The 139,675-nt window shown below is 41.7% G+C and overlaps 12 protein-coding genes, 2 long non-coding RNA genes, 5 other non-coding genes and 2 pseudogenes across 50 annotated transcripts in view; 12 read left to right on the forward strand and 9 right to left on the reverse strand.

Moving 5' to 3' along the window:
* Nucleotides 1-12,942: 12,942 nt before the first annotated feature.
* Nucleotides 12,943-16,223, reverse strand: LOC102720216. 7 transcript variants are annotated; one of them, XR_005811422.1, is made up of 6 exons: nucleotides 15,938-16,223; nucleotides 15,801-15,849; nucleotides 15,428-15,505; nucleotides 15,042-15,099; nucleotides 13,602-14,409; nucleotides 12,943-13,292 (listed from the first exon to the last, which is right to left on the reverse strand). It is a non-coding gene; the product is annotated as an uncharacterized LOC102720216 (long non-coding RNA). The 7 variants fall into 7 exon arrangements; XR_005811423.1 differs by having other exon boundaries at nucleotides 14,243-14,717; XR_005811418.1 differs by having other exon boundaries at nucleotides 13,602-14,717.
* Nucleotides 16,224-19,092: 2,869 nt separating this feature from the next.
* On the forward strand, nucleotides 19,093-28,853 carry LOC102720500 (ABC transporter B family member 25, mitochondrial). Of its 2 annotated transcripts, none has more exons than XM_006649971.3 (20): nucleotides 19,093-19,457; nucleotides 20,066-20,278; nucleotides 20,812-20,998; nucleotides 21,359-21,420; nucleotides 22,159-22,202; nucleotides 22,618-22,720; nucleotides 22,842-22,949; nucleotides 23,150-23,233; nucleotides 23,335-23,395; nucleotides 24,035-24,180; nucleotides 24,853-24,969; nucleotides 25,078-25,163; nucleotides 25,790-25,878; nucleotides 26,622-26,677; nucleotides 26,813-26,893; nucleotides 27,096-27,161; nucleotides 27,250-27,342; nucleotides 27,441-27,505; nucleotides 27,774-27,909; nucleotides 28,181-28,853. In XM_006649971.3, exons 1-20 carry the CDS (start codon nucleotides 19,164-19,166, stop codon nucleotides 28,316-28,318), a joined length of 2,229 nt encoding a protein of 742 aa, XP_006650034.1. In that variant the 5' UTR covers nucleotides 19,093-19,163; the 3' UTR covers nucleotides 28,319-28,853. The 2 variants fall into 2 exon arrangements, with proteins under 2 accessions (XP_006650034.1, XP_015690226.1); XM_015834740.1 differs by having other exon boundaries at nucleotides 19,383-19,464.
* Nucleotides 28,854-33,676: 4,823 nt separating this feature from the next.
* LOC102720776 (hydroxyacylglutathione hydrolase cytoplasmic) lies at nucleotides 33,677-36,892 on the reverse strand. The gene is made up of 7 exons (XM_006649972.2): nucleotides 36,724-36,892; nucleotides 36,496-36,618; nucleotides 35,696-35,857; nucleotides 35,249-35,327; nucleotides 35,062-35,175; nucleotides 34,274-34,450; nucleotides 33,677-34,031 (listed from the first exon to the last, which is right to left on the reverse strand). Exons 1-7 carry the CDS (start codon nucleotides 36,768-36,770, stop codon nucleotides 33,957-33,959), a joined length of 777 nt encoding a protein of 258 aa, XP_006650035.1. The 5' UTR covers nucleotides 36,771-36,892; the 3' UTR covers nucleotides 33,677-33,956.
* A 1,920-nt stretch (nucleotides 36,893-38,812) lies between these two features.
* Nucleotides 38,813-40,421, reverse strand: LOC102713456 (annotated as a pseudogene).
* Nucleotides 40,422-42,032: 1,611 nt separating this feature from the next.
* Nucleotides 42,033-44,293, reverse strand: LOC102721147 (acid phosphatase 1). Its single transcript, XM_015834395.2, has 4 exons — nucleotides 44,254-44,293; nucleotides 43,763-44,183; nucleotides 42,863-43,069; nucleotides 42,033-42,386 (listed from the first exon to the last, which is right to left on the reverse strand). Exons 2-4 carry the CDS (start codon nucleotides 44,167-44,169, stop codon nucleotides 42,206-42,208), a joined length of 795 nt encoding a protein of 264 aa, XP_015689881.2. The 5' UTR covers nucleotides 44,170-44,183; nucleotides 44,254-44,293; the 3' UTR covers nucleotides 42,033-42,205.
* Nucleotides 44,294-47,237: 2,944 nt separating this feature from the next.
* LOC102721433 (ABC transporter I family member 6, chloroplastic) lies at nucleotides 47,238-51,884 on the reverse strand. The gene is made up of 6 exons (XM_006649973.3): nucleotides 51,536-51,884; nucleotides 51,396-51,446; nucleotides 49,377-49,598; nucleotides 48,648-48,770; nucleotides 47,993-48,169; nucleotides 47,238-47,544 (listed from the first exon to the last, which is right to left on the reverse strand). Exons 1-6 carry the CDS (start codon nucleotides 51,797-51,799, stop codon nucleotides 47,458-47,460), a joined length of 924 nt encoding a protein of 307 aa, XP_006650036.2. The 5' UTR covers nucleotides 51,800-51,884; the 3' UTR covers nucleotides 47,238-47,457.
* A 4,251-nt stretch (nucleotides 51,885-56,135) lies between these two features.
* LOC102721717 (probable inactive receptor kinase At5g58300) lies at nucleotides 56,136-61,264 on the forward strand. 2 transcript variants are annotated; one of them, XM_015835811.2, is made up of 3 exons: nucleotides 56,136-56,348; nucleotides 58,592-59,940; nucleotides 60,276-61,264. In XM_015835811.2, the coding sequence occupies exons 2-3, from the start codon at nucleotides 58,668-58,670 to the stop codon at nucleotides 60,908-60,910; spliced, it is 1,908 nt and encodes a 635-aa protein (XP_015691297.1). In that variant the 5' UTR covers nucleotides 56,136-56,348; nucleotides 58,592-58,667; the 3' UTR covers nucleotides 60,911-61,264. The 2 variants fall into 2 exon arrangements, with proteins under 2 accessions (XP_015691297.1, XP_015691298.1); XM_015835812.2 differs by having other exon boundaries at nucleotides 58,595-59,940.
* Nucleotides 61,265-61,321: 57 nt separating this feature from the next.
* LOC102721997 lies at nucleotides 61,322-66,868 on the reverse strand. Of its 3 annotated transcripts, none has more exons than XM_015834212.2 (9): nucleotides 66,612-66,868; nucleotides 65,554-66,003; nucleotides 64,985-65,062; nucleotides 64,296-64,358; nucleotides 64,066-64,128; nucleotides 63,240-63,302; nucleotides 63,056-63,115; nucleotides 62,604-62,741; nucleotides 61,322-62,184 (listed from the first exon to the last, which is right to left on the reverse strand). In XM_015834212.2, exons 2-9 carry the CDS (start codon nucleotides 65,962-65,964, stop codon nucleotides 61,774-61,776), a joined length of 1,287 nt encoding a protein of 428 aa, XP_015689698.1. In that variant the 5' UTR covers nucleotides 65,965-66,003; nucleotides 66,612-66,868; the 3' UTR covers nucleotides 61,322-61,773. The 3 variants fall into 3 exon arrangements, with proteins under 3 accessions (XP_015689698.1, XP_015689697.1, XP_006650038.1); XM_015834211.2 differs by having other exon boundaries at nucleotides 65,554-66,006; XM_006649975.3 differs by having other exon boundaries at nucleotides 64,985-65,047; nucleotides 65,554-66,006; nucleotides 66,612-66,867.
* A 211-nt stretch (nucleotides 66,869-67,079) lies between these two features.
* LOC102713727 (ribosome biogenesis protein bms1) lies at nucleotides 67,080-77,675 on the forward strand. The gene is made up of 18 exons (XM_006651282.3): nucleotides 67,080-67,290; nucleotides 68,027-68,173; nucleotides 68,249-68,339; nucleotides 68,459-68,577; nucleotides 68,888-69,078; nucleotides 69,462-69,672; nucleotides 70,328-70,565; nucleotides 71,215-71,573; nucleotides 72,149-72,248; nucleotides 73,347-73,543; nucleotides 74,202-74,551; nucleotides 74,798-74,891; nucleotides 74,974-75,192; nucleotides 75,313-75,552; nucleotides 75,790-75,999; nucleotides 76,301-76,567; nucleotides 76,657-76,860; nucleotides 76,972-77,675. The coding sequence occupies exons 1-18, from the start codon at nucleotides 67,153-67,155 to the stop codon at nucleotides 77,122-77,124; spliced, it is 3,528 nt and encodes a 1,175-aa protein (XP_006651345.1). The 5' UTR covers nucleotides 67,080-67,152; the 3' UTR covers nucleotides 77,125-77,675.
* A 3,295-nt stretch (nucleotides 77,676-80,970) lies between these two features.
* On the forward strand, nucleotides 80,971-85,454 carry LOC102722473 (eukaryotic translation initiation factor 2 subunit beta). The gene is made up of 10 exons (XM_006649977.2): nucleotides 80,971-81,068; nucleotides 81,147-81,273; nucleotides 81,974-82,079; nucleotides 82,158-82,213; nucleotides 82,298-82,349; nucleotides 82,426-82,526; nucleotides 82,763-82,908; nucleotides 83,015-83,157; nucleotides 83,785-83,870; nucleotides 85,174-85,454. Exons 2-10 carry the CDS (start codon nucleotides 81,229-81,231, stop codon nucleotides 85,249-85,251), a joined length of 813 nt encoding a protein of 270 aa, XP_006650040.1. The 5' UTR covers nucleotides 80,971-81,068; nucleotides 81,147-81,228; the 3' UTR covers nucleotides 85,252-85,454.
* Nucleotides 84,279-84,362, forward strand: LOC121054028. The gene has a single exon (XR_005811495.1). It is a non-coding gene; the product is annotated as a small nucleolar RNA SNORD34 (small nucleolar RNA).
* LOC121054031 lies at nucleotides 84,471-84,559 on the forward strand. The gene has a single exon (XR_005811498.1). It is a non-coding gene; the product is annotated as a small nucleolar RNA SNORD34 (small nucleolar RNA).
* LOC121054029 lies at nucleotides 84,623-84,704 on the forward strand. Its single transcript, XR_005811496.1, has one exon. It is a non-coding gene; the product is annotated as a small nucleolar RNA SNORD34 (small nucleolar RNA).
* On the forward strand, nucleotides 84,853-84,936 carry LOC121054027. The gene has a single exon (XR_005811494.1). It is a non-coding gene; the product is annotated as a small nucleolar RNA SNORD34 (small nucleolar RNA).
* A 238-nt stretch (nucleotides 85,455-85,692) lies between the features above and the next one.
* On the forward strand, nucleotides 85,693-86,566 carry LOC121053861 (photosystem II repair protein PSB27-H1, chloroplastic). Its single transcript, XM_040522094.1, has one exon. It carries the CDS (start codon nucleotides 85,764-85,766, stop codon nucleotides 86,301-86,303), a length of 540 nt encoding a protein of 179 aa, XP_040378028.1. The 5' UTR covers nucleotides 85,693-85,763; the 3' UTR covers nucleotides 86,304-86,566.
* A 6,499-nt stretch (nucleotides 86,567-93,065) lies between these two features.
* On the forward strand, nucleotides 93,066-93,204 carry LOC121054045. The gene has a single exon (XR_005811512.1). It is a non-coding gene; the product is annotated as a small nucleolar RNA Z247 (small nucleolar RNA).
* Nucleotides 93,205-96,862: 3,658 nt separating this feature from the next.
* Nucleotides 96,863-100,454, reverse strand: LOC102714000. The gene is made up of 4 exons (XM_006651283.3): nucleotides 99,273-100,454; nucleotides 97,707-97,770; nucleotides 97,570-97,604; nucleotides 96,863-97,318 (listed from the first exon to the last, which is right to left on the reverse strand). The coding sequence occupies exons 1-4, from the start codon at nucleotides 100,375-100,377 to the stop codon at nucleotides 97,179-97,181; spliced, it is 1,344 nt and encodes a 447-aa protein (XP_006651346.1). The 5' UTR covers nucleotides 100,378-100,454; the 3' UTR covers nucleotides 96,863-97,178.
* Nucleotides 100,455-107,988: 7,534 nt separating this feature from the next.
* On the reverse strand, nucleotides 107,989-109,976 carry LOC121053789 (annotated as a pseudogene).
* Nucleotides 109,977-127,922: 17,946 nt separating this feature from the next.
* On the forward strand, nucleotides 127,923-130,962 carry LOC121053919. Of its 2 annotated transcripts, none has more exons than XR_005811401.1 (3): nucleotides 127,923-128,636; nucleotides 128,939-129,017; nucleotides 130,883-130,962. It is a non-coding gene; the product is annotated as an uncharacterized LOC121053919 (long non-coding RNA). The 2 variants fall into 2 exon arrangements; XR_005811402.1 differs by having other exon boundaries at nucleotides 128,942-129,017.
* A 2,012-nt stretch (nucleotides 130,963-132,974) lies between these two features.
* On the reverse strand, nucleotides 132,975-136,311 carry LOC107303727 (protein ALP1-like). Of its 3 annotated transcripts, none has more exons than XM_015834238.2 (3): nucleotides 135,997-136,311; nucleotides 133,614-134,412; nucleotides 132,975-133,513 (listed from the first exon to the last, which is right to left on the reverse strand). In XM_015834238.2, the coding sequence occupies exons 2-3, from the start codon at nucleotides 134,410-134,412 to the stop codon at nucleotides 133,059-133,061; spliced, it is 1,254 nt and encodes a 417-aa protein (XP_015689724.2). In that variant the 5' UTR covers nucleotides 135,997-136,311; the 3' UTR covers nucleotides 132,975-133,058. The 3 variants fall into 3 exon arrangements, 2 of the variants coding, with proteins under 2 accessions (XP_015689724.2, XP_015689723.2); XM_015834237.2 differs by having other exon boundaries at nucleotides 132,975-133,531; XR_001549755.2 differs by lacking the exons at nucleotides 132,975-133,513; nucleotides 133,614-134,412 and adding exons at nucleotides 134,525-135,209; nucleotides 135,290-135,625.
* A 397-nt stretch (nucleotides 136,312-136,708) lies between these two features.
* The window catches only part of LOC102723030 (protein ALP1-like), a 5,968-nt gene continuing 3,001 nt past the window's right edge, over nucleotides 136,709-139,675 (forward strand). For 5 of the 19 annotated variants that reach the window (XR_005811425.1, XR_005811428.1, XR_005811426.1 and 2 more), the window contains exons 1-4: nucleotides 136,712-137,071; nucleotides 138,089-138,160; nucleotides 138,333-138,843; nucleotides 138,920-139,316. Coding sequence is in view for 4 of the 19 variants with exons in the window: in XM_040522535.1 (XP_040378469.1) it covers nucleotides 136,866-137,071; nucleotides 138,089-138,160; nucleotides 138,333-138,843; nucleotides 138,920-139,522 (1,392 nt within the window). In the remaining 15 variants the exon portion in view is untranslated. Of the gene's footprint in view, nucleotides 137,072-137,120; nucleotides 137,420-138,088; nucleotides 138,161-138,332; nucleotides 138,844-138,919 lie in introns of all 19 variants that reach the window. The other 14 variants (XR_005811429.1, XM_040522537.1, XR_005811435.1 and 11 more) reach the window with 12 other exon arrangements.

Consider the following 139,675-nt stretch of genomic DNA (forward strand, 5'->3'; position numbering starts at 1 on the left):
TAAAAAATAAAATTATTTTGGGATAGATGGAATATATTTCTAGCGCCTTAAATTCAAATAGTTATCTATATTCTTGTAAAAAAGTAGAGGTCATGATGAGTGGTAAATCTACCGCCCACGCCACCATCAACTTTCTATTTTTTTAAAAAGAAAAATACAATAATAATAATAATTTTATTAATAAAATCATGTTGTAAGGCACAAGTAATATGCTAGTGAATATAGAAAATACCCCAGTGCCCTTATTAATAATAAAATAATATCAGTGGGTTAGGGGTATTATAGGGTTAAAACCCATCTATTTATGGATCATGTTACATACGAAGAAAGCATAAATAAACTTGTTTTAGAGAAAATACTTTAAATGAAATCTGTCAAGGACGACGGTTGAAATTACCTCTCACTGAGTAGCACAACTGCTGCCATAATCTGTTAACGACTGGTAGTGATGTCTTTTTAAACCAATCCTAGTGAAGCTCTGATTCCATAGGTCTCTAGCTAGTAGTGCCTAGATTTATGGGACCCCACGGTTCACTGAACCCACAATTTTGATATAATAATATACTTGTGCATAGTTATTCTTTCTCACTTTTTACTGTATAAGGGCATCTCTAACAGATCATTTAAATTTGATCATCCATATTTTTATTTGGATGATCATCTAAAACAATTTTATTTTCTATAACTCTTTGTACTCCAGCAGATTATACATATATAACATCCTCCATATTTCTTTATAGGATGGAGAGAGAACATCCAAATATAGAGTTTCTCTCTCTAAATATGGATAACATCTAAAAATAGAAGATGAGATAGATGTTCTGCTAGAGCTCAATCTACCTTTCATCCTCTATTTTTAGGGTAGAGGATGAGATAGATAAACTGTTGGGATGTTCTAACATAATTGATTGCCATCGACTGCGGATATAAACCTCTATAGTATTCCAGATTTTATTTCTACTTTCGTATCCTTACAAAAGCCTTATTTTTATCATTATTTCTTTTACAAAGACTTCAACTTTAAAACAATTAATGCATCAACTTTTACGAAAATGAAAGACAAATCTATTGAAATTTATAAAGCTGGGTAACAAATGCATTAAAGTTTATGAAAGTAAAGAGTATTGTAGTTTATTTAGCTTTGTGTTGATATGTATAGGAGAGAGAAAAAAACAAAGTTCTTTTTAGGATGGTTGCAATAGCACTTAAAATTTGTCCCACCAAGATTTTATATACTCAGTCAGACTAAGACATGCACATTTAATTAGAATCTGATTAATACAACTAAGAGCATTAATGAGGGCACCATAGTTATTTCTCATCGTAGTACTCTCTTCTTTCATATTAGAAGACTTCTCTAGATTTATTCATGTATCAATATATATATTTTGTATATCCAGATTTATTAGCATACAAATAAATCTAAACAAAAACAGAAAGTTTTATAATATATTACAGATGGAATATTTGTTTGAGAATTGTTAGAAATCATCTTTTTGGAACCAAGTACACCACGTTCAAACATCAAACTGGAGTAAAAAGAAATAGTACTGATAATACCCATGTTTATCTTAGATTCGACTAGTTTTGGATTCTTCTAATAATTGGCACTTGATACCCGGCCTCTTGGGAAGAATATTTAATTGGAAAAACAAATATTTTTTTGTATGAACTGGCTACGCAACAAAACAAATTGAACGCTAACGCCCAGGTTGCGACGTAGCAGAGCAAGGATCGATCACACAGCACAGTCAGCACCACCAAATTATGAGTTATGTAGAGCTGATGGTAATGATGAGCTACATGATTAGAGCAGAGCACGTACGTACGTACCGTAGTCTTTTCTCCATTTCTCGTAGAAGGGCAGCACGGCGGGGCGGTAGTCGTGCACGATGCCGCCGCCGCCGCCGCCGCCGCCGTCTTCGCGTCGTCGTCGTCGCGCCTCGGCCTTCCTGGCGGCCGCGACCGCCTCCCGCATGTCGGCGAGGTTGCCGTAGGGGAACGAGGGGCGCGGCCCGCCGATGCCCTGCCTCCTGAACTCGGCGAGCACCCGCCGCGGCGCCACCCACACGACGCAGTACAGGTACGCCGCGAGGCAGCACGCCCCCACGCAGCACAGGCTCACCAACACCTTCACCACCACCATGGCCACCTCCTCCATCGATCTCTTCCACTCTCTCGATCTGTCTCAGCTCGCTACGCTACGCTTCTCTCCGTGCGAGTGTTCGTGCGAATGCAGAGCGTGTTTCTGCTGCGTGTGTGTGTTTCAGCTGGTCATCCGTGTGGGCGTATGTATACACGGCTGCCGGAAGGGGGGGGGGGGTGCGAGCTAGAGTCCAAATGGCGACTTTGGCACAAAAATGGCCACCAAAAAGGAGGGGGCGTCGCACTCACATCACATGTGTATGTATGTATGGCCGTGTGGGTAGGACGCCCAGCTAGCTGCTGCTGCTGCTGTTAAACAATTAACAATGGCTGGCACAGCTAGAGAGTGCAATGTCTATCCATTGATCCGTATTCATATCCTTCCGTTTAATTTCCAAAATATACGTATTTTTAGGTTATTTAGAATTGATTAAAAATATTAAAAGTTTTCTCTTTTTACTTCAGTAATTAATTTTTAAATTTTGAATTGATTAGATTATCTTTATAAGCATCTTGCTAGTTATGGAATCACATGAATGATTGAAATCATGAGATTTATTACATAAATATTTATATCATGATATAAAATTCAAATTGTATAGATGATGCTTATATATGGAAACGGATGAATTAACTCGTCCGTGATCCATCTCGTCTCGCGTATGTGATGAATGAACATATACTATATCAGAAGCTGAGCTAGCTAAAGCGCAGCTCTCAACCGATCTTATCCATCAAGGACAACCCAACACATTATATTCCAGTGTAATTGGTCATGTCTTTCTTGGATACGGATGGCAGGATGGGCCTCGATCGGCTCTCTATCTCTGCTCACTGTTTTTCACATGCACCAGTTGCAAAAGGATAAAGATGAGGGTGTTTGCTTTTACCCATTCGGATCAATAATTGACATTGAGCGTCTGGTTAAAGTTGTTAGTACGATGCACATCGAGGGGTTGGTAGGGAAAAAAGAAAGGCAAACTACATATTTATAAATAAAAATAAATTATGAATAAAACTTCTATATACGTATCTTTAGTGATCTAAAAGACAAGGCTGGAAATAAATTTCAGTGAAAATACCTAAAATAAACTCTAAATTTAAGGTTGAAATTTAAATTTTAGCTTATAAACATAAGCATAAATAAAAAGATAGCTGCAATTCAATGTAGGAGCATAGGCCTTGGATTTCTAGTTTTTCTAATTTTCTTACATAAGAAAATGTTTGGTAAAAGAAACTGAGTACATATAAATAGGGTATATATACACTCAGAACAAATTGAAGGAGAAAACAAAAAAGATCAGCATTGGGCACAGTGCAGCATTGCACTGATTGCAAAAGAAGAAATGAAGTCCATATATTTATGATATCTTTTATTTTTTTTGCAGGGACATATATTTATGATAATGACTAAGGAATAGGACAAACAAAATGTGATTCCACGTAGGAGTGCAAAAGGAAAAAAAACACATATATACTTAGATATCGATCATATGGACAAAAAGGACAAGGCCAAAGAAGCATATTTTGAGCACGCATCAGAATTCTATGGATGTTATTTAAAGAGAGCGTCCCCCCACAAATCAATGCCAGGTAGATTCGATCCTCTCTACAATCTCATGAAAGGGGAAAAGAGGAAAATTGGACATGAGCACAAAGAGCAATCACATATTAGGTGCTTTTGGAGTTTGTCGAACTACCATGCATTTCTATAGATACACTGCACTACCACTCAAAAGTAAGTATTGATGTTGGATGTCTCAAAGCTAGTTAGCACACTGCCATGCCCGTGCAGCCCTGCCATACACCTGCACATATTAACTTTTCGGTGTATTCTAAAGTGCTGATGGATAAAATTGAGTTTATGACAATTACTCTAGGATAGAAAATGAAAGAAATAAATATTGGAAGATTGATAAGTTGGTTTTATTTAGTTTCAAGAAATGTTGGTGAAGAAAAAAGATTGCATTGTTTAGTGTCTTGGAAAATGTGATGGCAACAGTCCACGATCCATACAAAACAGACCATTTTGCCATGGAGTTTTGAATTTTACATACAACTCTCAACTCATCTTTTTTCATATATACAATTTTTTTATGTATTATATTTTTAAAGTATCATTAGATTTATGAATTAGAATTATATCAACTCTTAATTAGCTTTTATTTTAAAATATGACTTTTTTTTGAAGCAAATCTGCTACAGACGTCAGAATATATATTATCTATAAAGCTAGCTGAGGTAGCAGCTAAATTTGCAAAGTAGCCCCTATGAGCTGGGCGAATTACACTGTAAGAAATACTTAAGCAAAGAAAGGCTCTAGAAAAAACTAAAAAAGCAATCAGATCCCTAACTTTCCTTCTTCTACAACACCGACAGAGTCAACGACGTCATCGACAACAAGACCAAGCAATCCATGGCAAACTACAAATGAAGCCGATACATGAACCTAGTTTGGACCTCATGGGGATGTTGGTTGAGTTCTTCTTGGCATAACTGACAATCATTAGCTACCTTTGCAAGATTCGTCGCACGTGGCAAGGAAGAAGAATAGTGACTACGTGGATAGGTTGTTAAAGAAACGAAGAATGGATGACACTTCCTTGTTTTCTTAAGGAACGATGGTGAGACCTCAATCTTGAGCAAACATGCCAAACCTCTAGCAACTAGGGTTACGATTGTTTGAGTTCACCTGGAGCCATGATGAAAATCGACGCATCTGGCAAACAAATGAGTGACAACAACCTCCATGTAACAACTCTAAGAAAGAAGGTCGACATCGGCCATCGTCAAGCTTGAAGAGCTTAAACACAACTACACCTAAACTAATGGGAAAGACTAGACGAAAGGCTTCTTCCCTACAGGAGGGAATAGGGTATAGACTCCTTAAACCACCGTCGGCTGACAAGGCGCTAGTGATGGGAGAAAGAGGGGTTAACCTAGATCTTTTCGTGAGAGCTTTTTCCAAGAAGTTGCCTTACCACAGATACTGCTTTAAACTATGATTGGATTTAATTTGATATATTATGCTTATCTCTCATTTTTGTAGTTATAATCATGGGACAGATCTCCATTGTATACCCCTGAAATTTTAGCTAATCTTTTCTATGCTCCTAAATTTTCTTGCTTCTTTTTATACCCCTAAATTTTGGTTTTGATCCCTTTCATGCCCCTCCCGTCAATTGACCGTCTAATTTCTATAAAATTGAACATTTTACCCTCTGAATGAGCATAGAAGTTTATGAATTACATTATTGAAAACATAAAAATTTATCGCATGAGACTATTAATAGTTATGAGTTTGTTGCGCAATTCATATTTATGACATTAGATAATAAAATTAAAAATATGTATTTATTTTATTTTTTAAAAAATTATAAAAACGAGGAGCGTTCATACAAACATAGAACTATCAATGCTCACGATATTTTTTAAATAGTGCTCCTGATGAAAAAAAAATCTATTGTCCTATTAATTTGCAAATAAAATATTAATTTATTATATTGTTTTGTTTTTAAAATTTATGATTTTCTTTACTAATTATTTACTCTCATTAGTTACATAAAATGAAACATACTATGCACTCAAACAAATTTTTCAATCCTTTTTCAAGCTTATATTCAAACATAAATCATCAAGGGCATTAAATACATTTGTCACGAACTTAATAGTGAAATGAAGGAAAATGTAATGGCAGGGGCATGGAAGGGATCAAGTTAAAATTTTAAGGGCATAGAAAGGATCATGTAAGTTTCGGGTGTATAGAAGGGATTGAATGAGTTTTCAGGGCTATATAGGGAATTTACCCTATAATCATATTTTGTATACAACTTGTTGAAGTATGAATTGCTTCAAGATGATTCGAGTTCGGCCCAAGAAACATGGGAGAAGTCGCTATATCGAATGTGAAGTGAGAACATCTAAAGAAAGTGTAAACATAGTCAAATATACAAGTTCAAACTACACGAAGGTGCAATACTCTACTTCTGTTGTGAGCTTGTGGTTTGGTGGATTACAAGTAGAGCAGGTCAAGCTAAGGGATCAAACTCCTAAATATGCTTCGAACTGGTTGGGTCTGAGACCCCCTCCCCCTCTCCGTTAGACAAGGCCCTCATTTTAGTCTTAAAGAGAATACCACTCTTTTGTGGAGAGAGTATGGCTACATGAGTATAATAAATGTGTCTTGTGTCTTTTGATGGAGCCATTAATGTGCATGCCCCGTCTCTGCTAATGGGACAACAGTAAGATTGACGACACCAGAAGTCATTGGGTGACCATGGGGGCATGTCAGTGCCACTGTGTCATACGTCAAAAGGGTAGATGAAGTCATCAACTATTGAGGAATCTTTGACCGCAGGCATCCATTAAGCATGTTGATGGCACCCGTTAACCTTTGTGTCCTAGAGATGATGATGATGATCGATGATGATATGACTGACAGGACTTGAGGCTCTTTATTTTTCCACACCTGTCTAAAGGATGATAGACGTCTTTCCCATCTCTTTTAACGTTACGATGTGTGGCAGAGGATGTCAGAGTTCATACATATTAAGCACTATGCATACCCAACATTTATTGCGATAGATGGAGGGTTCCTTTGCCTGGAAATATTTCTTTAGTGGGGCCCCTTCGTTGGCCCTGAACAGCGAACCGTGTAGACAGGTATTGGGCTACCTCGTCGCCTTTTAACTCTAGGAGGGGATCGGGTGTAACCCAACCCCATGGCTAGCACATGGATAAGTCCTAGGGCATCACGAACTAGTTGGTTCTCATAACACCGAAGCAACTATTATTGATCATTCTACTCCCTCCGTTCCCAAATAAGGCAAACTTTTGACCATCCGTCTTATTTAAAAATTTTCCAAACTTTTTTAAAAAATAGTCACACGTAAATTACTATTTATGATTTATCATCTAATAAAAACAAAAATGTTAATCGTAAAATTTTGAATAAGACAAAAGGTCAAACATTGTAGGTAAAAAGTAAAAGATTTGTTTATTTTGGGACATGGAGTATATCATTATAGTTTGGAACTTTGGATTCACGACGATGAAATGATATATATTTTATTATTTTTGTTTTATTAATACGGTAATTTCTAAATAGAGCAAACATGGTAACTTTTCGAGTTATTTGAATAATATAATATGCCAAATAGATATTCTAGTTGAATAATCCAAGAATACCAAGATTTTCCATGCAGTTTGTTTTTTTAATATCGTGAAGTACTGAACACCGATGGATTTCATATGTATCCGTTGCTATCATATGATATGTTTTTTTACGGGAAATGAGAGGGAAAATTTGTATGGTCATAGGTACGACGTTCATGCTCAATAGCCGTAACAATGATATGCTTTTTTTTTGGGGGGGGGGGGGGGGGGGGGCACCATCTCCTGTACTGAGAAAGAGAGAGAGCTCGATCGCGAATTTTTTAAATTTTATTTATTAAATAATTTACAAATTTAATTTTGTATTTCAAAAATCACAAAATTAACCTCCTGCTGCCCTCTAGGAGGACGGAAAGATGACGTGGTAAACGGCTACTCGGTTGCGAGCAACGGCCGGAAACGGCGAATTTTGCTTTTGGGACCTAAGTGCAAAATTTACCGTGCCGTCCGAAAATTTTACGATTTAACTATGATTTGTTACATATATGTATGATGTATCAAACTTTCTAATCAATACTATTACTTAGCTTAGTGGCCATCCTCCTTCTCTTTTGTCTAGGAGACCAGAAATCAAATCCTCGCAAGAGCATAGTTTTTCTATTGCTAGTTCTCATGATTAAACAATATCAAATCGTGGTTCAATCGAAAAATTCTCGGTTCAATCATAAAATTCGTGGGCAGTGCGGCAAATTTGCATTTAGTCCCTTGCCACCATTACATAGGACGGAAAGGGCTTGAGGGCGACATGAGGTTAGTTTTGTGATTTTTTAAAATACTAAATTAAATTTGTAAATTATTTAATAAATACAATTAAAAATTCAAAAAAAAAATCCTCGATCGCTGGTGGATTACACCACACCAAGGCTGCTGGCTGCTGGCTGGCCGGTGCTGGTGCTGGGCTGTCCAGCTGCCGTGCGCCGCGCCCACAACTGTGGAGGCCAGTACCACGTAAAGCCTGGGTTAGGTCAAAAAGCCCATGTGCCGTTCATCAATTCTTCTCGTCGATTGCCTCGAAACAACACCGTGCGGATACAGGCTTTTACCCCCACCTGCCTGCCCGCCTGCCCTGGGATTGCCACTGATCCGAGGAAGATCGCCGTACAGCTTTGGTTGGGTAGATTCGCCGGGATTTCGTTCCTGCATGCTGCTGAGCTGATGGTTTCAGTGGCAGCCTGTGCATACAACCGAAGCAGTTGAGTAGCATCGGTAGGCTCTGAGTGTCGCCGTGAGTGGAGGGCACAAGGTTTATTCGGTCACTCAAGGCGAGGTTTTGGTCTTTAAGTGTACGCGTGAAAAAAGCACGTGAGCCACCATAGAGAATGTGTACGAGAATATTAGGCTGGCTATGGCTTCAAAGTACATTAGAGGAGCACGACATTCAACCTATGCTAGTTTAGCCAGCCGGCCGTGCCTCTGGGTCTCACGCTGATGTCGCTCACAAAAAATGTGTTTCATATAGTACCCATCCACTCGACCGTCCCAGGCAGGGTCGCTCACCGAACGCGAGGTCCGCTCACAACATTCATGACTAAAAAAGTGCGTAAGCTACCATGGGGAGATGCATGAAAAACCCAGAGTTGACTATTGCTGCAAGGTATATTAGGAGGAGCAGAACGCCCAAACCGTACCATTGGGTTTCACGTCGCCGTCGCTCATGACTGACGAGAAGCACGTTTTATAAGGTATCGATCCACTCGGCTGCTTTAGGCTTCATCTTTGTTTTCCTCTGGTATATAGTGTCAGCGGAGGCCGAGATCATCGGTAAGGTATTAATTAGTTAGAAAGTGTTTAGGGGACAACTACATAAGTTTGATGTAGTTTGAGTTTCTTAGTGGCCAACAACATCGTAGGTCCGATTTAGTTTGTCTCATGAATTTATTCTCAAATCATCTTCTAAGCATGGCTTGATGTCGCTGATGCTTTTTTAGATGCCAGCTGAAGTCGATGCCTCGTCCTAAATATCTTGAGGCGGGGTAACAAATATATTCTCTCATTTTTGCGCTATGCTCTTAATCACCTAAAGAAAAGTGTTGCCACTATGTTTGCAGCGTAAAGTTGATCATCACCCCCAATGACTTTTTGAGTGCATCTGAGATGATATATAGATGATAGCCGTCATCGGCAGAACCATGTCATCATTGAGATCTCCTTTGAATGGAGTAATATCATGGGGGATTTTGCCATATATAAACCAATTCATATGAAATACCTATAATTTTTGGCATTCTAATTGAGGCGTGAAGTATTTTATCTTAACTATGAGTTCTTGAGCTCAACTAAGATATCGGTAGTTCTCATGATCTCATCGGTAGAACGGTGTCATAACTCACGAGTGATGTCTCCATTGAATGGAGTAATATTACGGGAATTTATCTAATTTAAACCTGTCAACGATTGATGTTGGCAGTAAACTTATAAGGTGACTATTAGACTCGGAACTCGATGGTTAGGATGAAGAAGAAGACGATTTACCTAGGTTCAGGCTCTCGGCTAAGTGAGATAATACCATAATCCTACTTGGCGATTATATTGGATGTGTATGACCGTGTCCCCTGTGGGGTGCCCATACCCCCTTATATAGTGGAGGATAAAGCTTATAGATATGGTAGAGTCTTAATCTAATAAGACTAAGATGTATCCTAATTCGGTTATAGCTCGGATTCGGCATGTACGGCATTCAATCCGACAGTTACCAAACTCCGGTTGATGTCATACAAATATAATCTCTCCTTTATATTCGGCACTCCTACGACTGTATATATTCATGTAGTCTATGGATACCCCTAGGTACCCCACAAAACCAATTCCTATTAAGAAAACCTACCAATTTCAGAGTTCTAAATCAGCCCTGAAGCATTTTATCCCTCCGATATACCAACAAATTATTATTTTTGCATAACAATTATGTCTAGATTACAGTTCATCCTTCCATTCATGTTAGTCAGGCCAGTACACTATTTTGATTTTATATTCGATCTGTTAATATTGTGCGCCTAGCTTTCTTTTTCTATTCCATCGGTCCTCCAAAGAATTTATTTTTGACCTTCTTTGTTTGTCCTATAAATACTTTATTTTTTAAGAATAATTGCATTATAATTTGGTAAAGTTGGGACAAATGCTTTGGGATTTGAAACTGATAAACAATTGCATTGAAGTTTTAAAAAGTAAAAAAATATTTTAGTCTTTGTAACTTTGTATTGGTATGTGTAATATACTTTTAAAATGGAGTCATTTGGAACGAAGGGAGTAACATCTAAATCTAAGGCTGTATTCCCTGATCCTGAGTTTTTTCCTAACTTTTTCTTGGTTTTTTTGCGTACGTTTCCAAATAGCAAAATAGTTCATTTAAAAAAATCAATATAGAATTTCATTATCTCATGTTTTTAAAAAAGATCTTTAATTTTGTAATAGCTAAGAGAAAATCTAATAAATACCATTGACAAATCCCTAAGTCTAAAAAATGCTATTGACGAGTGAGAGTTCTACGAAATGTCATCGTACAGATGACTTTGTCTGAGAAATATCATCACCGTTAGAGTTCCACCCATCTCTATCGTTAAATATATTGTTTATATTATAATCATTTATTAGAGAAATATTGATGGAAACCCTAATGACGATGACATTTCTTATATAAATTCGTTTATACGATGACATTTGTAAAACTTACGCTCGTCAATGATATTTCTTAGAATTAAGTGTTTGCAATGATATTTATTAGATTTTCTCAATAGTTAATTTCGTTATTTAAACCATTAAATATATATTAAAAATTAAAAAAATCTTTCATATTTATTTCCATTTTCACAAAAGAACCTAGCCTAATTACTACAAGGACATATGACAAATACCGGTAATCTCTTGATCTCCACTTGTGTCCGAGCCTGCGGCTGCTTGGTTTACACGCGTGTTCTGATTTCTGAAACCACACGTTCCGACGTGTGCCCATCCAAAGGCGGTGACACCAGTAGTAAAGTTAGCTGGTGTTGCTCTCCCTCTCCGTGCGCGTGGAAAGTGTGCTGACGTAGGGAGATTCATCTTTGTATTCTCGTGTGGCGTGGACCGACACCGACGGTTCTGTTGCTAAAAAAAAAACACCCTGCAGCACACAAATCCCCATGGAGGAAATAAGAATGCTGTGTCTGTGTGTGCGAGCGCCCAGGTTAGTTAATTAAGAGTGGTGTCAAATGCTAACGGCAGGTGCGGAGCTACAGTAGTCATGAGAGGTTACCGCGGTCTAAAATTTTTTAAGTTAGAGTTAGCGTATTTTTACCGTATATGCACATCTCTCGATGTAATCTTAGACACGTGTAACGGTTCAAAATACTACAAATTAAGTGAGAGGCACCCCTCAATATTTTATTCTAGCTCCGCCTCTGGCTAACGGCATGTTTTTAATAGCATGTGCTTAGACGGATGTTCAAGAAGCATTCGTCTTGAAAACTTTATCTTCTAGTAATAATTTGTGTACATGCGTACAAAAATGACTTTTGCGCTAGCTTGATGTCGCATTCGTCATTCGTGGGCATGCACCGGAACTTCATTGGGCATCGCCTTTAAGCGTCCATCTAAGTACGTCCCTAACCCAACGAGTTTTAACCAGTGATTTGAGTCCATAAAACCACTAGTAGATCACATGTCCCCAACATAGTTTGTGTTATTACATAGAGCACCAAAACCATCATTTGACGTAGCACGATTATTGCGGTTTTTCTACAGTTTTTGACGGTTTCTCGTTGTGATAATCATGGTTGTTTTCTTGGCTGTCATAACGTTGGTTTTGGAAACCCTGCTATTAACCCATTGTGATATTAGGTGGGTTTAAAAAACAGTTTCACATTAGAGCATTTTTCCATCATTAAGAAAGGTACCATGAGGTACTACTATTTTCTATGATTTTTATATAGAAAATAGTAGTACCTCATGGTACCTTCTCAAGGATAGGAAAAATGCTCTTTATAAATCAGCCTGAAAATTGACCAGGTCAAAGTCGATTGGAAGACAAGGAGCAATCAGACAGCAAGAAAGGATAGCGGCCGATGAAATCCGAATCAAATAGAGGCTAGAAGATAGAAATCATGTTAAAATAGAGTCCAAGAAGGAATCAGCTATGATAGTCTGTGTAATATAAGTAGGTTTAGGTCAATAAGGCGCGCCAAGTCTGTATCCATGACCGTAGAAATACATCTTATTACAAATCTAATAGGGAACATGTCGAAACCAACAATATAAATATATGTACACCCCTACCCCCATAACTCCGATTCAATCAATATAATTTTAGTGCATCGCCAAATTAATCCTTTCAATAGAGCAAGCTATTAGAGTAGGGCTGCATCAATTCAGTTCATATCCTGCAATGTAAGTTAGACTTTTCACCCTATTGGCTAGATCGACTAGGACTTTTTCGATTAGGTTCGATACTAGTTAATTTATCTAATGGTTTTATTTGGTATTCTATTATTATTATTATCTAGATTTCTATGCACGTTTAGATCAACTAGAAATAGACGCGCGCCACGCCGCGCACGGAATACACACGCCATAAATAAATTTATAATCATATGATATCATAAATCATAATTAAAAAAACCATAAAAAAATCTGAAATTGTGAACACAGAAACAAAGAAGGGTAGTACAATCTTATTCCGTCCAACGGTTACCCAATAGTTGACCATTAAGATATGTTGCTAATATTTTATAGCAACATCAAAGGCAGTTCATGAAGGTTAATACAGGTATATAACTTCAGTTTGCAGTAAATCATTCATCTTCACATCATATGGCAAACTAAAAGACAAAAACCATTCTATTGTATACATAGATCTTAAGCTCAACAACGACCACGTCACAGCATTGCATATACACAACCAACCCGTGTTTACTCTGGGGAAAGGGGGTCATAGCAACAGTGCCTGATGCCTTGAGCTTAATGAAACGGAGTAGAGCAGAGCAAATGGGTGCACAGATCAGCTGCAGAAAATTTGCAATTTGTTAGTATTGTTAAAAAAACATGCATATGTTGTCATTGGTCCCCAAACAAACAATCCAACGATCTATCCGTAAGCATGCCAAAATTACTGAAGTACTGTCAAGGAGAAACTATAGAAAAATGTCAGTTTCAGTTACAGGTTACAGCTAACAAATTTGTGTCATAAACAATAATGCATATAATTCCTAATCTTTTTAATTAAAGTCATTACAATAATTCGCAGTACAGCATCTTGACATCTTCTAGATAAACAGATCCATCACGATTCTGAATGCACTAAATCCACTGACCTTACATCTTATTAGCAAACACCAGTTGTTCAATAGAATCGATATCCAGCGACTTCTGTGAAGCTTGATGCATATGAGTTGCAAGCATATCGCAATAGTATAGGAATAGTCCCGTATTGGATACCATTATCATGGTGCCTATGGTATTTTAATTTGGTGGACATGATCATACAATATATAATTAATCTAGCAAAAGCACTAGCAATCCAATATATCATTTATTTTGGCATTATACATCCAGAGTCATGGACTCAATTAAGCATCATCTCTTGCATGTTTAACCAACTGCAAAGAAGAAAAGAGCACCAAATAGCAAAACTATAGGACTATCACTTTTACTATTGTAGTAATTCATAGCCTAATCTTATTCCTTTTTTTCCAAAGCTGAATAAAATGAATTAACAAATAGTTATTGTAATGACGTTGAACCAGAAAACAACATATCATCATAATTTTGATTATTGGGTAGCAGTAAACAGCAGAGGAGGAATCCATGAGCATAATAAAATAGAGACAATGAATCACAAGCGAATCAACAACATACATCTAAACCACAAACCAAAACAATTGGCCTAAATAAAACCTGATAGGGGATAAGAATAAGGATAAGAACAATGAAACAAAAATTACTGGGACCTCACCAGAGACAGAAATCGCATGGGGCAAGGGCAAAGGTGCAAGAAAAACCCTTCAATCAGGACTATACAATGCATGATAACCAATTTGTTGTACTTTTATGTCAAAAGGCATTGCATGAATAGATCTGAAGGGAGCGAAGCCAAACCATGTGTGCAATGACAGATTTCACCTGCTTCTCCCAAAGAACACAAATATATCACCATATATAATATCTGGACTTGTCCACCAATTCTTGACTATGCAAAGGGTAAAGGCTAATATATTTATTTGGATTGATTTAATTCAATATATGTCAAGATTAGCCTAAGAGTAAGTCAATTAAATATGATTAGGAAAGATCGAGTTTTGCAAAAACGCCCCTATGCTTTTCGTTAATTGCGTTCTGATCCCTGCTAACATCCACCCTTTGATCTCGCACTACGTCCAGCAGGGATCAGTACGATGTCATCTATCAACCAGCCTGCAGCTGTTAGAGATCTACTGGCATCAAAGAAACATAATGTGTTAAATGGTCACATAACATAGGTTAATTTCACAATAAGTAGCACATATGAGAAAACAAATAGCACTAAAGAAAATTAGCACTTCTATGATGAAGTAGTATGAGGTTCATGTGCCCATACGAAAGTAACTTTGATAAATAAAAGAGGCATGGGGAAGCAGACAACCAGACATGATCAAAAGTTCAGTGAATATAATGTGATGTAGGTAAACCAAGGATACTATTTTGTAGAAGTCAAAGTAGTAGTAGGCAATGAATTTTTAATGTGATAAGAACTTGAGTATATCAGAAGTACCTACTTGTGTTCCATGCATTGATCCTTTTGGGTGAGCTGGATGTATCTATCACTGAAACACTCTGGAAAGAAAATTAAGCATTAGAATCAGTTATGGCTATACAGATTAGGAACAAACCAATAAAAACGGTAATGACAGAACAAAAATGTTAGATTATGCATAGAGCTTAAATTGATTTAGTTAAAAAGAACAATAAAAATATCGTTGGCCCAGTAAATCAAAATACCAACAGGTGTTGATGGCATTGAACCTAAACCCAAAACCCCTTAAGTTATTAACATGCAGACCACCTAGACTATTTTAAGCCAATGGTCCTGTCTAAATATTTCTTTCATGGAGCATTCAACTACATCTGACATTTCAAATAAAAAGGAAGAGAAGATACATACCTTCTCTCTTTGCTCAAGGAAGAAACATGTTTGTGGCTACACTTTAATCAAAGTCTCATTCATCAGCACTAAACCGATCTGTTGGGCATGCAAAGAAAAGGAAAAGTGTATTACCGTACACTGGGATCCAGGCCAGCGAAATTATCACACAACATTTGCATATGAGAAACAATTGCTTTCGTTCCTTGTATTAACTGCACTGAATTATAAAGAAGCAACTCTAAATAGCAGGCTAGATAGATAGGCACCGGAGTTGACATCTTGAAAAATCAAACATAAACCACAGCTAGGGTAAGTTCCTTGATCTGGGAACCTACAATAAGCTTGCTATCTCACAATGCAAATGGAAATCAAAACTTTAAGTAAAGCGTACCTTTTATGGTGGCCAGATTCAAGGTTTGATGTTATAATATGTCAACGTGCTAGCATGGAACAAAGCATAAACAATTTATGAGCAATCACTTAACCACATCTATCAGCTAGGAGAAGGCAGCAAAAGTGCATCCATACCTCCAGCTTTGTCTAGCACCACACCGAGCAAAGCAGACATGGTGATGGCAAGGAGGCAGTGGCGGGCAAAGATGAAAGAGGAGAAGAAGTGGCGGCGATGTGGCTCGCGTCCCTCTCCTCCACGAGGGCAGATCTACCGGGGAGGAGGTTAGGGCCACTGTTAGCTGATGCGGTGGCCAGACGGACCGGACCGATGGTGGCGTCGCGGCGACGATGGCTCAAAGCGAGAGATTCTGGGCGAGGAGAACGGCGAGCGCGAGGGAAGGACGGCGGCACGAGTGAGGGGAGCTGGGGCAGAGGTCGTGAGGTTGAGGCCCGAGGTTGCTAGGGTTAGTGGAGAGCCAACATAATCCGAGCCGTCCGTTCCGATCCAACGATTCCATGGGTTCAGAAGGGGCGCCACACTGAGAAACATGGATGGTCAGATCGCATTAGTGCGGGATCGAACGGCCCTCAATAGCAGGAAGCAGCGCGTAATTAACCAAAGCTCAGGGACTTCTCTGAAAAAATCGCTGGTGTGGACGCCCTGAAATCTCGCCGATCCCACGGGGTTTAGAGATTTTATATTTCAGTTTACCAATCACAGAGCATACATACTATTGGCTTGATCCTACTTCAAGCTTAATTATATCTATGTTTGGTCCGATCAATTACTTTGGCTTGTTCTGTGTTTTGTCTTATTGGAATTTTTAGCCAATAATCTATACAGTGATAGATTAGTTGGGTATTTAAGCTGACACAATTACCGGTTTAAGCCTTATTTTGTTGATCTTAATCCAATGTTGATCTTAACAATACTAATGTTTGCTAGGAATTTTATCTAGTTTAGAAATCTAAGCTGATAGGTCACCTTATCCCATCAATTGTTGGTTAAACATACATAATCCCTATTCCAAGTTTATCTTTACTGGTTATAATCTTGTATTGTCTCAATCCAGTTCGATCTTCTAAGATTATGGTTAGTGATTATCAGCTTAACATATATTATGCATTGTTTAAACTTTTGAATGATGGAATAAGCTTCTATGCTTTAATTGTTTAAATAATTGAAACGACTTATGCTCAGTTGATATAACAATCTGTCAAGTTTACCTTTGTTAATCTCAGTATTGAATTGTATCGGTTGAGTCCTATTTTCTAAGATTGTTTTTTAATAATAGTACACTTTTACGGTGAATTATATTTCATTCTAGCCAATGATAGTTTATTTATATTATACACTTACATACAAATTCCTGCAATCGGTCAGGTCCTACAGTATCCATGGGTTCGATAGTCGATTGAATGCTTTTGGTTTAACATCGTTTCTGTTTTTGCCTTGTTAGTTGTAGTATCAAACTAATCAGCACACCTAATTTTAATTCTAAGATTAAGCACATGCGCGGAAGCTAAGCTAATCTTCCAGGCTTTCACATGTGACCAATGCATCAAGTCAATAGATTTGGTGTCAACAAGGCAGTCATGTAGATGGAGAGGACGGGGCGACTGACGACAATACAGCGAGCAAAGGGAAGACGGATGTGGATGCGTTGCAGGCGTGTGACGATGACGGAGAAAGGGGGTGGAGAGGGCTAACTGCATTGGTTGTTATCCGTCAGGGGCCAAATGATCGACCTATCAGAGATGTTTGAAGGAGGGAGGTGGGAGCAAGGCTCAAGAAGATGGGCTTTCCTTGTAAGGCTCATTTTTTCCTTTTTTATATATACATATTATTACCCTATGTACCTAAAGCTTTTATCAAAATTCATGGGTATACATTTGAATACTCTTTAATTATGATGGGTCTGTCCCCCAATCGAGGTGTGCCTGACAGAGCTCGTGTCATGGTGATGTCTACGCTAGCAGTTAGAGCTCGATTCCAAGCAAACTTTCTTCCCATCCATTGCAGCATAGCTTGCGTTGTAACTCCATCAAACTAGAGTACAAACAAGGTCATGGTCCTTCACTTTGTCTTACAATGTGATTGGGTTTCGGACACCTTAGAGAATCGTGAGAGGCGTTGCTCGATGAGGAAGCACATGGCGACCATGAGCGTAGTGCACGATGGTGACAAGCATTTTGGCTCCATAGTGGTGGTGGACGAATAACTATGACACGAATGGATGGACATGATGCTAAACTACTCGTATCTGGTGGCCATGGTGATAATAAAGAAATTTAGTCTTGATGGTAAAAATACTCTCTCCATTATAAAATATAAGCATATTTAGGATCTAAATCCGGTACTAAACCATAAGCATTTATGACACCTATTTATAATACCACTTATTCCATCGCTTCGTATTCAAAATTCTTTTCATTTTACCTCATATATTCGAACACCTTCGTTCATCCCTTGTTTATTAAAGAACAATATAGTCCTTTTCTTCTTAAATTTAATTTAAGCCCTACTCAAAACTTAACGAAGATGGTACTTCTTCTCATCATTAATATATGATATTTGGGGCCAACATATCAATTATGTTTTGCATAAGGTTTGTTGTCCTAACGACATACGTTGTACACGACATACAGTGTTATGAACCGAAGGAAGTATATGGCTTATGAATTGCAAGTGTTAATTATTAAAATGAGTAAATACATAAAATTTCTCTTGCTCTCGCGCCTCTCCTCGGCGCCACTTTCTAACGAGCCGCCGAGTCGAGCCGGACCATACCCAGATTTCCACTTGTTTATTCCCGTCTGCGAAACAGCCGAGCCGAAGCTCAAGCCGCCTTTATAAACGGGAAGGAGTTGGGGAGCGGGGCTCGCGTGAACCGAGCCGAAGCGGACCCGAGCTAGCTTGCCGTCAACCCCTTCCCGAGGGAGAAATTGGACATTATGCCACTCCCAAAAGTGGCGTCTGCCAAAATGCCACTCCGTATTTTGACATATTTAAAATGCTACTCGCAAGCTAGGGCTAACATTTATTTTGTCATTTTCACAATTTAACCGATTTTGTTGCCTTTCCTCTTCCAGTAGAAAAAAATGCCCTTCTCCTCCTCCGCGCCTGCCCCCAGCCCCACCACCCCACCCTGGCACGCACCTCGTCTACCGCGCCGCCGCACGAAAGTGACAAAATAAATGTTGCCCTCGGCTTCGAGTGACATTTTAAATGTGTTACAATACGGACCGGTATTTTAGCAGACGTCATTTCAGGATGGCATAATGTCCTATTTCTCTTCCCGGGGTTGGTAGTCGCCTCCTCCGTCCACAATCGGCATCCCCGTCGCCGGCGAGCACCACCATGCGGCCTTCCTGCCGCGTACTCGCGGCGGCGACCCGCCACCTCCTCCGAGGCTCGCGCTTTGACCCCCTGCCTGCCACCGCCGCCGCTCCCGTGTTCCGGCATCTCGACGAAGCGAATGGGCCACCCCATCCCGTGCTGAAGCCTCTCCGTAGCCCTCTCGTCGGAGGCGGCTGCGGCTCCGAGCAAAATGGTAGGGTTTTCCCCGGGGAATATGCCCCCCTTGGTCTCCGCGGCTGCTTCCTGTCAGACTCCGCCTACCAGCCGCGCTGGACGTGTCCTCCCCGCGACGTGGTAACAGGTTCTTACCGCATTTGGGTTTACATTTGGGATGCTTAGATGCAGTAGTGGTTGTTTGCTCGTTTTGGGTAGATAATGGACTTAAGCCTTTTGTATAATACCAATACTTCACTGCAAGTTTCCTAGCAAAACATTCGGTGGTAGTAGAAGCGATTAGTTATTGCTCGGTTTTTATCGACAGAGAACTTAAAAGATTAAGCATAGCTTTGGTTCCAATCTTGTTTGTTATTGGGTTGCAAAAGTATAAGTTTAGCATAATCTTACTATAGTCTTGTTTCCTAATAAAGTTGTCATTGCTGAGATACATTTGTTAACATACTAATGACGTTTTCAGACTTAATCCATCAGAGCACGAAATAAAGTACTGTCACGAGTCACGACTAGTTACTTTTGTCTTATACATGATGAGTCTATGAAAACCATGTTGTATTTGAAATGCATTGTCTGCATTTCTATTGAATGTTATTCAAGTATCTCATGGTTTGATTTGGACTTTTACACAAAAGTGAGTTAGCTCTTGGTGATTGGCTGTATTTTTCCTTAATAGTAGGGAGTACTCATTTGTTGCGTTTATTTTTTCATGATTCTCTCCTTGTTTGCAGAGATGGCATGCATTCTCCACATCCGCCAATGCTATGGCAGCTGTAAAGTCATCTGAAGACAAGGTGCAGAAAGATGTCTCGAAAAAGGACGTTGATGATCAGATAGCAGATACGCAGATACTGAAAAACCTTGGGAAGTACTTATTGTTGAATGATAGCCCAGATTTCCGCTTCAGGCTTGTGTTGTCGTTGGGACTCTTAGTTGGTGCGAAGGTAATGCTACTCCTGAAAATAACCCATATGGGCTAAGATGGACCAAGAACCTAAATATTAGGAACAATAACTCATTTGTTATTAACTCATCATTAATGAATAGCAAAGTGTACATCTTGGCAATTCCTTATATACTACCAGCCTGTCACTTATCTCATGATGGCTTCCGTTGGCCGTTATATGCTGTACGATCAAGACCAGTACTCTTATTCGTTGGAGTTCTACACATGTTCACTACACATGCTCCACTACTGCAGTGACATTTTTGACCCTGTAGAAAGGGATCATATTGACGTAATGCAATTAGGTATGGCCTATGTTGGATGTGTCTCTTAAATAATGTTGCCAACTTTCTTGTTAGATAGTTCAATGAAGACACAGCTATTTATCTAGTACTATTGTCAAATCAAAGGAAGAATCTGCACCTTCAATTAGCTATTAGAAGTGTTAACCACATAAGTTGGCTGTTATTACAATTTACATGAATTTTGCAACTTCTTTATCTGACCTTTTTCGTTTATTATGAACACCAGGTTATAAATGTTCAAGTACCTTTCTTGTTTAAGCTTGCTGTCGATTGGCTTGCAGCCCTTGCTGGTGCTGAAACTTCACTTGCATCATTCACAGATGCTAATGTCACCCTATTGGCTCTCTTTGCAAGCCCGGCAGCTGTTTTGATTGGATATGGAATTGCACGATCAGGAGTATCGGCCTGTACAGGTGAACTCTTCTTAGTAACTTCCTCCATCCCACAATTCTTCTCTTTCTAGGTTGTTTAGCGTATAATAAGGTTTGAGAAGAAAAGACTATAATACCTAATATTGTATGACTAGGAGTGAGTGGATAGTTAGGGGTATAATAGGAGAGATTTGAATGGGAGGTGATTGATGTGACAAGTAGTACTCTAGGATAACAAGTATTTTGGGACGGGGGTAGTATAAAAGAAGTGGGTTTTGCCCCTGAAGAACTTTCAAGCTCCTTTTGTTAGCCTGGAACACACGGATTGTCAGGCTCCTTGTGGTCCCTCCATTATAATTTATACCAATTCAAATGATGTATTCATCAATTCCTTCTTGGCAGAATTGCGAAATGCCGTCTTCTCTAAAGTGACACTGACAGCCATCCGTTCAGTCTCTAGAATGGTGATTATTGCTTTTTCCTTTTATTTCAATGTTACCGCTCTTTTGTTTATGTTCTTTTAATCATATACTATACCTCTATTGTCAAGATGTTCCAAACTTCCAATACATTATGAATCTTTGTTTGAATAAAATAATTTATTTCTTCTATGAAGTGCTGTAATTCCCATAAGTGACTAGCTAGCACTGCAAACTGTAGTGTTCACAACATTTCTATATTTAAGTTATGATAGAGATTGTCTTTACATCTACATACCTTCTAGCCGTTCATTTACTACTGCCCGTCTGCCCTGATGGCCTCTGTAGGCACTATTCTTTTTTACATATATACTCCATCCATCTCCAAAGAATTGTCACTCTAGGATCCAAAATATGTCCCAGAAAGATTTGACACTCTAGATTAGTAGTTGTCCCATCAATCACCTCCCATTCAAAATTTCCCCATCCTACCCCTAACCAGTAACCACTCTCCCTCTTCCAACCACACATTATTTAATAATGGGCACTATAGTTTTTTCTTCTCAAACCTTAATATCTGCTGAACAAACTAGAATTACTTTCCTTTTGGGACGGAGGGAGTACGTTTTTCCAACATTACACTCCCATCTGTAAACTGATTGTTCTTTATTGTGTCGTGTTAAATATTTTTATCACATGAAATTTCTTGTGCTGTAGAGCTACATAGCTACTTAATGGTTAAATTTGTGAATTATCTTAACTAGTGAACTCGTCCTGTTTCAGGTATTTCTTCACTTGCATGAGCTTGATCTTCGTTATCATCTCTGGTACTCCTATAAAATATTAAAATTCATTCCATATGCTTGTTATTCTTAGTTTTGTTGAATGGTATATTTTCATTTATGCAGTCATTCGCAGTACAATATATAGCAAAAGTATCACAACTAATCTAGGTGGCTCACAACTTGTGCCATATTATTGCAAGGTATTAGATAGCTTAACTGCTTGACTTGCTATTAATATTTTGCTAATGTATGGCGAAACAATGAGAAATGTAGTCTACATAGACTACACTGTTTTAGTACCTGTAGATGCACTGTCATTCCGGAGATCTGTGTGGAAACAAGTTATAAGATGCAAAAAGCAATTATATATATATATACACACTTCATGATTTTTAGTATAGGATAATTGGAATTATCTAAGCTCTTAATTTTCTTTTCGTGGCTTCCATATTTCAAGCCGGCAAACTGGTGCCCTAAATCGCATAATCGATCGAGGCAGCCGTGCGATAAATTACATCCTTACAGTGATGGTGTTCAATGTTGTTCCCACGATACTAGAGGTACTCAAATTGTTGTTTTTGAAACTTTGACTGTTTTATCCCACCAACTATGCATATGACTGTGTCACACTTTGCATTTTTGTCTCTCACATGTCTTCTGTTTTTTGCTTTTCATTTGCAGATTGGTATGGTGTCAAGTATACTTGCGTACAAATTTGGTTCTAGTTTTGCTTGGATTACTTCAGTTTCAGTTGCTGCTTATGTTGCTTTCACTTTGGCTGTGACACAGGTGTGGATGCTGTGCTCTATCCAGACTGTTATTCTGTCACCCATTACTAGTCTCGCATGATTTTGCTGTCGCTGTCACTGATTTTCAATTTACCTTTTTTTTATGACTTCTTACGTGAAGTTTAATTATCCATTATTCTGGTTCCCTGATTACCTCGTCGGTGCCTTACTGCCTTGACTCATGATGTATTATTATGACAGTGGCGAACCAAGTTTAGGACAGCCATGAATAAAGCTGAAAATGCTTCTAGCACAGTGGCAGTTGACTCCCTTCTGAATTATGAGGTCATACCATGGTTATCCATTTGTCTGGCGTCTGTTCTATTTTCTTATTCTGTCTTATTCTAATTGTAAACTTCCTTTTGATCTTCCTTTATTGGGTACAGACTGTCAAGTACTTCAACAACGATCAATTTGAAGTTGAGAAGTATGACAAATATTTGAAGAGTGAGTAGATATATCAGTTTATTCTGGGAAGAAGCCTTGTTAACATATTACATGTTACTTTGTATACTTAATTCAGTGGTTTTTTATGCTGTGTTCATCGTTCTATAAAAACTGCAAATAACTTAAAATAGAGGTGTGTTATGGATGTGGAGAATGCTGTTTCTATCCTTTGCATCTAGCTATGTTTAAATCTGTTGTCCATAAGAAATGATAGGATTGATATTGCATCTGGAATTATTCTTTCAATCTTCACAAACATACAAGTTGTTTTATAAAGTATATGTAGATATTAGGTTATGCACTGTACATTTGTTTAATCCCAGCTCACATGTTCCATTGGCATATTTCATAAGTTGCTCCATAAAATTTGATCTATTAACTTTTTTCAAACACGCCAGAGAGCTGCGTATCATTTCATTTAGCAAGAGAAAAGTCAAGCCTACAAGGGGGAGTGCAGAAGAAACCCGCCACCCCTTAAACACACCCACACCTTAAATTACAAACAAACATCAATGTAAAAAAAGACGACCACCTCATCCATTAAGGTCTAGTGACCTACTAAGTAACTCATGGACCCTCAAAGCTCTATTAATAAAATTCGATCTATTAACTGCTCTTTATTTTTCACAATATGGTCAGAGTATGAGGATGCTGCACTGAAAACCCAAAGTAGCCTTGCGTACCTGAACTTTGGACAAAATATCATATTTAGTGCGGCTTTATCCACAGCAATGGTTTTGAGCTCATATGGTGTAATGAGTGGTGCTCTGACCGTTGGTGATTTGGTAATTCTTTATGCTATCCAATTATATACTACCTCCGTTTCATAATGTAAGATGTTTGACTTTTTTGGTTGCAACGTTTGACCATTCGTCTTATTCAAAAATTTAGTACAAATATAAAAAATGACAAGTCGTGCTTAAAGTTCTTTTGATAATAAAGTAAGCCACAAGCAAAATAAATGATATTTTCATAATTTTTTGAATAAGACAAATGATCAAACATTGCAACAAAAAAAAGTCAAACATCTTACATTATGAAACGGAGGGAGTAGTATTTAATGCATTATCGCATTTCTTACCTCATTTTGACATGTTTGGTTAGTAACATATCAATGTCAAACAGTGACAAATTGTGAAGTGAAAAGGGGTAACTGGAAAAATTTTGATTATATGAATTTCCACCTATCTTTCTATGAGATGTGGCCCCAGGGCCATGTCTCATAGACACAGCTGGTGAAAAATCATCAAATGTCACTATAAGACAGCTGGTGACAAATCATCAAATGTCACTATAAGGTCTGTCATATGATCAACAATTATGAGCTAATTATGTGAATTAGAACAATGATTTATTTTTAACAATGATTCATCATGCAGTTCCAATGTTGCCTATTTTATGCTTTGTAAATTTCAACAGATTTTGATTAATTTGATTAAATTTTGATAAATGTATAGGTCATGGTTAATGGCCTTCTGTTCCAACTTTCTTTGCCTCTGAACTTCCTTGGAAGTGTCTACCGAGAATCTAGGCAAAGCTTGATTGACATGAAGTCTATGTTTCAATTGCTTGAGGTAAAAAAAATGTAACTTGTAGTTATATGTTGTGCCTAATAGCTTGTGGCTTCAGTTTCATTCTTCCTAGTCCCAGAAACTTTATTGTTGTTGTTTCACATTCTTTAGGAAAAACCTGGAATAAAGGATGAGCCACATGCACAGCCTTTGCAGTTCAAGGGAGGACGCATTGAATTTGAGAATGTTCATTTTGGGTAAGTTTTGTGTTCTGTTTACTTGACATGCTTGTACTATTTCCTAAAGAAGCTGCACAGGTCTCAAAGGGAACACTGAAGAGAATGTTTTCTTTTAGTCATTAATGATTGTTACTGGTTGTGTACTTATGTTTCTCATTCATTCCCAAAGAAGGAGCATTCTTGAACCCTATACCTATAGAGATGGAATTTATTTCGTTGTGTTGCCCAACTTAGTTGTTATAGTGGTTCTCTTTGCTTGTGATCTCACCATAATATTTAAATTTCATCTTGACCATCATCTTGGTTCTCAAACCAGCTTAAACAGGCAAGATATTTTTTTTTCCATTGCTCTTTTTTATCATCTGACCTATATCTCTTGTTCCTTGTCATCCCAATAAACATGACCATATCAGATACTGATGTCTGAAGGAATCATATATGCTGTCAGGCAACAACTTATATGAATATTAGGTTGCAGAATGACTATCAAGATCTTAAATCATAACATATCATTAAGAAATCCATCAAAAGTACTAAGTACAACTAAGAAAATTTTGTGAGTTGATCCATTATGTAGTATAAGTTGTAAACTAGAATTAGCTGAGTTAGTGTTGTATTTTACATGATTTTTTTTTTTGTTCTAGGTATGTGCCAGAAAGGAAGATTCTTGATGGTGCCTCATTCACTGTACCTGCAGGAAGAAGTGCTGCAATCGTTGGAACTAGTGGCAGTGGTAAAACTAATATTTTTCTATTTGTCAAATAATGTCTAATGGTTTCTCAACTGAACTCAAAAGTTGAAGTTGTGTATGAATTATCTCATGTTTATACCAGCAAATTGCTTTGGAAGAGTGTTGGCTTTTTGGAGTTAAATTGAAAGTGAATAGCTTCTCTCTTTTTATGGAAGGGTTGCCACTAGCCAATACTTCATTGTTTTCCTATGCCAATGTTTTCATGGCAAAGAGAACAAAGGCAGTTAGCCTGTTACTGAAGGATATCAAACTTTCTAGCAATGGATGCATTCAAATACTCCTTAGATCAAACTTGGCCTGCCAATCTTGAGCAGAAGTATGCTTTTGGGTCTACATTAAATATTAGTTGAGATATTCCAATTAAATATTGCTTTTTTTTCTAATATTGAACAATGGGTGTCTCTTAGGGCTTACAATATGAATTATGGGTTAACCCAAAGGAAATTTTAGGGATTAGGTGCTTTCCCTGGTCTATCCGGATAGATATTCTCATTGTTCAATAAACTCATATTTAATAACCATCTGCTATGGTTGTACATTGTGTCTATTTGGGTCTGACTCAATGCTAGCTACGGTGTGTTTTTTCGGGGTGTGTGGAATGAGAGATTATGTTTCATCTCTCCTTTTTTTGTGTGAGATGTTACTAACTTTTCTTTTAATATTAGCACAATTCAAATTTCTGTGGTCAATGGACAATTCATTAGCTTTATTTTTTTCCTCTGCAGGAAAGTCAACCATACTCAGGCTTCTTTTCAGATTTTTTGACTCTTCTTCAGGATCTGTATGAATGAATAACCATCAGTCTCCATTTGTTTCCCGCTGATGAAATCGATATCCATGCTATGTTATTTATACTTTCAGGTCCATGTAAAATTTTGCCATTCTTGTGATGCCTTCAGTTTTATCTTCCTTGCAGATTCGAATAGATGGGCAAGATATCAAAGAAGTGACGTTGGAGAGTCTCCGGAAGTGTCTTGGTGTTGTACCACAAGACACGGTTAGTTATCTAAATTCTACATCTGTTAATATGGAGTACTTTTCCTGTCTTATTGAATTTGCTAAACTGTGCTAAACGGATGAAGAATATAGATAATGATTATTGAGTAAATAGAAGTGATTACATTAATACGATTTTACATATATTGCTTAGGAGTTACCACAGTTTCATTCCAAGGAGAACTCACACTGTTAATACACAGGTACTTTTTAATGATACAATTAAGCATAATGTGCAATACGGGCGGTTATCAGCAAAAGATGAGGAGGTACTGTTTTCTTCTGATACATTTACATTGTGAGGTCATAAGTGTGATCATTTGACTTTATGGAAGGATAATGTTTATTTCCATACAGGTATATGATGCTGCCCGGCGGGCTGCTGTCCATGATACAATTATGAACTTTCCTGAAAAGTACAACACAGTTGTAGGAGAGCGAGGATTAAAGGTGAGATGCAGTGTCTTGTGACATGCCAGATCCAGAAGTGTTGAACTTGTTTTCCTATAACATTGTCATGTCTCAAAATTTGTGATTGCCCTTTGCAGTTAAGCGGTGGGGAGAAACAACGAGTGTCAATTGCTCGTGTATTCTTGAAGGAACCTTCCATTCTGTAATTCCCTTCTCCATTTTAGCCTTACAATGAAAGATTTAGACTCAGTATTGTCTGAGAAGTTACCATGCTTTAGCTGTTTTAAACAAGTGCGCGCTTTAATGTTTCTATCTATACCCTTCTATGAAGTTAACACGTCATGCCAAATGATGGGTTTACTGCATTTGAACAATTCTGAATTATTTGACTACTATTAGTGAACTCTAAATTTGAAATGATGGGTTTACTGTAATCCTTTACTTATTGGTTATTATCTGATTTATGCCAGATTATGTGATGAAGCTACAAGTGCACTTGATAGCACTACAGAAGCGTCAATTTTGAATTCTCTGAAGACCTTTTCTGTTAAATGTACCTCTATCTTTATTGCTCATCGACTCACAACTGCAATGCAATGCGACGAGGTATGCATGTTCATGCACATACAATCAAACACAGACTGCAAGTTCATTTTTTGTGAAAGTAACACAATTTGTTGAACTGACAATATAGATCAGAATAGATCAGTTTACAGCAGCAGATTGCTTCTGCAACAACTCAGGAAATTAATACATACCATCATAAGCTAAACTCATTTAGCTTAACTGATTTATCATTTGATCATATGTTTGAACTTCAAAGCTTTCCAGTGTAACTTCGTACTTGAATAGGCTTATTTCAAAATTTTGATTTCAGATCATCGTTTTGGAGAATGGGAAGGTAGTAGAACAAGGACCACATGATTTTCTTCTGTCAAAGGGTGGGCGATATTCAGAATTGTGGTCACAGCAGAATAACAGTGACGCCACAGATGCTGCTTCGGTTAAACTATAGTTTTCATAAACTATACATTTTGCCTTTATGCAAGGGAAAATGTAACCAAATGAAAGAAGGTTTTCTTTACCTGCCTTTAAATTGAGTGTTTAGGCATTTAGATATTGGTTGGGGAACATAAATTTACAGGAGGAAAAGAACTTGTTTCAAAGAGAGCCAGGAGGCAAAATTTTCCACGTTAGGAATTATCTAACAGCCCACCATGTTTCCATGTTGATATAAACATTCTTATTTACTAGTATATAGAATAATCCCTGTAAATATTTTGTTTCCACTAAAAGTCTTATGACTGTCGCAGGTTGCACAATATGTACCCCTTTCATGTATAGTGCATACCGTCATGCTCCCATGATCTGATCAAGGACTGTGGTAGGTGATATAATTTTTTCCTACTTTTGGTATTGAGTGATCACAAATACTGCTCCTTTGTGCATGTTTGTTTTGTAAAGTTGTATGTGTAATTTGAAAGGGATCAAAACATGTTTTATGTAAATATTTTGGTTGTCTCACTGTTAAGAAGGTAAGAATGGATGCTGTGGGCAGTTTCTGTTACCGTGAACAAGCACAAGTTTTGCAAATATCCGTATCGCCATAGGTCACATCAAAATCGGGATTCAATATCTGGGTGTGGCATCAGGTAATTTGTGTGATGTATATATCATCTTCTTTAAGATGAGGCAAGGTTCAAAAACTAAATCCAGCTGCTTCAACAAATGTCAGAGAGAAAGGGAGACAACAGACCATGACCATGTTCTCCTGTAAATCCATGCAGACAAATTAGGATGCATGCCCATTGTTGTGTGGTTTGATTTCGTTGCAGTATGGCAGACCTCAGAGCTTCCAATGAATAATGGATTGGAGTGCCTATAGACACAGTGGTGAACCTAGAACAAAAATTACTAGGGGTCTAATACATATTAATTATTTAATTTTTTACTTGTATACTAATTAATATAGTATAATTTAGTAAGAATTAGATAATTTATCCAGAGTCCGAGGACCCCGGTAACTTTACGTAGGTTCGCCATTATATAGACTGCCTGTATTCAAGTTGCCAATGAACAAGTTATACCATTGCATGTCATTTGATGGATATAAGTGTGTAGGCTGTCTTATTTATGACCTACGAACTTAATAACAGTAAAACGAGGCCATAACTTCCCTAATACACCGTGCAACAATCGTTTCTGGTCATTGCCATTTGCCGAATCCTTGCGTGCCAGAATGTGCCAGCATTCCAATTTATGGGAAGAGGTCACATATGGAACAATCAGGTGAAACCGGTATGTTGATAACACACAACCAAAGCTCGTATAAGCATGCTTAAAATAGCTCATGATTTTCTTGAGAAATACTCTATCCATGTTTTTTATATTACGCCGTTAACTTTTATGTTTATATTTGATCATTCGCTTTATTCAAAAGATTTATCCAAATATGCAAAATCATACTTAAAGTTATCATAGTAATAAATCAAATCATAACAAAATAATTAATAATTATATAATTTTTTGAAACGTGCTTGGTTGTTGTTCTAGAGCAAACCAAAACGTGCTCCGGATGTGAATTTGGACCGTTCTACGGGCTGCTTTGATTGCCAAACCAAGTCCGATTTGAGCCTAATTCGAGCTTGCTTCAATTTCTTTGTGGGAAGACTTGAATCCGACCTCTGCATGTTGTTTGTTTAGTTGGCATCTGGGTAAGTTGCATGGCATAGATGAGTGAACCTACATAAAAGGGGTCGACAAGAAGCTATTCCATACGTTCCACGTTATAAGAGTTTCGAGCTTTATCTAGATTCATACGTGTTTTAATAAATCTTAACACATATACAAAACATATACATTAATACATGAATAAATTTAGTCAAATCTAAAAATTCTTATAATATGGAACGGAGGAAGGATACATACAGATATAAGATATTAAAATGTGTGTACACTGGTCTGTCTGCGAGTACGTCTTCCATGTAATCGTAAAAAAGTTGCCGTGTCAATGCCAAATACTGGTTGCTTGCATTGAATGGGCAGAGTTTAGAATGTTTTATCTTTTCTAGCGTGTTTTCGTTCACGTCTTAGGAAGTGATTACTCTTGAAATGCTCCTATCTATAACCTGCATACCAGAATAGTAAGCATTAACGGCACACAAGAAAATGGCGTTACTGTGCCTCTGGTGTCCAACAACAATCCACAATTCCATGTCAGGAATGAAGTCATTCATAGTCATACATGAACTACCAGCTGGAACAGTTACTTCCTTTCCTTTATATTGTTTCATGGTATATAAGCTCTACTACAGTGGAGCATTGCCACTGTGAATCGATTGGGAGAGAAGGAAGGAGAAGAAGAAGAGGTGAAGGGATGTCTGGAAAAGGGAAGAGGCGAAGTGCTAGATTGCTGAAGCTTGAAGAGCAGAAGAACGACGACACTACGGCCACTGCTTGTCTCCTGGATCCATGGCAGATAATCCGAAACAGCATTTCTAGTGCACGAGGGAAGAGAAAAAGGAATGAGGAAATCCAGGTAAGTATCTTTGTTTGCAGACATTGTGTTCACTGAACTGTCATCCACCTAGCTTGCCGTTCTTATCTTTTTGTGTGCTCTTCAGCGTTTTCCGGGGGAAGCTTCGTCTAGCCGAGCATTGTGTGCAACAACCGATATCAGTAAGAAAATTTGATTGTTTCCATTGCATCGATGCACATCTGGATTTCTGAATGAATTAATGAAAGAAGCACGTCTAAATTCTACCGCTTCGTCTTTCAGATAACTTATCAAGCAAAAGTTCAGCAGTACAAATCATTGAGTACATTCTTGATACACTAGAGATGTAAGTTTGGGCTGTCATGTTATTTTACTTTTCCACATCAATATGCGCAGAAATTTTGAAATGTATGGTGTTCCGTGTGTGTGTGCGCGCGCGCGCGCGCGCATTTACCTAATCTTTTCTTCTATTGCAGGAGAGACACTCATGAGTTGTTTGCAATGCCTGATGACATCCAAGTAAGCCATGGAGGGATAGATCTAGAATAATTTAATCTCATGTTAAAAAATGATAACACGTTATTTCTTGTCTCATGAAAGAATCATTGACAACCATTATTTCTTGGTTTCATGTGCTGATCTATTACGTGATTATATATATGTCTTATCAAAAAATAATTTGAAATATTACGGCAGGTAAGTGATTATTCAGAACGGGTGAATAGGCCCGGTGACTTTGCAACATTGAGGCAGAAGAACAAGGATGGCATGTACAGCACACTAGAGCAATTCGAGGTCCAACTTATTGCGCATTTCCCAAACCATCATCTCTTCGGAAGATAAAAAGATGAATACTCTCTCTTCTTTCTTTCTTTATTTTTTTTCTTTTTGGCTTCCTGAAATTCATATGCAATTGCAGAATGATGTCTACATGGTGTTCCAGAAAGCAATGTCCATAAACAGCCAGGACACTATACCTTACAGAGAGGTCAGTTGATTCAAACTGTATAGGTTTCACTACTTCGATAAGTTTACAAATTTGCATGGCCATTTTCTTTGGTTCCTCTCTTTGCAGGCCATGTCATTGCTGCACCAAGCCAAGCAGGTGTTCCTGTCCCTGAAGAGCAACCAGATGTACTCGGAGTCGGAGCTCGCAGCGTGGCGCCAGAAGCATTTGGTGGCCCGTTCGCCGGCCAAGGCAAACGGGAAAGACGACGACGGCGGCAGCAGCGGCGGAGGTGGAGGCGGCGGCGCTCCGCCTACAGCACAGCAGCGGCCCAGCGCGCCGGCGAGGAAGAGGGTCGCTGCGAAAACCGGCGGCGCTGCTGATAAGAGCACGGCGAGGCAGCGAGGTGGAGCGAGAGAGAGCAACGGCACGCCGGGAAGGAGAGCAAGAAAAGGTAAGCAAGCTGTTTTTTTTTTTTTGCGTGGTTGCACTTGCATCTGTACTTGGCTGCTGGCCTTCTCCGCTGATGAATGGTGATCGACACATTTGGAGCTGCAGCGCCGCCGCCGGCGACGAAGGCGGCGGAGCTTGGTGGCGCCGGCGCGGAGGAGAGAAGGCTGGCCTACGCCGCCGACGAGACTGATCACCGCCGGCGGATGGCGCCTGTCGTGCCCCGAGGCCAGCACGCGACCCTCGTTTACGTAAGCCCAGCAGGCTGATCAAGCAGCGTAGCGTGTCACTCTTTGAACTGAGCTGAAGTGAAGCTTAATTGGCGCCGTTTTTTTTTCTTCTTTCTTTCTTTTTTTTTTTCAGCAGCCACAGACGGCGGCGCACACGTACCAGGACAGCCTGCGGCGCTTCGTCCGGCACGCCGGGATGAAGGCACGCGTCGCCGCTGAGTTCAGGAGCCTCGAGTGCGACGTGCGGACCAGGCAGATCCCCGGTGCGCCGGCCTACTGGCCGTATGGTGGTTTCGCTTCCAGCTCCGGCGCCGGCACGGCCAGCAGGTTCCTCCCGCGCGGTTACTGTCCACCGCAGTCTCCTCCGAGCGCTGCGTTCCGAACGCCGCCGCCGTATGGCGGTGCCGCTGCCGACGCCAGCGACCAGGCGCCACCGCGGTGCACGCTGGAGACGGACGAGGTGCTCAAGCTCCTCGTGCTGATCGGCAGGCCGGCGTTCATGGAGAGGGCAAGGAGAGTGCTCGGCCACAAGCGCGGGGTGGGACATGAGAAGCCAGTGACCATAGCCGGTGACGAAGGCGGGAAGGCCGGCGTACCGGCGGCCAAGCCGGGGAAGAAGGGCAGTGCCAGCGAGCCAGCCGCCAGCAGTGACGACGGCGCGAAGGCCCGCTTAACGGCGGCTAAGCCAGGGAAGAAGGACATTGCCGCCGCCGTCGAGTTCGGCCCGTTCGCGCCACCGAAGCTGATCATCCCCGGCCGGCAGCTGGGCTTCAGCCAGTTCGCCGGCTCGTCCGTTCAGCCGTTCAAGGTGACGCCTACTACGCCAGATGTTCCTGACAAGAAGAACAAGAAGGAGAAACGGGGTTGATCGAAACAATCTGCAGGTATTTTTACCGGTTTACAGGTTTACCTCGTCTGAGTCCTTGACTACACAGAAGGGCAGAATAATTTTGTTTTACTTCTAGTTCTCTCTCATCGCGTGTTGATATCGTGACACTTCCTCATCCAAAAATAAGTTTATTTTTTAATTTTTGAATACAATGTTTGATATTTGTCTTATTTGATTTTTTTACAATTAATATTATTTTTATTATTAGATGATAAAACATTAATAGTACTTTACATGTGAATAATTATTTTAAGTTTTTCTAGAAATTTTTCAAATAAGACAAGGACAAAGAAATCGAAAAATAAAGTTTTTCTGTGACGATGACGAAGGTAGTATGTAATATGGACGATGACTACTACCTCTCGTTTTCAACTTCTCAGAGTTTACAAGACAACTCTGAAATTCATATGTAGTTCATGTAGTACAGTGATAGATAAACCAGTATTAACATGCACACAGTTGTCTCCTTGAGCATTAACATGGAGCTTATTTATTTATATAGCTTAAAACTCTTCCCAACACCAGTACACCACCATCTTAAAGCGTTGCACGGCAGAAGGACTCACCTACAGGGCAAGCTTTCTGCATTAGCGAACTTCGAGAGGCCAGACCGTCAGAAGAAGAGTACCAGTTGCACTGGAATCAACCTTTCCAGTTATCCTTTGTCTTCCTAACTTCTCTCATTGCGTCAACTGGTGACTTGGCACCAAACTTTGCCTGCAAGGTCGATAGGCATGGTCTGCATAAGCATCACTGGCAAAGGAACTCGCTTCAAATTCAAGAACTGATAGTTGCTGTTAATTCTGATTAGCGTGGAGCTGAGGAAGCAAATTTCTAGATAATATGGAATAGCATTTATCTTGTTATACATCTTTATGACACAAAGATCTTCAAACACTTGCACAAAGAAACATAGTATCATGTCGAATAGAAGTAATAACTAATAAGCTGATTAAAACCTGTATTTCTGGCAGATCAACACGCATGAAGGTATTTATCTCGAATTCCTCTCCTATGGTTGATGGAACAGTTGGTTGGTTTGCTTCACGCTGCTTTTGAGCCCATTCCAATTTCTGCTTCACTTTTTCATTCTCTGGTTCTACAGTCAGTATGAATTTCAGGTTCTTAGCAGTGTACTGCAAGTCAAAATGAGACCAGTAAGAACAGAGTATAGCAGTTACCTTTTTTTGTTCAAATGGCATGTGGCATACACATTAAGTAGAATATATAACAAAGGGAGTCGTTGCACACATAAACTAATGGAAATTATGTTCTCCACCATTTGTGAAGAATAGACAGCATAAACTTACTCTTCCTTGATGCAGGAAACCATACGGTCCATACCACAATATTTGTTTTGCCGGATAAAAAACATATCAATTATTATCTTTTAGTTAAAGCTGCACAAACTAGCCTCATCCATTTTGTAATCCAGATTTCAAAGTTTCCAGCATCCTTAATAATTGAGGTTTAGAAGAGGTCCAAATTCAATCAAGAAAATGGCATTGAGTATGAAGTAAGCCGCCAAAGAGGTAAAACACTGCTTATCATGAGGAAGAGGGGGAGGGGGGGGGGGGGGGGGAGGCTAAGGCACACCGCATACATATTCTATGTATTTCACTATAAAGCTTCACACAACTTCACATCCCCAGTAAATGGACAGCCATTCTAGGAAGACAATCCAGCTTCGCTGACCCAGCGAAAAATTCTAGGAAGACAAAAGAAAATCTGAGAATAGAAAACGTACCTCATGCCCACAATAAACTCGAGTTGGCTTAGGCAGCGAGCCCAGTGTTACACAAAGGGACTGATACATTTGCTCAGCAGTACCCTCAAAAAACCTCCCACAGCCAGCAATGAACTGTACTAAAAAAGGTGGTCAATGCATCAAAAATAAAAGTAGCCATCAATGTAAGTCAGATGCAGATACTAACCAAGGTGTCTCCAGTAAACACTGCTGGATCTTCCTCCTCTTTACTAGTGACATAGTAGCTGATATGTCCTTTTGTGTGGCTGTTAGAAGAAGGGAAATGACAGGGACCATGGTAACAAGTAAGAGTAATAAACAAGCTGTTAAAGAAACATATGAAGACTGTCTAGATTGTGATTTAATTCAAATTGGTTTTATCAAACAGTTCAAGCAAACCGTTATAGCAATATCATAAGTGTTTGTGCTATTGGTCATAGCTCAGTGGCATGTCCAATTTCTCAAGTGGAAAACTGCAGGATGGGTTATTATAGTGCATATATGTGTAAAAATGTAGGGCTTATCCATCTATGAAGAGGTTTAAATTCTTACATTGGGTGCTTCTACAATCTTATAGAAGTAATCAAACTAATGATATCATAAATGAGGCTTATAAAAATAGTAAACAGCATACCATGGGGTGTGTAGGCATAGTATCTCAATGTCTTTCCCAAGGGACAATTTGATTCCATTCTCCACTTGGTCAGTGCAGCCTTTCACGTTGTCCAGGGATCCTCCATAGACCTTAACCCCTGGCACTGACTGCGCCATCTTTTCATTGCCACCAGCATGATCCCTACAACCACAAATTAGTTGCACATTAGCTCCCATCGTTTGGTCTTTTTAAAGCGACGGCTTATTAGCAACCGAAAAATAAATTGTGAGTAAACCTTTTATATACGTGTACATAGCAATTCAAAAGAAGTAGAATAAAGTACGATGAAAAAAATCACAAAATCAACTTCAAAATTAAGTTTTCAAGTTCAAATTTTGGCTTATAAGCATAAGTGAAATGATATGAGCTCGTTACCACTTCTCTACATGGTTGCTATCTTATTCAGCAAAATCGAGCAATGTGGCTCTTTATCTAGCACCTAAGAGTTATTTAAAAAACTGCATTTTGCGTACTTCTGTTTATTTCATCTGGAATTTTCACAACAGGGAGCAGGTCTCGCATGATGCAAAGCACTTCAGCAGCAAGTCCAGGCACTTCTTTCTCGATTTATTCTGAAATCTCAATCCCAAAATCCCCCAACTAACTCAATCAATCACTCTGGTGGTGGGTGATTGACTGATTGGTACCTGATCTTTGGGGGAAATTTTGGCACAATACTAATTGCATCCCACATGATGGGAAATTCTGGAAGGCCAACATTTCAGTTGAAATTCCCCCACAAATTACACTGGAAGGAGGACTAGGTGATGCCCGCGTACCAGTGATGGTGCGTGGTGAGGACGAAATCGATGCGAGCGCCGACCTCTGCGGCCGCCGCGAGCACCTTCTCCGGCTCCACGGGGTCGACGGCCGCCGCCGACCTGGTGCTCTCGTCCACGATTCTTCAAGAACGAACGAAACGAACAACCCATCAAGAAAACACATGCTAGAAACAAGAATCTGGAAGAAAACTGGGAGTGATTGGATTCAGGGAATCATCAGGGTACAGGTAGGCATAGTTGTCCTCCAGGCAAGCGACCGGGATGATCTTCATCTGGTCAGTGCTGGTCTCCTGCTCGAGCTCCTCGGGGCAGATGTTGTCCGAGCGAGACTTCCGAAGGCAGCTCCCGAGTCCCGACGGAGGAAGATGCGCAGGTGTGAGGTGTGTGTGTGGAGGGTTTGAGAAAAGGAAAAACGCAGCCGCTTAAGATAGGGCTTTTTATTTTTACATTTTCTTTATTAAAACTTTCTTAAAATCGTTTGAAAAAAATGCAGATTTATAATTCCAACGTCCAGCTATTGAGCGAAATAAATAAAATGTTCACTAACTGGCTACGAAATCCGACATAACATACGGCGATACGGCGAGTTGAGATCGTCTACCGGATTGATGAAATTTTACAGGGAGCCCCTCACCACCTACTACCTCGGCGTTCTATGCTCTGGGAGAGGACCACTTGCAAATATACTCTTTAATATGCACATTGATTTAATGCATTTGCATACATACCAACGGTATGTAGTCAAGAGTTGCCCCATTGCAGGAAGGGGATGGGTGGAAACCAAAGCAATAATCACTTTTATGTATGCCAGAATTGATGAATGCGTCATCAGCTCCTATACTTGTGCGTGAACAATAACCAAAAGCAACAATCACTCCAAAACATATTTAGTCAATTACCTCTTGTATGCATGCAAACACTTTAAATCAATGTACAAACCAAGGAGTATGTTTACATGTTTATTAGGCACATTTGCAAGTAGCTCTTACTGAGACATAAAACACTCGAGTAGTGTGGTGACAAGGGGACCGCTTTAAATTTCACTGCTGAGACATAAAACACTCGAGTAGTGTGGCGACAAGGGGACCGCTTTAAATTTCACCGCTCCGTTAGAAAACCGCTACTCGTCAGTTAATGGATTTTTTATATATTCCATCTACTAGCTAGGTGTTGGAAGTATGATTTGTATCTTTTAAACAATAATTTTTTTAAAAAATAATAATAAAAATATATAATAAAATTGAAGATGGGCGCCAAAGATTGGATTTTCTTATATATGTTTCAGTATTTTGATACAGACCATTAATCCAATACCTCTATAATGTATTTTTAAATTTGGCAATTTTTAAGATAATAGAGTTTTTATTAAAGCACGAGTAATTTTACATCACCAGTAGTCACTGTCTCTAGGCTGTGAGAATACTAAAAGAGAGAGAAAAAGAATCATATAGTATATCTCATATTTTTTGAAAAATATTATTGTTTTAATGGAAAATCGCAAAATTGGAGGTCGTCCGTTGAAAATCACAAAAATAGCAGCCTGTCGAACAATGGGTATTCGATAGGACCCTGTCGAACAGCAGAAGTGCAACAGGGGGCTCTATCGAACACCCAACGTTCGACTGGGCCCACCACCTGACGCGGAGTGGCCTGTTGAAGGCCTATCGAACTGCAGAAGGTCGATTGGGCCCTCCCACCTTCCTGTCAACATGCAGAAGGACGATAGGTCCCCCCCACCTCCCTGTCGACATGCAAGAGGACGATAGGCACCTGTCTAGGCCCGGTCGAACAGGGGCAGTTTGATAGGGCGTGTCGACCTCGCGGCCGTTACATCGAGTGCCCAGTCGACTGATGGCCGTTCAATATGACCTCTATCAAACTGCGGCAGTTCGACAGGCTGCTAATTTTGTGATTTTCCGCAGACGGCCTCTAAATTTATGATTTTTTATTAAAATAATAATATTTCTCAAAAAAATCGTATATCTCTTTGCTCCCTTTCATAAAAAAAAGGCCATGATTGTTTTTTCGATAATGAATTAAATCCAGCATTTGCTTCAACAAAATCTACACCCTTTCACAACAAGTTATTAAAAAAAATCACCAACAATAAGAATGAGATAATTTAGCTTATTAATTTGTACTATTGATCTGTTTGACTAAGATAATATTATAGGATGCACATGTCTAGCCAAGATATAATTGGATGGAGCATGGGAATGGATAGAACATGCTCAAGATAGAATTGCGAGATATCATACATGTACATCAGATGTGCTTAGATTTTTTTCTTTGAAACATTGATGTGATTAGATTAAACACGGGTTTTGAGAGAACATGCCAAATCTTGAGCAAGAACATTGATTGAGGTGGAGGGAAGCAAAATACTTTCGAGTTTCGACAATAGAGATATTGTCAGAAACTGTTAGAATGCAATAAGCCAATGCATTATAGCTTCCATCCAATCTAATGAAAATATTGGTTCTAATAGAACGAGAAGTTGCATACATCCACTGACATGGTTTAACCACGTTTGTGGTGACACTTTTTTATGCCAAACACGTGTAACGACCCTCCAGTGTGGAGAAAATAGTTGAAGTAACATCTTGATCTTGAAATAGCTCCTGATCTTAGCAATGGCGATAAGGATCCACTGATTGATTTGGGGATAACCATCCGTTTCGAGAGTGAACCTAAAGGCTCACAAAACAAACCTACAAAAAATAATATACTATCACAGTGGACTCAAACCTGAAATTGGTATAACATCAGTTAGACCGCTATCTGTCAGTTAGATCGCTATATCACCTACAGTCCGACTATCCTCCACTCGAAGACTTTGATCTCCTCTTAAATTTAGTCCCTGGTTAGACCACCATATCGACTAGCCTCCACGCAAAGACTCTCATCTCATTTTAAATTTAGTCCAAATTAATTTACTCTAATACCAAATCCAACTGAGTTTACCGGGATAATCCACATATCTTTTCTATATCTACCAGGAATAATTCACATATCTTTAATTTACCAGCAAATCGAGTTTACAACACGTACTGATGTATTTACCGCGCTACCGAAAACCTACGAGGCGGGCTGCAGTACGTACAGTTCGTAACGTACCTTGGCGTTGACACCATCGGGGACGATGCGTCCCTCGCTCTTAAGCCTGAGGTACTCGTCGCGCTTAAACTCGGTGAATCCCCTGCAGAAACCAATTAGCCACCAACACGTCACCCTCAATAGCTATCTGTCACGAACGATGAAGAGCGCACGCGCGCGCGCACGTACGTACGGCCACTTGGCGATGACGTATGCTGACCCTCTGGCGGCCGGGGAACACTTGAACACTTGGCGCGGCGGAGCGCCTCCTGCGCGTGGCCGGCGTGGGCGTCGCGGCAGCGGACGGAGAGCAGCACGTACCTGGCCGATGCGGACGCGGGCGCGCGCACGTAGTCCCCGTGGGGGCTTCCCGAAGGCGCCGCGCATCCCGGTCTGCATGCAGGCGGCCGGTCGGCGCCGGCGCAGGAGAAGCATCTTGTTGATGCGGGAGGACGCGGAACGAGTGGGCTCGGACGCGGAGGTGGAAGGCGTCCTTGCCGGCGTACGTGCTTGGCCATGTACTTGTTGCACGCGATCCGGGCGCGCCTCCAGCGTTTCGCTTGACACGTACGTTCTCCTTCTCCCAGCTCACCAGGTGCACGCGCAGCGGGAACTCGTCGGCGCCCCGCTTCTTCTGCCCCACGTCGAAGATGCGGGATCTTCGGGTCCGGCACGCCGCGGCGCCAGTACAGCGACGGCGACGGCAAACCGCAAACGACAAGTTGACTGTTGCCTACTCCTCCCCATGTTGATCGGCGGCGCAAATTAAGCGTCGCGACTCGCTGAGTGCTGGCGAAGTGTCGAGATGTGCGATTCGAAGAGATCATGGGGAGGCCCAACCAGGTGGTTTGATACATATTACTACCTCTACCTCCGTTTATGAATATAACATGTTTGATTTTTTAGTTACAACGTTTGACCATTCGTTTTATTTAAAAATTTTATACAAATATAAAAAATAACAAGTCGTACTTAGAGTTATTTTAATAATAAAGTAAGTCACAAGCAAAATAAATGATATTCTCATAATTTTTTAAATAAGACAAATGATCAAACATTACAAGCAAAAAAGTTAAACATCTTACATTATGAAACGGAGGGAGTAGTAGAGATTAGACGAAGAGGATGGAGCACGTGGGAAGGTTATGGCTTTGCCGTTCAGGAACGCGAACGTGGAGGCGAGCTACCACAACCAATGCCAATATGAGCAGCTCGCGTTATCACTAGAGGGGTGGACAAGAAACTCGTGGCTCGTTAGCTCGCTCGACTCGCAACAAGCTTTGCTCGACTCGTTCTATTTTTCTAACAAGCCGAGCCAACATTTTATCTCAATAAAAATAACGAGCCAGCTCGAGCTAGCTCGTGAGCCTTAACGAGCCAAAGTCCAAACCATAGCCCGTAGAACATAGGCCATGGGCCCATTAGCCCAATAAAGAAGAGAAGTCAAGTAAACCCAAGGCTCAACTCTCCTGGTCAATGACTCAACGCCGTCGTCACGTGACACATCTCTCTCGTGGTCTTAGGTTCTCAGCCTCTCGGGGACTCGGGTATCGGCGACGGGCGCGCTGCCTCTACCTCTGTCGCCGGTGTGTCGCCTCCCCACCTCCATCATTGACGCATCGCCTCCGCCGCCGTCTGCTGGCTCATCTCTCCCCAAGTTCAGCTCCACCGCCGGCTCTCCCAGACGGCCAGGCCCCAAGCCCTAAGCCCCCACCTCTGTCACCGACTCTCCCACCTCCGCCATTGCAAACATTGGCTCGTAAGCCTAACGAGCCAGCTTGAGATTTCCAACTAGTCGAGCCGAGTTAGATTTTTAGCTTGTTACGATAACAAGCCGAACTGAGCCAATTCATTTCTTAACGAGCTAAACCGAGCCGAGCCGAACCGAGCTGGCTCGATATCCACCCCATTAAGCGTATTCTTCCACAACGCCTCGGCAGGTGGGTGGCCCGGCCGTGTCGTGTGCGTGGGTTTGGGATCCTGGGAGATGGGCTGCATGGGATGGGCTTTCACCGAGCTGCAGCCCACGGCCACCACGGCCGACGCTTCATGCATGCCTACTCAACATTGGACGAGTACTCGTGTTTCTGGGCAGAAATGCATTTAGGCCTTGTTTAATTTCTAAATTTTTTTCAAAAACATCATATTAAACCTTTAAATATATATTTAAAGTATTAAACGTAGTCTAATCATAAAACAAATTTCAGATTCTGCCTGGGAACCGCGAGACGAATTTTTTGAGTCTAATTAATCCGTCATTAGCACATGTTGGTTACTGTAGCACTTATGACTAATCACGTCCTAATTAGGCTCAAAAGATTCGTCTCACGATTTCCCCCGTAACTGTGTAATTAGTTTTAGTGATTATGTATATTTAATACTTTCTTTAGATGTCCAAAGATTCGATGGGAAAAAAATTTAGGAACTAAACATGGCCTTAATGCATCATCTCCCTTGCACAATAAAGCATCAAGAAATGTGTAACAACTAGCAGTAGCTGATATTCTTGCGTTGGGCATCTGGGCTGCGTTGGCCGCTCGTTTACACGACTCCCCGATGAGCCCTCGCGATCGATGGATCGATGCGGCGATCCTGCAGTGCGTTCGGCTTTTCACGGGACGTAGTACATGGGGTTGGGGATCTTGAAGACGCGGTCGCCGACGTAGTCGCCCTGCAGGTCGCTCCACTGGTCGCCGACGTTGCCGCGGATCCTGTAGCCCTCCTCCTCCACCAGCCGCTTCCTCATCGCCGACTTGAACAGCGACGAGCTCTGTCCACGGTAGTCCGGGCTCCTGCATTGCAGAGCATAGTTATTGTACTGTCAGATATCCTGCTTTCTGAACTTTACCCGCGTTCAAGCTAACAAAGTATATCAATGTGTAATCTTAGGTGACTGAAAAGTTATACTCCCTCCATATTTTTATGTATGAAACCGTTGACTTTTAGAATGACGTTTGACCATTCGTCTTATTCAAAATTTATATCCAAATATGTAAACTTATAATGTATAATTAAAGTTTCTATAATAATAAATCATATTATAAAAAAATAATTAATAATTATATTTTTTTTAAATAAGACGAATGGTCAAACGTGGACCTAAAAGTCAACGGCGTTATATAAAAAAAATATGGAGGGAGTACATTTTAATTGACAAGCCGCCATGCGCTATTGGAAATATGAAAAATGGGGATTGTTGTTTCTTGCCGCTGTAAAATTTTACTAACATGGAGCAAGACCAGAACAGAGTGTGGTGAACAGATCATACCTCATGATGAGCCTCTCATACCCTAAGAACCCCTCTGACTCGAGATTATCTGATGTGCAAGTGGCCAGCGTCTCTTCATCCCTTCCGGAAAGAAGGAAAACTTTGAACCCCTTGGCCTGCAATGTGGCAAACAACTCAAGAACCGCAGGTATCCCCGGACAAGCCCCTTTGGTAGCCCACATCTTGAAGGCCGAGGGATCATAGGCCCTGGAATAAAAATACCCCCAACATCATCATCAGATATAGTATTAATTTGTAGAGATTTGTTCCGGTCCAATAAAAAGTACCTCGAGTTCCGAATCATTTTTTATCATTGGATCTAGTTGAGTAGGATGTTCACTGTTAGATCCAACGATCAGAAATGATTTGGTATCGCGAGATACCAGTACCTCGAGATACTTTTTGTTACTTTTTATTATACTGAAACAAATCTTTAATTTGTACTGAACTTGTTTATAAGGGATAATTGCTACATTTCGGGCATTAATTTGTACTTGACAGTACTACGTTTGGTGTTCTCGTAAGCTCATCCAAATTGATTAAAGAAAAGCTCGTCCAAAAGGTTAAACGTATTGATTATTAAGGACATATAGCTACCAGCCATAAAGTATCTTATTTTTAAATAATTGATACTATTTCATTAAATAATGGAATTGCATTTGGCCTTTGCATCTACCAGGAACGCACACAGCATATTAGGGGAAAAAAAGTACAACACGAACACACATGCTAGTTTGCAATAACTTGTTCTCCTACACCGTACTAGTAGATGATAAAGTTTATGGTGCTGATACTATATTGAGTTATTTACGGATAATTTAGAAAAAAAAATACTAGTTGGTTGAGGAAAAGTTGACTAAGTACAAAGAACCAAGAATGGACGAGCAAGTCTTCCCATACCCGAACTGCTTGGCTTCGTAGTAGAGCAGGTTAGAGAGGCATGTGTCGTCGATGTCAAGGATCCAGGCGTCGAGGCCGTCGGCGTCGGCCTCGACGGTGTCGACGTAGGCGGCGACCTGGTCCATGACGCTGCTCAGGTCCCTGCCGTACTGGCCCCGCGTCATGTAGCCCCTGACGTAGGCAACGCACGGCGCGGGCACCGTGCGCCACCCCCTGGCGTTGTTCGCCTCCACCATGACGCGCCAGCTCAGGCACCCGTCGTCGGCGTCGACGGACGCCGAGTGGCACGGCTTCGCCGCGACGTCGAGGGCGGCGGCGGCGGCGACGGCGACGACGAAATGCGTCAGCAGGACGACGAACGCGAGCCGCCACAGAGCGACGGGCGCCGTAGCCCGTGAATGCACCATTGCCGAAGCTAGACCTGCAGGCATCACCATGCATGCATCAGGAAACGCTAGCTTTCTGATTGACACTGACTCGTAAGCGCGTACATGAACCACAACGAAAGATTCACTTCAGACTTCATCACGACACCCCATTTCCAGACCAAAAGAAAGGAAGGGACACGGAAAGAAAAGAAAGATCACGATCTGATCGAGAGGCAGAGCGCTACTACTATACCTCGATTTGACAAGCAATTGCAGCGGGAGCGGGAGCGGGAGCAGCTATGCGGCCGGTCGGGCCGGGACAGGAGATGGTATTATATGATGCCCCCGAGCAGCAACTTGCGTGCTCATTTTATAGGGAGGTCCAGGGCTCCAGGCCCCCCATGGCCGGCGTGCAGTGTCACCTCCACAAAACGGAAGAAATTAAAAGGGGCATGATTACGCCATGGAAATTGGCAGGGAGGAGGACGGCCGGATGCACGCGGCACTGCCCTGCTTTAGGATTAGGTACGTGCAGTGCCTCCTCTCCGGTGTGTGTGTCCACCTCACGATGATGCCCCAGTTGCACCGCCAGCGCTCCAGGTGCGCGCCACGTGGACCCAACTGCGCCGCCGGCCCTGCAGCCCCGCCGCTAGCTAAGTGACATTGCCTGATGGCGACCTCGCCCACACGGCCACTGCCCTTTGCCGCTCTCTCTCTCTCTCTCTCTCTCAAAGCTGAGCTGCCAATAGACGAGAGCTGACGAAGCTAATATCTATATGCAGGCTGCTCCGATGTAATCCGGGGCGCGGCTGAGATGAATATTGACCACCAAGGGGGAAGGCTCTAGTAACGGAACGCACAAACAATGTAGGCTTTTTGCCGGTAGCTTGCTTTCCGCCGATGTTAATGGGCATGGTAAGCTTGCTTTCCGGCGATGTGAATGGGCATGGTGGATCACTGGATGGGTACTGCAGAAATGGAGCCTGCATTAGATCGATCGAGGCGGAGAGCTACCTCTGCAGCTTTAATTCCTTAACCATTAACCAATTAGAGGACTAGGATATAGTAGTGTAGGAATGAGACCAACTCTAACCAGCCTAGATTGAATTAAGTCCGTTGAAAAACGAAAGGATCTATGAGCTAATGTACCATATCCAATGAGTAGGTCAACTCACAAGATCTGATCCCACCGAATACACGCATTGGTTCTTTTTTTTTAGGTTAATTTTCATCAAGGGGAAAAAAGGGAACATGCACTGATGCACTCCCTAAATACCCAAATGCATACAAGTAACAAGCATACTAAATTATTTTACCTGGATTTTATGGTAGTTTCTTACGAATCAGTTTAATTCCCACAGGTGATGGCAAAACTCACACGATCCAAAGGAAAATATTTTCTTACCATCCAGTGCGAGCACTTTACTCGAGATGCCCGTTACGTTTGGTTCGTGAACGGGGTGAGTTGAGTTGGATCTATTCCTAGATGGTAGGATGTGTTGTTTTCATTTTTTTTGTTTGGTTAGATGGGTTAGACCATGTTTTTTTTTGATGATAGAGATGAGATGGGATGAGTTGGACCTGTTTTTTATTTGGTTGAAGAGATGAGATGGGATAAATGTTACCTCTCATATCTAAAATAAAATATTAAATACTAGGATTAATATATGAATAACCTAAAGTAATTGAATGTATATTTATACAAATAATATATTTAAATAAATTTAATAAATAAAATGGACACCCCCTCTGTACGTCGTGGTCCTCCTTGGAGGGATCCGTCCCACCCTCTCAGATCCAGGTCCAACCCATCCCACCCTTCCACCAACCAAACAGGGTCGGGGTCCCATCCCTAAAAACAAACACATCCTAAATCACTCAAAACTACTGATTATCAATTCAAAATATGCTCATTCTTTACCTTCTATACAATTCAAAACAGTTCTATCATCTTTCCACCAACCAAGCAGGGTCGGGGTCCCATCCCTGAAAACAAACACATCCTAAATCACTCAAAACTACTAATTATCAATTCAAAATATGCTCATTCTTTACATTCTACACAATTCAAAACAGTTCTATCATCTTTCTCTTTGATTCACCTATGTTAATTGCTTCTCTATGGAACACACATGTCAATACGAAATCCAGGCAAGTTCTATTTTTGCATGTACTGGGTGTGCACAAGTCAACCAACTGTGTTGCGAGGAAGGGAGTAGCCACAAACACATAAAGATGTGTTTGCCTTTGCTTTAACTAGCACCGAACAATCCAAAGTATGCACTTGTAATAGAAACGGCTAAGTCTAGTAGCCACTCACCATTAGTGGGAAATGGACAATAGCCTGCAACATGTAATCTGGAACCTCCCATTCAAAAATATATATATGTAACATTGTCTGGAACGCACCTACGAAACTTTAGCGTAGTATAGCCCACCAGTATCAACCTTTGTATAGCTGAATTGTATTTCCTAGGCATGTGGCACATATACAATGGGAATAGCAAAAACCCATTAACCACATTTTGTCCGTGAAGCAATTAAGATAAGACTATGCCCGAGCTGTGCATGTACATTCCATATCAGATTAGTTAAGACGCACTGAATCATCATACATCATAATTCATAATCAGCAGATTATGGTTCATCAAGAATTTCTTGGGTGAAACCTTTAGGTGCGGCCCTTCTGAAGACAACATGGAAACATACCTTAAAATTCAAGGTTTTTTTTGTTGGGGGGAGGGACAATTGAAGGAGCAGCTAATATTCAAAACTAACTTGTAGATAAACTCATGAAAATATTATAAGTCGTGTATGTACACAAGATACATTTCCTGCATATAAATGCATATCTTAATATTGTAATCTAAAATAAAAAGGGAATGTGGCCTATACTCAATGGAGAACTCAATGCCCCACTTCCGAAAGTTAAAATAGGTCAGGCTAAATGGGGGCACTTAGCCACTAAATCAACGTCTACCGAATTTGGTATGCATTGCTCTCAGAATGCATACTATGAATGTATGGAAGCAAGGGAGTGACAAATCTGTTATGATAAGCAGCCAATTGGCTGTCTACTGCCCAACAGGTCATTTCAAGTATTTGATCTGCAATGGAGCATCAGACATCAGTCAAATCCCTAAGAACCTGATTCACTTCATTGAATACCAATCTAAAATATATTTTCATTGTTGTTCTCTTTAATCAAGTGGAATTACTGACACTGTTCACAATCTAAGTACATGGGAAAACTATTACAGGCACAGAGGAATCAAAATTGCTCAAAACTAAAAACAAAAAAGAAGAGGAAATAAAACAACATTTCTGCTATACAGTAGCAATTTCTTTGTAGCCAGACTCATCGATGTAGTTAGCTAGAGATCTGTCTCCCGTCTTTACTATCTTGCCCTTGTCCTGGAAGTAACAGATCATAATCAATACGAGTGCATGCCCTTCATTTAGGGCTCCATGTGTACCTCTTTAATTGATGCTTGGTGTTCCGCTTGGTCAGACATATTGTGAGCATAATTGTTAAAAGTATCAAATTTTGGATATATGAAACCTACATCACTAGGCTTATAAAAACTTGTAATATTTTTTAATAAATTATAGTGATGGAACATTTAAAAATAAGTGGACATTGGCCAAATCCAAGATACCATGAAAAGGCAAAGCATGCAGATAAGAAAACAGATGGGGAGCATGATGCATGGAGTGGAGATACATTTTTTAAGAATTGCCGTGTTTGGGCTGAATGCTTGAGTGTCTTAACTTATTGATAAAAGTATTAAACTCATTTGAACAGATAAATTTATTATCAAGTGCAATAGTTCACAAAGGGATATTTGGCTATACGCCTTACCATGATGTGAACATAACTGGGCTGGATAAGATCCAAGAGGCGTTGGTAATGTGTAATCATCATAACAGAGTTGTGTGGTGTCAATATCCCATTCACTGCTTTAGCTACATATTCGAGTGCATCAACATCTAATCCTGAATCAATTTCGTCAAGAAGAGCTAAATCAGCCCCAAGGACCTGAAATTGATTTAAAAAAGACACAAATGAGAGCTAGAAATTTAATGAAATACATAATTAGATAGTCAAAGCAATTTCCACTGACAGGTAAACATATTCAAGGAAGCATTGTCCCACAAAGATATATCTTCTCACACTTTTTCAGGATTTGCTGATATTTATCAGTCATAAATATCAGTAAATTGCATTTTGGTCAACAAAGTTTCATTCTAGACCCCCAAAAAAACTAATGGAACAAGGGTGCTGCATAAAGGATTACACATTTAACAGAACATTGCATCTGGAAGAAACATCTAGTGAATCTTCGTGGGATGAAAGTGGATCTTGATTATATGAAAACACTAGTTTGTATTTTATTCTTGGAGTACGAAACACTTAAGGGAAGTTTTCACCAAATTCATGTTCAGATGAAAAAAACAAGTGTAATATTCATTTGATAACTAAACTAAGATGTCATATAGCTACATAGTAATCTTACAGAGAGTTGCAGTATCTCATTGCGCTTCCTTTCACCACCACTAAACCCTTCATTGACAGCACGGTTAAGGATCTCTGCATTCATATTCAAGGCATTAACCTTTTCCTCTATAATTGGAAAAACCTGTATGATAAAGAAAAGTTATGTCAGAGTTCCTTGAAATTGGAAATAACTCAACAGTAAGAAACGGCCAAAAAAAACAAACAAAGAAAGAAACAAGTAAACCCAGAGATTTATATGTATCATCAAGCTCAATTAAGTTACATAAATATAACATTATGCAAGTATCTAAAAACAAAAATCAACACTGGGAGTATGGGACATGTTAATTTAATCCCAATCATTCATGTAAGATATCATATTCCCTCTGTCCCAATTTATATAGCTACTCACAACATTCAAATGTTGTCCCAACATATAGCTACTTATCCACCATTCAAACTATTCCCTCATCTGAACCAATCACAAGTCACAGCCATCTTCCCATTTAATTTATCCACCTACTTCCTCATCTTGACTATTCACAACCATTCCTCAATTAATTTCACCTGTCTCTTAATCTCCATAAAAAAACTACATAAGTTTTTATATTTTGGAATGGAGGAAGTAGTAATCTAGTACAATAGGTCATACGTCAAATGGTGAGAAACACATGAGACCTTATAATTCTCTTCGCAAATTAAGAATGCAATGTTAAAATGTCTTACACCGTAAGTAGAAAGTTCAAACCTGAAGAGGCTCTAATGCTGGTAGACCCTTCTTCTCTCTGCGAGCATTTAATGCCATGAGCAGAAAATCATAATTGTTCACTCCAGGAATCTCGACAGGTGCTTGGAAACTCATAAAGATGCCTGCAAGAGATCTTTCCTCTGGATCCATGTCAATCAAATTTTCACCCTTAAAGAGCACACTACCACCAGTTACCTCATACTCTGGATGGCCAGCCAGAACCTGCAATAAAGGATGCAACAATCGACTGATTTTGTAGATATCACCACAACTAACACAGTTATTTTCTCAGTTTAATCAGGATGGTGGAAACCCACATTGACCACCTGGGGAGTTGGATCTCTACAAGCCCTTAAGTTGAAAATCACAAATTAGATTATCCTACTTGGCTGCTTGAACTTTCTAAAGCTAAATTAAGCATAAATGTAAGGTTACCAGAGAACCTCTTGTATGGATGGGCACAGTTTCATGTCGAATCAAAAACTAGAGAAGCCAGGCAGCAACAACTTCTTATAGAAACAATTCTGTTGCAGTCAGAAAAACTTTATTTGTGTCTATATAAAAATTATTATATAGAAGCAGAAGTACTACATGAGTAACATGTAATATTTCTGTACTGGATCGATCCTAGCAAAGTTCCTTTTCTAATATTTTGTTTTGGGCACTGTTACGATACCTTCTACTACTAGCAACAGTAGTGTAGTAAAATTTAAATATAACTATATTTTAATAAGCATATTAAATATTTTATTTGAAACTTTGGTAAGATATATTTACCAATTCATCTATTTTAACATATCGGAAAATCCTACCGAGGCAATCATATTTGTTTTGGTAGATATGCTCTTCAAGCACTTGAACCCACTTGGATTACGGCGAGGCAGATAGAAGCAGGACGAAGAGCAATGACACGATATGCACGTCGTGGTGGAAAAATCTGGGTACGTATATTTTCCGACAAGCCGGTTACAATAAGACCCACGGAAACATGTATGGGATCAGGAAAGGGATCCCCTGAATATTGGGTAGCCGTTGTTAAACCAGGTTGAATACTTTATAAAATGGACTGTGCATCTGAAACAGTAGCTAGAGCAGTTATTTCCATAGCTGCCAGTAAAATGCCCATGCGAAGTCAATTTCTTTGACTAGAAATATAACCCCCCCCCCTCCCCCCAACACACACACACCACCACCACCACCACCACCAAAAAAAGTAATGTTGAAAATTAAAAAACCAAGTTCTTCTTTCTGAAAAGACAAAATTTATGGTATATGGCACACAAATTTATTGCAATATATATTTTAATTCCAATTTAGCCCTATAAAATGTCGGGACAATTTCATTCTTACCCCTATTTTGATCTCTAATATTGATTTTACTCCTTCTTTTTAAAGTTTTTATTTTTACCCCTGTTTTTTTGAACTCAATCAAAAGTCTGCCCCTCTTTTGGATGGAGGGCACTAACAGTGTTAAATCGACCGTTAAAGTACCATTTTATCCTTTGTCGGAAATTACATTTTTATTCTTGTATTTTTATCATATGTGGTTTTGCCATCCGTTTTAAATCACATTAGTATATATACATTAATAGAAGCACCGTTAAGAATACAATGATAAAAATGAAATTTTCGACAAAGGGTAAAATGATACGTTAATGACTAACTTAACACCGTTAGTATATTCCATCCAAAAGAAGGCAGCATGTGGATTGAGTTTAAAAAAACAAGGGTAAAAATAAAAACCCTAAAAAAGAAGGGTAAAATCAATATTAGAGATCGCAACAAGGACAAGAACAAAATTGCCCCTAAAATATCTACTACAAATGTAGTATAATAAAATCAAATACATTGGATTCAAAGCAACAAATGGCTCATAATCATTCAAGGGTATCTTTTAAAAATCCAATGTTTTTGGCAATACTTTTGTACTGGGTCGATCCTAGCAAAGTTCCTCTTCTAATATTTTGTTTTGGGCAGGATAAGAATGAATGCATGATGCATCGAGCAGAAGCACCTTACCTTCATGAGAGTGCTCTTTCCGGAGCCGTTCTGACCCATGAGCGCATGAACCTGAAACACGCAGACGAAGACCAAATGTAATTACCCTGACCTCACACTCATAAGCACTATAATCCAGCAAATAACCACACAAAACTAACCTCGCCCTCCCGGATGGTGAGGTTGACGCCGCTGAGGATCTCCTGCCTGTTCTCCTTCACGCAGGCGACGAGATCGCGCGCCTCGAGAAGCGGCCTCCCGGCGGACTCCGCGGCGGCGGAGATCGCGGCCGTCCAGCGGCGCCGCGGCCGAAGGGAGACGGACCTCGGGGCCGGCGGCTGGTGGCGGGGGAGGGGGCGGGATGAAGAGGAGGAGAAGAGAGGGGAGGAAGAGGATAAGGCCGCGGCGGCCATGGGCGGCGCCATGGGAGGGAGGGAAGGTGAGGTTCGTGCGGTGCGCCTCCGGATGCTTCTTCCCTCGTCGTCGCGGCGCGGCTTCGGATGACGAGAGGGGCGGCGGCGAATGGGTGCTAGGGCCTAGGCGGTAGGTGTACCTTCTGTGGGCCGTTTACTCGGGAGATTTCGCGCTCGCCAGTGCTGGGCCGAGATTACGGCCCCATTGGGCTGAATATGTTGTTCCAGATTCTTGGACTTCTTTTTATTTTTATTATTTGAGGGATGTAAATCTAAAATTGCTCTTTCATGTTTCTTCATTTGCCACATCCTCGGTGAATAAAAACCAAGGGATGGCAAGTTTGTTCGTGGATACGGGTACCGTAGGCACCTGACCTGACGAGTATAGATATAGATGTAAATTTTTGTCTATGGGTGTATCCGTCCGTAACCCGACTACCTAACGAGTAGCAGTTGGGTTTTAATTTTTACCCGTGAGTAACTCGTACTCGACCCGAATATATAGGATGATCAATAGATTTTTTTTTGACCCAATTAGCCCATATAAAAATCATACTTGTATATCATTGTAATACTTTGGTTGGTAATTCACTATTTTAGGTATGATACTATGATTTTGATACCATTTTTCTTTTTATTTATAAGTGGAGTTCATTATTTTTTTTACTGTTTTTTATGGATATTGGATAAGAAATTAAGGATGTGTTTATTTCAAAATACCCAATGGGTACCAAGCGCCCTTTAGGACATGGATATGGACATAATATTTTACCCGCTAAATAATTCGGGTATGGGTTGGATATGTATGGATGGTATCGGGTCGGATATGTTCTTGCTCCGCCCGTACCTGACTCGACCCATTGCCACACCTAGGCCACGATGCCACATGATCCACATATACACAAACACGAGGCAAGAGAGCAAATGTTTCAGAATATCGATAATCGTGATATATATGTATTGATAATAATTGTGGTACAATCAATATCGAAAATCATGGTTTCGGATGTGAAAACCGCTTGACATGTCATGATTATCATGACAAATTTTGTAGCATGTTTTTGATTTTAAAACATCACAAAAATTTTCAAGCTATGCCACGGCTTACAAAAGCCGCATCCGGTGGCTCAAGATGATAATCACGATAAGGCAAACCCTCTATATGACATATGCTAGTTATCGTCTGTTCGTGTGTTCTTTCTCTTCCTTTCATTTTCCCCATTCTAATGAAATTGACCATCTTGTGACAATGTGATCCATGTCCCCACATAAGACAAATATATGGAAGAAACTGGTACAGTAAATAGCACAGGCTGGCCCGCCGCTGTTACAGTCCTCTGGAAAGACTGTACATATATTGGCAGTTGGCACTCAGCAAGCTTCAGGAAGTACCAACTACATGAACAACGTTGAATCAGCAATTCACCGGTGCTGCATTTTCCGTATATAAACCAATAGAATACAATTTTTGTTCCTGCTTCTTCTGATCTTCCTTTTTTTTCTCTTTCATTTATTTAGTCTAGTTCTTGTTCTTGGGCAGCGCCAGCGTTTTGTCCCACTGCCTATGGACAGTCCTCCCCTGCAGGTTTTTGGACATATCCAACTTCCAATCTCCAAGAACAACCAAAATCACAGAATCTAGTTAGGACAAATACACTTGAACGCAGCAGGATTAACAGCACTATAATAACTGCGTCTCCAAGAAACAGAAACTACAGTAAACCCCCAAGTTTCTTCCCAGCTGGTCCTGGTCTCCAGACTCCAGCTAGTCTGAGATGCCACTGAAGACAAAAGAACAGTGGCATCTGCCATTCCGGGGGAGCAAAAGAGAGGAGGAGAAAAGCAAGCAAAAACCGCGATGTGATGTGAGCTGCGGATTCAACCAAACAGCTCCTCCACAGCGCATAAAGTGTCTGATTTTGATACTTGCCCGCCTTCCTACAAATCTTAAACTGGTTCGCACCCATCTCCTTTATTTGCCTTGTTCATTGAAGCTTCCAGACGACGGATAATCTTAGCGAGTGTGCAGTTGGAGAAATAAAAATGTTTAGATGTCATATTTTTGACCGAATGACGGAATGAGTTTTTGACACGAATGAAAAAACGAATTTCACGGTTCGCCTAGAAACCGCGAGACGAATATTTTGAATTAATCCACCATTAGCGCATCTGGTACTATAGCACTTATGGCTAATCATAAACTAATTATGTTCAAAAGATTTGTTTCGCAATTTCTCACATAACTATGCAATTAGTGTTTCGTTTCATCTACGTTTAATGCTTATTTAGGTGTCCGAAAATTTGATGGTATGGTTTTAGAAAAAAATTAGCAACTAAAAAAGGCCTCAGCGAGTAAGAAACTGAGTACAATTTTGCTTGCTAGTGTACTCACTATGCATGCCGTGTAAGAAGCAGGACACTTTTACGGTAAGGTACTCCATGCTCTATGGCTACGTTCGGTGAATGTCAAGAAAGAAAGCTGATTAGCGTATGGAAAACGATAAATATAATTAATATATAATTAATTAAGTATTACTTATTAAAAATTTAAAAAATAAGTTATTTGATCTTTTAAAATAACTTATATAGAAAAAATTTAACACGAAAAACATCATTGAATTGTTTAAAAAACGTACTAATGAAAAGCGAGAATCAACTCAGCCCGAAGTGCTGAAACGAACGCCTATATGCAGGTGGCGACCTGTTCCCGTCGTTTGCCGACGAATCACTAGGGTGAACGAAGATAGTATACCCTTCTGTTCCCACAAAAATGAAAAAACAAGCATCTGTGACAATATATATGACCGGCGTACTAAATCCAATTTTCTTTCTTTTGACATACTATTGATTTCTTCCTTACAAAATAAATAATATGTTCTAGTAAAACCGAAGTTAGACCATTCTGCTAGATGTTCAGGCTGCGGTCAAGATACATTATAAATTATGATTTTTATCGGCACATTTTCAAACCCTTAAATGGTGCATTTTATGCAAAAAAAACCATTGACATATAATTTTCTAAAGCAATATCTTTACTTTTTATTAGTTATTCCAGTTGTTTATTTCCTAAATACCTGTAAAAGAGCTCAAAAAAATATCCAAACATATTTGTCACGTCGAATGGAGCCATACTGCTGTTAACTAAACTTGGTAGAAGTTTCATACTGCTTATAGCCCAAAATAACTCATCTTTTCAATTCATATATAGTTATTCTCACAAATCACAACTACTCTTTTCATTAAAATACTTTATTTCTAACCTACTTTATATATACCAATACAAAAATAGCTAGAACGTCCTTTATTTTGTTCAAACCCCAAAGTATTTATCCTTTATTTTTCAAATCCCAAGTTCCCAACGTATTTATCCACTGTTTTACGATAATTCAATCGGTAAGCAATGATCGCTCAAAAATACAATAATCGCTAAAAATAAATTATTTGTGAGAATAAAGTAGCTAAAAAGTCATATTTTTGCTTATGCTTATAATCTAAAATTTAAATTTTTAATCTTAGATTTTAAGATGACTTTGGGATTTTTATAGTAGTTCATTTTTTAGCACCAAGAAAAGATACTCTCAAATTATTTTTTGACTGTAAATATATCGTTTGGCTTTTTTATGATTAGCCTAATTTTTTTTAGGACGTAGACTGAGATAGAAGTAGGAACTAACGAGCGACACTTACAAATTAAGCCCTGTTTAGTTTCTAAAAATTTTTAGAAGAAAAATCACATCGACACGTAGTGTCACCCATTTGAAGTATTAAAAGTAGTCTAATTACTAAATAAATTTCAGATTCCGTTTGAAAACCGTGAGACAAATCTTTTGAGTGTAACTAATCCGTCATTAGCACATGTTAGTTTGTAGCACATATGGCTAATCATGTAATAATTAGGCTCAAAAGATTTGTCTCACGATTTTCCTTATAACTGTGTAATTAGATTTTAGTGTTTATATATATTTAATGTTCATTTATGTGTTCGAAAATTGAATGTGATGTTTTTGGAAATAAAATTGGAAGTAAACATGGCCTAACCCCTCCGAAGATTACAGCTTTAACACTGATCAAACGCACCTGATTCCCCGGCGAGAGCCATGCTACCAGCCTACCAGTGTACTAGCATGATGGTACAGCTGTAAGCTGTTCGTTGCGCTTTTACTCCGGAGCTTTGACCACCCTACCGCGCGGGCCCCCGCATCTCGCCGCGGCGGCCGTGCCGCAGGCCGGGGCAAAACGGTAAAACTGCGCAGCGGGCGGCAGCGAGAAGAGCGTGCTGCTCTCTCGTCTCGCCTGCGCCTCCGCCTCCGCCTTTGCGACTGCACCCACGCAAACGCAACAGTTACTGCGGCTCTGGGCTCTGGCCGGCGCCCGCAGCCTCGTCGGCAGCAAACCCACCTCCTCCGTTTCCTCGTTTTTAAACGCTTCTTCCCCACTCCTCCCCTCTCCTCTGCCCATCCGCCCGCCACTCCTCTTCCACTCCCCGCCGCATTGCTCACCGACTGAATCGTCGTCAGTTCATCGTAGCCTCGTAGGGCAGCGGTTGCGCCAGCCACCGGAGGTACCGCCCCCCGCCCCCGCCCTCGCGCCTTTTGAGTCTTTTTGTTTCGCTTGTCAAAATCGTATTTTTTTTCTTCTATTTTCCTGTTCCCTGTATCGGCTGTTCTTGGGCGTTTTGTTACACCTGTAGACTGTAGACTGTAGTGTTTGTTTTCTCTCCGGGAGATCGTTGCGTTTCAGGTTCCACTCTGTTGGGATTATTAGTAGCGCGCCCTGAATATGTTTGCGTGTAGTTCCTTTTTATTTTCCTGTTATCTGAAGAACCCTGAATTCTTGCAAAGCTTTTCGATGCGCATTTTAGACCTTTGGTTACTGAGCTCGATTATGGTCACAGCTCACAAATCTCTCTCTGCACAACTCTCTGTGTGATGCTCAGTAGGTTGTGTTTGTATCTCAACTCCCAGCGCACTAGTAGTCTGTGATTTGTGATAAAGAGAGCCCCCTCTCAGGGAGGTCAGGTGGGTCAAACTTTTATTTTTATTTTATTTTGCTTAAACACTAAGGATAGGACGAGCATTAGTCAGGGTTTGGTCTTTTTGTTACCTTCTGCGTTTCTCGTTCCAGCTGAAATAGTGGATCTAGTATTGGTAGACTGGTAGTAGTAGCACTATCACCAGTCCACTACCATGGTTAATTGGTTATTACGGTAGAATAGCGCCATACGCACGGTGACACTGGTTTTGATGTGCTAGGTGGATAGAAAGATGTGAACCGTAGCCCTTGCAAAATCATGCCAGTAATCGATTGTTCGTCGAAGTTAAAAAAATGTGGTCTCTTCAAGTGGAAATTAAACAATTGTGCACCAACCAAGATCTTGTAGTCAGTAAACAATGCTGCAAAACCCGGCATGTGCAATCACTCCGGCTCATCTCCCCGCAAGCATCTCCTTGCCAGTGCCCTAGCTTCCCTAGTTCACATTTTAGATTGTTTAGAGGGGTTCAGGTTTGCCTTTATTTGCTTCACTTTTCCTTTCACCTTTCTTTAGTGGTATTCTCTGATCAAGCAGCCTTTTTTTGTAGTGGCCATTGCCTTGTTGCACTATGGCGGCCTGAGGCCCTTGTGCAGTGGTAAGACTGCTGCGTTTTCATCCCTAATTAGGATGAAATTGATTTCACTCAATGATTAGCTTAAAACTGCGTGCAGCTGTGTAAGGCTGCAATTATCTGTTTTTTAGATAATGGAAAAGTGCAAGGCTGCATTTTTCTAGTTTCTGACTGCTTGAATTTCGAGCTCAAGCGTGCTATCCTATGTGACGAAACTTAACATGTCGTAAGCGTGCCATTTCCTACACTACTCCTACTTAAGAAACCGTAGCACTACTAATGTCATTCATGGTAATCGTAGGCGCCAAACTGAACACCCACTAGCAACTAATGTTGATATGCTAGATTGAATTTAGCTCTCGGTAAGCATACCACCATACTTAGTGTTTCACTCAAGAAAGTTGTGCACGATGTGATATGCTCATCTATGTGGCCAGTATTGAACTATTTATTTTCCTTCTTGCTCCTCTTTCTCTTCTTTATTGATGTCTTTTGTCTTTTACACGTCGACCCTACCATTTCAATTAACCCCCTTTAGTTGCTTTGTTTTGGTGACTTTAAATCGCATATTTTAGTTGAAATTAAACTAGCGCCGTTCTTTGGAAGTATAATTCTTGTCCCTTGTGGTGATTAGATATCGATGGTTTTATTCCCGTGATTTACACACTGCTTTGTACTGATAGAGAATCTCAAAGTCACCTCTTTAGTAAGTAACAAGGCTCAGTAAAGTGATTGGCTGCGAGGTTCTCATAGAGGAAAACCAAGGAGGGTTCCCTACATGTTTTGTAATGATTCACACTGACCAATCTGGCAGGATAACACCTTTACTAGCATTCTTTATTTTCTTTTGTGAAAAAAAGCGGCTGCACTAATTTGGACAAGAATTGTTAAAATCATTAGGCTTTGATGGGTCCTTTTTTCTTTTGAAAGTGCCTTGGTCTTTTTCTTGGCATGGGCCTCTTGCGGGGCAAGCTGCCAGCTTTTTATGCTTCCACTCCACAGGCACGCTTGTCTGCATAACTGCACTTGAAAAACATGCAACTGTGCTTAGTTCTGGACTTAGCACACATACATCTGTTGTGATTGCTCATATTGCTATATTCTCTTGAGGGTTTATGACTTAAAAGACAGTTAGTCATATTTTCAGCTCTATTGTTAGTTTTCAAGATTAAACACTGACATTTTTCATTTTTTATTGCAGCAGGATTGGCAGTTACTATGATATAAACAGATGGTGATATTGTTCATTTAGTCTAGTTGATTCAGAGACACCTCTAATGGGCTATAAAATTTTTGAAGGTTCTTTGATTCTACTGTCGCTATTGCTTTTTACCTCATTGGCTGCGGCAGACATCACCTCCGAGAAGCAAGCACTCCTTGCTTTTGCCTCTGCAGTCTACCATGGCAACAAACTCAATTGGGATCTAAACATATCATCGTGCTTATGGCATGGTGTAACTTGCTCCCCAGACCGATCACGCATATCTGCCCTTAGGGTACCCGCTGCTGGCCTGATTGGTGCAATTCCAACAAATACTCTTGGCAGGCTTGTTTCCCTCCAGGTGTTAAGCCTGAGATCAAATCGTTTGAGTGGAAGTATTCCATCTGATATCACCTCGCTTCCTTCTTTGCAGTCCATATTTCTTCAAGATAATGAACTGTCAGGAGATTTGCCTTCTTTTTTCTCTCCAACCCTGAATACCATTGACCTATCCTACAACTCCTTTACTGGACAAATCCCTGCAAGTCTGCAAAATCTTACTCAATTATCTACCCTGAACTTGTCAAAAAATTCTCTCTCTGGACCTATCCCTAACCTCAAACTTCCTAGCTTAAGACAGTTAAATCTGAGCAACAATGAGCTGAATGGCTCAATTCCCCCCTTCCTTCAAATATTCTCAAACAGTTCATTCTTGGGGAACCCTGGATTGTGTGGACCACCCCTAGCTGAATGTTCTCTTCCTTCACCAACGTCCTCACCAGAATCTTCATTACCACCACCAGCAGCATTGCCACATCGCGGGAAGAAAGTAGGTACTGGCTCTATAATTGCAGCTGCAGTTGGGGGCTCAGCTGTATTTCTTCTAGCTGCTGCGGTATTTGTTGCGTGCTTCTCTAAGAGGAAGGAGAAGAAAGATGAAGTGGTGGATAACAATGGAAAGGGTGTTGATAATGCAAGGATCGAGAAGCGCAAAGAGCAAGTCAGTAGTGGTGTCCAAATGGCCGAGAAGAACAAATTGGTTTTCTTGGATGGATGTAGCTACAACTTTGACCTAGAGGATTTACTGAGAGCTTCTGCCGAAGTCCTTGGCAAGGGGAGCTACGGGACTGCCTACAAAGCTATACTTGAGGATGGCACCATAGTGGTTGTCAAGAGGCTAAAAGATGTTGTGGCAGGGAAGAAAGAATTTGAGCAGCAGATGGAGCTCATAGGGAGGGTAGGCAAACATGCAAACCTAGTGCCTCTTCGTGCTTACTACTACTCAAAGGATGAGAAGCTTGTTGTCTATGAGTATGTTGCCACTGGCAGCTTTTCAGCCATGTTGCACGGTATGCTAATGTCTTTCGCTACTAAAATGTTTATTCACATGTATGTTGATCAATTTTGCCAAGTAGAAACCTAACGATCCATGATGTAGCAAAAAGCTACATATCTGTTCCACAATGTAAGACTTTCTATACTTGTCTAGATTTATATGGATACTAATGAATCTAGACATATATATATATAAATTATATACATTTATCAATTGATGAATTTAGACAAGACTAGAAAGTCTTATAATATGAAACGGAGACAGTAGTACTAATTTACATGCACAAATGCAATGCAAGTATGCAACCACAAGTTCTTTCTCATCTTCTCATAATCTTCTGATTAACAGGTATCAAGGGCATTGCTGAGAAGACTGCATTAGACTGGAATACAAGGATGAAGATTATTCTTGGAACAGCACATGGCATAGCACACATCCACTCAGAAGGCGGCTCAAAGCTCACCCATGGCAATATCAAGTCGACCAACGTGCTCCTCGACCAAGATCACAGCCCCTACGTCTCGGACTACGGGCTGGGCGCCCTGATGAGCTTCCCCGTCAGCACCTCCCGCGTCGTCGTCGGTTACCGCGCTCCGGAGGCCATCGAATCCAGGAAGTTCACCCACAAGTCCGACGTCTACAGCTTCGGCGTTCTCCTCATGGAGATGCTGACCGGAAAGGCGCCGCTCCAGTCGCAGGGGCAGGACGACGTCGTCGATCTACCGAGGTGGGTGCACTCCGTGGTCCGGGAGGAGTGGACCGCGGAGGTGTTCGACGTCGAGCTGATGAAGTACCTGAACATAGAGGACGAGCTGGTCCAGATGCTCCAGCTCGCCATGGCGTGCACGTCGCGGTCCCCGGACCGGCGTCCGACGATGGCGCAGGTGATCAGTGTGATCGAGGAGCTCCGGCAGTCTGCTCCGGAGAGCCGCGAGTCCTCCAACGAGAACGGCTGCAGGGAATCCAACCCTCCGTCGGCGTGATGCCCTGACGAGCCGTGGATCTGGTATTCTGGTGTGGTATGGGTATGTTTGCAATTTGCTGCAAATCAGTTAGATTTGGAGCTGGTAGTGATGTCTTGAATCAATGTAAAGCCAGAAGCTTCAGCACTGGCACAATGTAGAAGCATTGCATGATGTGCAAGTTAATATTGGTGGGTTCCTAACTGTTATGCCTACATGCTGTGCTCAGGTGTTCGTTAGAAATTGTTCACTAGTGGAGTCCTTTTCCCTGGGGGGAAAATTACCAAGGTTTGATTAGCTGTTTAGCTCCTTTATGTGAGCATCCGTTCATGTGTTTGTGTTTGTCTTTCATCGGTATGCAAAATCGCAAATGAGGAAGCAAGTAAAACTCGACATCCATATGAGCAGAGACAGCATACAAATTAACAGCGCGACAGCACAGGGCCAAACGTTAAATCAGAGACACCCAAAGCTCAAAAACATACAAAAGTATAGCATCATCCAATCAATGCAATAATTAAATCAAATACATGTGGCTAAATTTCCTCAAGACACATGGTCATGGTTAAATGCATTCACAATCTGTTGTAATACCAAAATTTCAGTTTTCTGTAGAATAAATATGGCCAATACACCCCCTAGATGGTCAGACTGGTATAAAGGGAAATAGCACAAAGGCCTCATGTGTATAACTTGGGAACAAGAACTTCTGCTGCCCCTGAAAAAAATTGACAGGGGAGGAAGAAAAGCTGGTAATGACACGAGCACTCTACCAAGAACTGAACTGAGGTTCCATATCTCCGCTTAATCGAATGCATCCATCGCACACATCCTCCTCTTTCCAAAAATACAGATCTCAAGCTGCCTGATGGTATAATGAAAAACTACTTTTGGTTCACCAAATCAGCACCACTGACATACCTAGCAACAAATGAAATCAAACGGAATGGAGCGCCGACGATGGGAGCATCAGAGAATGGAACCTCCTCTGCCTCATCATCTGCTATTGGTGGTTGTGGATCATCCTCATGAATCTGTATATCATCTAATGCAACTGGCACAATTTCTTCGCCTGTTCTTGGCTCATCAAAGTTTTGTGCTGACCTTTGATATGCATTCACATCAATGATGGCCTGGGAAGCAACATCATCGATAGATGTTTCTGGAAGATGCATGGGAGTTTCTTCTAGATGATTACTAGCATAGGCATTGCTAGAACTTTCGTTGATAAGATTATTCACAGAAGTAACCGTCCCAGAACTGCTTAGACTTCTATCGGCAATCAGTTCATTCCTCTGCAGAGAGACATTTTGTATATATGAGAAATTAAATTTAAATTCTCAATAGAGTAAGGGGTAATGAGACCCCCAATGCATCCTAACAAACTGTGATTTCCAGACAATCAATATTCGGTCACATGGCATGCTGAGACTCATATGTCTTACCAAAAGTAAAACAAATAGTCTGCTTGTGGAGAACTACACTGGTAAAATTTGTTTGATCCATCACACTATTTTCAGAGACCTGAATTACCATGTCTCCATCTTATGCACTAGAATCTGGATGGTGAAGCGTTTTATGCACCAGAAACTACTGGTATCAAATGGTGTTTCTCTCTAGGTAGTTTCACTGGATTATATAGATGCCTACCAAATTGAACACAGGTAGTTATATCCAAATTAAAAAAAAAGGGGACGTTCTTCATCACATTTACCTTTTTAGCATGGGAGGCTTCAGTAACAGCAACCTTTGATTCAAAGGCATCTAATCTAGACACCAGTTCATCTAAACCTTTTATTAACTTCTGTCTTTCCTCAACAGTATTGCTTGAAGTTCCCTCCAGCATCTTCACCTGCCAGGCTTTGTTATTAAATAGTAATATCAGACGGTATAAGCAGAACTACTAACACTGCAAATGAAAACCAAAGCACCAAAGCTTTAAACGTGTCATATTCAATTTCTCACAAATAAATCAGGAGAGTTTAAGTATATACGATTTAAGACCTTTCTGAAGAGGAGAAATGTTAGACCACATGCTGCAGATTACATAAAAACCACCACCTATCAAACTTAGTGTTTAACTAGTCATTTACTTCATTTAATCTAACTGGGTATCACACATTAACTAAAAAGAAAAATCACAAATAGTTGAATTTGTAGTCATACCTGTACCAGCAGTGCTTTATTTGTTTCTTCCAGTCCACTTAATCTTTCTTTAAGAGATGTCTGAAGAAAAGGAGCAAAATGTCAGCCAAAAAAAAGATAGGAGTAGGAAAGAAACAACCCTAGGATGTTTTCACCGCAAATCCTAAATAAGAATTGTAAGAGAAACTAGTGATTCATGCATTACCTCCTGATGAGTTAATGCACCGTTGATGACCTCTATGCACCTGACTTTGTTACCCAGAACTTCCTACATGAAATTAGGGAATAGAAGTTTACAGCACAAACAGATAACAAAGGACAAACACGACAGACAACACTGTGTCATCAATTTTAACAAAGGGGGTGATCATTTGGCATATTGCAAGCGAAAAATAATATGTGAATAAAACTTTTATATGCATGTTCATAGGTTCTAAAAGTCAAGGTTGAAAAATAAATTACGATGAAAAAACCCCAATATCAACTCCAAATTTAATGTTGAAATTCAAATTTTGGCTTATAAGCAGAAGCGAAAATATGTGGCTGAAAATTTAAGCCTGATTTACTTCCCAGTTCCCATTCCACAAGAGGGGTTAAGACACTTCAAATATTAGGGGCAGTCAGTGTATCAACTATCAAGTGAAATGAAAGAAATGCTTACTATCAAGCATGTTTTATTGCTGACCAAAGTTTGGCAACAGAAGTGTGGAAAGCCACAACTTTTATCAAGGCTATTAGTTAACCATCATTGTGGAAAGTTTGACTAGAAAAATGTATGGCCAGGACCTAAAAAAGTGTGACAGGAGACATATGTGGTCATGAATCAAATGCCAGCCATACTTGACCAAATTTTCCTAACTTGGATGCGAAGTGTATTAAGTGAAGAGGGCATAATTTGCTGGTTTATAGAGGCGCAAAAACACAAACTGGAACTAAAGTTGATCTGTGAAATTCAGAACTCCTGATTACAGTCAAGACTGGTACGTGTATCCACATGAGTAAAGAGATCAGTAGAATAAATAAATACATACCTCCTTCTTGATCAGCAGATCGTACCCATTCTGTAGATTATTGAGTTTTTCCTCCAAACGGACCTAGAGATTGGATCAAACAGAACTTCAGCTAAAATTAGTAATTCATATCACCTTTCCATTTTTACTGTGTCACAAGGCAGAAAATCTTGAGTATGAAAGTAAGGTAGTTATTCCAGCTATATTGGTTGAAAAAATAGCATGTGGTTGCATCAAGGGCACAAACACACCTCATTCTGTGCATGGTAATCCACTTTGTTATGCAACTTTTCAAGCTCACTCTCCATGATGCTCTGCAGGAAAAAGAATTAAAAAAAATGTTTCTTACATGACAACATTATTTCTTACATGGCATTTCTATTACTGCCAAAATAGCATTCATTCACATTTTGCAATGAACTATTCAATCCAAAAACATGTATTAGAGTTAGAAACTACTTTAAGTCTTTAACAAGCAAAACAACAAAAGTCATGATCACCAAACAGAGATAACAGATTGAGGAAACAAATGGATGAAGCAGATGCTTCATTTCGCAAATTACAAATCACAGGATACACTTTGTTATAATGTGGAGAAGTTAATCTAAAATTGTTTCAGACAGATATTCTCATTTCTGTTTAATCAGCAGTTCAGCACAGGAGGCTGTGCGCTGGAACAGCACAGCATTATTATCAAATAATCAAATGAAAATTTTTGGTGTCAAAGCCCTCGTAGTTAAAATAATTTTGCGGGTGTTTGGTATGGGGATATTGTATGCATATTTTGTAATGTATTAAGGTACCCAAAATACATTTCAGACAAATAGGCAGCCATCAAAGAGTCATAGTTGGACCCTGTATTTTCAGATAAAACAGCAATGGTACATACTACGGATACAAAAAATTGCCACGTGTGTCAATCACAAGTGCAGATACGGACCACTTTTTGAAGCCACGAACTCTTCTCATCTTCCAACTGCTTTATCGCCTCATGTAATTTATCCTGCATTGGCAAAGTCTGAGATTAAAATATGAGATACAATTGAGAAACTTAACACCTGGTACGAAAGCAACGAGCTCAACTATTGGCTCACGGTAGGTGGCTAGGATTGGGCAACAGGAAGAAAGTAAAATGGTTACAGCACAACAATGTAGGGAGGAGACTAAGAAAACAAGTAGTGGGGAGGAGAAAAAAGGTATGGCCATAGGGGAGAGAGAAAGCTTATAGGGTCTTAGCTCACTATATGGACGATTGTGACTGCACGCAACACAATCCAGCAACATGGAAGCATGCCCCTTTTTTCACATTTCCAAAAGAAAATGGCATTGCCAACTTTTAGTGGCAAACCTACTAATGGAATGTATTGTTGCATGGTGAAGATGGCATTTATCAGATAAATGCACACTGTCAATTAAGTGGTAGTAAAAGCTGCTTCCGCTAAGCATTGTAAACTGACACTATGCATAAGAACATATTGAATCAATATTTAGTAATTGGTAGAAACTTACAAGCTTTGTTTCATATAGTCTGTGCATATCAAGCTCCACGGTGGAGTCTGACATCTCAACATTCCTCTGATTGACATGGGCTACAGTACTGAATTTGTGATTTTCCTCTGTCATGGCAGGTTTAACGTTCTGGTATGATGGAATCCCTTCTCCAACATAGGACATGGCATCATTAGTGTTTGTGCCACCATGATTTGCCTGTCGATCTGGCTCATGATTCTGGTACTGAGGAGCTTCCTCTCCAGCAGTGGACATTGCATCATCAGCATCAGTGCTATTATGATGGTCATTAGGGGCTGACTCATGACTGTGGCATTGTATGGGAGTCTCTGCAGTGCTGGACACGGCATCACCAGTGTTCTTCCCTTGGTTTCCCTTCTTCTTCTTGTTCCTCTTCTTTTTAGCATCCATCTCCGGTTGCTAAGCCGAGCCCTTACAAGATTTATCTACCTACTAATACAACAAAAGAAATCAACTTACAACAATATTTAGCGGATAAGCTGTCTCATCAGATAAATGACATGTGCTAAAGATGGAGCCAATATTAAGTGAAAAAACAGCTTTGTACACAAGTTTTAGCTCCCAACTCATAAACCAATAGAACTTTGTCACTTGCAATAATTAAAAATATATGTACGACAAGCACACGAAAGTAAAATATCCCACTTTATCAACTGATGCCAACACAAAGACAGAAATTCTAGCTGCGAATCCTTGCGCTACTATATACGAAATCACTAATTCGAACCGCTGATAAGAGCCTATGCCCATCGGCTACTCACATATTTTTCCCCCAATAAGGGACAAGCCCATCATAATATGCTATATCACATTTTTTGGCAGAAGCATAGATATCGTGGGGGGAAAAAAAAGTCATGGCTGCGCATCACATAGCAGGCGAGAGAGACAACCGGAGCACGAGCCCGTGCCAGTTCTATGCAAACAAAGCGTCTAACCGTAAACTCAAACGCAAAAAAAAAGTTTAAAGAGGGAACCGCGGTGAATAAGATCAATCAGTCACAAAGATAGCGAGAAATGCCGGTGTAGCGAGAGCTAACCCTAGAACAGCCTCCGCCTCCGCCCCGGCTCGAATTGGGGAAGAGTTGGGATTCGGGAGCACCGCGGGGAGAGCTCTCCCGAGAAGGTGGACTTTCTGGGCGAGGAGGAAGACAGCGAGGTGGAGATCTGCGTCGCGACTGCGCGGGCGGAGGCGTGCGTGCGTAAGCGTAACGGCCGGTGGCTTGTCGCAGAGGCTCGCGGCGCGGCGCGGCGCGGCGCTCGCACGCCACCGCGCGAGATGGGGGGAGGAAGGCGTGCGAGTGCTGCGACCCCCTCCCCACTGCTACACGTGTGCTGCCCGAATCTCGTAGCGTGAAATGGGCCTTTGGGCCGGGTAGGCCCAGCCCATAATGGGGGTACTCTCGCTCGGCCCAGAAGCCGCGAGCACCGGCCTTTCGAGAGTCGCACTCTCTCCCCCAACAAAACCCTCGGCCTCCCTCCGCTCCCTGTCCCCTGCCGCCGGCTTTCTCCACCGCCGCTCCTTCACCCGAGCGGCGCACCCAGCGAGGAACCCCTCATCAGCCACAAGGCCCCGCCGCCATGGCCCCCGCGGACGGCGGAGGGGAGCAGCCGCACAAGGCACACCGCCAGCACAAGTCCGGCGCGAAGGCGCGGAAGAAGAAGGGCAAGGGGAAGGGCGGCGACGACGATGCCGGCGGCGAGAAGAAGAACCCAAAGGTACGCACACACGACCAAGCTGGCGAGCGTGCTGTTCGGATTCTATCCCGGTGGGGGCGTGAGGCTGCGAGCTTGTTTGCTGCCTCGTATGGATTAGGATTTGACGCTCTGGCTATCAGCGAGTGTATTATCTGGGTGGCTGTAGGATGTTTGTTTAGGTGATGATTAGGTGTACGTGGCGATCCTGTTTTTCATTTATGGGATGTACTGCGTGGTTCCAACTTATCATAATGAGGTCTCCTAGTATTAGTTTTCTATTTGGAGAAGTTGAAACGATATTAATTTGGGCATCTGAAAGTCATACAGATTGGGTACGGTAAACTGTTTAGATATAGATCTGTGCTTAAAGTATTGCTCTGTATTCAATACAGTCTCGTAGTCCAGTGCAATTGTAGCTTAAAATGTATAATTAATGATAGCATTGAATAAGTCCTTCTATTAGCAAGATAATTCGATAGAACACATATTTTTAGTTATGCTTTGGTGATAGTTTCTGCCGTCTATATGTGATATTTTTATGGGTTTGTTTGGGTGGCATGAGTCGATTATGATACATGCTTTTAAAAGAAAAATTAGCACATACCTTAAAAAGGACACTGTTTGATCTGTGTAACTAATGGTGCTTTACACTATGCAACAGAACTTAACAACTCAAGAATGGTTGGCTATCTGTTTAACTTTTCCCTTCTCTAGTTTTGGAATATTTATTTTAATAGGTTACCATTCCTTGTCGCAGGCTTTTGCCTTTCAATCAGCTGCAAAGGCCAAGCGTTTACAAGCACGATCGGCTGAGATTGAACAACGCCGTCTTCATGTGCCAATTATGGATCGCTCAATTGGTGAGCCACCACCTTTTGTTGTAGTAGTTCAAGGGCCTCCGCAGGTATGTTCTGCCACTTGGAGAAGATGATGGATTGATGGTTGTGGATTGTTCCCTGATTATTACATTATTTATCAGGTTGGGAAGTCGCTGCTGATAAAATGTCTAGTAAAACACTACACAAAACAAAATTTGTCTGAAGTATGTGGTCCCATCACTGTTGTATCAGGTTAATGAATCCTCCAAACCTTGAACATTCAGAATAATCTATATTGTTCTTCTGAACAATTGAATCATAGTGAAGCTGTGAAGCTTATTATATATATGACATTTTTTTATCATATGCAGGTAAAAGTAGGCGGGTACAGTTCTTGGAGTGTCCAAATGACATCAACGGAATGATTGATGCTGCTAAAATAGCTGATCTTGCTCTGTTGCTTATTGATGGAAGCTATGGATTTGAAATGGTATACTGTTGATGTCTACATTTTTTCACAACTATTTCTAGCTTAGGATGTAGTCTGAGATATGTTTTCGCCCTCAGAAGCACATCCCCGATAAAAAAAAAATCTTCTACATTTGGCTAAAGTTCTATTGCTAGCATTGGAATTACTTTCTATTATTGCCTCTCGTTCATCTTGTGGTGACTCCTACTAGTGGATGGAGTTGTCCTATTGTATTTGTTTATGCTAATCTATTAAATGCTTCCTATTCACATGGTTACTTCCATATATGCTTTCTTGTACTAGTGGTACCTAAATGAGCGCTTATTTCCAGGATACATTTGAGTTCCTTAATATCATGCAAGTGCACGGATTCCCCAAGGTGATGGGAGTCCTTACACATCTCGATAAGTTTAAAGATGTCAAAAAACTAAGGAAAACTAAGCAGCGCCTGAAGCATCGATTTTGGTCTGAGATAAAGGAGGGAGCAAAACTTTTCTACTTGTCTGGTCTCATTCATGGAAAGTAAGTTTCTATAAAGCTGGTATTTCTTCCTTCAGATTCTTAGTTTTTATTACCTCCTTTCTATATTATAATATGTTTTGGCACTATCTAGATTTATATGGATGCCAATGAATCTATACACATAAAAAACATATTCATTGATGGATGAATCTACATAGGGTCAAAACATCTTATGATATGAAATGGAGGGAGTGGTAGTTAATAGCTGAACTAGCAATCAATATTCTTATCAGTAAGCAAATCTATGCTGATTTGAGCTCATCATAATAGTAGGGAGTTACTATGTGTTATCTTTCTTAATGCTGCAGAATGCTTGTTTTTAATTTTTTTTTTCTATCTTTGGTTATTTCATCTAGAAGACCCATGTTTTTTTTCTTGTACAGATACACAAAAAGAGAAGTCCATAATCTTGCAAGGTTCATCTCTGTTATCAAGCCTATCCCACTGAGTTGGAGAATGGCACATCCTTATCTACTAGTTGATAGATTTGAAGATGTAACTCCTCGAGAAAGTGTGCGCTTGAACAGAAAATGTGACAGGAAAATAACATTGTATGGTTACCTTCGTGGCTGTAATATGAAAAGAGGGACGAAGGTAACATTCCATTATCTCTGGAACTTAATTTAAAGTAGGACTTCACTTCATTTTGCCAAGAAGTGTACTTTATAGCATACAGAGTTGTTCAACATGCCACTTTACTTGATGTTAGTCCATGATTTTGTGTCACCTAGTTTATCATATTTAAACAGCCTTAGCAAATGTCCCAATTAAGGGTGAAGATAATGGCATCTTATTTTGCAATAAGCATGAATTTACTGTTTCATTATCTCTGCAACTTAATTTTAAACTAGGACTTCACTTCATTATGCCAAGAAGCATACTTTATAGCACACAGAGTTATTCAACATGTCACTTCACTTGATGTTAGTCCATGGTTTTGGGTCATTAGTTTATCATATTTAAACAGCCTTAGCAAATATGTCCAAATTGAGGGTGAAGATAATGGCATCTTATTTTGAAAGAAGCATGAATTTACTGTTGACAGACTTACTAAATCTTCAGAAATTGTTGTTCGTTTTGAAACTGAGCTGACAGAATGTGTGGTACTGGTTTCATTAATTGTGCTTGAGTCTGTTTGACAAAACTGAAGGTTATTACTTTTCCTTTCTGTGAGGAGAAATTATAATTTCCTTCGTCTCTGGCTATAGTGCCCTAAACTTTTGGATAGTAAAACACACAATTATTGCAGGTTCATATCACAGGGGCAGGTGATTTTAGCTTGTCTGGGTTAACAAGTTTGGCTGATCCTTGTCCTCTGCCATCAGCTGCAAAGAAGAGAGGACTACGTGACAAGGAAAAGCTGTTCTATGCACCAATGTCTGGCCTCGGTGATCTAGTATACGACCCAGATGCAGTTTATATAAACATCAATCCTCATCTTGTTCAGTTCTCAAAGACTGATGAGAACGAAACATCTAATAAGCAAGGTACTTTTTATAGTATACACTATTCATGATTATAAGAGGCACCTCCTTCTTTCATCCTGTTTGCCTTGGAGTTTCTTGAAGTATTGTTGTTCGGGACGATAAGGTCCTGAGGAATGTTCAATGCATGAACATACTTCTGTAGACATGACTTTAAGGGTATTGCCATCAAGCTAATAACTCAGTTTGCTTCTGTTTTTGTCTATGTACTTCTTTGGTGCAATGGCGTAGAACTTGAAAGAATATTTTGGTTTTGAATGTTATTTGTGTTTGGTGGGCTTCTGGGCTTGGATTGCAAAGCAAGGCACACTGTTAGTGTTACATACCTGTTCCATGTGCCCAGAAGAGATCTTAGCCCAAAATCCTTCTCGGAGTTAGCTGTTATAGGTCTATTTTCCTTACAATACTTGTTTGGTTTCATATATTTACAATATAATACCTACAATTGTAACTTGGCATCGAAACATGAGTAGGCAGGCATATGTATCAGATCTATCATGTAATATCTTCTTAAAGCATTCTTAGACACATGCTCATGCTCGAATGGAAGTACTTTAGTTTTATAGCTGAAATTCTGCTCTAGCTATTTTTCTCCTATATATGTATAGCCTTCCTTTATTGTTTGCTAGATTACTGACCTTTCATCATACAGGGAAAGGTCGTGATGTTGGTGTAGACCTAGTAAAAACACTTCAGAACCCCAAATACTCCCTTGATGAAAAGTTGGAACAGAGTTTTATAAATTTCTTTGGTAGAAAGCCTGCTGCTCAGTCTGAAGGCATCTCTGCAAGCCAGAATGATCAGGGAGATGCTAATATAAGCAATGCAGACATCTTGGAGAGCAATGAAGATTCTTACTCTGAATGTTCAAGCGATAGTGAACATGGCAATGATGATGATGCTCAGCTAAGTGACCATGAAGTTGACTTGACAGAAAAGGTTGAATTTTGTAATGGAAGATTGAGGAGGAAAGCTGTATCAGCTAATTTTAAAGATGACGATGACAATGAGGTTTTCCCTTTGCTTTATTGATTATATAATAGTTTTCTTGCTTTCATATTCTTTCTTTTCCTGGTCTCATACTCTTTTTAAAGTTCCCTGTTTATTTTTGTGTTGCCATATTTAGTCCATCCAGGAAACACGTTACTCTGCTGTTTTGGTACTCTACCAAAAAAATGTTTGATCAAGAACAAAATTGATCAGTTGTTTTAATGGTACTTTAAATTGCCCAGTTAAGCTTCTCAATGCCTTTTATTTCCTTGGTTGCCATTTGTTTCATGTGTCAATGGTATTTTCTTTTGATACTATTCTTCTTTATCATATTTTTGTCATTTAATTTACTTCGAATTATAATGCAAATTGATATTGGTTACATATATATTTTTTGAATAGTTAAAAGAACATGTTTTATTGTAACCTTCGATGTAGCATAGCTTATATTATGATAGCCAGCTATACTTCCATACTACCTTGATGTGATGAGCCATAAATTGTGATTTAAATATATCTACTTTGGTTTTAAAACTTTTCATGTCTATGGATTTTCTGTTTGAAACTTTAAAATTATTCGTTGGTCTGCCTTGTAGGATGCTGATGAAGATGATACTGACAGTGAAAATTCTGGCGATGACCAGCTATCTGAAGGTTCTGTTTCATTGGATGACAATGAACATGCACTTGATTCAGGTACTATTTTGTACACATGCTTGGTAGCATCTCTTTGTTGATGGGTAGTGAATAGTCTTCCTACTATTTTTTGTTGCACATGAATACATGGGATCACATAGAAACCACACCCATGCCCCTATCTCTGTCCTGTCCCTCCCTGTCAAATGCGACCCTAATCAACCAGGATCATGGTCCGAGCCTTGTCTCTTGTTGAGGGCTGGGGTCGACATGGATTGTGGACGGGTCACTACCTGGGTCATCATCTCAGGTTTTGGCGCTGGTGCCTCTTGGGTTGTCAACAAGAACATAGGCTGCATTCCTATCCCATGCAGCCTCCAAGATCCCTCAGGATGAGGACCTGCGCGAGGCTGATCGGCCAATAGCCTTTTATTCAATTCTGCTCCAGGGCTGGTTCCATTTCTTCTCTGATGGCTTCCCGCTTGGCCGTTGGCATCCTTGCTGCTTGGTTTGCCTCGTAAAGTCACCGCCCCAGCCAAATCCTGACTCCTTTGTCACTTCAGTACTGAGCACATAGTTTGAGGCTGTGAACCCACACTATTTGCCGATTTGGGGAAGAGCCAGCCACCAGAAAGCCCCATTGACGTGAGGAAAAAAAAGGGCTATGTGCTTCTCCTAGGGGATGAGGAATATTAGATGGTAGTGGGCTGGCTCTGGGCTTAAGTTAGTGGGCCGGGATGTTGCATTAAGACTGAATTCATTTAGGAGATGGAGAAGAAGTCCACAAATGTTGCATTCATGCATCACATCTGTTCCAGGGTCACGTCCTGGTCTCCTGGATCGTCGTTCCCAAACTAATTGGTTCTCGATCCACATTCCTAACCAGTGGTCCTACCAAGCATACCCCTTTCATCCCATGTATTTTAAGGCAAGAGGTATACCCCTATCATCCCATGTTTTTTAAGGCCATCTTACAGTCTTCCTCATTCCAGCCCCTCGATCTATCGACACGGGAACTTTTGTGACTTAGCTACGGCCCACTCAGCCTGCACTACAGTGAATCATGTTGCTGTTTTTTTTTTTACTGAAGCAATTAGCTTTTTAAAAGAAGATCAATAATGTTTCTAAATTCTAAATTCTTTTGTTTGTGTATTCTAGATGATGAAACTGAAAACAATGCAAAGTGGAAAAAGTCCTTGCTTGCTAGAACACAGTCCAGACGGATTGCCAATCTTATGCGACTTGTATATGGTCAAGCTACAACGAAGTTGGGCAGTACAACATCAGAAAGAAATGACAGTAGTGCTGAAGAGAGTTCAGATGAAGAATTTTTTGTACCAAAAGGACAAAAGAAGGTAACTGTGTGCTAATGCAGGATTAACTACCTTTCTTTGTTTTACTGCACAATCACATGACTCATGGCATTTGGTATTTTAGGAGCAAATACGAATATATGATAAATCATTGCTTTCCTGTATAGTCTAATACTATCTCCATTCCAAATTATAGCTACCTTTAGGTCTAGAGTCTATACACGGTCTTTGAGATACTATTTTGACCAATAATATTTATAAAAATGTTATTTTAAATAAAAAATATTTGCATATTATGATAGTTTATTTAATGATAAACCTAGTATTATCATTCTTGCGTTATCGATTTTTTTTTATTTTTTATTTTTTGTTATCGATAGTCAAAGTTTAAAATGTTGAGCTTAGCACTATTCTAAAGGCAGCTATATTTTGGAATGGAGGTAGTACCGTAGTAGAATATATTCCCTTCTGCTGAAGGCAAAGAAACTGAAATTAGCTAGGTGTGTTGTTAAGTTCCAAATCATCTTTGTCCTTGTACTTTGCATTGTTATTTTTTTGGTTAAGGTGGTGAGTTTGGTTCTCTTTGATGCAATGGACTATCTGGAGTAGCTCATATAAGTATAACCCCACAATTGTAACAGGGCCCTCCTAGTTTTGTTATTTGTTTGAAATAATAAAGGACTGCTTTCTATGATTACAGCAAGCAAATAATGAATCAACAAGCTTTGATGATCTGGATGCCGAGGATTACTCCAAGTTTTTTAAAACCAAGCTAAGAGATTGGTCTGATGAGGATCTAATCAAGAGCATCCGTGATCGTTTTGTAACTGGAAATTGGTCAAAAGCTGCTCTAAGAGGACATGAACTGAATGAAAACGAAGAGGATGATGAAGTCTATGGAGATTTTGAAGATCTGGAGACTGGTGAGGTGCATAAAAGCGAGGTATACGAAAATTCTACAGGAAATGGAGGTGCTCACAAGCAAGATGACCTTGCAATGGAAGAAAGAAGACTCAAGAAGCTTGCACTTAAAGCAAAATTTGATGCGGAATATCCTTTACTATATTTCCAATGTTTCTTTTTCCTTTTTCTTTTGTTTGTTGTCAAGTAATATGCTATTGTTTAAACAGGGGATTACTTTTATGGTTTGCTCCGCACTGTGGGTTTAATGCTCCTTTTGCTATCACTTGTCAGGAGATTTTGTCTCCATGGTTATCTGATCTTAATTTCTTGTTTGTTTTTTCTAAAGTGTTCCACTGCAAGCATTTCCTTTATGATTCCTTGACTGAAACCCACATATGATGGATCCGATCTCTCTGGTGAGGAAGTTGATAATGACAAAAGGAAATCTAAACAAGAAGAATCTAATGGAGGGGGCTATTTTGACAAAGTGTGTAATAACATCGTTTGTGTTTGCTCTGTTGGGTCTCGTACACCTGGTTACTGAACTGTTGAATGTTGAACCTTTTCAGTTGAAGGAGGAAATTGAAATTCGCAAGCAAATAAATATATCTGAACTCAACGAATTAGATGAAGATATCAGGGTAGAAATTGAAGGGTTTAGGACTGGTTCTTACGTCAGAATGGAAGTACATGGTGTGCCATTTGAGCTAGTTGAGTATTTCCATCCTTGCCATCCCATTCTTGTCGGGGGCATTGGCCTTGGTGAGGAGAATACTGGATATATGCAGGTGAGCTAATTTAATTTCTATTATTCAATGAAACAATCAATGCAATGTCACAGTGTGACATAATGCATTGCCATTCTTGTTGCAAGTGAATCACATTTACCACATTCACTCTTCATACAGGCTAGCCTGAAACGACACAGGTGGCACAGGAAAGTGCTGAAGACAAAAGACCCTATTATTGTCTCAATTGGTTGGAGGCGTTTCCAAACAACTCCTGTATATGCAATAGAGGATCGGAATGGTCGGCACCGCATGCTCAAATATACACCTGAGCATATGCATTGCTTTGCTATGTTTTCAGGACCGCTTGCTCCACCAAAAAGTGGTGTACTAGCAGTCCAGCATCTTTCCAACAGTCAGGTGAGTTTAGTGATTTATATGGATTTGTCCATATATTTTCAATGCTTCAGAGGAAACATCATAAATTCATAATTTATGGTACTGTCGGACTTATGCATCTTTGAGTTGCCAGACTCGTTTAGATACAGGAACCTCCCTACAGTATCCATTGGCCTTGTCGCATTTACATTTAATATATTAATGTGTTTGCACTGACATGCTCTATGCCTCTATGCCAATTCTTGCACATCTGTCCAGGTACCATTTAGAATTACTGCAACAGGCTGGATTCAAGAATTCAACAATTCTGCTCGAATCATGAAAAAGATCAAGCTCACAGGCGTACCATGCAAGATATTCAAGAAAACTGCTCTAGTTAAAGGGATGTTCACATCTGACTTAGAGGTTGCTAGGTTTGAGGGTGCAGCCATTCGGACAGTAAGTGGTATCCGAGGGCAAGTTAAAAAGGTAATACATGAAGTCCTATGCTCTTTTGGCTGAACAATTCATGGCAACAATAAGTCAATGTTTGTAACAAAATGACTATAAGAACTATGAGTTGACTGTTGATTTGAATCTGTAAACATATATGTTTGTTATCAGAATGGGATTTTATTTAGTCAATGTGAGCGCAAGTAATTATATTGGGTGTTAGGTCAGGGAAAATTTAAGCTCAATAAGGAGTATCATTAACTCTGAAGTTTATATATGCATGAATTGTAGCTAACTTTAGTATGTGCACACTCAAACAACCTTTGTTTCATTACAGGCAGCAAAGATTGAACCAGGAGATATGCTAAAGAGAAAAGGGGAAAGCACTGAAGGGATTGCAAGGTGCACCTTTGAAGACAGAATTCTTATGAGTGACATTGTCTTCATGCGAGCATGGGTCAATGTTGAAGTCCCCACCTACTGTAACCTTGTGACAACTGCTCTTCAACCCCGAGATCAGACTTGGCAAGGCATGAGAACTACTGCCGAGTTGCGGAGGGCTCACAATATTCCTATACCACATAACAAAGATTCGGTTTATAAGGTTCTTTGACATCAATATACTATTGCATAAATATTTTGTCCTTTTATCTCTTATCATCATTCTCATACCATATTATCTCCAAATGGCAGCCTATTGAACGGAAAGTGCGGAAGTTCAATCCTGTAGAGATCCCTGCAAAACTGCAGCATCTACTTCCTTTTAAATCTAAACCAAAGGATACACCCAAGCGTAAGAAAATACCAGTGGAGAGCAGGGTCCCTGTACTTATGCAACCCCGTGAGAAGAAAACATATGCAGCCATTCAACAGTTAAGGCTGCTAAAGCATGAGAAGGTGATTGTTCATGCCATAGCATCTGTTTCTAGTGTCAATTGCTGATATGAGGTGTGTTCCAATGCCAATCGCTGACATTATGTTTGCAAATCATTTTCTCATATTTTCCAGGCGAGGAAGAAGAAAATGCAGGATGAGAAGAAAAAGAAAGCATACGAGGCAGAGAAAGCAAAGACTGAACAGCTAACGAAGAAGCGGCAGAGAGAGGTGAGGCGTGTGAGATATCGAGAAGAAGACAAGCAGAAGAAGCGAGCCCGCAGGTAACTGAAATAGTTCAAGAAAGAGATCTACAGGTACAAAAATTGTCCCAGAAATCTCCTGAGGCGCCACAGCCAGGGCCAGATTCCGCGCTAGCTCAGTTTGCAGCCTATAAAAACAGAAGGATCCAGCTGAAAAAAGAAAGGCTCTGGTTGATGACATCAGACGACTGGTTTTATGCAGCTCATATTAATAGCATCTAATGCTATGCAGCTAACCTGTTTTGCGGCACATTGTTGCTACGAAATTTTTGTTATCCATGTAACTGGTATGTACTAGCTCCCAGGTGAAGTGGGAGTGAATTTTTAAAATTATCAATATTAGGATAGAGCAGTCGGCCCCTTTTTGATTCCTCGGTGTTTTATAATTCTGGAGCTACTAGACACTGAGTTGTCGGGGCTGTTAAAACGTTGTTGTACTGTATGGCGAGGACGTGGCTTTACCGCTTTATAGTAATATATGTTTTCTGTTCTGCTGCCTACACCCTGTATCGTTTAGCAACACTACAAATACAGAGAATTTCTTATGCATAGCTGACTATAGTGGAGTACAAGAAATCATGTGCCCATGTATCATTTATTTGCGGCATGCTTATGTAAATCCTTGGCCAACCCCAAAACTTGATAGCTGAGTAACCAGTTTGCTATTTTCGTCCCTTGGTAGGAGCTCCACGGATGTCAAATGGACCAACTCTACGTTATTAGACGTCGAGACTGATGAGATCTTCTACCATTATATCATTGACATATGGGCTCTATTTTTCTATGGACTTACATGTCGGTAACGTTTATTTTAGTAGGCCTACGCGGCGGGCACCTTCCCATCCGCGTTGATCGGCTGCTCTCAATGGCCGCATTGCTTTTGCCGTGCTCATTCATATGCACCGATCAACTCCATTTTCCTTGTTTTATTGTCTTATGATTGTATATCTATGATATATGTGTTTGAACTGTATTTTTTATTAGTGCTGTTATCTTGATATTCATCATTTGATGGTGCACTTACATCTATATAGATAATTGAAATATCTGGATTCAGATTGCTTTGCAGTCTGTGTCACTCCCATATTATCAGTTTTTCCCACGTGATATTAGGATTGTTGGAGTTGCTCAACCGTCTACCTTGTGATGGTTTTCATTTTCTTGCTATGTGCACGAGAAAGAGAGATGGTATGCAGGTAATCCGTGTTCACATAACGCACTAATGTCTCACGTGTGTCTAATGATAGAATTGAAGATATATGGATGAAAGAGTCGCACTGACTCATAGCAATTTTGATTAAGTTCAACTTTCTAGTTCAAACTAGATGTAGTTTTGATTAGGTCATAATTTTATAAAATTCATTGATTTGTTCCTAGCTAGCAGTTGTTCACCAAATATACATCAAAGGATATGCACTTTTTATATACATATGGTAACACGGTGTCTGAATTGTTGTTATGGATGTCGTTACGCATCTGTTTGTGCAAACAAAGAAATATATTAGCTAAATCACATTCAACAGGAAATATCAAAATGGGAAAAAGGAGGGGAGTTCGCTAGATAAGAGGGATAGCCATGGGTGACGAAATGATGACAATATCGCTGAAAGCATGGGGTTAGGTAGTGGGGTGGTGAGCTGATGTTGACAGCGGATGTATGGGATCCCTACAGTTTAGGCGGTGCCGATGAGGGGATACGTTGTTGTAGCCTCTAGAGACAAAAAAGATGATTGGGCTATAAAAAAAAATTCAAACATGAGATATGAGATAGGAAGAAGTTAATATGGCGCATAAAACTTAAAAATAACGATATAGTTTTGTGATTTTTTTTCACTATAACATATATAACATATAGAGAGGTATGTACCACGTGCTAAAACCACTATGATTTTGTGCAGCTTGACCGTTCCTACTACTATACCTATGCAAATGCTTGGACTTTGTTTAGTAATACAAATAAAATACCATATACTCTTTCAAATACAACTCTATAACCAAACATTCAAAGTTATATGACTATCAAGTATCCGTTATTTTGATTATCTAAATAAACTCCAATAAATTAGCAACAAACTACTTTGATAGTGATTATTGTAGCCTTGCAAAATTAATTGTAGGTTAACACACATTGAAGTGCAAATTTCGAAGTTTAAACAATAATTTCAGCAAGACCAAATTTAATACACTAATTTAAGAAACATTGCAACAACAAGTTTAGACACTAATTTAACAATCACTGTAAAATCAAGTTCACACATTACAACGATAATTTTAATTAATAATTTATTTATATTATATAATATTATCATAAAATTTAAACTCTATAAAGTTAAATATATTAAAAGTTACTTTATGCAAACATGAGTTGCATCCATACAACTTATTATTTTATTATATTAAGTTTTTTTTGACATTTATATATATCAAATGAACAAGATGATTATACAACTATCAATAACACGTAATTCAACATCAAAATTTTTTGTGAGTTTAAGAACAAATATTGTGTCTGTTTATATTGCGTAAAAGAATAAATAAAATATTAATTGATCATACAATACATAGAAAAATATTTATCCCGTAGGCTCTTTTCGGTCCAAAAGGTTTACTACATCGCTTTTATATAATCACATGTGATGTTTCCACGATTTGTGTTTATTACTCAATATTATCTGGAGATGTGCAACTATGCAACATTTGATAGATCAATTAATTCACTTATTTCACCTAAAGGATGGTGTCAACATAATATTCCTAAAACTCTAAATATTTATTTCTATTTACTAGAGATTTATTAGTGATTTGATTGTCAAGGCGTATAGTAATAATGGTCTATACACTTGATCTATATGATGATAAGCGTAGCTACAACATGGCAATGAACACGGATTTTCATTGTCGGGCATCATGGCCGACGTTCTACAGGTGTTTTACTTCCTTGTGCTATTGTGCCAGTTGCTCTAATGTTTTGGTTTCATTCCAAAGATATAAGTGCATATTTATAGAAACTTCATAATTAGAAAGTTTATATCTTTATCTTTATACAAAGCCTGTAATATATATTTTGTTTGTGTTGTTTATAATTGGAAAAATAGTTTATAATATATAGAAAGTCTCTAATTAGATAATATGTATTTTTATCTTTACATAAACTCTTCTAATAGAGGACAATCCAGATCATTAGATTTAACATAGTTGATTCTGGATTGTAGAATTTATCACCTAAAGGGGTGTTTAGTTAAGGAAATGAAAATTTTTGGATGTCACATCAGACATTTTGACTGGATGTTGGAAGAGATTTTTGGATACGAATGAAAAAATGAATTTCACGGCTCGCCTAGAAACTACGAGACGATTCTTTTGAGCTTAACTAATCCGTCATTAGCGTATATGGGTTACTGTAGCACTTATGGCTAATCATAGCTTAAAAGATTCGTCTCAAGATTTCTCAAATAACTGTGCAATTAGTTTTTCATTTTATGTATGTTTAATGCTTTATTTAATATCCAAAAATTCGATATGATGTTTTTGGAGGAAAATTTTGGAAACTAAACAGGGTGTGAGTAAAAATAGTTGGTGCACGATACCTATGATTTAATGCTCTATTTAGATATCCAAAGATTCGATGTGATATTTTTGGGGAAAAATTTTGGAAACTAAACAGGACGTGAGTAAAAATAGTTGGTGCACGGTACCTATGATTTTGAGGAATTTACTCGTTTAAAAAAAAGGTAGAATGAAAGAGTAGAAAGAGAAAGAGAAAGTCCAAGTGCCATTCCTCAAATGGGCCGGCTGGGGCAGCGTTGCGACCATGTAATTCGAGCTACAGTTTCCGGCCCAGATTCCAAACGAAAGCCTAGTAACCCCCTCGCACAAGAGAAAGAAGAGAAGGATAGCTTCAGTGAAGGCAAACCAAGCGCTCATCAGAAACCCTAGCAGCAGCCCCGCCGCCGTCGTCTCTCTCGCGCTGTAAGGGCTTCTCGACTCCTGCCTCCGATCGATTCCCCGACCCGATCTGATCGCTGCTCGCGTTCCCTGCCCGTTCAGGTGACCAGCCACCGCTCCGCGGATCGAGTCGCCTGCCCCGCGCCGGGAAGGGAGAAGGGCGGTGAAGAAGGCCAGCGTCGCCATGGCCGACGAAGAGCAGGTGGAGAGGAAGGAGGAGGCCTCCGAGGTGAGAAGCTCCACTTCTCTGTTTGTTTACCCTTGCACGTCGGATTTGGTTCGGCTTGTTTAGTTTTGGGTGGCGAAGGGTAGAAAGAAAAAAACCCGTAGGGATGGGTTGGTTGCGGAGCTGTGCTGTGCTGTGATGCGATGTTCTGCCTGATGTTTGATTTGTGTGCTTGGATTGAAGCTGTGAAATCCGTAAGAACGGATTAAGCGGCAGAGCTACGTGAGAACTGCGATGGTTGCTTGTACTTGGCGGTACTGAATCGGTTAAAGCCACATGATTCATGAAATACTTCTGTACTCGGCGGAGGGTTTGAAGTCATGTAATATCGAACACCTATAGTGATATACAGTACTTTTATTGTCTGAATATACTGTTAGTGCTATCCTGGTCCTGTCACGAAATATGCAGTTGGATTTGTGCGTTAATTAATCGGATATAGAGATTTATGGGCATTTTTTCATTTCTTGGTAGCATGTTGTTTTATCATGTATGCCTGACAGATTATCATGGGCAACAAAAGGTAATATTAAAATTTCATAAGTATAATTATAATGTTGTTTGGTGTTGGAAGTGATGTGTTATTTTATGTTGGATTGCAGCATTTAATTTGATCTCAAGCATCAGCCTTTCACAGTTTTTTCTTGTCATCGTTTTTTTTTCCGCATACATCCTCGTTGACAACGTTTGTGATATTCTGTAGCTTACTCCTTTTGATCCGACCAAGAAAAAGAAGAAGAAGAAGGTTGTGATCCAAGATCCATCTGATGAGGTGGATAAGTTGGCAGAGAAGACCGAGAGCTTGTCAGGTATGCTGCCCTTAAAAAAAGAGGAATCACTAAGTCACTGTGCATTTTTAGAAATATGCTAAGCTGAATTTCTTTCAGTTGCCGAGACTGGGGAGCCTAGTTTTGCTGGCATGAAAAAGAAGAAGAAGAAGCATGTAAGTTTAGTTGGTTGCAATTTTGTTATGGATTAATGTTTCCTTCTGTAGTTTTGTCCTGTTGACAAAGTTTGCAAATTTCAGGTGGAGCATGATACGTCTCTTACTGAAGCTGGAGATGGTGAAGATGCTATAGGTAATTGTGGTTGCTCAGTAAATATATTTGCCCTGATTGCATTGTTTTTTTTTGTTTCTGAGCATATATTTTCTAGATGATCAAATTGGAGAGGATGAAGAAGGAGAAGGGATTGTGCTTGGTGGTGCAACTCGATACCCTTGGGAAGGAACTGACAGAGATTATAAATATGAAGAGGTTTATACATTTTACCTGTTGAAAATCTGTCATTATCATATCAATTACAGTAATTGTGGGCTTTTGTTCCATTGCCGATTGAGGAGAAACTTTACTGTGATGCCCTCTTTGTATATTTTATTAGTTTTTTATCGCCATATATATGGTACAGTATCTCATGTAGTGCTCAGCCCAGCTTAACCAGTTATCCAATTGTGTTTTTGTTAGTGAAACTTTTCAATTATTTTTGGTGGCAGCTGCTTGGCAGAGTGTTCAATATCCTGCGTGAGAATAATCCTGATCTTGCTGGTGATAGACGCAGAACTGTTATGAGGCCCCCTCAAGTGCTTAGGGAAGGCACAAAGAAGACAGTTTTTGTCAACTTCATGGACTTGTGCAAAACGTATGATTACACTTTTTGTCCACTTCATACCATTCTCTAGCTCTGATTTTGTTTCACAGAAGATAAATTACCATCAGCTACCTGTAACCATTGCTTCCACTTTCAGCATGCATAGGCAACCTGAACATGTGATGATGTTTTTACTTGCTGAGATGGGAACAAGTGGATCCCTTGATGGCCAACAAAGATTGGTTATAAAAGGAAGATTTGCTCCGAAAAACTTTGAGGCCATACTTAGGAGATATATCAGTAAGTTTCCTTACTGTTACATATATCTTGCTCCTGCTCATTGTTACTGTTGTACTACAAACAAACTTGCATTGTGAATCTGTGATATCCAGAATTCATTAGCTTCTGGTATAGACTTGTAGGTCCAATTATTGTGCACATCCTTTTGTTTTGCTGGGGAATTAAGGGGATCTTACCAACTATATAGTTAACCTTTCCTTATCTGTCTTCAAAATAGAGTTTGCTAAAAATAGAAAAATCGATAAAACGATCAGAGTGAGTGGACTGTAACCACTTAGTCAATAGTTCCTGTTGAATGAGGTGCGTCCTTTTGTAATAAATGAACTTTATACAATTCCTTCACCATATCATAGCCCTCATGCGCAAATATGGTTTGTTTATTGACTTAGGGTGCAATGATTTAGAATGGGTTTTAGTTACAGCTGTAGCCCTTTTTATCTTCCCATTTCCAATGTAAATTATTATGTTAAGGCAATAATGGTCTTGAGTGGTAAACAAACATCAATATAGGAGTGGATGATATATTCTCCCATTCCGTTTCATATGAAATCCTATGCATGGAACTGTCATGAAAGTCTGTTGTGCTGAACTCAATGGACTTCTTTTTTGCAATTTCACTCCTTTCAGATGAGTATGTCATATGCAATGGGTGCAAAAGTCCTGATACCATCCTTTCGAAGGAGAATAGGCTGTTCTTCCTCCGATGTGAACAGGTAAGCTGTTAAATATATATATTTGCATGTACATTTGTGTCAAATTTCATAGCAAACAGAGGTAGTTTATCCAAAAGCATCTTTAATGCTGTATAAAGAACATTTTCCTTCAGTTTTTTACAGCATTACATAGTTCTATAGTTTTATGGGTCCGAAGATTTTTGTTGTTGTGCCTACTGCAAATGATACCTGGATGCAACCTTGAGAGCACTGCGTTGGTCTATATTTGCACGTCTATATTTGCAAGGTCCCTGTTATCAACATTTCCTATAAAATTGCCTACATTGTCTGCAAGTAGCTGTTCTGATGGTTGCAAGAGCTGAGCCTTGAAAGTGTCATAATGCTGCTTCTTTCACATGCATTGCTACAATAATACTCTACCTTTGTGTATAGTTTATTTGTTACAAATGTTGCCTATGATGACTTGCAAGATTGTTGCATACATTGTCTGACAAGTATCTGTGATATTAATTGCAAGTACCTGAGGCTTGAGATGGTGTCAGTTTTTTTTCTTGCTGCATTGCGTAGTCAATCCTAAGTCCTAACTAAGCCAAAAGTATTTGCAGACTAGTCATTTTATTTATTTTTTGTAAATTCTGTGTCTCCCTATGATGAGTTGCAATATTTGTTTTGCCTACATTGTCTGACAAAATGTTTTTATGATAATAATTGCAACAACTGAGGATTAAAGCACTGCTTTTGGGTTTTTACCTTTTATTTCTTGTAACAAAAAGAATGATAACTCCTTGTGTTTTTACCGATGATGAGTTGCGGAAATGATTGCCTACATTGTTTGACTGACCTGTGAGAAAACTTGCAACATCTGAGGATGCAAATATCCCCTTTTTTTTTAATTTCTGGTCTGGTTCATTGTCTGACAAATAGTTTCTGGTACCAGTTGCAACATCTGAGACTTAAAGCACTCTCAATAGTTTTTCTTTTCTTTTTCTTCTAGAAAAAAGAATGACAGTTCATTGTCATCTTTTACCTATGATGAGTTGCAAAAATGATTGCCTACATTGTTTGACTGATTTGTGAGAAAAAAAATGCAACATCTGAGGATACAACGATGCCCTTTAATTGATTTTCTGCTGGATTTAGTTTTTTATTTGTTTTCTGTTAACCTGAGTGTATGGAATATACAATGTATTTGTTAATGTCTTGTAATATAAGTTGGTGTGCTCCATCTTTACACGTGACCCATGCTGAGATGCTACTTGGTTGATGTTCCTTTGTGATGAAACAAATTTGCTAGTACCTTCTATTCGCCGTACTAACTGCTGGTTTTATTTACCCTCCGCAGTGTGGTTCATCAAGGTCAGTTGCTCCTATCAAGGCTGGATTTGTTGCCCAAGTTGGTCGTCGGAAGGCTGGAACCTAAGTTAGCCACTGCTCAGAACCTCAGATATCCTCCCCCAGTCATCGCTACCCCCAAAAAAACCTAATTTGCCGATTTACAACAATTATTGTCCAGTTTTCACTGTGCCTACACCGTTTTGTGTATTTGTGACCGTCACTCTGCTTCCAACTCTTTTGTGAATTTCGGTTTATCTGAGACTATGAGGATCAATGTTTGCGGCCAAATCGTTGTGTCTCTCGTCCTTTTAAGCCTCGTTTATATGGTCATTTTATAATCACAACCTCGTATTATCACGATGAGTTCCAGTAACCATCAACGTGCATGGCCGACCTGGCCGACCTATCAGAGGGAATCCAGCGAAGCCCATACACAGCCTTGCATGGTGGCGCGTCGGGATAAGGCGATAAGCCGACGTGTCACCTCTTCCCGCCCTCCCGCCCCCCCCCCCTACCCAAGCCAAGCCTATCACACAACCCCGCGCGCCATCCTCGCGGCCTCCCCTTGCCTTCCACACTGTCACGCGTAGGAAGAAGATGAGGCCAGCGTCATCGGCCCCCGTGCCGGCCGTCCTGACGGCCGCCGCCGCCGTCGTCGTAAAGCCAACGCAGCCTCACCGCGCGGTCCACGCCGCCGCGAGCAGCGGCGGCGGCGGCGTAGTGGGTAGGCGCGAGGTGGTGGCGGGGGGAGGCGTGGCGGCGGCGGCGGCGGCGCTGGTGGTGGCGCTGTGGGGCCCGTGCGGGGCGGCGTGGGCGGCGTCGGACGAGGAGTATGTGAGCGAGACGAAGGACGTGATCGGGAAGGTGCGGTCGACGATCAATATGGACAGGGCGGACCCCGGGGTGGCGGACGCGGTGGCGGAGCTCCGGGAGCTGTCCAACTCGTGGGTGGCCAAGTACCGGCGGGAGAAGTCGCTGCTGGGGCGGCCGTCCTTCAGGGAGATGTACTCGGCGCTCAACGCCGTGTCGGGCCATTACATCAGCTTCGGCCCCACGGCGCCCATCCCCAACAAGCGCCGCGTCCGCATCCTCGAGGAGATGGACACCGCCGAGAAGGCCCTCCTCCGCGGCCGGTGAACGCCGCCGCCGCCGCCCGTCGCTCCGCCTTCTTCCTTCTCGCGAGACGCAACGCGTCGGACCGTACGGCACCTTCTCGATCTCTCTTTTTGTAACTACACTACACCATCGCATCCCGGTGGGAGCGTCGCGTTGCTTGTGGGACTCTAATCGAATCGAATCGATCGGGGCTTTGATAATATTTACAGAGCTATGTGTAATTTTTCTGTATTGTTCTTGGAGCAGCTGATCGACATGGCGTGATTGTGAGGCCGTTCTTACCATTCTTGCGTCTTGATCTCCTTTTTTTTTTTTTGGCTTAACCTTATGAACCGGAGCTCCTCGCCGTCGTGGAGGATCGACTTGCCCCTCGCTCCGGCGTGGAATCACGGCCGACGAGCTCGGCATGTTGCACGTCGGTGTCGCGCTGGTGCATTGGGTGGGTAGAGCCGTGAAGCATTGCGCCGTCGTAGACTAGTTAGCATGATGCCAGGTCGAATGGGGGTGGGACGCCGTTGGATCGCCAATTCGCCATCGTCGTGGCCGCGCGCCACCGGCACTGTTATGAGATTGTATGTTCCACGGGACAGAGTCACGCTCAGGTACATGTGAGCAGACTATAAGTCAGCTATAAACATATTTTAAAGCAGACTATAAGCTAGCTATAAATATATTTTAAGATAATAAGAGAAGAGCAGCAGATTATAGTTTTGTAGCAGCATGGACTCCAAAACATGTGTATATCATATATGTGATCAAATATTAATTGTGTAGTATATGACTATTGTATGAATTGACTTTTAAATTAGTTATAGATAATTTATAGCTAGCTGTCTATACTATTGAACTTGCTTTCATAGGGACAAACGATTCAAGAATTTTTAGGGAAAATCATTCCAAACTAGCATGGTGCCCCGCGCAGAGTGCACGGCTAAACTTCCTTATGAAATTTCTTATATAATATCAAATATAGTTTCATATTATATTGTAATATATATATATATTAAAGTGGCATATAGTTTAAACTCGGACCTAACTTATATCAAAATTTTATATTTGATGCTACACATAAAGTAAAACAATGACTCCTTTTATATTATCTTAATAACGTAATAGATCTAAGAATAACACTACAACATATACAACATATCAAAGTTATACAAAATTTATGCCATAATATCTCTTCTTCTCTTTGTCTTTTTCAATCACATATCCTTCATATATATTAATATATTACTTATTTGTGATTGTCTATAACATGTTTCAAATAACATTATGTTTACTTATAAAATAAATTAAATATTTTTACGCATATGAGATTAATTAAAACTTCCAAAAAATCACGTTTTTTATCTAAAAAAAATCCTTGTCCGATCCAAAAAAATCAATCACGTTCTTTCCTCTATCTCGTCCGATCCAAAAAATCTACGTTCTTTCCTCCTGTCCGATTCAACAAATTAATTACGTTCTTTTTTTCTCCTAAAAAAATCCTTGCCCGATCCAAAAAAATCATTAGCTTTTCTTTTCTTTCAATTATTTTTCTTCGATTAATGTGGAATTTTCTAGCCCGTGAGGGTAAACGTGTTGCTCCTTTTTCTATTACTTTATTACATAATAGATAACATTCTAGAGTAATAGAGAACCGGAAGACAAAATATTTATGTTTCTTTTATGGGAAACTATTATGATTTCAATTTATAATTTTTTTTGAATGAATTGACACTTCAGAGGGTGCCCATTTCTTTTTTTTTTGCCGGAATGACCGAAGGAGGTCATTCTAGGAAGAAAATGTTACAAGAAAAGTTTTACATCGACAGCTTTACATCGACAGCTGGCTGTCGAGAAAGGATGTGCACCAGAGTACACGCCCTGAACCATGTGCCAACCGTTCAAACACACATCACAGAGAGGAAAACCAAGCACCGAACCGGCCATCGCTATGCGAGACCGATCGCCACCGAGCTAATGACACCACTACGACACGGAGAGTCTAAAACGACGTCCTCATGAGGGTCGCGACGCCAAAAGACACCGTCGTCGTCCATCCAAAAACTGGACAAGGTTTTCAACTAGAGCTCCTTGTCGGGAGGAGGGATACCTCAACAGTGCCCTCATGAGGGTTACTACGCCTGAAGACGAAGTCACTGTTGGTCCGAAGAATTGGGCTAAGCTTTTGCTCGGAACCCCTTATGACCATGGTACGTCACCTACTCTGAAACCACCATCTGAACATCGGCGACACGTGGCTTCCTCCAAACCCGATTGATGCCCCTCCGTCGGCCGGCTTCTTCGAAGCACCATCCTGAGAGCTGGCTCAGAACCTCTCCGCTTCACCATCCACTGGCCTCCTCGCCAAATCTGACCGAAGGAGAACCCGAAATTAGATGGCATTGCTTCAGCACCGTGAGCTTCCCCCGACGACATGCCGCCGCCTCAATCAGCCTAGAAACTCCCCACACCGAAGGGGAAGGGCTTCAGGAAGGGTGAGGGTGATGACCGGCAACGAGGAAGATAACCCACCGCCGCCAGCTCCCTTAACACGACCATCTGGGCTTGCCCCGACGCTAGAAACGTTGCCGCTCTGGCTTCGGCGCCACCCACCGGCACTCTCATTGCTCGGCCGCCACTCCCCACCTGGCCACCATGGTGGCATCCCAGTTGCCCAGCCGCTCGTGCCCGCACCGGCGAGCCACGACCGCCACGCCCGGAACAGCCTCCACGCTTGGGACGACAGCACTCGCAGAATGCCAGTCGTCGCCGCCTCTGACGCGGAGGAGCAGAACGCCCGCCGTCGCCGCCTCACACGGAGGAGCAGAACGCCCGCCGTTGCCGCCTCACACGGAGGAGGGAGAACACCAGCCGCCGCCGCGCCTGCTCTAGGCGGGGGATTGCCGGATCCGGCCTTGGGGGCGCTGGATCCACCGCCTCTCCAGTGCCTCCTCGCGCCGCTGCGCGTCGCCGAGCACCGGGAGCCGCCGAGCACCTCTTCGCACCGCTGCACGCCGCCTCCACTCCAGCTCCAGGTGGGATGGGCGGATCCGGACTCCGCCGCCCCCTCACGCCGCTGCACAGCGCCGAGTGCCACCGCGGGGCGCCGCGCACCGCCGTGCGCCCGTCTGGCCCCGGTGAGAGCCCCGCCACCGCCGTCATTGCGTCCGGCCGGCTTGCCGGCGACCGCTGGGGCAGCGGCGAGGCGGGAGGAGAGGTGGAGAGGGGCGGCGGCGGGGAGAGGTGGTGGTCGCCCCTGCCGCCCTCTCTCTCTCTCTCTCTCTCTGATGAAATGAGCCGAGCTCGCCGTGCGCCCGTCTGGCCCCGGTGCCCATTTCACTGAATAAAGCAGACAGGCATGTACAAATAAAACCAACAACACAGAGCTATACAAAGGGAACGAAAACCAGGGAATCATATCTACTAGCCGCTTTGCTCCTGCTAGGTTCCAAGTTTCGCTTTCGGCCCCCTCTTTTATCTTAGCCACTAGCGCCAGTGCCTCGTCTCTATATTTACATTACATACATGGGTACAGAGACAACAGAGAGCTGCATTTGCTCGTCTCTATATTTCAACATGGCATATGCTACTTGCCAGCACCTTTATCTTTTCGCTTATCCTTGTGCTCATAAACCAAAATTTAAATTTTTAAACTTAAATTTAGAGTTTATTTTAGAGTTTTTTCACCAAAGTTTATTTTCGATCTAGGATTTTAGATCGCTAAGAATAACAAATTATTTTTCGTTTGTAAATATGCCTCAACAATCAACCCATAGATCTTTGACTATGCATATTACCACAAAAAAGGAGAGGAAAAATAAGATCTCCAAGTACATCTTAATCGGCAATATGTCATGGACAAAGATCCTTTTGCATTATATCCAACAACATCAATGGTGTATACGACCTAAATAACTGTTTTGGAATAAAAATGGTAGTATTGTTTACGATGATTTAAGCACATACACAAACATGTAGGCTAAATTCGAGATAAAATATGTACCGTTTAGCTAGCGCGACAAGATTATACTACCAGTCTACCACGCCATAATCCAGCGGCGATGTAGCTACCTCCAGTGCAGGTTCTCAGTATTGCCTAGCATACTCCAGTGCAGGTTCTCAGTACTGGCAGTCCTGTTCTCATGGAGCCGATTGTTTGGCAGCCATGAAACTGAAATTGTGACCTGCGTCACATGGCTCGTCGCGCCTGCGCCTACGCTGCAGATCCAGGCGCTCATTGCAAACTGAAATGGAGAGCAAACAACCATACATAACAACACCGCATTCTCTCACCCCCGTCTTTCCTAGGTCATCAATGCGATTCATGGCTTGATAATCTACATGTAGCAGACACAATAACAAAGTAATCGAGCAAAGACACCTTGTTATAAATAAGGCGCTACTACACGTCTACACATACTACCACCAATTTTTCACAACTTCAAGCACAACTCGAGATCTGATGGTTAAAATTCTCATAAGTGCGTCCAACAGTAAAGATTCAAGTTTGTGCTCAAATTTTACACAGCTGGTTCACTTGTAAATAAACTAAGAATATGTACAGAACAAGATCCCACAAGTAAATGCTCATGCTGTGTTGGATTCTTTTCATATATCCTGGTTAATGAGTCAGGCTAATCACCCTTCATTCATGTTAGAAGATAGATACATATGTCTGTAACCATCCGATAATGAGGAAGTTAGAGATAGATTTGCGTGTTTCCTTATTATTCGGCATCATCATGTAATCCCACGTTGAAGGTGGTTTCCAACACAAGTAATATATATGTGCGGCCTCTCTCCGAGAGGTGATAACGCTACCTGAAGATTCATATGGTATCAGAGCCATAATAGCCACAATCAGATCAATCTCAAGATGGCGAGCTCCTCCAATGGCGTCGACAACCCTCTCTCCGGGTAGGTCATCCAAGAAAAGCTGACCCGGGGCAACTTTCCTCTCTGGAAGGCACAAGTTCTTCCGTTTGTCAGAGGTGCATGCATGGAGGGCTATCTTACTGGCGCAACGAAGGCACCGGCGGCCGAGATTGACGTTAAGGAAGGTGATGCTATGACCAAGGCATCAAATCTAGCCTATGAAGCTTGGATTGCGGCGGATCTACAGGTGCTAGTGAAAGAGTATATCAAGGCTTAGAGGGGAGTGAATAGACGATTTAAAAATTAAACCTAAAAAGCGGAAGCTGAAACCTTCGGAATTTCCAGTCAGGAGCTTTGGAACTTCTGACAGCACCAGATTTAGAACGAGAAATGAGTAGATCTAGCCAACCAAACCTTAAATAAGCAAAACCACCTCCAAGCTTTGCACAATCAGTAACTAGAGTACGTGCGGCAACCAAAAGCAAAGCCCAAACCACAAGTTAGAGAGAAATCACCACAAGTAGAGACGGAGACTTTTCACCGAAGTTCCAATGCTTGAGGGGATTGTACTCTTCGTTGAGGAGCTCAAACTTGAGCCGGGTTCTACAACCCTTTCCTCTGGGTTGCACTCGTGCACTCCCCCTCACTCGAGGTATCTCTTCTCTTTCGGAGGTGAGACCCAACTTCACAAACCTTTCCCGGCGCGCCACAAGAATTTTGGCGGCTCTAGTAACAACGCCTAGCCGTCTAGGTGTCCTCAACCATCAAGAGTAACAAGCTAGCAAAGAGATCTTGAGGATGAATCTAGTACTCAAGAAATTTCTCACGAAGTCAACACCAAGCACTCAAACCAACCAACTCTCACATAGACAAAATCCAAATCACTTAGATCCGTGGAGAGGAGGAAGTGAGAAAGCAAGGCTCAAAGTGAATATCAAGAAATGCAAGCCTAGGGCAAATGGATGAACAATGGGAGCAGTAGCCCTAGCTTGAGGGGTTGGGGGGTTATTTATACCCCCTCTCATTTTCTGCCCGTTGGGGGCAAAAGATGCTCCCTTCGGAACTTCCGAATGTCCACACCGGAACTTACGGTCAGTTCAAAATAGTAGCCCCTAACACTCAGAAAATTCAAAGTCAATTGCGAAAAGTCAAGTCAAAGGAAGTTCCGGTCAAAACTATCGAAACTTCTGTGAATCTTACAGTCGTGAATTCCAGTTCTTCGGAATTTCCGAAGCTCTCCTTCGGAACTTCCGTGATTCTTACAGAGCCGATTTTGCCTTCTTCGGAACTTCCAATGTTCTCTTTGGAACTTACGTCAATCATATAGAACTGAATCTGACCTCTTTGGAAGTTCCGACCGTACCTTCGGAACTTCCGTAAATTTCAGCACAACTTCAAAAAGATAGCAAAATATGCATTTCAAAAATATTTCCGAGCACCGGATTCATTCCTAGATTTCATTTGCGCACCCCTCTTATAGTACGACAATCCTAGTTGACTCAAATTCAAAGTAAATACACACGTCAACACGAATATACCGATGTTTCTTCTCTTTTCACGTAGGCGGCACAACAACAACTTTTTCATGAGGACTATTTATAGCTTCACATTCTCACACACATCATTAGTCCTCATCATTTGATTGTCATTAATCACCAAAACAAATTAGGGACCTAGATGCACTTTCAGCTAGGGTTTCTTTTGTCCACACTTTCCAAAGAAATTCTTATGCAGGTTGTGAACATGGAAACTGCTGCAAAAGCATGGCACTCGATCAATGAGATGCTATCTTCCCAGTCGCGTGCAAGATCGCTGAACACCAGGCTTGCCCTTGCGACGACACACAAGGGAGATTTGAGTATCTTCGACTATATCAGCAAGATGAAAGGGCTTGCCGACGAGATGGTCTCCGCCGGGAAGCTGATTGATGATGAGGACATGATGTCCTACGTGCTTACTGGACTGGACGACGACTACGAGCCAGTCGTTTCATCTCTGGTTGGGAGATCAGGACCTGTTTCTTTTTCTGAATTATACTCTCAGCTTTTGAGTTTTGAGTCCAGGCAAAAGTTGCGCCAATCATCGGTGCATCACTCCACTTCGTCAGCCAATAGTGCTAAACGTGGTGGCAATCGCAATACCAATGGAGGCTCCACCGGCAACTTCAACAGCTACAATCATGGCGGCGGCCGCGGTGGCAATAATGACGGTGGCGGCCGAGGTGATCGTGGCGGTGGCAACAACAATCGCGGCCGTGGTTACAGTGGTGGAGGACGTGGCAACAAGCCTCGTCCCATCTGCCAACTTTGCGGCAAGCCAGGACATGTCGTCGTCGATTGCTGGCACAGATTTGACGACTCCTTTGTTCCTAAAATAGCTGCCGCAGTGTCCTCCTACGGGATAGACAACAACTGGTACGTAGATACCGGTGCTACAGATCACATCACTGGCGAGTTGGAGAAGCTGACGACTTGAGAAAAATACAACGGGAAAGATCAGATCTATACGGCAGGTAGTGCAGGTATGGATATTAAGTATATTGGTCGTTCTACTATTCATACCCCTACACGTAATTTGCATCTAAATAATATCTTACATGTTCCTAAAGCAAAGAAAATCTCGTATCTGCGTGGCGTTTAGCCCTTGATAATCATGCCTTTGTTGAAATTCACCGTTCTTTATTTGCTATCAAGGATCAGGTAACAAAGAATCTACTCCTTAGGGGACCCTGCCGCAATGGTCTATATCCAATCCCAAAGTCTGCATCTTCATCCAAACAAGTCCTCGGAGTCGTGAAGCCCTCCTTCACTCAGTGGCATATTCGTTTACGCCATCTGTCTTTACCTATCGTTCAAAAAGTTGTTATTAGTAATCATCTCCCATGTCTAGGAGATCCCAATAAAGCTAGTGTGTGTGATGCCTGTCAACAGGCTAAGAGTCATTAACTGCCCTATCCCAAATCTGTTAGTGTGTCTAATCATTCTTTAGAACTGGTGTTTTTCGATGTTTGGGGCCCTGCCGCTGATTCTGTTGGTGGAAAAAAGTTTTATGTTAGTTTTATTGATGATTTTAGCAAGTTCACCTGAATTTATTTACTTAAGAAAAAATCTGAGGTCATACAGAAGTTCTGTGAGTTTCAACAGCTCGTTGAAAGACTGTTTAATCATAAGATCATTTCTATGCAATCTGACTGGGGAGAGTATGAAAAACTCAATTCCTTTCTCACAAAAATTAGAATCACCCACCATGTCTCATGCCTCTATGCTCACCAACAGAATAGATCCGCTGAACGGAAACATCGACATATTGTTGAGGTTGGCCTCTCACTACTAGCTCATACATCTATGCCTCTCAAATTATGGGATGAAGCTTTTCTTGCTGCTACATATCTCATAAACTGCACACCTAGCAAAATTATACAGTTTTCTACGACCTTAGAGCGTTTATTCCATAAAAACCTAGCTATTCATCCTTGAGAATTTTTAGGTGTGTCTGTTGACCCAACCTTCGTCCTTATAATACTCGTAGTTTTGTGTTTTTCTTGGCTACAGTAACCTCTATAAGGGATTTAAATGCCTTGACTTTATAACCGACGAATCTATATCTCCCGTGACGTTTTCTTCGATGAGGCTATTTTTCTCTTCTCCAAGTTGCATTCTAATGCCGGAGCATGATTAAAGTCTGAAATTCTTTTACTACCGCCCACACGGTTGAATTCCAGTATAATCAGTAGGGGTATGACTGACCATATGCTTGGTAATCCTCAGGGAATAATCAGCTAACGATCTTTCTGAGCATATACATGCAGAAAATCAAATTTCAGGGAATACAATGGCCAGCGCAGAAGATCCGGGAGACAACTCTGACGCCGACTCATTCAGCCCCAACAATTATGTTGACAGGAGGAGCACAACGCGGTGGCAGTAGATTTTGATGGTGCCGACCAGCTCTCGCCTGCGGCTGGCACCTCTGCCGAAGTCGATGCAGCCCACAGCGCTGACAACACCTCACCCGGTGCAGGCGGCAGTGCACGGGATAGCGGAGCGACAGATGGGACGGCGTCACCAGATGGTACTGCTACCACTACTCTCCAGCTATCTACCCGGCCTACTACACGGTTACGAAAAGGTATACGTAAGGAACAAATTTATAAAGATGGTAGTGTTTGGTATACCCTTTTGCTCCCTCTAATTTATAACGTAAGTCTTTCTAAACTTATCTAGATTTATATAGATGCTAATAAATCTAGATATATATATATAAATTATATATATTTATCAATTGATAAATTTAGAAAAGACTAAAAATACTTACAACAAGAAACGGAGGTAGTAGCTGATAATGGTGAACCACATAATTTAAATGAAGCCCTAGCTCACCCATAGTGGAAACAAGCAATGGATATAGAATTTTCAGCTTTGCTAAATAATAAAACCTGGCATCTAGTTCCACCGCAGAGTGGTAGGAATATTATTGATTGCAAATAGGTTTATAAAATTAAGCAGAAAGCTGATGGGAGTTTGGATAGATATAAAGCTCTCATAGTAGCTAAAGGTTTTAAACAACGATATGAAATTGACTATGAAGATACTTTTAATCCGGTTGTTAAAACTGCTACTATTAGAGCTATTCTATCAATTGTTGTATCCAGAGGGTGGTGTCTTCGTCAGCTTAATGTACAGAGTGCTTCTCCATGGTCTACTTGAAGAAGTCTATATGTGGCAGCCCCTTGGATATGAAGATAAAAGTAAGTATGGTTTTGTTTGCAAACTAGACAAGGCCCTGTATGACTTAAAACAAGCACCTCGAGCATGATACTCTAGATTGAGTAACAAACTGTGTGATCTTAGCTTCAAGGCCTCTAAAGCTGATACCTCACTGTTCTTCTTCAGTAAGGGAAATATTACTATCTTTGTTCTTATATATGTTGATGATATAATTGTTGCTAGCTCAACTCAGGGTGCAGCTGAGGCTTTACTGACAGATTTAAAACAAGACTTCGCCCTGAAGGATTTGGGTGATTTTCACTATTTTCTTGGTATAGAGGTCAATAAGGTACATAATGGAATTTTATTGACACAGGAAAAATATGTATCTGATCTACTCAAGAAAGCAGGAATGTCAAATTGCAAGCCTGTCAGTACCCCTATGGCCACTACAGAGAAATTATCATTACATGATAGATCTGTTCTGGGAGAACAAGATGCCACTAGATATAGGAGTATAGTTGGAGCTTTACAGTATTTAACTCTGACGAGACCATATATTTCTTTTGCAGTTAATAAAGTCTGTCAGTTCTTGCATTCACCTACGCTCCAACATTGAATGGAATTCGAGAGGATACTCAGATGTGTTAGGTCTTCCGTTGGTCTTGGATTGAGAATTCGTAAATCCCCTTCTATCCTTGTGAGTGTCTTTTCTGATGCAGATTGGGCATGGATGATAGAAGGTCAACAAGAGGGTTTGCAGATTGGGCATGGATGATATAGTGTCTCGATCAAGCACAGAAGCTGAGTATAAAACAGTGGCAAATGCTATAACAGAGGTAATGTGGGTACAAACTCTCCTTAAAGAAATAGGAGTCCCAGTTTCTCCTAATGCAAGGTTGTGGTGTGATAATTTAAGAGCAACTTATTTGTCAGTTAATCCAGTTTTTAATGCTAGAACAAAGCATACAGAAGTTGATTATCATTTTATTTGAGAACGAGTTGCTAGAAAGCAGTTGGAGATCAAGTTTATATCGTCAGGAGATCAAGTGGCAGATGGGTTTACTAAACCAATTTATGTCCAACAACTTAGAGAATTTTGTCACGATCTTAACTTAGATAAGTTATGATTAAGAGGGCTTAGAAGATAGATACATATATCTGTAACCATACGATAATGAGGAAGTTAGAGACAGATTTGTTTGTTTCCTTATTATTCGGCATCATCATGTAATCCTACGTTAGAGATGGTTTCCAACATAAGCCATATATATGTGCGGCCTCTCCGAGAGGTAATAACGCTTCCTGAAGATTCATAATTCATACTTCATGAGGCTGGCTGATCCTGCCTTTCTTCAGAGATTCTGCACCATTTAAAATCATGGCACATAACTTGCTTCTGCCACTCCCGCTCCCGCTCCTGCTGCTCCCTGGTTATAGAATCCCAAATCGTCTTCAACCTTTTAGCTGAAAATACAGCAGAGAAGATCAGCAATCGGTACAAAAACTCTGGAACCAAGAAATAAAAAAAACATGATGCTACAGTGTCGTACTCGCTCTCACACCAATAAGGATGATTAGGTCAGTTTTACAGAATACATTTGACATAACACTAGGTCTGGTAGTTTTCAAAATTTGCTCACTTTTCTACAGCCTGGACAAAGAAGCATCCCATCCAATAATTGCAATTGAAGAATTGCGTAGATTGTAATACCTACCAGTTCTACATGTGACGGGAATGATACCAGAGAATCTGAATCAAAAGAAGATTGTATTAGGTCCTCGAAACAAAGTCTTCTTATTGGGAGTTGAAGTTAGAACATGCAAGAAGATCCGAACGAGATCATAGGCTCACCTTCTCTTAATCCTAGGTATAATCGCCTTGTTCTGCCTCAAGCATGTCGATACAAAATCAGATCCTTTAAGGACAAGAAATTACAATGGTTATATGTAAGCTGAGGAGAGCAAGTGATTAGCACTTCAACAAAGATTTATAAGCATTATAAACTGGCTAAATATTCTACGGAGAAACAGTACACCTACAAAGAACAGTAATTCCCAATGAAAACCAAGTGGTCTGTGTGCCTTATAAGCACCATTGTAAAAGATGTAACATCTATACACTCCCGGAAACTATTTTTAGCACATGGGTGGATGTCCACCCGTATGCATGCATATCATCTAAATAGTCATAAAAAATATAAAAAAAATTAAAAATATAGATTAATATGAGTTATATCACTCCACAAACAAGCAAGTTTAAATTCAACTTCTATAAGTTGTAGCAAAAAAACAAAATAAAATAAAACTAGTATACACACATTCACAATTATTTTTGTTATTTTTGTTACCACATGTAGAAGTCGAATTTAAACTTGTATGTTTGTGGAATGATATAACTCATATTAATCTATCTTATCAATTTGTTTCATATTTTTTTATAACTATTTAGATGATATGCAAGCAACGGGTGTACATCCAACTGTGTGCTAAAAAACTGCGTCCATGCACTCCCCTGGTGTCACACAAGGTGGTCAGAACCATTCCATTCAAGGATAAAGCATCTCATCAATCAGTTTGGCAGTTCTCTACATCATTTTAATTTGCAAGTGACAACATAATGTTTCTGGAGAATATAGAAGAATACTCTGGACATACAATCACAGCAAACACTATTTTTTTACTAGCAATGTTCCATCAAATGAGAATGGGTTTTAATCCCTTGAGGGATGTCCTCTCGTTTTTGCATGACATCCAAATGGTCATTAAAAAATTGAGAAAATTCAACAAGATAGATTAACATGTGATATTCCACAAATATGCATATTCAAATTCAACCTCTATGAGTTGTAACAAAAAAGAACAAATTAAGCTCTAAGTAATATACACATATTCACAACCCTATTAATTGTTTTTTTCATCCAACTTATATAAGTTGAATTTGAGCTTGCATATTTATGGAGTGCTATATCATATATTAACCTATCTTGTTAAATGTTTATATTTTTTCCATAACTATTTTGTGGAGGGATTAAAAGGCTTCACCAAGCAGTGCAAACCATACAGGACTTCGAGAATGGGTTATAGAGCAGCAAACAATAATTCAGATTTAATAAACAAGTATAAATGCACAACTATCACGCTATCTAGCTCATGTTGGTGTTCCGGAAGTTGTGGATCTTTAGGCCAAAATTATCAGGAAACAAGTGGAGGATTTCTGGTCTTGTTTTAGTTTAGGGTTACTGAATTTTTGATACAGGGTCTGAGTATAGAGCTTTTACAGCACTGCCGGTAGCTCCATGCAATGGTCCCTAAAAGTGGTGGACCTGATTAATCTATGCTAATGACAATTGGCAGGAACATCTGGACATGTACACCAAGATAAAGAGGAGGAGGGCAGGGACAAATTAAAGATACATACGACTGCTTGAAGGATCATAGTGCCATGCGTGGACGAAGTGGGAGGTGCGCTTCAGACGATGTTGACACGGCGGCTCCGGCATCCTAAACTGATTGAACGCCACCAGCTTCCTCAGCCGAAGGTCGACTGCGAAGATGTGCGATTGGAGGAAGAAGTAGAGCCTGTCGGGATCCGTGGGGTGGAGGAGCGCGAGAGTAGGGATGCTCAACGGCAGCGTGGTGTCCACGTAACTCTGGTGGATCCAGACCTCGGCCAAGGGCACGCTGCTGCGGTGGCGGTGCCAGTCCCACTCCCCGGGCGACAAGATTGATTCGGCGAGCATCCATGTGCTGACCACCGGCACGTTAGGGTCACCGTGGATCTGCACGTACATCAGCCTTCCTCCGCTCACCTTCACGCAGCGGTGGGCGCCGCGGCCACCCCGGTCGTAAACGTCAGGACGAAGCTGGTCGGGAACTTGCGGTAGCGGTACGTGGAGCAGGTTCGGCTCCTCGGCGAAGGGATCGCCGGCGAGGAGGCCGTAGGAAAGGTCGACCCACCAGAGCATCCCACCGTGGGAGACGACGCCCTCGGGGTACCAGTCCCGGGTGAGCGGGGGCGAGCAGGTGAGTTCCCTCTCGCGCCAGTCGCAGCACTCCCCACCCACCTTGTAGTTGCGCAGGATGACACTGCCGGTGCTGTCGCGTCGGGGCTGGAGCTCAGCAACCATACAGCCGTCGTCGTCCTTCATGATGAGGCCGACGTTGGCGGCACCATAGAAGCTCATCTGGCGCATTGGTGGGAGCTCGGGGAGGGTGACTACCTCGCCGGTGCGCGCGTCGCAGATGTGGTGGGAGACAACAACGGAGTTGGTGTTGACAGGATGCGTGCCGAGGAGGAGCAGCAGGCCGGAGCGGTCGGCGGTGACGACGTAGGGGTAGGCTCCAAGGCAGGGCGGGAGGGAGATGTGGGGCGGCACGGTGAGGACGGAGGCCCGAGGGACCCTGTTGCGGACGACGGAGATGTCGGCGCCCGGCGGGAAGATGCGCTTCGCCTCCTTGTACCCTACAACCTTTGGGATTGCGGCCAGGATGATCCATGGCTCCTGCGCCGGCGGCGGCGACATGGCTCGGAGGAATTCGATCGGTAGGGTTGCGATGGGGCGGATCGGAAAGGGGAAAGGTAAAAGGAGCGGTGGGCCGGTGGTACGGACTAGGGACTATGGTCATAAGGTCCGCTTTCTTTTGTTAGTAGTAATAGTAATATACACGTATATCCGTACATAGTACCAGATACATGCTCCGGATGCTCTCCCGTATTTTTGTAATCTGAACAGGACACTTCGAATAAAAATCTGAATTAAATATTACTTTGTTCCTCTTATAATAATGTACTACATCCGTTTTATAATGTAAAAAGTTTGATTTTTTTTTGTAACGTTTGACCATTCGTCTTATTCAAAAATTTAATACAAATATAAAAAATGATAAGTCGTGCTTAAAGTTCTTTTAATAATAAAGTAAGTCACAAGTAAAATAAATGATATTTTCATATTTTTTGAATAAGACAAATGATCAAACATTGCAAACAAAAAAGTCAAACATCTTACGTTATAAAACGAAGGGAATAAGATGTTTGACTTTTTGGTTACAACGTTTGACCATTCGTATTATTTAAAAATTTAGTATAAATATAAAAAATGATAAGTCGTTCTTAAAGTTCTTTTGATAATAAAGCAAGTCACAAGAAAAATAAATGACATTTCCATATTTTTTAATAAGACAAATGATCAAACATTATAAACAAAAAAGTTAAACATCTTACATTATGAAACTGTTGACGTCCGATAATGTGTCACACATGAAGGCCTGAGAGTCACTTCTTAAAACGCTCCAGTGCAGGACCTAAATTCTTAGATTGCGCGGGCGTACCAGTCAGTTTGATCCTGCAACTGACAAGATATAAATAGTAAAACAAGCCGATCGGCTATCGAGCCGATAGGCAACTAAGAAACTAACCGATCGGACGTTGATGTAGCAGTATTTAGCCGATTGGCTCATTGATCGGCCGTTGAAAGCTTCGATCGGTTGAGAATCCGATACAAATATACTTGAATCATAAATAAATAAACAATGAGTACTTTGTTGCGATCGGCTAAAACCAACTTGCATGTGATTCTCTTAAGCCGATGCAACACAAAATAATTACCGATCTAAATAAATCCAACCAATTGGTATAAAAATAATACAGAAAGGCAATCGACTACTCTTCTGATGTAAATATGATAAACATGTAAATCGGCAAAGATCATCGGTTATAAACGACTGACAAACGATCAAGATCTATAGAATATCTAGCTCAGATTGCTAAGAATAATCATAGAAGATTGGACCAAACCAAGACAGTTCAAGATTATGCTTAGCAATGTCAGGATAGATACTAGATTGCTATCTAGCCGATGAGCCGATGACTAATAACTTATCGGCTAGTACTCCGATAAAACAATGAGCAAAATACATTGATCTGATATAAACCATCTGATAAACGCAATCTACTAGATCGGATCGAACCGTGATATTATTAGATTGAATATTTCAAATAGCAAATATCAAACCAACGTAGATTGCTCAAAGTGGTCGACCAGATCAACTTAAGACACGAAAGTGATCTAAGCTGAAACTGATACGATAACTAGCAATCGCACAACCAAATTAGAAGATCGGACCGAACCGAGACAATTCTAATCTAGCCGATATGATTACCTTGGCTAGCGGAACGTAGGACTTACCCCTTCGTGGAGATCAAATTGATGCAGCCTCGTGTCGGGTGCCAAGTTCCGCAGTGTTGAAACCTCGGTGAAGAGGGTGGCGATGCGCCGAGAATAATTGATCTATATTATACACTCAGGTAGATATTTATACAATGACCCCGAGCATTGATACGACTCTGAGCATACATATTTATACCCTCAGGTAGATAGCGGTCCATGTCGGACATGACATACGACTCCTAATAGATAAAAAGAAATAACAAACTCTATTTGGACTCTATCTCTAATTCCTAATGAATTTGACACGGTTTCCTAATAGATAAAAATAAAACAAACAAGTCCCGATCAGACTCTAATTCTCTTAGAGATAAAGCAAAAATCCTAAACTAACTCTAATTAATAGATAAAATTATGCCGTCATGCCTTGGTCTTAATGATTCCCTGTTAGATTTGAACTCCTCGGGATAAAATTTCCATATGTGATTGCACTTTTACTTATCCGAATTCAATAAGAAATTTTACCAAATTTTGGTGTTAACAGAAACAGAGAGAGTACCGAATACGAAAACATGATGAATATAAATCAGATTGAATACGTTAACGGAAATTCATCGTATTATTAAAACTCCCAAACTGAGCTTTCAAATTTTTTTCTTAAAATTGTATAGCACAAAAATTCCAAACTTTAGCCACTGGCAATACCACTTTATATCATACTAGCAACGATGCTCGTGCTTCACTACGGGTAAAAAAATATTACATATTAAAGAAACCCTAAAACATATCTTAGAACTTAGTAATAATTAAATAATTATGTGATCCAGATGATAACTCTCACTCCTGGTTTAAATTCTGAACTTTTAGCTTCTTTTTATTTTATCTTTCCTTTTCTTTTAGTTTTCTTCTCTCTTCTCTTCTTTCTTTTCTTGTTCTTCATTTCTTCTTTATTTACCTATTCCTTCTTTTCCTTTTCTTCCCCTGGGATAGTCCGTGTTTCTGACTTCTAATGGAGATAAGAAAGTCCTACACACTAAACGCACATTAACTCTAAAATTTAAACATATTTTGAATGAATCTAAAACATTGGTTGGCATACACGTTGCCACTTGCCACTAAACATGCGTGTGTACTCCATAGCTCACGCTAACCTTGTAAATAATAAAGGAGAATATGTAATTGACTAAAGACACTGAGAACTGGAATATATTCAGCCATGAAAAAATGAAGTAATAGGTCTTCCATCGCTTCTATGCCAATCCTTAGACCAATTTTTATATTTGGAAAATATATCAGTATCAATACTACTTTAGTCATAAACTTTATGGTTATTTATTAATAAAATTTAAACACAAATAAAATATTATGTTAATAAAATTTATACATAAATAAAATATTTGTATGTGAAAATGTTTTTCTCATCAACTTTGTTCAACAATCAAAATAATCCACTCTAAAATCACCATAATAATGATATATTTTGGGAATTTTTTAGGTGACAATTTTTCGGTTTTAAAATTATCAATATATTGTCTTGATATATCTGATGATAAAAAATTACAAAGAATGTTACAAATTTAGGATAAATCTAAATTTTAATAATTAATTAGTTGGGCTCTGCCTCTGAAAATAATCGGGATTCTTAAAGAAACGTCCAACCGAACTTCATACGGGAACGGCAACAACTTAAAAAAAAGGAAAGCGCTGGAAAAGGATGGAGCTAACAATTGGAATTAGGGCATCAGCAACCTTTATTTTGCAACCTGATAATAGTGCGGGACCCAACATCAAATATTAGCCGTACTCACAATATCTAAGGTGGTAATAAGGTCCATCTAGAAGAGAATCATCATTGCTATCATAATTGGATTGGAGCAAAGAAACATTTGATATATATATATATTATTCCACGTAATATATATATATATATATATTATTCCACGTAAGTACATGCCCTGTGCTGGTAATATACAGCGTCCAAGACGTTGCACTTGGGCGGGAACGAACCGGAGACCACTCGTTTTTTGGGAGCGCATCTTATCCGTTGAACCAGGGTCGATTTAATATGGTTTTGCACGGAACGGATTAAATCAAGTCATACGGACGAGGTGTCCTGCTCCTATAAAAATTTGTAACGGGGGTGGCTGAGAGGTGCGTTCTGCCACTCCGTCCGCTCCCACCTTCCTCGCAGCCCGCTGGCCTGCGACAGGGCGACAGAAATACAGGTTGCAGCGGGGCCATTTAACCTTTTTTCACGTATGTCCGTAACAAATTTATCATTGAACCCATATAAGATTCACGAGGACTTATATGTCATGAACAGCGAGCTACGAATTAACCATCAGCAGTAAAAAGTTAATTTCCCACTGCAGGGCCGCAGTCCCCCTCCGGCCCTCCCTCCCTCCCGCAGTCCCGCAAGGTGACGGCACTCGCTCGCCGCTCGGCGCGGCGACGGCTCTGGGCTCGCGTGGCTCGGCCGCGCGTGCCCGGCGTGACGGCTCCCTGTCCCCGATTTCCCCGCCCGCGTTCGGCGGCCTCGCCGCCTCACGGCCTCCGCCGCTCCTGGCTAGCCGGCTCCCGCGATCCCACCTTGCCTCCCTGCGACCCCGTCTCGCGGCCTCGGCAGCTCGGCCACGCGCCCTCGCCTGCCGCTCGTCGCTGAGCGCTGGCCCTTGCCGCTGTCCTGCGCCGGGCCACAAGCTGCCACCATCGCACGAACCACCAACGGTGGGGGCTGGGCGGGCCTGTGCTGGTGAAGGCTGTCGGCTGGCTCCCCCTCGCCGGCCTCTTCTTTCGAGCGCTCTGCTCCTCCTACTCGTCGCCGGAGATCAGCAAAGGTGCGGTCTTAGGAGCCTGGCTTGGAATTCAAAGGTGTGATTTTGAGTGTGGATGCAAGGGGATTGGGACTTTGGGGAGCAATTTGCTATTTAGACCACGAAACCGAGTAGACCACGAAACCGAGTGGCTTCGCTCAAATAGCCTTTATACCGTGAGCTTCGTTAAAATAGTCTGGTCTCCGGTGTCCTTCTGCTCAAATGACCTTTTTGGATTTGTTTGCTCGCTAGTAACAATTGTTAACCGGTCAACTATGACCGAAATACCCCTGAATAAATCAAATGCCTCTCTCCTCTCTTTCCCTCTGTATCTCTCTCTCGTTCGCTGTTCTACAGGAGGAGGCGATGGAGCGTTCTCCGTGCAATGTGCCACGCGATTCCCGGCCGCCGCCCGACTGGACCGCCGGCGCCACCAGCCCCAGGCCGAGCCCGGCCGCAAGCGCCCAAGCCGCCGCCGCTCTGCCGGTCGGCGTGCGGCCGCCGCCGGCGACGACCCTCCGACGCTCCCCCGACGGCGCTCCCTCCACCTCCACCACCACCAGCCGCATAGTAGCAGCAGATCTGGGCCGGAAGCTTGGTCTGACGGCGCTGGTTTCTTATTGAATTTTTTCTTCTTCTGTGATTTAGCTGGCTCCAAGTGGAGCACTGGAGTTAATCGGCAATATTTTCAAGCCATCACTGGAGTTCATTCAAGGAAAGAAGAAAAGAATTGGAGCACTAGATTTATTTCACTCGGCTTTTCCATGGGGATGAATGAACAAGAAGACTGTTTTAGTTCATGAGTGCATTCATACTCTCACAGCTCAATAAACTCAAGCCAAATACTTTACATATGTATGTACAAATGCAGCACATACTTTGTAAACAACATACAGACGCTATAATTTTTCCAGCAAGCGAAATGTCTGTACACCTAAAAGCAATTTTTCCAGCAAGCCAAAATTTTCCAGCAAGCCGTTGTGCGGCTGGCAGTGTTGGAGGGGGAGGGAGCGCCGTTGGGGGAGCGTCAGGTGGTCGTCGCCGGCGGCAGCCGCACGCCAGCCGGCAGAGCGGCGGCGGCCTGGGCGCTTGCGGTCGGGCTTGGCCTGGGGCTGGTGGCGCCGGCGGTCCAGACGGGCAGCGAGGCGGATGAGTCGGGCTGCGGCCGGGCAGAACAGCGAACGAGAGAGAGAGATATAGATGCAGTCACGAGAGAGGAGAGAAGCATTTGATTTTCTCAGGGGTATTTTGGGCATAATTATTGTTGACCGGTTGACAATCGTTATTATTGAACAAACAAATCCAAAAAGATCATTTGAGCGGAAGAGCTCTCGATACAAGGCTATTTTTACGAAGCCCACAGTTTGGAGACCATTTGAGCGAAGCCACTTGGTTTCGTGGCCTAAATAGCAAATTGCTCCTGAAAGACTAGAAATGTAGCTGTTTTTCTCTCCTCAAAAAGCCAGAAATTTGGAAATCATTTTTTCATACTCCATGAGTTTGAGGTGTATTTTTTAGTTGGGTGGGGAAGGGAAAAATAAGAAATCTGTATATTTTAATCTTGTTTGAGATCAACAAGTGCTGAGTAAATATCTGTCTCAAGTGTCAAGAATGTGTTTAACCAAGTGGGCTTCTGCACTCAATGCCTACTTATATGACAATTATACTACTAATAGAAATACTGGAAATGTTTCAAGTCCTTTTTGCATATCCTTCCCGTTAGAAAACAGGTGGGAGGTTCTCAGTATTGCATATTGATTAGGATGCCCACCCGGAGTCAACCATATGAATCTATTTACAGCATATTGTGTTTTGACATGTGAGTGATGATCCGTAAGCAATTGCTTGCAGCAGAATTCTCTAACTTGACAACTTGGAGCAACTAAATCACTGGTCGTTAAGGACGAATTGGGGATTTGGTGCCAAGTATGTGTTGCTAAGCTGAGTAACCAAGTAACTATCCTCTGCCTGACTGTAGTAGTTGCAAGCTGCTTGCCTCTCTTTATCCCATTGTAACATAATTTATGAACTCCTTTGATGCAATGCTTTCAAAATCCTCATTTTGAAATAAATTTTGAATGAGAAAAATCTATTATTTTGGTTGAGACTGAACAGTTAACAAGTAATATCCTGGAAACAATTTTGATGGCAAAATGATATGAATGAACAGCAATACCAAACTTCAAACTGTATTACCGGTTCAAATAGGTAAATTGAGAAAAATGGCTAATTTGTATGATTGCAATTTCCTGAAGCCTAAAAAGTAATATTCTGTCAACATTGTCAGTCCTCAACTTCTCCCACAAACTTGACAACTGCTATTGTACTGACCTAATTCCTGTGAAAAAGGATGGAATTTCTGAGAAAGATCTGCCTGCACACTTTTATTCCAACAGCAAATAGATAATTCTTAAGCTGTAAACAATTTCTGTTTTGTGTATCTATTGCCCATATATTACTGCTTATCTATCTGAAAGAACATTCTGGGACCTACTTTCTACCATAGGCTTCCTGCATTTTGGATTTGAGTACTTGACAAGAGAAACGGCATGCTAAATTGTGCTGTTTTGTTCTGTAGTGCTCTTGTTTCTAGCATCTCATGTTGGGCATTTCATTTATAGGGAAATGCAACCTTTTTGATGGGGAATGGATACCAAATCCCTCAGGCCCAGCCTATACAAACAAAACTTGTCGATTTATTGATGGTCATCAGAACTGTATGCGGAATAGTAGACCTGACATGTCATATCTACATTGGAGGTGGAAACCATACGAGTGTGAAATGCCACAATTTGATGGAGTGAAATTTATAAGTGGTATGAGGAACAAATCCTGGGCCTGATTGGTGACTCCATTCTTCGTAATCAAATTCAGTCATTGATTTGCCTTTTGTCTGAGGTAAATGCTGTGAGCCTTATGTATTTTCTCTAATTCTGTGTCGCCTGCTATGAAACAATGTTCTTGTGATCCTTGAATCATGTTCCTCTGTGCTCTTTCTAATAGTTATGTTACACTGTCCTGGAAAGTCACATGTTGATTTTTTTTTTCTTTCCTTTTTAACCAAATACACAGATGTTAGAACATGAACATATAGTTCTATCTAGCTTGTCACATTACAACTAATTTGTAACTGGTCTGCGGCTATTTGATGTGAAGCCTATAAATCACGCGACATTCTCAGTCTGTTATTTGCACCCTGCACAGGAAATTTCTGACTTTATACTCCAATGTTCAGCTAAAGTAGAGTGAAAATGTTTTTATATATTAATAGGAAGGAATGATATAGAATGATGAGCCAGAATGTCAGATAAGTTTCAAGTGCCTTCCATGCTTACTGTACATTATCAATGATATATCCAAATGGCCTCTTTCTCTCACACTGCTTGTGATTCTACTAGCAAGCATGTTTTTTTGTCAATGATATATCCAAATGGCCTCCCCAGCCGGCCGCCACCCCTCGACCGCTGCCGCCGTCTTCCCGCCTCCTCGCTGGCGTGCTCACCTGCCCGACGCCACCATCCCCAACCTCCACCCCGCCGGCCTTATTAGGCTTGGCAACGGGATGGGTCGGGGCCAGGGTGGAGAGGAGAGGAGACTGACCTAGGTTCTTGGCTGCCGGCGTGGGGAGAAGTCCTCGGCTTGGCTGTCGGCGTGTGGAGGCAGCGACATCTGGGCTCCTGGCCAATGGGTAGGGAGGTGCCGCCGGTGTGACTGCCGGCGTGGGGAGGAGGCGGCGACGTCCTGGCAACTGCGTCGACGAGGGGCCGACGCCGGCATGGAGGGGAGGTGGCGGCGACGTCCTGGCGATGGAGTCGACGAGGGGTTGGCGCCGGCTGGAGAGGAGGTGGCGGTGGCGGTGATGGTGTGGGCTGGAGTGGAGGTTTGGCGGTGCGTGTTGGAGGTGAGGGGACCGGTCGCCGACAACTGGAGGAGGAAGTGAGAGGCCATGGGAGGCGGTGTACAGGCGTAGCTTTTTTTTTCTCCGATTAACATGAAAATTTTAGCCTTTTAAAGCGAACTTGCAAGTTTTCTTTTCGGGCTGTCTTTATATTCTAACATAATAGATAGATACCGAATAAAGTTATAGTTTATAGATTATTATAACTAAAGTGCATATCTCATATATTAATGCTATTGCATAACTGACTTTATTTTGAAAGCTAACTACATATTTGATATTTTTTTTACTTTGCAGATTTGACCCCGGTTTTCAAAATTAAATGCCGTTTGACCTGATGTTAGACTACCGTGAGTTAGAAGTGAATTTTTTTTTAAAAAAGATAGGACACGCAAAAAGACCAACATACCCTCGCTCTCAAACCCTATCTACTCTCTCTCACTCCCTCGGTTCACAGGCGCAAGGCGGCGGCGGCCGGCGGGGGCAGCGCGCGCGGCGGGGCGGCGGCGGCGGCGGCGGCGGCGGCTCGCGCGCCCCGGCCAGTGGGGAGGCGTGGCACGGCAGCGCGGTGACAACGGGGAGGCGGCGGCTCGCGGCGGCCGTGGGGAGGCAGTGGGAGGCCGGCGGGGAGACGGTGTAAATGGTGGACGTCGCAGGGAAGTCGGAGGATGCCCTCCTGCTTGTACCCAAACTACTGCGCCGCCTTCTCCAGCAGCGCCGCCGCCGCGAACGCTGGGTGCCGCAGCGCCTCCACCCGCAGCGACAACGACCCGCCGCCGCAGTCCGAGAAGCTCAGCCTCCTCAGCAGCGATGACGACCCGCCAACGTCTCCCACGACGACCCTGTCCGAGAAGCTCAGCCTCCAGATCAGCGCGCGCTTCACGGCCGCCGCTGCACCACCGCCGCTGCCATCGTCGCCCACGCGGTCCGAGAAGCTCATCCTCCGCATCAGCTCCCTCATCGTCGATCGCCGAGAAGTATACAAAATTATAGCTTTCTCTTTCTTGGCCTGCGGGGAGGCGGCGGCTCGCGGCGGCCGTGGGGAGGTGGCGGCACGCGGCGGGGAGGCAGCGGGCCAGCGGCGGCTCACGGCGGCGCCGGCAGTAGGAGACAGCAGCAGCGACAGCAATTCACATTTCTATCATTGTTATTGTTCTCCCAATTTTCCAAGTTCAAATTGAAGAATACGAAGATTATGATTTCATCTTTAATTAGACCCAAGGCATTGTCTGTGGATTGGTGCTCTGTCTGTGCAAAGTTTCCCAAACGTTGATTTTGGTTGATTTATAAGTTCATTTAATTCGAATTTTATAAGTTCATTTATAAGTTTGTGAAGACAATTTTATAAGTAACAAATAAACTGGATGATTTAAAATTACTTTCTTTTTTCTTCAAACCAGATATATCATTCACAAATCACAATAGATAGAAAGTTCTCCATGTTTGAACTTAGATCCTAACATGTGGGCCCCAACTTGTTTGCGTGCGAAGAAGTTGTTTAAATTAATTCAGATTTGAGCTGAATTTAGTCCAATTTTACTACATTTGTCAATTATAATCAAACTTCACTGAAATATCAAATAAATTTCTCTCAAATATGAAACATAAATAAATCAAATATTACAATTAAATTATTTGTTGCAAGGGATAGATGTACAAAATTAGGTCAAATGTGCAATAAGCATTTACAAAGTAGGATCAAATATTGTTGACGCCGAAAATGACAATCAACAGTTATACACACGTAGGCCTGGAAATTAATCTTAGACCACTCCAGTGCATGACCTAATTCTTATAATTGCTGAGCGTGCCAGTCAGTTTGATCCTGTAACTGACAAGATATGACATGGAAAACAGTTAACCCTGAAATCGCTATCGGCCAGATAGCCGATACCGTCCCAGGACTCTAGCCGATGAACTAGACGAACTTTACTGAAATGTCATGATAGCAGATATAAATATACTCAATCGGCTGAGTCAGAAGCAAGATAAACACCCAACAGACTAGTCACTAGATTAATCTTAAAAAATTGGACCCAATCGAGAGAGTCTTAAGATTAACCAGCCGATCGGCTCTATTCAACACTTATCTCACATAAAATCGACAACCGATAAGAGATTAAATATGGAATTTAACATGAACCGGAATGCTATACTAATTACTGGCATAAAACAATAATAATCAACAGTATGCATGCTCATACCAGATCACAAAGATAAAACTTAATCGAGACAGTACAGATCTAAGCATAACCATACATGAGATCAGCTAATCATTGTACCATGCGAATAACAAAACGGCAAGCCGGCATAATCCACCAACTAACCCATTAAACCCAGCCGATCAGACAGATCTTTATAAGCATATCGCACCAAATAACATAGATCAGACTTAACCAAGACAGTATGTAGTCTAGAACGATACAATTATAGCAACATGAAGATCGATGGGCCTAACGAACCAATCAACAGATTACTCAAGATAATGTTGGCTAGAACTCCAGCGATAAGCCCTCACAAGCGCTTGATCTAATCTAAGAACACAAATTCAGCCAACCAGATTGATTGGACCGAACCGAGATAGAATCAAGTTAACTAAAGTCATGCCGGCAGATCAAATAGAAGAACCCCCGAGGACTTGATCGAGAACTACCACTGCTTCAAACTAAAACAGATTGAAGCAATAATAGAACTCAGCCCGCCGATCAACTAGGCAGGAGATCGGACTTTACCGAGACAGTCCTGTTCCAGTTGATTGACGGGTTTTGACAAGCAAGAACTTACATTGCGAAGCTGACAAACCCCGCGCCGAAAGCTCAAGCAAGTCGATGGTTTTGAGGCGATGCGCCAAATTGGATTGCTCTGGAGATAATCTACAAGGACCCCGTGCACACATATTTATAACCCCGGGTATTAACTAACCTATCCGGATAAGAATCCGTTCCTAACTAACTTGTAGTGCGCGGACTTTAATTAAAATCCTAAAGAAATTCTAAGCTAAATCCTAATTATTGACACGGACTCACAACTACTACCGAATCTATCTCCAAGCCTTGGGCCCAATCGGACTCCAATTCTTGTCCGATTCGGACTCTATCGGCTGCATCCATATCGCATCCAATCTTCTGCCTCCAGCTGATTCGCTCTTTCTTGTCCGATTCGGTCTTTAGCCATGTTTCAATCCATAACGGCAATTTGCTAAAATCTAGCGTCAACAAATATGCAATAAGCATTTACAAGGGATAGATGTACAAAATTGGGCCAATTTTTTTTTTCACTTCTAACTCACGGTAGTCTAACATTAGGGTCAAACGGCGCGTTTAATTTTAAAAACCGGGGTCAAATCTGCAAAGTAAAAAAAAGAGAGTCAAATGTGTAGTTTGCTTTCAAAATGGGGTCAGTTATGCAATAGCCCCTAATACAAAGTTCGCATATGGCCGGTTCTATAATTTCGAGGGCCCTAGAATAACTTAGTGTCGTACACGCTCTTTATGCAGAATATTAATTCATATGTAATATATATTTTATAATCATTTATCCTCTAAAGTGACACAAATAAACATCACTAAGACGATACATAAAATATCTATCCCATAATGCACAAACATGTTTAACTCATTCTACGTCCTTCGTTCATCATTACTTCAAATCCAACAGCTCAAGTTATCTTCGTAACATCGGACGGCTAGGACGAACTCCATATCTCCTTATGCAAGTTTTCCATGTATTAGAGACTTTCTAAATTAGAAATTATCTTACCAATTATAGAGTTTTCATATGTTAGCACATAACTTTTTAATTATAAACACTTTCCATATACTAGACTTTATCTAAAGATAAGTACATAAGTTTTTCTACTACTATAAAAGGAAAAGGAAGTAGTGCTGGTGGTGGTGAATCTGCCACCTACTTCACCACCTACTCCCTCCTATTTTTTAAAAGAAAAAATAACTTAGACATATTGTTAACGCCAGAATTTGGATAATTGCCGTTGGAGATTAAACTGTGATTAAAGACCGAATCGGACAGGAAACATGGCAATCGGATAGAAGACCGGACGGAATACAACTCGGATTCAACCAATGGAGTCTGGATCAGATAAGAAATAGTCCGATTAGGCCTAGAATGTTGCAAATGGATTCGAGAATAATCAAAGTCTGTGTAATTTAATTTTATTTGTTAATTAGAGTTAGTTTAGATTTTCTTTATCTCTAAGAGAGTTAGAGTTCGATCGAGACTTGTGTGTTACATATAGAATCTACATAGGAGTTTGTTATTTCTTTTTATCTATTAGGAGTCGTATGTCGTGTTCAACACGAACTAGCATCCACTCGAGGGAATAAATATGTGTGCCTAGGGTCATTGTGAATCATCTACCTATCAATTAGATCAACTACTTTCGGCGCATCGCCACCCTCCTAATCGAGGTTTCAACACCGGCGGAACTTGGCACCTAACGCGGGGCTGCATCGTCTTGATCTCCGATGGAGAGGTAATGGGGCAAGTCCTACGCTCCGTTGGCCAAGATAATCGTATCGACTAGATTAGAATTGTGTTAGTTCGGTCCAATCTTCTAATCTAGTTATGCGGTTGCTAGTTATCGTATCAGTTTGAACTTATATCACTTTTGTGTTTCGAGTTGATCTGGTCGACCACTTTGGGCAATCTACGTTTGTTTGGTATTTGTTATTTGACATATTCAATCTAGTACTGTCTTGGTTTATATCAGATCAATGTATTTTGCTCATTGTTTTATCATAGTACTAGCCGATAAGTTATCAATCATCGGCTCATTGGCTTGATAGCAATCTTGATCTGTTTAGTGTCTAGCCTCACATCCGGAGTTTTGTCCCAAGCCTAAATTCGTAAAGGAAATTCGTAAATAATAATTGGCTCAATTAACTTAGGAAAAATCCCTCTAAAAGAAATTAATTTAATTAAATCGAGGTTCGCAAATCGATTAACGGGATTTAAACTTCAATTGCAGACTACAAAGTTTTGCCAAACAAATTAATTTAAAATTCGGCAAAAGTGGGGCTTCCCTTTTTCCCTTCTTTTTTCCTTTCTTTTTCCCTCCCTTCTCAAATTGGGCCGAAGTCCAATTTTCCTCCTCTCTCTTTTTCTTTTTCCTTTTTCTTTTTCCCTCTTCCTTTTCGGGCCGGCCCAGCCGAGCCGGCCTTCTCCCGCTCGCCCGCGCCAGCCGCCCGTCCCACTCCCTCCACCACACCCCCGCGCGCGCCCCCTCTCCTCTACTGGGCCGTCCCGGCCCAGCTCGCCACCGCCGAAGTCTGCTTCCCCTCCTCCGTCCCGACCGCGCCTGCGCCTGCGTCGGCCGAGTTCGAGTCCGTCGCGTCGCCGCCACCGTGCCCGCAACCGCCGTCGCCTTTTCCGTCGCCTTTTCCGTGGCCGACTCAGCCTCTCCAACCACCTCCGCCCTAGCCGGCCACCCCTCCCCTATAAAACCACTCCGCCGCGCGTCGCCTCACTCGTTCCCACAAGCCGCCGCCGGCCCGAGCTCCGTCGCCGCCGATCGATCTCCCCGTCTGTGCCTTGCCGTCCTTGCCGCTGGCCGTCATCCGGCGTTCGCCGCCCTCGCCGACTTGCCGCCGCCGCCTCGGTCGCCGGTGAGCCGTCGCCACTCCCCTCTCCTCCTCTTCTCCTCTCCGCAGGATGTCGCTGAGGCCGCCGTCGCCGCCGTGCGCGTGCGCGCCTTGGGCATCGCCGTCGCCCCTCCGCCCGCCGTCTTCGTCGCCTCGCCGTCGCCATGGTGGCCCCGCCGCCGCCGGTGCGCCGCCGGGCCCGGCGCGTTGTCGCCGCCTCCTCTCCGAGCCGGCCCGTCCACCGTTGCCCTCCTCTTGGTGCAGCCGCTATCTCCGTTGTCGCCGCCGGTCACGCCAGCGCCGCCGCGCTCGTCGCGTCGTGGCCGTCGCCGAGCCGCGCCGTCGCCGCCCGCAACCGCCGCTCGCTCGTCGCTGGCGCCATCTTCCCCTCCCAGTCGAGGCCGCCTCCCCCCTCCTCCTCTGCTCTGGGCCACTGACGAGTGGGTCCCACTCGTCAGTCGTCGGCCGCCCCTCTCTCCTCCCCGTGGGTCCCGCGCGTCAGCCGGTCCCCTCTCTCCTCCTGGGCCCAGCTGTCAGTCCCTCCTCCCCTCTCTCCCTCACCGACGGGTGGACCCCACCTATCGGCGCCGCCACCCTCTCTCCTCCACTGACGTCAGCAGCCCCATTAATTGCGTAATAATTGATTTAGGACTTTTCTGTTTAGCTAAAAAACCCAGAAAACTTCTAAAATTCGTAAGTAACTCATCTAGTCTCCGTTTAGGTCCATTCAAATTTCATTAAATTTATAAAATTATCAAGAATCCATTAAAAATACTTTCTTTTACTGTTTCAGTAGAGTTTGTGCCTGTTTTATTTATTTTAGTGCTTTGTCGCTTAAATTCGGACCCCGCCGAAGAGCCGGTTTATTTCGAGATCGTTGCCGAAGTTCCCCAAGGACCAGAGCAAGGCAAGTGGTAGTCATCTTTGGTCATATTGTACCTATTATTGCAAATTCCCCGCTTTATTTATTCAAATATGAATTGTTTTAATTAAAGTATTTACTGTATTTATTTTTCGGGTAATCCTTATTATTATGCCGTTGTTCATCCAACTTTATCCATGCTAGACCAGGGGTAACTTGACTAGAGTTAGGCCTAGGTTAATTCTTAGCCGTGCTTAGATGAAGTAGCTCATGGGATCATTAAATAATCATGATTAGCTCTGAATAGCTGGAATAATGATTCATTACCCGATTCGGGTTAATGTCAACTAAGGAGGTGCATGGTTTTGAGAGTCGCACCCATGGCAATTAAGGACCGGTTCGCAGAAAACCCTAGAAGTTATTTCCGTGCTAACCATAAGCCAGAGTGGGCAACGGTGGGATTTGGAGTGTAATTGCGTACTATTCAACGTACCCAGGAAATGGTGAGCGTGATGGAGTATGGATGGGAGTCGTGGTGTAACTATGGCCTGAGTAAACTAGTTTTCACTTGGGACTACTGCAACGTGGTGTAACGTTGAGTAGTGGTTGGGTCTGTCGCAACGTGGTGTAACGTTGGACAGTGTTGTGGTTTTTTTTACAACTGTTATTTATTGATTTCTTTTATTTACTTAATTACATTTTACTTAGTTTAATCCCTGTTATTTATTAAACACTGCTTTGTAGCAACTAACCCTAGCCTGTCCTTGTAAATCCTTATGCATTCATTTATTGCTCTCTTTTCCGTGCTGCTTCTTGAGTACGGTGGTTTGTACTCAGGCTTGCTCAATTTCCCCTTCCAGAGTTAGAAGTTGAGTCCGATGGAGGTGACTCTTAGGAGTGAGCTGGTCTGCCGTCGAAGCTTTGCCTGTGGACTGGAGACGTACCCGCTGGAGCTAGTCTATGTTATCTTTCCGCTGCATTTTGTCGTTAGAATAAGTATTAATTTCAGTTGTTTCTAAGAACGATGGTTGTGTAATCAACATTGTCTTTTTGTGTACCATGGCTGGTCCTGGATAGGTATTTTAATACACAATGGGTTAGTGCTTTGCAAAGGCGTGAGTCATTCAAAAAGCCAAACCTGTTTGGGCAAAAAACATGAGTAAATTGATTTATGGGTAAAACTTTGTTTACTTTGTTTCTTTTATGATTTATTTATCTTGAAACAAAATCTTGCATCCATTGATTCTAAATCCTTGTGTTCTTTAGATGACCAACCACCCCTTGATTCATCGTGGACTTGGAATGGCTGGATTTGTGGCAGAGTTGACAAGAGTGTCCTTCACGGCTGGATACCCCTATGAACCGGAGTACACCATGATCCATCCTCTCGAAGGCGAGTTTCCCCACCGTGTTAGGTTGGAGCTACACGGAATCCCCGTTTACCTTCCTAACATGGAAGCAGAAGGAGCCGGAGGCTCGCATGAGCATGCCTGCCAGGAGGCCGCCTACAGTCTGATGACAACGCTCAGGGCCAGGCACGACCTGACGTTTCGTCATTCGGCATACCGTTATCACCCTGGTCGTGGATCTAATTCCATGGTCAATAGGTTTCGGTCTGCTCGGAGTGAGCAAGACCCTACCTTCGGTAGGATGTGCACGGTGCTGCAAGGCCTCGACCAGATGCATCACGACCTCCATGAAGCGTCCAAGGCCTTGAACGATGCCAAGCTCACTCAGATCGTCCATCTGCAGGATGAGATTGATTGCCTAAAGAAGGAAAATGCCAGACTCAAGGGACTCCCAAAGCCCGGTGGTGCAAGGCTTCGCACCACGGCAAGGAAGCGAACCCGCAGGCCACCGAGAGTTCAGTCCCACCCCAATGCCCCGGATGAACCAAGACCACGGATGCAGATGGTGCCGACGTCTCTGACCCCGGTTCCCGAGGAAGGTGTCTCCCCTTTCAACACTGCAAGAAACCGCAATGGCACCGTCATAGTCTCTAGTAGCAGTGAGTCCGCCTCTGGCGAAGATGAAGATGGTCTCCCCAACAACTCTAGGAGCCGTTCTGAAGATGAGGAAGAAGATTCGTCCCCTGCCGTCGATCGTCGCTCTCCCTCCGCGCACTAGACGTCACCTTTAGCTTCGTTCCTAGTCGTTGTGTGCTAGTTTTGGTGTGTTAGGTTTGCTTTGCTTGGGGCTAGTGGTGAGCCACAGCAGTAGTGGGGTTATGGTTGTATAGCCAGGAGTTGTGTGGTTTTTAAGCGTGTTTCTTAAGCAAGACAATTACAGTTCATTAATTAAATAAAGCCCTGGTTTGCTTAGCCGTTTCTTTTTCTTCTTTCTTTTTCTGTTCCTTCCCGCTCCTGTAGATGGTGAACACCCGTAACGGCAACCGCGACACCGACCACTCCAGCACCGAAGGGCCTCCCCCACCTCCTCCACCAGAGAACCCGTTACTCGCTCAGATCCTCGCTAGCCAGACAGAGATGCTCACCCTCATGACGCAGCAGATGCAACAACAGCAATGGCAACACCAGCAACTGCTACAACAGCTCTTGAACCAGCACCAGAACAACCAACAGCAGCATGGACCACCCCTAGTGCAGTCCAAGTTGCCAGACTTTCTTCGTGTTCGTCCCCCGACTTTCTCAAGCACCACCAACCCCATGGAGGCAAATGATTGGCTCCATGCTATTGAGAAGAAGCTCAATTTACTGCAGTGCACTTACCAGCAGAAAGTCTCCTTTGCTACACATCAGTTGATGGGTCCCGCCTCTGTTTGGTGGGATAACTTCCTAGTTAGCCGCACCGCTACCACAGAGGTGACATGGGCGGAGTTCTGTCTCAACTTCCGCAAAGCTCATATCCCTGACCAACTTCCGCAAAGCTCATATCCCTGACGGGATAGTGTCACGCCTGGAGTTTTGTCCCAAGCCTAAATTCGTAAAGAAAATTCGTAAATAATAATTGGCTTAATTAACTCAGGAAAAATCCATCTAAAAGAAATTAATTTAATTAAATCGAGGTTCGCAAATCGATTAACGGGATTTAAACTTCAATTGTGGACTATAAAATTTGGCCAAGCAAATTAATTTAAAATTCGGTAAAAGTGGGGCTTTCCTTTTTCCCTTCTTTTTTCCTTTCTTCTTCGCTTCCTCCTCAAATTCTGCCGAAGTCCAATTTGCCTCCCCTTCCGTTTCTTTTTCCTTTTTCTTTCTCCTCTACTCCTTCTTGGGCCGGCCCAGCCGAGCCGGCCCATCTCCTCCGTTCGGCCGGCCCAGCCGAGCCGACAGCCCTCCCACGCGCCTCCTCCCTTCCTCCTGGGCCGCCACTCTGGTCCAGCCTCCGCGCCCACCCGCGGAGTCCATCCTCCCTCTTTCCTCGCGCCACTGACAGGCGGGGCTCGCCTGTCAGCGACCGCACCCCGCTGCGCCGGCCACGCCCGAGTCCGCCTCCGCCCCGCCTTCGCTGCGCCGCCGCAACGGTCGCCGCAACCACCGCCGCCGAGTCCGCCTCGTCGTTGACTCAGTCTCTAACTACCTCGCCGCCCTAACCGCGCCACCTTCCCCTATAAATCCCCCTCTCCCGATCGCCGCCGCGGCTTTTCCCCGTCCGACCCGAGCCTCCGCCGTGCCGCATCACTTCGCCGCCGCAGTCGATCTCGCCGCTTGCGCCTCGCCACCCTCGCCGCCGGCTGTCACCCCGTGTCCCACCGTCTCGCCGACCTTCCGCCGTCCCCGTCACCGTCGGAGGACACCCGAGCGCCTCGTCACCTCCTCGCCCTCTTCACCGCCGCGCTTGACGTCATCACCAACGCGCCGCCGTCCGCGCCTCGCTGCCGGTCGTTCCCGCGGGACCGCGTCATCACCTTCGCCTCGTCCTCGCGGTGCTTCCCCTTGCCTTCGCCTTCGTCGGTGAGCATCTCCCTTCCTCCCTCCTTCCCCTTTCCCCTCTTCGGCCGCCGCCGCCGACGCGTGTGTCGCCGTCGCACGCGCGCGCCGTTCGCTGCCGCCGACGCACCGCCCCAGCACCATCGCCTTCGCCTCGCCGTCGCCGCGAGGTTGCCGTGCCACCGTTGCCGGAGTTCGCCTCCACCTCCCGTGCACCGTTGCCATCGCCTCGACACCGTGCGCCGCCGCCCGTTGCCTTGCGTCGGCCGTCGTAGTCGTCGCCCTCCCGCCGCTGACCGTCGCCGTCGGTTGCCGGTCGTCGCTGCGTCGTCGTGTCGTCACCGCCGCGCCGTGCACCGCCGCTGTCGCCGCCGCCGATTGCCGCCTCCGGTCGAGCACCCGCTCCCTTGCTCTCCTCTCTTACCGACGGGCCCCACCCGTCAGCCTCACCCTCTCTCCCTCACCCCATGGCCCACCTGGCAGCCGCCCGCTCCTCTCTCCCTCTCTCTCTCCTTCCCCGGGCCCGCTTGCCAGCCTCTCTATCTCCCTCTCTCCCACCGACCGGTGGCCCCCACCTGTCGACGCGCCTCCTCTCTCCTCGCTGACGTCAGCAGCCCCATTAATTGCACAATAATTGATTTAAGACTTTTCTGTTTAGTTAAAAACCCAGAAAACTTCTAAAATTCATAAGTAATTCATCTAGTCTCCGTTTAGGTCCACTCAAATTTAATTAAATTCATAAAACTGTCAAGAATCCATTAAAAATACTTTCTTTTACTGTTTCAATAGAGTTTGTGCCTGTTTTATTTATTTTAGTGCTTTGTCGCTTAGATTCGGATCCCGCCGAAGAGCCGGTTTATTTCGAGATCGTTGCCGAAGTTCCCCAAGGACCAGAGCAAGGCAAGTGGCACTCATCTTTGATCATATTAAACCTATTATTGCAAATTCCCTACTTTATTTATTCAAATATGCATTGTTTTAATTAAAGTATTTATTGTATTTATTTTTCGGGTAATCCTTATTATTATGCCGTTGTTCATCCAACTTTATCCATTACAGACCAGGGGTAACTTGACTAGAGTTAGGCCTAGGTTAATTCTTAGCCGTGCTTAGAACAAGTAGCTCATGGGATCACATTTAATAATGCTTAGTTCTGAATAGCTGTAATAATGATCCATTACCCGATTTGGGATAATGTCAACTAAAATATTGATAATGGTGGGCTGTGGGTGCATGGTTTTGAGAGTCGCACCCATAGCAATTAAGGACCGGTTCACGGGAAACCCTGGAAGTAATTCAGTGCTAACCACATGCCGAAATGAGTAAGGTGGGATTTGAAGCATGGCTTCGAACTATTTGACGTACCAAGGCAAGGGTAGGCGTGATGGAGTATGGACGGGCAATCGTGGTGTAACGAAAGCCTCTGCTGCTTCCAGATATACCAAGGCACAAGAGGGGACTGCCCGACTTGGTGTAAAGGAAGGGGGTGAAACCTGAAGTGCGGTGCGATTAAGTAGGGAGGGTTATGTGACGGGTCCTATCACGGTCTCCTTTCCGGTATACCATGGTGGTATGTTGGCGCACGTTCAAGTGTAGTGGAGTCGTGTCTTGTGGGTACAGTAGTACACCTTTGATCAGAGTATAACCTATTCGAATAGCCGTGCCCACGGTTATGGGCGAACTCCCAGCTTCACTGTGATTAGTGAACTTTTAATGACCTGAGTAAACTGGTTTTCACTTGGGACTACTGCAACGTGGTGTAACGTTGAGTAGTGGTTGGGCCTATTGCAACGTGGTGTAACGTTGGACAGTGTTGTGGTATTTTAGAACTGTTTTTTTACTTATCCTTTAATGTATTTAATTACTTTTATTCGGTTTATTCTTTGTTATTTATTTAAGTGCTGCTTTATTGCAACTAACCCTAAGCCTGTCCTTGATGATTCTTATGCATCATTTATTACCCTCTTTTCCGTGTTACTTCTTGAGTACGGTGGTTTGTACTCAGCCTTGCTCAATTTCCCCCTCCAGAGTTAGAAGTTGAGTCCGATGGAGGTGACTCTCATAAGTGAGCTGGTCTGCCGTTGAAGCTTTGCCTGTGGACTGGAGCCGTACCCGCTGGAGCTAGTCTACCTTTCTTTCCGCTGCATTTTTCGTTAGAATAAATGTTATTTTCAGTTGTTTCTAAGATCGATGGTTATGTAATCAACATTGTCTTTTTGTGTACCCTGGCTGGTCCTGGACAGGTATTTTAATACACAATTAAGTTCAGAGATTCGTGTGAGGAATTTCTAGGCGTGACATCCGTCCAATCCTTCCAGCATATAGGCGTTTCCGAGCGCGTACTTGTGGATCCAAAAAGGTCCTTCCCAATTAGGTGACCACTTGTCAAAAACATTATCTCTAGATCCTATCGACAAAACTAGCTTCCATACCAATTCACCCTCTTCAAATGTCTTGGACTTAACTTTCTTGTTGTAGTGCCTTGATACTCGAGCCTTGTTTTCCTTTATTTTCTCTAGCGCCCTTAACCGGGATTGGGCAACGTCTTCTAACTCATCCACCATGAGGTTGTAATATTCATCGGCTGTCAGCTAATCATGCAAAGTCAATCTTCTGGAGCCAATGTTATTCTCCCACGGTAGCACCGCTTCATGCCCATATACTAGCTGGTAAGGTGGAGCCGATGTTATTCTCCCACGGTAGCACCACTTCATGCCCATATACTAGCTGGTAAGGGGGAACTTGGATAGACCCATGACACGCCATCCGATAAGCCTAGAGTGAATCGGCTAGCGAGGTGTGCCACCTCCTGGGTTGCTCGGCTATCTTTCTCTTTATCAATTTGATCAAACTCTTGTTCGATGCTTCCGCCTGTCCATTAGCCTGAGTGTAATAAGGAGATGAATTAAGGAGCTTGATTTCCATACCGGCAACGAACTGTTGGAACTCCTCCGAGATGAAGACTGACCCCTGATCGGTAGTTATGGTCTGGGGAATTCCAAATCAGTGTATGATATGCTCTTTGATGAAATTGATCACATCAGCCGAAGTCACCGTCTTCAGGGGTATGGCTTTGACACACTTGGTGAAGTAATCTATAGCCGCTAGTATGAATTTATGTCCTTTGCTTGATGGAGGGTATATCTATCCGGTCATGTCGATACCCCAGCCTCTGAACGGCCACGGTTTGACGATCGGATTCATAGCCGATGCTGGTGATCTCTGTATATTTCCAAACTTTTGGCAATCTTGACAGCTCTTGTAGTATGTGAAGCAATCTTCCAGCATGGTCGGCCAATAGTATCCCACTCTCCGCAGCAACCACTTCATCTTGTAGGCCGATTGATGGGTACCACATATGCCATCGTGGACTTCGCACATTACCATTTTGGCCTCTTCTTTGTCCAGGCATCTTAGCAGCACACCTCAATCGTCCTGTAATATAGCAAGTCCTCGACTAACACATACTTTCCTATTAGCCGATGAGGATGTGTCTTTCAAATAGTCGATGATCTCCTGTCGCCAATCATCGGCTTCTGCACAAGCTATGCCAGCGCTTGATTCTTCCATCTGCTCTAGTTCTGTTATCTCTGCCTCGGTCTCCGAGCTCATCGGCAGGTAACCCGATGCTCCTTGGGCGAGGGAGTTTGCCTCGGCATTCTATTTCCTGGGGATGTGGGTCAGCGTAACCTGCCCGAAGTCTTCTAGCATCTCCTTGGCTGCTTCGTAATAGGTTCTGAGGATATCATCTCAGCATTCGTACTCCCCAGATAACTGCTTGATTACCAACTGGGAATCCCCCATGACTTCAATTGCCTCGGCACCTATCTCCTTCAGCAATTCTAACCCTTTGATCAGTGCTTCGTACTCGGCTTGGTTGTTGGTCCGATATGGCTTGATTGTGTATGCAAACTCGAAGCATGCCCCCCGAGGCGAGATTATCATCAGGCCGATCCTGCAGCCATGCCTACATACGAACCTGTCAAAGAAAACAGTCCATGGCACGACCTTGACATAATCGGCCTCCTTGTGGTGTTCACCTATGAAGTCGGCCATCACTTGTCCCTTTACTGCTTTGCCGATTCGTATTTCAGGACATACTCCGTTAGTGCCAGAATCCATTTACCCATCGTTCCCTTCAGAATTGGGGCCAATAGCATGTACTTGATTACGTCGGCTTTGCATACCACTGTGCACTCGGCCGCCAGCAGGTAATGCCTCAATTTGGTGCATGAGAAGTACAGGCACAGGCATAACCTCTCAACTTCTAGGTATCTGGTTTCGGCATCCAACAACTTTCTGCTTAAATAGTACACCACTCTTTCCTTGCCTTCTACTTCTTGTATCGACACCAAGTCGATTGTCTTCTCATCGGCTGATAAATAAAGTTTGAAGGGTACCCTTTTTTGGTGGCATGTTGACTGGGGTTTCTTTAGGTACTCCTTGATCCTATCGAAGGCTCTCTGGTGACACTCCCCACACGAGAATTCTTGATCGGCTTTTAACTTCAGCAGAGGAGAAAAAGGTTCAATCCTCCCGGATAGATTTGATATGAATCTCCGAATGAAGTTAATTTTGCCGATCAAGGATTGTAGTTTTGTCTTGTCCTCCAACGGTTTGGTGTCATTTATCCCTTGAAGACATCCTTGGGTTATCTTGATTCCTTTCTCGTGCACCATAAACCCCAAGAATTCTCCGGTCAACACAGCAAAATCACATTTAGTTGGGTTCATCTTCAACCCGTACCATCTCGTTCTTTCCAACACGCACCGAAGGTTGCCCAGATGTTCTTCAACTGTACTAGATTTAACCACCACGTCGTCTATGTAGATTTCCACCAGAGAGCCGATCAGGTCATGGAAGATGTAATTCACACCTCTCTGATAGGTGGCCCCGGCACTTTTGAGTCCGAATGTCATCACAACCCATTCGAACAGGCCGATTGCCCCTGAGCACCTGAAAGTTGTTTTGTGGATGTCTTCCTCCACCATGAATATCTGGTTGTAGCCGGCATTGCCATCCATGAAGCTTATCATCTTGTGTCCCGAGACTACATCCACCAACTGATCGGCTACTGGCATTGGGTATTCATCTTTGGGGGTTGCCTTGTTCAAATCTCTGAAATCCACGCATACCCGAAGTTTGCCGTTTTTCTTGAGCACCGGGACAATGTTGGAGACCCACTCTGCATATCGAGAAGGCCGGATAAACTTGGCATCATATAGTCTGGTGATCTCCGCCTTGATCGGTTCGTACATGTCAAGCTTGAATCTCCGTGGTGGTTGCTTGAAGGGCTGATACCTGGCTTAATCGGCAGCCGATGTTCAACGATCAATCGGCTTAGTCCTGGCATTTCGTGGTACTCCCATGCAAAACAGTCGATGTACTCTTTTAACAACTTTATTAATTTCCCCCGAAATTCCGGGGGTAGGTTTGCACAGATGTAAGTCAGTCTTGGCCTGTCTCCAGGTCCTATGTCTATCTCTTCTAATTTATCGGCCGACATGAACCCTTGACCTAGTTTTCCATCTAAGTCGTCGACTGCCCCGGTCAAGGTGTTTACTAGAACTCCTGATCACGCATCGGCTGAATTCCAGTGTCCGATACACTCAAGAATTCCCCCGACCAGGGTTTTCCAGAGATGCACTCGTAGCCTTCCGACTCCCATGTAGGGAGGTCCGTTGTGGCCACGTTAACTAACCTGTCGACTACAACAATCTCCACTTGATCTCCGTGCCATTGTATCAAGTTTTGATGCAGTGGATGGAATGCAGCAATTGGTGTGAATCCAATCTCGTCCAAGGAGCAGGCTGTAAGATCCTTTACCATCAATGACGAAGAATGTAGTCGGTAGTGTTTTGCTTCTGACTGTGAGCTCGACGTTGAGGCATCCCTTGGCTTCCGATGAGTTGCCTCTGAAGTCTTTTAGCATCATGTTGGTTTTGATTAGATCTTGGGGGTCTTGCCCAGCTTCCTGTAGGTGGAGTATGGCATCAGATTGACCGCCGCACCACCGTCGACCAACATTTTTGTCATTGGCTTCCCATCGACATACCCTTGGATGTATAGCAGTCGAATGTGTCGATGGTACTTTTCTGCTGGCTTCTCGAATATGGCTGGTTGCGGCGGCAAGACCAGCTGGGCGGTCACCTCTTGCGTTTCATCATCGGACCAATTGGCCCTGTACTCTGCTGGGAGTATGACAACCATGTTCATACCGGCTAATGGCTTGTGAACCTCTGACTTGACGCGACATTCTTTACGTGTCCTCTTGGATGCCGGTGGCTGCTCTTCAGCCCGTTGTTGTTGTAGCTCTCGGTGGCGGAGCCGTTGCAACCTTCTCTTCTGGTTTTTGGTCAACAGGCCACTAGGACACCATTGGTTAGGCTTCATCAGCTGCTGCTGCTCTTGGTCTTCATGGTACTGCTCGAGTTCTTCTTCGTCGTAGTCTTGTTCCCGTGGGCCCAGCCTATCGTGCACCGGAATGTGGCGCCTCGCATCTCTTGGCGGCGTCCTTGACCTTCTGGGGCGCAAGTGCCGGCTGGTGTGGTCCCACTCCTCGGGGTTGCTTTCGGGGCAGTCTTCCCTGGATGGCAGTCGGATTCTTTCCTCCCAGCAGTATTGGAAGAAAGGACAATCCCAATGATCATCGTATCCGGCCCGCTCGTCACGCCTTTGGTTCCTCTCGTAGCACCGATGGTACTTGTTCATCATTGAGGTGGACGTGATGTCGGTTGTACCTTGGTGCTTCCTTGAGTGCATGTTTGACTCGTAGTCGATGTCGGCGTGCACCATGTTGACGGGAAACGGGTGCCCGTCTATTTTCATCGGCTTCTTGGATTCTTCGAACTTAATACGGCCTTGCTCCACAGCCGCTTGGATTTGACGCCGAAAAATCTAGCAATCGTTAGTGTGATGGGAGACAGAATTATGCCACTTGCAGTATTTCTTCTTCTTCAATTCCGCAACCGACGGTATGACGTGTCCTGCAGGCAACTGTATGTGCTTCTCTTGCAGCAGGAGGTCAAAGATTTTATCGGCTTTGTTGACATCGAAGTCAAATTTTTCCATCTCCTTTGCTCCTTTGACCCAGGGACAATTCACCGGCTTCTTGTTCCTGGTCCATTCCAAAACAAGATTATTAATCTAAAAATATGCATCTCTATATTTTCGCTTCCGCATATGCTGGTAGACCAAAATCTGAATTTTTGAGTTATTTTTTAGGATTTTTCACTAAATTTTATTTTCAGCATTGACTTTTAGATCGCTAAAAACACGTATATAAAAGTTTTATTAACAAATTATTTTTCATTTACAAATATATCGTTTGACAATCACCCCCCACCCCCGTTCAAAATATGGTTTACTATAATTTTACAAGTTCAACATGATCATGGTGAATTAACTGTTATAATCGAAGTACTGTTCATTGCAAACCAGGTAAATTTATATATATTCCAAATTTAAGATGATTATACAACACACGACGCCATACTCGCGTGAACATGCAGGGTACTCCAATTGACATCAAAGTTTAATTTCCTTCAGCTTAAAAATACAAGATTTTTTAAGTACATTTACAAGCTCGGCATAATCATAGCTAATTGTATGTGTTCTTTACAAATATATTTTCTATACTAATATAAAAAGGAGGAGTTAGAATTTCTCTATAGCCACCCCAACAATGGTACACAGGATTGACTTAAATCGATTTTCTACCATTAGACGTAGATATCCAATGGCCCAAATTGATCAAAAATCTCTCTCCCTTGCAATCCTACGCACGACACATCCTCTAACCACGCCCTCCATGCCGTTAACTAATCCTTCCCTCCCTCTGGAGGATGTCGTCTCTTCCCCATCGTCGGTCCCCCCGAAGCCTCCGCCCGCCGCTTGCCTCCCCCACGCCGATGCCCACCGCCACACCCATGCTCCCGGCCATCGTCGGCTCCCGCCCCCACGCCATCGGCCACACCCACACTCCCGTCGGCAGCCGGCTCCCGCCCCCACGCCATCGGCCGCACCCATACTCCCGTCCGCAGCCGGCTCTCGCCCCCACGCCGCTGGCCGCCCCCAAAACGACGCCCGCTGCGTATTTATCATATGACTGACAACTTGTATCGGCTAATTGATCATGTTCATTACAATACATTCAACGTGAAGATGGCATTCTGTTGGTTGGCTGCCTGCACCTGCAATTAGTTGCATGTTCCATATATTTTTCATAGATTGCCATTGCATGAATACCGCAATTTACAGGTGATATATAGTTAATTTACTATCACAAATTATGACTCTTTTCAAGAAATCTTACATCTACGAATCTTATTTTTTAGGTAATGCCAGCAATAATATTAGGTTTGTTTAGAAATGTGCAGAAACACAGAAAAAAATGTTTAGACCACCTAAGCAAATCCAACATGACACCCTAGCAACTGGTGTTGTCTAATAATCAAAAGGATTATTGGATGTTCTTATTATTTTTATTTAGTTGAGTAATTTCTATTAGTGAAATGCTTTGGCAGAAGTGGACGAGTATTAATTGTTTGGTTATAGTCTTATAGAGGTTATGTACTGAACATGTGATCCAATAGTGTGTGGCTCTATCAAAAATTACGAAATATTTATTAGGCATGCTACGAAATAATTGACACTGTATTGATGCTAATTTTTTGAGCCCAAATCTATGTAAAGGCAGCTAGCAGGCATATGACTCTTCTATGTCCTATGAGAACCCTCTCAACAGGAGTGTTGGTATTGCTTTCTTATCTCATAATTAGAATAAATAATTTCCCATTAATGACCATGCAAACAATGATTCAAGATCATAGTGAAGTTTATTTTTATATGGAACATTTCGTGTGTACCTTACAGTATGCTTCAATTCAACGTATCCGTAGCACCATTACCTTGTGTTGTTCATTCACTAAAACCTATAATCAATATGTTAACACTGTAGATGTTCACGGCAAGTCAATCAGATGAATATATTGGCCCCTTAAAAATTGTAGCGAACTTTTTATCGGTTTAGCTTTTTTTAACCTAGGTCACTGGATGTTGCTGGAGCTGCAACTTCCCAGTTTTGGACTAAACTATTCAGGGTGGTGCACTTATGTTTTGCTCTAAGATATCGATATAACCCATTTCAGTATTGGAGTTTTGTTTAGTGAACTTTTTAGAAATTCGGTGATGCTTGGAAGGCTTACAAATTTGTTTGGTTATGTTAACGGTTATCTCTTTCGCAGAAATTATACACTATAATAGACAGATTCAGTTTGAGAATATTGATGCTCTAGGCTTAGTTTTGGTTTTCAATGCAGCTCCAAACATATGTGCTAACTTGAAGGTATTGTGGGCTGCAGATATTGAGAGCGTTACTTTTTAAAGTTATAGTATTATGGATGACAGGAAGCTACCGTGTAAATAATGATGTTCTTTTCTTCAATTTTGTGTATTGGGGTTCTTTTCTTCGAGGTAGATAGTGAGATTTTCAAGAAAACTGCTAAAGGCCATAACTCTCTTGCTTCCAGACTTTGAATCATTTGTCAAGCTCTGGTAAGATGTATATATATTTTTGCACTTTCTTATCAAGTATCAAAAATGGAGTTATAAATATATGCCATATAGTATTAGATTACACGTTATTATTGAACTTAAGTTTATTTTTATGTTTTATGTGTTATACATGGGAGAAAACACAAATATAGTTCGGGTGTATTTATATGCTTTCTGTGTGTCTTGCTATGGGAAAATGTGCATTGCACGTGCATGATTACTGTGGCCGGTAGCTCAACTTTTATCTTAGATTACATCAGTCATTTTTAAGAACTTGGTCATATTATATTTATCTTTGCCAGCAGGGGTAAGGAAGCATACGGCTATTTGGTTTTAGAGTGCCTCACAAACAACACGCTACTATCAACGTAATACTGCACGGTAACACATCTCCTAGAAATAACAATACATTTGTCGTACATATTTATTGCCTTAGTGCCTCTATATGTTGATACACATGTGTGTAGCGATGGCTAAAAGGCCAAGGAGAGGCTAATGAGAGGGTTTGAAAATAATCGGTAAATAAACTGCAAGTTTTGTGTTTCTCCTAAAACACAAGCTACATGATCGATGTGTAATACTTTAGCACCTTCCTTGTTTCTCCTATCTCTATATTACTTTGCTTAAATTGTATAATGAAGCATTACCAAGTTGTTTTGGACATGCGGTTGGTAACAGAATCACTCCTGCCTACCAACACCACTAAGCACAAGCAGGCCCTTTTTTGAAGATTTCTAGACTATGGAAACCAGCAAGTAATCGGGGATATGTTAGAGTATTAAATCTTTTAATATGTACATTTTTCATCTTCGTATATTGTGTTTTTTTGTTCTTCAAAAATAATATGCGGTAACCGGTAAGAGGGTCAATCTTTGTTTTTAGTACTATAGTCCTGGTTCTCATGTATTCCATTCATTTATTCAGAGTCCATTGTTAGCACTCCTCTTCAATCACTCTGTTAAGATATGCATGCATTTCCTTTTTTATAATATGCTTCTATTTTTGTTTAGGCTCAATTTTCTCTCAAATTTTAATGTGTGCTCATTTACATCACAAGAATATCCAGATAATTTACATCACGGAGAAATGCATGCACATCACGGGGAAATGTACATCACGGAGAAAAGCATGACCAGAATGAGTATAATGCTAACAAATATTTCAAATAAAATTCTACAGACTATTATATTTGTGTAATAAACCTACCTACAGAAAGAAGTGATGTGATGCCATTATCTTGCGGATTAGTTCCTCATCCGTAATAGAGGTATTTTCCACTGAAAGAGCTGAATATTTCTTATGAAATTAGCAAAATAGTCATCAGTTGATGTAAGCTTCGTTTTAGCAGCTTTCTACTACTGTGGTAGACACTGTTTGACCAATAATCAATGCTTGCATTATTTAGCTATATATCACTTCGATACAATTTTTAGCTCACCTCCTGCTTTTTTTTCTTACGTTTTTGGCTGGGTTTTTAAATTATTGGCAAATAAATACTTGGGACTGTGCTATGTTGTTGTTCGCAATTTGATGCAGATGAATTATCAAGTCTATGCAGCACTCCCTCCATTTAATGCCAAGGGCATGAAAAATAAAGGAATCATTGGGTGATTTCTTTATCTACTTATGAAGAAAATAAGTTTCTTGAGTTGTACTCCCTCCGTTTCATAATGTAGAATGTTTGACTTTTTTCTTATAACGTTGACCATTTGTCTTATTCAAAAATTATGGAAATATCATTTATTTTGCTTGTGACTTACTTTATTATCAAAAGAACTTTATGCACGACTTGTCATTTTTTATATTTGTACTAAATTTTGAATAAGACGAATGGTCAAACATTATAACCAAAAAAAGTCAAACATCTTATATTATGAAACGGAGGTAGCAACAAATTTGTTTTGCAACTTCAGTTGTGGTGCAATGAATTGCATGGATTGGAGACCCAACTATTTATTTACCATGAAAAGCAACATACACATGCATCTTGATTTTTAGCAAGGCTCTTGTGATCAGTTGATTGTTAATTGAAGCTGTGGTGCTACAACCTGCTTACATTATAGAATAGATAGCTTCAAACTTGGGATATGGTTATAAATTTTAGTAATTTCAGCATGCACAATAGTTTCTTATAAATGGACAAAAAAATTGAATTCTGGCAAACAGTCTGACCTAAACTATAAACCTAAATCAAAGCTCCTCAAGAGATCCATCTTACCATATTTTTTCTTTCTTTTTTTTTCCAGATATCCAACATAATGAATTCAATGTTTTTGTGCTCAATAAGAAATTGGGAGTTAAAATCACCATCAATGGACTGCTAATTATGTTTTCAATATAATGGTTAGAGTCGCTCACAAGAAAATGTACCATTGTATTGTTAATAAAGATGTCTCCTTTTCTTGTCATAGTATTTGATTTATTTTATACACTTATTTTCCTTCATCTGAGGTGTCTTTTTTATTATATTATACATTGATTTTCACTAACATTTTATTTTCTTAAATTTTTGAACTATGAGGATTTAACTTGGTTACTACTTGCAAATGTTGTGCAAGTTAGGATGGTTTCTTTAACCACAACCAACCAACAAGTAAAATGTTAGTGAGAGATTTAGAATTTTAATTCGAATAAAGCAACCAAATGTATTAGTTGATCATCATAGGTGAAATTTGTGAAGATATCGTAGGTAAATTTGTAAAATATGCATATTTGTAACAATACTGGTGGCTTCTAAATAAATTTATATCTTTATTTTGTGAAACTAAAGGTATAGCTTTAAATGACAAAGCGACTATTTTACAACATATAAATTTTCACAACGTGGATTCCACGTGCACACTTACTAGTAATACTATTACAAATGGCATTTAAAAATTTAACCAAGATAAATACGTTAATGTTATAGACACATTTACTACCAAGTATGTCCAAGTAATATTTGTTTGTCAATTGTTACCGCAAATTACTAATTACTGCAAATGGGAGGAAGATTATAGTCACGCGAACAGTTCACGCAACTTTGTAAGCTAGTAGTACTACGGCCAACTAGGGATGGCAATTATGCCACGGTATGGGAAACCACGGGTACCGGATCCGACGGCTATAGGTACGAGCGTCATTTTTTATTCATGAACATGTCCGTCCGCAACTCGGTAATATAGTGGATAGTAGCCGGATAACAAATTCTACCCACGAATAACTTGTACCTAACCCGAAAATTAAATAGAGAATATATAATAGACTTTTTCTGTTCTAGCCCACTGGGCCCATCGTATATACACCAAAATGAAAACGCTAACTCCATCCAAAATCCCCATCCACAGACCACAGCCACCCACTCTCACCTCTGGAGAGGCCCTCGTTCTCTCAACTCTCATTCTCTCACCTCTCCACTCTCCAGATCTAGGGGCTGGGGCTCTGGGCGGCGCGCGGAAGGTAGGCCTGTGGCGAGCGAGCGGCAGGCCAACGGCGAGTAGGTAGGTGGCGAGTGACCAACATGCCGGCGACGGGAAGGTAGCAAGCTAGCGGGTGAGCGGCAAGCAGGTAGCAGGTCGGCGATGGGTCGGCTGTCTCCTCGGCAGGCCGGCGGCGGGCAGGCGGCCGAGAGGTGGGGGGAGAGGGGAGAGGCGGAGAGCTCGCCTGTCAGGGGGAACGGCGAGGGGCCGATAGCCTGTCAGAGCAGAGAGCTCGCCCGGCCGGCCGGAAGTTGAGCAGGCGACTAGCGGCGTCCGGGGAAGTGGAGCAGGCGACTGGCAGCGTCCCTGGGAAGCAGGCGGCCGACGACGTTCGTGGGGGAGCACTCTACCGACGGCGTCCGTGGGGTAATCCCGGCGGCAACGGGCCATCAACGCCATGGAGCCGACGGCTGCAGCGGAGGAGCGGGCGGGCGGCGGCGGTAGAGGAGCGAGTAGCTGACAGGTACCCGATGCCTGTAAAGTATAGGTTTGGGGTTGTTTTTTAGGCCCCGTTTGGTAGGGATTTAGATTCTGTGTTTCTGATTCTTTTGATTCTAATTCTCTGAGAATCAGATTAAGGACAGAATCAGAATTACTTTGATAAGGCGTTTGGCTAAAAACAAAAAACTTGGTTTCTAGTATGAGTTTATATCTTTTTGATATAAATTGTCAATACTACCCCTAAGGTAGCAAGATGTTTGAATTTTATATATTTGTACATGTGGCATAATGTAAACTTCAATAATTATTGTAAGCTGACATATATACGTATTAAATTTTTCTACACGTTAACATGTGGGAAAAAACTTGTATTCAGACAATGTTAAACCATATGAAAAATGCATTGCATTTGCACAGCATAACATATTCATTACATCTGTCCACTCATAAATTGAGCTATTATAAAAATAAATCATTATTGTATTCTTACAAAAATATGGCAACTACAATGTTACGAGAACTTTCATCTTGATTGACATAATGTGCTTGCTAAGTTATCACGAAATATATCCATGGATCTATCACTAGAGTGTGTCGTAGACGTATCAGATGCATTTTGTGAGACAACATATTTTGCATATCTTGCAGGTATGGTCGGGACATAATCTAGATCACGATCACACCTACGAAAATACTTGTGGGATGTACAATTCTGACGTATAAAGTTATGGAGACACATTGTCGAAGCAATGATCATTTCTTGCTTGTCCATGGGATATGTAGGCATCTTTAAAAGGATTCGCCATTTCATCTTCCACACACCAAAGGTTCGCTCAACGACATTGCGTGCACTTGAGTGACACTGATTGAAATACTCTTGCTCTCCACTTGGAGGAGGTCCATTTCTCCATTCAGGAACATGATACCTTTGGCCCTTGTATGGTGACATATATCCTGGTCTATTTGGGTATCCAGCATCTACAAGATAATATTTACCTACAATATAGAAATTAAGTTATATTTATATGACTAAAAAATAAGACAAATTAAAATTTTCAAAAGATCTGCAATTGCATACCTTGTGGGGGATGTGGAAATATATCTTTATCAACCTCTAATGCATGATAAAGAACACTAGTGTCATGCATAGAACCAGGTTGTCCAATAGAAGCATAGGTAAAACGCATGTCAAAGTCGACCGCTGCCATCACATTCTGAGTGGAACTCTTGTGTCTACCAATGTATCTAACATATTCTTCACGTGGTGGGTTTACTGCCACATGAGTCCCATCAATGGCACCAATGCAATTTTTGAAATGTGGCCACATTCTCTTGTCATTCTTTATTCGACTATGAGCTCTTCGAAAGTTAGGATCTTTTGGACATATGTAATCCTTGCACATACTAACCACACTAAAGAGAACCTCCTCAAATTTTCTACTTATTGTTTCTCCAGAATGTTTGAACCTATTTTGAACCCTTCTATTGGATTCACCGCCTCCAAGTATGAATAGGAAAATAGCAACCGACTCTATAGAATTCATGTGGTTGGTAGATTTGAGATCATATGTACTCACCAATAAGTCATGTAGCCTGCAAAATAGCTCACTATTCATACGGAACATATGATGACTCTCTCCTGGTGTCCTCAAAGTTTCTAGTACCCATGCATACCCACTTAGCTGTGATGTCCTTGGTTTATTTTTATCATAATATGTCATAAAATATTGTCCAAGCAAGCAAGCAACCGAGAATGCAGTCGCTTGCAAAGCTTGATGGTGTCGTAAAATCTCCATAGCAAACTCACCATCTTCGTCAACATCAGTAGAGTCACTTTTCTGAGAAGCATCACTTCCATCAGTTTCACTAGAAGACATCTGAAACAATAAAAACTAGTTTAGAATCAAGTATTATTCTTAAATTATTGAAAGATAGGAGAGTCATCACAACTGTAGCAGAAGTGACATAATAAAAATATAATTAGTTTCTATCTTTCAATATAAAAATATGTCAATGCAAACCAGAATAGTTGGTATTCAAACAATTATTACAAAACTTTTAAAATATAACTGAAATAGTCCACCCATACACACTAACAAACTATGACACTATTTTTCTAACTTGGCTTCATGTTTCATCTTGAGCCATGCTAATCTTTCTTCTGCATTATCCAAGGTCATGAACATCTCTCTCTCCGATTTCTTTGTGAAAATCTCAGTAGCAATGAAATGCTCATTGGTACCAAAAATAGCACCACATTCTTTAACAAGAGCCATGACATCTTTAATTGCACACCCTGAAGTGTCCTCCCTCCTAACAAAAGACTCAACAGTTGCCGCTGTTTTCTCCTGGTTGTCAACAAAACGGGTCATTTGTTCATAGAACCAATTTCCACCACTATTTTTGGGTTTCTTCACCTCCTTACTACAAGCTCTCTTAGCTCTCTTTGCAGGAGTGAAATCTTCGTCACCACTATCATCGTCATCAACTCCATTCACTCTTCTATGTCATTAACATTAATAGTAGGAGGAGGCTGGGATGAACTTTCTAGTAGGTCACCCCTAGCAGGATTCTAATGATCATTTCCTGTGTTTCGAAGGTCTTCAAAAATTTCTTGGAGTAAATGTTCATTCTGAAGTCCTCTTAACTTAAACTTGAGACATCCGGGTAGATCCTATGGAACACAAAGATAATATTACGATAAATATTTACGATGCGTGCTTAAAAATTTTAGAAAAATAAGCATCATTATACCTTCTTCGCTTTGGCCCACCAATCATCAGATGCAATAATGGTTCTCCTGGCTTCATCCCAACCTAATCCAGTCTCTCTGCTTATTAATTTCTTCCATAGATTGTAGTCCTTCTTTAACTTGGCCCATTTATTCTTGAACTTAAGTTTGTTATACTTCAAGCCAGTCTTCTCTCCAAATTTAGCAATTACATTATCATGTCCGACCTTATTTAAATGAGTACTAGGACGCTTTCCATCCCTAACTTCAAATGCAAACAACTCACAAACTATCCTAGTATTCTCATATGTCCATTCAGCATTATTTGCTCCATTCAATTCATCTTCTGATGGGTCCATCTACATAAAAAATACTGTTCAAAGCATGCTCTCATCACTTTAGAATATTCGGCTTATGTTGGATGGCATGGCAAAAACAGACGACATACTATACTTCATTATCACACGGTTGTAAGTGTCGTAGCTTGTGATCATAAATTATTGTCAAAGTACTGTAGCTTGTAACCGTCGTAAACAAGTACTACTACAACTAGCTATGATCATAAAAAAGTAGTACTACTAGCTACCTATGTTCAGGAGGCAGATAACTACTATAATCATAAAATAAACAATTGCTGCAGTTGTATGCTTGACAAGAACGTCAATAGCTAGCTAATCTTTTTATTCTTAAAGTAACAGCTAGCAAATAGAAAAGTAGAAAAGTAGTATACCCTTGAAGAGAAGTAATTTCTTGCTGCTGTTCGGGCTCTCGCAGAGAAGAAGCGCCACGACCGGGGGCGGCTGCGACGGCGTTCGGGGGCGCCGGCAGGCAGCACTGCGGCGGCAAGCACTCAGGCGGCAGGGAGCACTTCAGCGGCTTGCACTCAAGCAGCAGGAAGCACTCCGGATCTAATTCGTGACGGTTGGGGTGGCTGCCAAGTCGGGCTCGACGGCGGTCCGGTGCGGCAGCGGCGTCGGTGGGGGCGGCGTCGTCGTCGTTGGTCGGGGGCAGATCGCCGATGCCCTACCGTGCGCGATCTGTATCGTGTGCGATCTGTTTTGATGGAGAAAGGGAGTGGGAAGGGGTATATCGGTGGCATTGGTGGGTAATTTTCCATAAAATCTAGGGGTATCTCTATATTTGGTTGGTTGGATTCAAGTGGGAAACCCGTTTTTTCCAGATTCACGTGGCATGTGTAAAAATGAGAATCGTTTCTCCTGTTTCACCTCAGAATTAGAATCACAAAATAATTGTTTGGATTAGATTTTGCTGATTCTATAGGGAATCGAGTACGAGAATCCCTACCAAACGAGGCATTACCCACGAGTCATTTCAGGTATGAGTCGGGTACGGAAGTACAAGTATCAGGTCAGTTATATTCCTACTCTATCCGTACCCGACCTAACCTATTGCCATCCCTACGGCCAACAAAAACTAAAAAGCCCAAACCATCTAAGGCCTTGTTCGGTTGGATCAGGAATGACTGGGATTGGGCTGAAACCCCTGTGGATCATCCCGGTGTGAGAAAAATTCCAGCCCATAGAAAAAAGCCCGTTCGGTTCAGCCCAGGCGGGATACTAACCAAGCCCATCCCGGCGCATGCCCCTCGTTTTGAGCCGGGAAAAAACATCGACCGCTGAGGTGTGGAACAAATCCTCGTGGAGGCGCAGGAGAAGATGGCTACGGCGGCGCGCGCGACGTAGAGCCGACGGCGACGGCGACGGTGACGGCGACGGCGACGGCGACGGGACAAGGTCCGCCTCTCCGGTGGTCATCTTCTCCGTCGGCCACCTTCTCGCCTATACGTATCTCCTTCTTCCCCTCATCTCCACACCTCCTTCATCTTCTGCCTAGGGTTAGGGTTCTTGGTTCTGCTGTGAGCATGTCAGGCGACCGCCGGCACCTCTTGCCTCTGCGACCATGCCCGGCGAAGAGGGCAAGATCTCTCACCTCATGTATTGATGCCCGCTACTGAATCCAATCGAGCTGATCTAATTACAGTTAATTAATCAGAGCTGACTACGCATAGAAGTACTTGTGCGATGCAATTCACTTGGTTCCTCATCTATCACAAACACACCTGTTTCTACTACTTGTGATACTGATGGTTGATTTATACAAAGTTGATCGGTCCCATGAAAATTCTCAGCAAGGTAAAATAAAAGATCTTCAAACATAGTCATACTGTTTATTGGTTGATTCAGCTCTGAATGTAGCAATTTGGAATAGTTTGATAATGATTCATCTGACTTTTTTATCTGTTTAATTGCTGATCTAATTGCAGTTAATTAATCGCTGCATTTTATCTATTCTATCATGGTCTTTTTTTTATGTGCTCAATTACCGATTGTTTTTTCTTTTTTGACTATTGTCGACATAAGTACTTGTGAATATTATTATTTGTTTTGTCCAAGTTACTCTATATCTGAATTTATAATCTATTTTTATTTGTTGTTGTCCAAGTTACTCTATATCTGAATTTGAATTTGTTACTGCTGATTCGAGAAGCAAGATTTTTTATGTTTAACTGATCTATTCTGATTATTCTGGCTTCAACTTTTATTTTATAGTACTTCTGTGAATTTTGAATTCTTAAATATATTTTACTGATTGCTACTTGTTTAAAAAACAACATGTTTGAGATTTTGTGCACAATGCAGAAGTTCTATATATGTTTCTGCCTTAATTTTGTGACAACCAGTGTTAAATATGATAACTCTTCTAACTTGTCCCACACTAACCTAACTTGAGTAGTATTTGACAAACTTGATTTACTCTATATCTCCAAAAATTTACTCATCTACGTTGTATCTACTTTGTAGATTGTCCCTGTACCGGTTAGAGTTGGAGAAGACCAACCCCCACAATCTTGGAGCCCTGTACCATCTCCAGCAGTACGTGATCTATTTTATTTTCTTTTCTTAGAGTTTTTCACTTATACATGTTGTAGTTGTGCAACAGTTCTCTATCAATACTTGTTTGTTTTGGAGCCTTTGCATTCTAATGATGTGAACATAATATTTCTATCATTTTTAAATTTCTTAACTATGGCTTCAATTTTTTTAGTTTTGCAATGATTACAACAAGAGATCATGTTAGAAAGAGGAGGGAAGAGGGGGACGATGATATGATGTTGTTTATTTTCCCTGCACTACATCTGTTGAGTTCTAGAGGAGGAAAGGAAAAGAAGCGTCGTCATACTTCTAAGCTAACAGGGGAGGAACATGTTCATGAGCTACTTGAAGGACATGTCAAGAACTGTCGGACAACATTTAGGATGGAACCAAAAATATTTAAAGCCCTAGCCAATTACCTTAGAACTGAAAGATTGGTTCGTGATACTAGGATTAAGGTTGAAGAGAAGCTAGCATTCTTCTTATACATGCTTAGTCACAATGCTTCATATGAGGATCTTCAAGTAGAATTTGGGCACAGTAGTGATACCTTTCACCGTCACATGAAACATTTCTTCAACTTGGTTATCCCTACACTATCCAAGCGACTTATGAAGCCTCCTGATCCTAATCAAGTTCATTTGAAAATTGAAAGAGATCCTCGATTTTATCCTTACTTCAAGGTGCTTCTTTTAACACTTCTACCCTAATCAATTTACACCTTGAAATATCTGAAAGTGACATGTAGTTTTTTTTCAGAATTGTCTTGGTGCAATTGATGGCACCCATGTACCCATATCCATATCATCTGAAAAGGCTGCTCCATTTAGAAATAGGAAAGGGACTCTTAGCCAAAATGTGATGATAGCATGCGATTTTGATATGAGTATCACCTTCATATCTAGTGGATGGGAGGGGTCAGCTACAGATGCTAGAGTTCTTAGCTCCGCAATGAACAATGGTTTCAAACTACCTCCAGGGAAATTCTACTTGGTTGATGGTGGATATGCCAATACTGCTTCTTTTCTTGCACCATATCAAAGAGTTAGGTACCATCTGAAGGAGTTTGGGAGGGGTCATCATAGACCTCAAAACTACAAGGAATTATTTAATCATCGCCATGCGGTATTAAGGAATCATGTTGAAAGGACTGCAGGTATCATAAAGAAGCGCTTCCCCATCCTCAAAGTTGAAACTTTCCACAAAATAAAGAACCAAGTAAAGATACCTATTGCCGCTGCTTTGTTGCATAATATTATCCGGTCACTCAATGGAGATGAACAATGGTTGGATGATCAACCGGATAATATTGACCCACAAAATTTTGTTGATCTACCAGATGGTAATGAAGTCAATGATTAGACCATACATATTGGAATCCTTTTTCTTTCTTATCTCTCTTCCTTCTTTCTATCATCCTTCCTTTTAGCCATATCCCTTTAGTTTTGCTTCACAACTTAGAAAAGGCACGAATCAAGGCAATGCTCTAAGAGACATGATAGCACAAGAAATGTG

Source organism: Oryza brachyantha, chromosome 3 (genome assembly GCF_000231095.2).
Source record: "Oryza brachyantha chromosome 3, ObraRS2, whole genome shotgun sequence".
Lineage (NCBI taxonomy): Eukaryota > Viridiplantae > Streptophyta > Magnoliopsida > Poales > Poaceae > Oryza > Oryza brachyantha.

Bases quoted from the DNA above. Each gene is read 5' to 3' on its own strand.
- LOC102714000 (XM_006651283.3), bottom strand. From the start codon at position 100,377: ATGTCGCCGCCGCCGGCGCAGGAGCCATGGATCATCCTGGCCGCAATC. The intron at 97,771-99,272 runs GTATGTATCTTT...TTGTCCTTAAAG, and splicing joins CTATGATCCTTCAAGCAGTC to GATCTGATTTTGTATCGACA. The intron at 97,319-97,569 runs GTAGGTATTACA...CTGTATTTTCAG, and splicing joins TCCCGTCACATGTAGAACTG to CTAAAAGGTTGAAGACGATT.
- LOC121053861 (XM_040522094.1), top strand. From the start codon at position 85,764: ATGAGGCCAGCGTCATCGGCCCCCGTGCCGGCCGTCCTGACGGCCGCC.
- LOC102722473 (XM_006649977.2), top strand. From the start codon at position 81,229: ATGGCCGACGAAGAGCAGGTGGAGAGGAAGGAGGAGGCCTCCGAG. The intron at 81,274-81,973 runs GTGAGAAGCTCC...GATATTCTGTAG, and splicing joins GGAAGGAGGAGGCCTCCGAG to CTTACTCCTTTTGATCCGAC. The intron at 83,158-83,784 runs GTAAGTTTCCTT...CACTCCTTTCAG, and splicing joins CATACTTAGGAGATATATCA to ATGAGTATGTCATATGCAAT.
- LOC102713727 (XM_006651282.3), top strand. From the start codon at position 67,153: ATGGCCCCCGCGGACGGCGGAGGGGAGCAGCCGCACAAGGCACACCGC. The intron at 68,340-68,458 runs GTTAATGAATCC...TATCATATGCAG, and splicing joins TCCCATCACTGTTGTATCAG to GTAAAAGTAGGCGGGTACAG. The intron at 74,892-74,973 runs GTGTGTAATAAC...GAACCTTTTCAG, and splicing joins GAGGGGGCTATTTTGACAAA to TTGAAGGAGGAAATTGAAAT.
- LOC102721717 (XM_015835811.2), top strand. From the start codon at position 58,668: ATGGGCTATAAAATTTTTGAAGGTTCTTTGATTCTACTGTCGCTATTG. The intron at 59,941-60,275 runs GTATGCTAATGT...TCTGATTAACAG, and splicing joins CTTTTCAGCCATGTTGCACG to GTATCAAGGGCATTGCTGAG.
- LOC102720500 (XM_006649971.3), top strand. From the start codon at position 19,164: ATGCGGCCTTCCTGCCGCGTACTCGCGGCGGCGACCCGCCACCTCCTC. The intron at 24,181-24,852 runs GTAATTCTTTAT...ATAAATGTATAG, and splicing joins CTCTGACCGTTGGTGATTTG to GTCATGGTTAATGGCCTTCT. The intron at 25,879-26,621 runs GTAAAACTAATA...TTTCCTCTGCAG, and splicing joins CGTTGGAACTAGTGGCAGTG to GAAAGTCAACCATACTCAGG.
- LOC102721997 (XM_015834212.2), bottom strand. From the start codon at position 65,964: ATGGATGCTAAAAAGAAGAGGAACAAGAAGAAGAAGGGAAACCAAGGG. The intron at 64,129-64,295 runs GTGTGTTTGTGC...TCCAATCTCTAG, and splicing joins ATTACCATGCACAGAATGAG to GTCCGTTTGGAGGAAAAACT. The intron at 62,742-63,055 runs GTATGACTACAA...AAAGCCTGGCAG, and splicing joins ATAAAGCACTGCTGGTACAG to GTGAAGATGCTGGAGGGAAC.
- LOC107303727 (XM_015834237.2), bottom strand. From the start codon at position 134,412: ATGTCTTCTAGTGAAACTGATGGAAGTGATGCTTCTCAGAAAAGTGAC. The intron at 133,532-133,613 runs GTATGCAATTGC...TCTATATTGTAG, and splicing joins ATTTCCACATCCCCCACAAG to GTAAATATTATCTTGTAGAT.
- LOC102720776 (XM_006649972.2), bottom strand. From the start codon at position 36,770: ATGAAGATCATCCCGGTCGCTTGCCTGGAGGACAACTATGCCTACCT. The intron at 36,619-36,723 runs GTACCCTGATGA...TCGTTCTTGAAG, and splicing joins GAGGACAACTATGCCTACCT to AATCGTGGACGAGAGCACCA. The intron at 34,451-35,061 runs GTACGTTTTCTA...TTTGACTTGCAG, and splicing joins GAGTTTATTGTGGGCATGAG to TACACTGCTAAGAACCTGAA.
- LOC102721147 (XM_015834395.2), bottom strand. From the start codon at position 44,169: ATGGTGCATTCACGGGCTACGGCGCCCGTCGCTCTGTGGCGGCTCGCG. The intron at 43,070-43,762 runs GTATGGGAAGAC...TTTTTATTCCAG, and splicing joins TACGAAGCCAAGCAGTTCGG to GGCCTATGATCCCTCGGCCT. The intron at 42,387-42,862 runs GTATGATCTGTT...TCTGCAATGCAG, and splicing joins TATGAGAGGCTCATCATGAG to GAGCCCGGACTACCGTGGAC.
- LOC102721433 (XM_006649973.3), bottom strand. From the start codon at position 51,799: ATGGCGCCGCCCATGGCCGCCGCGGCCTTATCCTCTTCCTCCCCTCTC. The intron at 48,170-48,647 runs GTAAGATTACTA...AATCAATTTCAG, and splicing joins ATGAGATACTGCAACTCTCT to GTCCTTGGGGCTGATTTAGC. The intron at 47,545-47,992 runs GTAAGGCGTATA...TGTTACTTCCAG, and splicing joins CCAGTTATGTTCACATCATG to GACAAGGGCAAGATAGTAAA.